The 121,896-nt window shown below is 37.8% G+C and overlaps 6 protein-coding genes across 8 annotated transcripts in view; 1 reads left to right on the top strand and 5 right to left on the bottom strand.

The window, feature by feature from the left end:
- Positions 1–7,677, bottom strand: part of LOC124155839 (neurogenic protein mastermind-like) — a 10,154-nt gene extending 2,477 nt beyond the window's left edge. The window contains exons 1-4 of the mRNA XM_046529986.1: positions 7,396–7,677; positions 6,629–6,808; positions 4,444–4,896; positions 1–260 (exon numbers count right to left, since the gene is read on the bottom strand). The exon at positions 1–260 is cut by the window's left edge and continues 2,477 nt beyond it. Of these exons, the coding sequence (XP_046385942.1) occupies positions 1–260; positions 4,444–4,896; positions 6,629–6,808; positions 7,396–7,455 (953 nt within the window). The 5' untranslated portion in view covers positions 7,456–7,677. The remainder of the gene's footprint in view (positions 261–4,443; positions 4,897–6,628; positions 6,809–7,395) is intronic.
- Positions 7,678–7,740: 63 nt separating this feature from the next.
- LOC124155840 (transmembrane protein 127-like) lies at positions 7,741–12,130 on the top strand. Its single transcript, XM_046529987.1, has 4 exons — positions 7,741–8,282; positions 8,355–8,522; positions 8,602–8,736; positions 10,993–12,130. Exons 1-4 carry the CDS (start codon positions 7,991–7,993, stop codon positions 11,190–11,192), a joined length of 795 nt encoding a protein of 264 aa, XP_046385943.1. The 5' UTR covers positions 7,741–7,990; the 3' UTR covers positions 11,193–12,130.
- Positions 12,131–13,182: 1,052 nt separating this feature from the next.
- LOC124155841 (nuclear receptor-binding factor 2-like) lies at positions 13,183–17,159 on the bottom strand. Of its 2 annotated transcripts, none has more exons than XM_046529988.1 (5): positions 16,970–17,159; positions 16,654–16,838; positions 16,113–16,244; positions 15,711–15,954; positions 13,183–13,757 (listed from the first exon to the last, which is right to left on the bottom strand). In XM_046529988.1, the coding sequence occupies exons 1-5, from the start codon at positions 16,991–16,993 to the stop codon at positions 13,380–13,382; spliced, it is 963 nt and encodes a 320-aa protein (XP_046385944.1). In that variant the 5' UTR covers positions 16,994–17,159; the 3' UTR covers positions 13,183–13,379. The 2 variants fall into 2 exon arrangements, with proteins under 2 accessions (XP_046385944.1, XP_046385945.1); XM_046529989.1 differs by having other exon boundaries at positions 16,930–17,159.
- A 2,923-nt stretch (positions 17,160–20,082) lies between these two features.
- Positions 20,083–49,532, bottom strand: LOC124155842 (nose resistant to fluoxetine protein 6-like). The gene is made up of 14 exons (XM_046529990.1): positions 49,357–49,532; positions 44,582–44,746; positions 41,137–41,399; positions 39,676–39,884; positions 38,743–38,849; positions 36,398–36,591; positions 35,753–35,916; positions 32,924–33,092; positions 31,669–31,862; positions 31,367–31,496; positions 27,322–27,511; positions 23,550–23,692; positions 21,391–21,493; positions 20,083–21,122 (listed from the first exon to the last, which is right to left on the bottom strand). Exons 1-14 carry the CDS (start codon positions 49,397–49,399, stop codon positions 21,091–21,093), a joined length of 2,106 nt encoding a protein of 701 aa, XP_046385946.1. The 5' UTR covers positions 49,400–49,532; the 3' UTR covers positions 20,083–21,090.
- A 6,477-nt stretch (positions 49,533–56,009) lies between these two features.
- Positions 56,010–85,596, bottom strand: LOC124155843 (nose resistant to fluoxetine protein 6-like). The gene is made up of 14 exons (XM_046529991.1): positions 85,421–85,596; positions 77,016–77,177; positions 76,413–76,669; positions 72,762–72,958; positions 71,934–72,025; positions 70,020–70,213; positions 66,044–66,204; positions 64,611–64,779; positions 64,329–64,522; positions 62,373–62,502; positions 59,180–59,369; positions 58,434–58,576; positions 57,869–57,968; positions 56,010–56,201 (listed from the first exon to the last, which is right to left on the bottom strand). Exons 1-14 carry the CDS (start codon positions 85,461–85,463, stop codon positions 56,164–56,166), a joined length of 2,070 nt encoding a protein of 689 aa, XP_046385947.1. The 5' UTR covers positions 85,464–85,596; the 3' UTR covers positions 56,010–56,163.
- A 3,771-nt stretch (positions 85,597–89,367) lies between these two features.
- LOC124155844 (nose resistant to fluoxetine protein 6-like) lies at positions 89,368–121,454 on the bottom strand. Of its 2 annotated transcripts, XM_046529994.1 has the most exons (15): positions 121,087–121,454; positions 111,220–111,381; positions 110,648–110,865; positions 110,054–110,092; positions 104,666–104,862; positions 103,837–103,928; positions 101,934–102,127; positions 98,163–98,323; positions 96,747–96,915; positions 96,464–96,657; positions 94,366–94,495; positions 91,311–91,500; positions 90,468–90,610; positions 89,926–90,025; positions 89,368–89,564 (listed from the first exon to the last, which is right to left on the bottom strand). In XM_046529994.1, exons 1-15 carry the CDS (start codon positions 121,127–121,129, stop codon positions 89,527–89,529), a joined length of 2,070 nt encoding a protein of 689 aa, XP_046385950.1. In that variant the 5' UTR covers positions 121,130–121,454; the 3' UTR covers positions 89,368–89,526. The 2 variants fall into 2 exon arrangements, with proteins under 2 accessions (XP_046385950.1, XP_046385949.1); XM_046529993.1 differs by lacking the exon at positions 110,054–110,092 and having other exon boundaries at positions 110,609–110,865; positions 121,087–121,450.
- Positions 121,455–121,896: the final 442 nt, after the last annotated feature.

Raw genomic sequence — 121,896 nt, forward strand, 5'->3', positions numbered from 1 at the left:
CCTATGTTTGACGTGGTCTTCTCGAGATAAGCCAAGGGTCCCTGAAGCCCACCAGCCGCCCCACCCTGCCCCTGACCAGCGCCAAGGACGTGATGGAATCCACCTGCGACCCCCACCATGCCCCCTCCTCCGCCTGCTGCTGACCGCTGCTGTGCCTGAAGCTGACCGCCTGCCATGAACATGGCCTGGGGATTCATACCGCCTCCCCCCACGCCACACGGCATACCCATCGGTCCTCCTGGTTGCTGCATAGGTGGACCCTTCACGGGTAAAAAAAAGAAACAGAGTCAAATGGTTAAAAACTTTCACAGTCCACATCTATGTTCTTTTGGGTAAACCCAAGGAGGTTGCAATATCTGGAGGGGGCACCACTGGTTTCAAGCATGGAAAGAAGCGTAGCCGGAATGGGGGTGCTTGGGTAGGACAAACCACGCCCACTTTGACCAAAACATGACAATCCCATAAGGGTCAAAGCTTACTATTTGTTGAAATTATTGGTCATAACTTGTTTATACATTAAAATAAACTACGGAACGCACAATGTAAACCTGTTTTTCTTACTTCATTGGTAGGCTTTGCGAAGTTATGTCTCAAACATCTTTCCCCAGGGAATATTACTATCAATCTAACCATGGTTACGTTCTACAACCAGCTCAGCTGAAAATACAGTTTAACGAGAGTAAACTAGACATTTATCCACATATATACTGGTATTTAATTTAATTATAGCCAATGGAAAGCTAACGATTACAGTAATAAATTATGTTTTCAAGGATATCCCCACCAGTAAAGTGGCTAACAGACACAGAGTTTATACATTAATAGAAATATCGTGAAAGATGGAAAAAATCTGATGACAATCACCAGCGAAATACTAATGATTACATAAAAAAAAAGTTCTTGGAGTGTAGGTCAACGTATGCTATGCAAAAAAGTTTTAGCCAACATTTCTGTTTATTTTAAACTATCATCAGGGCTTAACTATGCACATATTTAAACGATTTTACATATTTACAATTATTAATTATATTTTTTTAGAATAAATAAGTAAAATCATTTAAATATGTACAAAGTTAAGCCCTGATGATAGATTAAAATAAAGCAGAAACGTTGGCTAAAACTTTTTTGCATAAATATGTTGACCTACACTCCAAGAACTTTTTTAACATGAATTAAACGAGGTCAAGATTAAGAAAAAATAATAATTATCTAATGATTATGGTAGCATTTTACACTTAATGTACTTCATTTTCAGAACAAAACTTAGCCACCTCAAAATATCAGTCTAAGTCAGTCAAGTAAGTGGAAAAATCTCAAACCAAGATGGTGGAACTTTGACCACGCCAAAAACTCAGAAACAGCGCCTCCGGATATTTACCACCCCCTTGGGGTAAACACAATACACATGGGTCAAATATCTTTTCATTGAAATTTGAAAACTTATATGTATACTGTTAAATTTCTGTAAAAATATAAAAAATCATCATCAATAATCAAACATGAATCAAACTTGAATGAAAAATTATATCACAAATATCGATTATCAAATACAGAATAATTTATAACCTTTCAAAAGGCTAGTTTAAAATATTTTCCCCATTTTTCTACTGATACATTACTTCATTCCTTACATCCATCATTTTTAGAGACAAATGAAATGGTTGGAGCATGAAAACTTCATAGCATAATCAATTGAAATAATTCTATTTTGGACATTCAATTTATAAATAGTAAACTTTAATATGAGTTATATTTATGAAGATTTTGAATAATTGAAAATTGAGTAATCATTTGAGTAAATATTTGTAAAAATATAAAAAATCATCACCAATAATCAAATATAAATTTTGCCAAAGCAAGTAACACTTATTATAATCAAATTATAACCAAATAATATAATTATGTAAAAGCAAAATTTGAAAGCTACATATATACATGAGGAAACACTTATTTCTTGATTATTAACCCATAATAACCCCTTCATATGCTTCTAAGCAACATCAAAAATATACATATTTTCAGCTCTCTTCAGGAAAGATTTAAACTAAGCGTTCTTTTTTGCTGTAAAGCTTAATGACAAAACATATATCTGCCACAATAATTGTAACTCAGAAGAAAATTTTCACGTTTTTAAAGTAAGAAGTCATGAAATTTAATATCTCCCAGAAGCAGATCTGTGTGAGAAAAGGTTAAGCATCATAAATGCCTTATAATTCCAGGATTTGAGTAACTCATTCCTATAACCTGCATCATAGTTTCAAAAACATACAAATACAGTTTTATCTTGACCACTATAGACTTCCTACTAGGGTAAATACGACTTATATAGTTTGTCAAAATCATGGTCAGAAACAACAAAGTGTGGTATAAAGAGTGAGATTTTTGGGCAGTACAACTTTGAAAATGTAAAATATTTCAGCTACCTCCTCAAATATTAAGCTCCTGAAGTCAACTCTTCTATCTAAGGAGATGAAATTCAAGATCTATATGACACTTATCAGACCGGTCATGACATATGGAGCAGTAACGTGGAGCACCTCTGCTGGAAACGAGCAAGCTCTGCGGATATTTGAACAGAAGGTTTTGCGAAAGATATATGGTCCCGTGACAGATGGTGTAACTTGGAGGATAAGAACAAACAAGGAAATAGAAAATATTACCCGAGGCGAAGACATAGTGAGATTTGTGAAGACCCAACGGCAAGCTTGGCTAGGTCATGTAAAAAGAATGAGTGAAAAAAGGATGCCTAAGAAGATTCTACATGGAAATATGGATGGAGAGAGAAAAAGAGGAAGACCGAGGAAAAGATGGATGCAGGATGTGGAAGAAGACATAAAGGCTATGAGGATTGTCAGATGGTGGGAGAAAGTGCAGAACAGGAGAGAATGGACAGGCGTCTTGAGTGAGGCCAAAGCCTATACCGAGCTGTAGTGCCGAGGAAGTAGTAAGTAGTAATAAAGAGTGAGATTTCTTTAACTATTAAATGATTCCACAAATTAAAGCCTGCAAACCTCAAATAAATACTGGTTGGTTCCAGACCACCCTATAGAAATCAGGTTACCTCCTTGCCAGAGCTTCACTTTTATAAAGTCCTGTGTCACAATTGGGATTCTATATTGCATTCATGTACTCCTGAGGTTCAGGGACATTTTTTCAATGAAAGACAAGCCATGATTTTTCAGGACGACCATGATATGCCTTTCATGTTGAGACCTCGGATTCGTGAAATGAAGGAGAAAGACTTAAAAACATGTTAGCACGTTGCGTACCGGGGTATTTAAATTCCTAGGAACGCCGATTCTGGAAATATGTGCCTATTAGGGCGTAATGCCTTTGGTTTAAACATGGTTAAAAAGCTAATGTTTAGAATATAACTTTACCCAATCAAACGTTATGATGCATCAATTCATTATGAATAACGAACAACAACTGAAAACGTACTAACGAATACGTATTGTATGCTTTAAAATTGTTTAGGTTGACACGCCTAAATGACGAGAATCTTCGTCATCCGTCCGGAACGTTCGGGGAAAAAAATGACGAGAATTCTCGCCATCCGTACGCAACGTGTTAAGGTTGCTCAGCAATTCCAAGAAACCCTTTTGAGGGGCACAATTTAAATCGTAACTATGGTAGAATCAACTTATAGGGATGTCTTAAATGGTTATTTATTAAAACCAACTGCACTCCAGGAAATTTTTTGCTTGAACCAACCATATAGCAAAATAGTAATTTGCTTTAGGAAGAATCCGCATCCCTACTATAACAGACTGAATAGGATAAGGGAAAAAAGAAAGTAATTTTAGGTCGTTTATATCTGCATGGGTGAGCATGGTGACCTAATGGGCACAGTTTTCAGCTGCTGACTGGAGGGACATGGGTTCAAATCCCGGATGAAGCCTTCGGACACCCCAAACACAAATCTCCGAAAAGCAAGGTGACCCAGGGAAACTGGCTCTACAAACCCTGAACGTGAGAAAATTTACAAGGATGTGGCTGGGAAGATGTCTGCCCTCACTTGTCCAAAGCAAACTTCAGGTTGAATCACTGACTGAGTGAACTTTATCTCTTCAAAATTAGGTCCTGTACTATTAGAAATAAAAATTCTCAAATTATGAGATGGCCCAGGGGAAGGAACTAGCCCACCCCTGGACCCTGAAAGTGTGGTATCACATGCATGAGGCTAATTATGCAGTGAGCTGTACCCTCACCTACACCAAAAAACCGTAAGGTTGAATCACTGAGAGAGAGTATATCAACATGGACACTCTTTAGCCCAACACTATGGGTAAGAAGAAAGAACTATTGTCATATGTCGCATTCAAACTAACTAGATTTCCTCCTGGAATTATTTTGGCTTTATACTGGTGAATTTTACATAAGGAAATAAAAAATTATGTACCCCTCTCATGGTGTACATGTACAAAGAAATGTTCCCTTTACCTGCTGTTGCTGCATTTGCTGTTGCTGCTGCATTTGTTGCTGCATGTGCTGCTGTTGGAGTTGCTGCTGTAGCTGTTGTTGCTGGAGCTTCACCATGGCATTCTGAGTCATCTGGGGCACCTGGTGCTGGGCTTGAGGGGGTGGTACCTGTTGTTGCTGCTGTTGTACTTGCTGCTGCTGCACTTGCTGCTGCTGAACTTGTTGCTGTTGGACAGCTTGTTGTTGTTGCTGCTGGACTTGTTGCTGTTGTTGCTGCTGGACTTGTTGCTGTTGTTGCTGCTGTTGGACTTGTTGTTGTTGTTGGTTAGGTACATTGTTGGCAGAAAGAGACGGCCCTTGGGCCCGTGGGCCTTGCAAGTCAGCCAGCAAGTTCTGCCATACAACTATCTTCTCATAGTGCCTTTTGATGAGCTCATCTTTCCGGTGTAATTCGTTCCGCAAATCAATAACATCCTACAGAATTAAATGATCATTCTTTTTTAACCCTTTTACTGCTGTGAACGTACCTGGTACGTTTGCATGGCAGACTGCTGTGAACATACTTTTTCTTCCTCCCTGCCATGCACTTTTGCAAAAGCACTTCGAAGGGTCCCAAATCCGGGACCCTTTCCTCGACGAGCTCACCCACGCAGGACCGTCTCATCGACCCAACCAGCGTTGAAAAATAACGATTTTGTTAACTTTGCTAAAATGGCCATTTTCCGGATGGTCCGCAGCCACGTTTTTAGCAAAGTTAACAAAAAAGTTATTTTTCATCGCAGAAACACTGTTCAAAGACTTACTTGATTGCTTGATTGGCAGGAGTGCGATGAAAACAATCATTTTTTGACAATCGGTTTGATTGATTGATTTTCAAATTGCAGTCAGAGCGGTCACTTTTCTGGAGGGAGGCCCCCGCAGGTAGGGTTGATGAGATGGTCTTGCGAGGGTGAGCTTGTCGAGGGTAGGGTTCCGGATTAGCGACCCTTTGGAGGGTGTACCACGCCCATTATTGAAGTGCCTGCTCCATGGGCCTACGAAACGCATTTTAACCTTTTCACCGCATGTGAGGAGAAGGTTTTCGGAGATTGAACAGCAGCGAAAGGGTTAAACAAGCAATTGAATAATACATATACATAACTAGTACCTGATATGATAGGTAAACACATACATATTCTCACCTTGACCAAGGGAAAATTTCAAAAGAGGTGCATTTGGAGTTCATTTCAAGACAGTTAAGCACCAACTACTCCAAAAAGTTAACCTTCAAGATAATTAGACTAACCATCATGCATAGACTACTATGAGGTCTGTAATGTTGACAAATTCATGGAATTTCAGGAACACAATATGATGAGAAATTTCAATTACATATAATAATTGACATATATTTCCATGAAAAAAAAAAACTTCAACTAGATCAGGATTCAAACCGCATTAAAAAGTATACCTCAGCAAATTGGTGGACCCCAAAAAGGAATATAGAATCTTTTCTTGGAAACTAACATTCTGCAATTGTGTTTGAAGTACAAAAACAATATTTGTGATAAAATACAATTGGATAAAAAGGAAACACGAGTGTAACTCATTCAAAAATTTAGAATTTTATCAAATAATTATTTAAAATAATAAATAAACATTTAATTAAATAATAACCCGATATCTATCAATTGTTTTGATTCACTTGATCTACTTGAGGGTGGAATATTTAAATAAAATGTGGCCCTTGACACTCCCTAAGATGAAAATTTAAACGATAGTTTGTGTATTGATATTGGTGATCCCATTTACCTCTTACGGTAGAAAACTTATTTCACATACATTTATCTAGTGTGTTTTTTACGTAATGGGGGGATCATAGCCCCCCTCCATACGTCTGCCACTGTCTTTCCATTATGAAGATGTGCAAAACCTAGGAGCCTTAGGTAAAAGCCAATTAGGTGTATCAAAACTTTAATTAGTTTAAAATGTCATTCTTTAACGATTTGTCATGACTGAAAATTGCATATTTTATCAATACAATGACATACCACTGAGCCTTTATGATATATTAAAAAAAAAAAAGAGCAAAGTTCAACATTAGTATTCTTCGATTGCAGAAAACTATTCAGACACTTGAAAAAATTGTTAAGGGAATGAAAAATAGCTTTATAAAACTTCAAAAAGATGATAATAACATATGAAAACTTATGTGCTACAACTATACCTCTTTAACGATGAGTTCTGGTTTCAGTGCTGATAACAGGAATCTTTTCTGGAGAAAGAATGCTTCCATTTGCCGGGCTAAGTCAATGAATCTTAAGAGACACTGATCAACTTCCACTCGGATTTCATCTTTCTCCATCGTGTGAAGGGTGTCATCTTTGGTAAGAACATTCATGCACGCCTGGAAATAATTTGTTAGCACATGACATAAACAAGTTTATCTAAACCAAGACGGCAAAATGTTTAAAAAAATGTTATTCAAAGTGGGACTAAATTTTGAAAAACTACGTGAATTTCCCCAGACGAATGAAACATTTTTGTCCAGATACATGTGAATCTAATTTCAGTCTTTTCACGATTTCCATTACAATGTAACAAACTCAAATCCCTTGGAAAAAATCACCCACATCCGTAAATATTATACATTAACTCTATGCCCACATCCATCGTTAACCCTGAAATACCATACATGTTTACCTATTGACTGAAACAAAGGCTGGGCTCATTAGCCTGACGTCTGTATGCGTACGAACAAGTACAATCCATCTAATTAAAGGATCAAGAGAAACTCATAACATGGAGCACCTACGCTTAATAAATAAACAAATTTCACGCATAAATAGCAACAAAAGGGGAATAACCGAGGGTAAAAAATTTCAAACCCAAAAACCATCATCGGGTGGGCATTCTGATTCAATCTGTTTCCGGAACGCAGTTACTCCAGTAAAAACGACATGTTGACCAAATGATGAGGTACTTGACTCTTACCTGAAAAGATTCTTCAAATTCATCCACTAAATTGCCATTTCCATTTGCAGTAGTCGCCATTGCTTTTGATGGTACAAATTCGTACAAATGCTCTGCTTCTATTTACGTCCGCTACATGCGCTGAATCTTCCCTCTTTCTTAAATCAATAGCAAGAATATTTACAGCAAACGTTTCAAAACCTTCAGTTTTATAATTTAAAAATAATATCCATCATTAATTCGGGGTTATGGTTTTAAAATTATAGAAAATCCGTAGAGGAAGTTTGTAAACAGTAGTATCGTAGTATGCTGGCAAACTCGGGAAACCTGCTAAATGAGTAGCGATATGCGCGTTGTGTTATTGTTCATGCTTAAATGGCGTCAATGCATATTTAGGTTAGGATATTTGGCAAAAATTGCAAATTAAGGAAATTTTTGGCCCACGAGAATTTCGAATAGCATTGATATGATGTTATTTATTGTTCTGTGTTTACTATAGGGTAAAATCAATTCATTTTGCTTTAATTGGCTTGCCTAATTCGTCGTTAGCGTAGCTCGATGATTATGACATCTTGTTGCTGTTAAGTGTTGTTTTGTGTTACTGTTTGTGATAAAAATGTACAATCCGAGCTATTATCCTCGCCAGCGATGGCAAATCTTAAAAGATCAGGATAGAAACTTTGCTGCTGCGTTCTTTCATATGGCAACTATTGCCCTGACCTGCACATCTTTAGCACAATTGGGATGGTTTAGATTAACGGGTGGCAAGTGCGTTCCTCATTTAGCAGTGTATCAGTTCTTTAGCTTTGGTTACTTCGACACGAGGACGACACCATCAGATTCCAGTTCACGAAGTAGTGAGGTGGTATCATCTCCAGTGACTGTTCAATATCATTCTCCTAGTGGCAGTAAGTATTAACCTTCTTTCTCTATAATACATCCATTGGAGACTTTTGATTAATTAAGCTTGTTTCTCGTAGCTCTGCCATGTGTAACCCCAGAAATAGCCAATTTGATGAGGATTTTGATCGTTATGTGCTTTTTGGCCATGGCATCTTCCCTATTCGGCTTCTTCCTCGACATCATCGGACCTACTAAGAAATCTCTTCAATTTATTCAACGGAACTCTTTACCAAGCATCGTGACAGGTTGGCATGGGCGGTGGTATGTTTGTGAGCATTTGGTGGATATTTTTGTTGTTATTAATAAACGTCTATTTATTTTCAGTATTATGGGTGGTTGGAATAATTGGAGTGTGCTACTACATTACAATTCTTATTGAGTCATCCCTTCAGAGCATGTATCCTAATTCAAATGTATTCGTCACGTATGAATATGGTTGCTACACCATAACGGCTGCAGGTAAGGCCCTCACTGTGTTGGCATCTGATGCTATTTTGGCTATGTTGGCCATTCTCTTTTTAATTAAAGGTAAAAAAAGAATGGCTGAAGAAATTTAATTGGCCTCAATAACAAGTTTACCGGAATTTTTGAAAAATTGGGATTGGAATATTCTCTTTAAACTAACAATCAGTATAATTCCTGGTACAGTTGCTATTCTTATATTTTTTTCCGGTAAATAATAATTAAAATCTTCAATAGGTTTCATATTTTTGCTGTTAAAGAAAAATGTGAAATCCATTGAAAATCCAAATGTAAAAATGTTGTTATCAAAAATACTGTTTTAATATTAACTCAACCTACTAAAAAATTATGTATTAACGTAAACTTTCTATGAGATGATCAATGATGCATGTGATATTAGAGCTCCAATCTTCCTTTATTCCTAGCTTCATGCCGGAGAGATATGACTGTGTATGTAGTTCATTGTGTATTATTTTTGGTAATAGTATAGTTTTATCAAATGGTAACGGTATAGAATCTTCTCCAGTCATTCTCTCTGAGCCTAGCATCCAGCTTCCGAGTCCCTAGCAGTTCCCAGCCTAACTCGTTTAGCATTTGTGTAACACCTTCTTTATGCCCGTAGCAGTTTTTGATGAATTGCACAGCTTTCCTTTGTATCTTATTAAGTTCACGGATTAAGTATTTCTCTACCAGATACCGTATGCCCTCTGCATATTCAAGGTGTGGCCGGACGAGTGCAAAATAGCACCTCTCTTTCACTTTTCAACCGAAAATCTTCCCACAATCAGCTTGGTGAATCCTAACTTCTTCTAGGCTCTGCCACAAATATATCTTACCTATTCCCCATGATAGATTCAAAGTTATTGTAACTCCCGAATACTTCACTTCATCTGTCACCTTTATGTTAGCCACTCTTGACTCTACACTTAATCATTGTCTAACCCTTTTACTGCCAGTCCATTTCGGGTGGAATGTGCGAAGACTGCCAAGGCTATTTTCCGGAATTTGCAACATTTCAGATTTTAAAGTTTTTCAGCTACTTAATTTTATATTTATTACATCTTGAAATTTTTCCCAATTCTTAAGATATATTTATATCTTATAACCATAGATAGATTGTGGGGGTTTACTTAAATTACAGCCGTTGAAAAGGCCACAATCATGAAAAAAAGTGAAATAAGTCAGGCCGATAAATCGGCCCCAGGCAGTTTTCGCTCAACCAGCGAGGGCCGATGTATTGGCCCTGTGACAGTAAAAGGGTTAAAAATGAAGATAGAATTTCCAAGTAAAAGAGGTCACTAATTTAACTGTAATTGACGGTGTTGTCAGCAAATAAGCATATTTTACTGCTAATTTGAGAGCATACTTAGGTGATTTATGTATAAAAAAGAAAGACGTGTGAAGATATAGAAAAAATTTTGTCAGACATGTGATTCGAACCCTCTCTCTCTCTTACGAGTACCAGAATTCACAAGAACTGACTGGCAGGCGAGTACATCTTGAGTTAGGCACCTTAGACTGCTTGGCCATCCTGGCAGTTAAAATGTGGATGGGATGTTCCCTTTATGCCATTTGTTGAGAGCCGGCTTATGCTGATGCCAGGTTTCTCTCCACCCTTCTCTCATAGTGCAAATGATCTCAGCTATCACTCGCCAAATACCATACTAATTTAAGTATTCCGGGACTAGCCACGGTGATAACTTTACAGAAGTCACCTGCAATGCACAAATGGAGAAAAAATAATTTGCCTTGACTGGGATTCGAACCCGGATCCCTTGATTTCCGGCCAAGTGCTTTAGCCAGTTAAGCTACCGAAGCGTCATTCTCCCTTGTGGAAATTTGTGGATTATACTGGACAAGGTGGTATGAGGACTGTTGAGCATATTAATGCGATTAGCAGTCCAAATCATGCGCACAGCGCCACAGCTGGAGAGCAAAGCCCTAACTTGGAACACAAAAAGGTGTTCGCTCTAGACGAATTTAAGTATACCGGGACTAGCCATGGTGATAACTTCATGGGATTCACCTGCAATGCACAAATTGTGCGAAAAATCCACAGAGTAAAAAAATCATGCGCCTTGACCGGGATTCGAACCCGGATCTTTTTAGGTTGACATGTTTCATTTGGCTTTGTCTCTCTCTGTTTTTGTATGTGTTATTAATGCTAACCTAAGAATAAGATTAGGATGTACCTTTTACTTCTTTTTAACGGTGGACTAATTTGTTTAATATGCACTATTTTCATGAGTCCAGGTGCTGCATCAAATATTGCCACAGCTTGCAATCTACTCCGTCCTCAACCTGCCCAGTCAGATGAAGTTATTCTCCAGCACAGGAGGTTGGTTGATGATTGGGATGAAGCGGAAACGTTCTCTGTGGCTGGGCCTCAGCGCTTGTTCGATGGGGATACGCCTCTCGAGAGCATCCCTCCTCCCCCTCCCTACACACCGTGATAGAGTGTGAATCAATTACGAATCAAGAACAAAAAATACCATGTCAATTTCACCTAATATAATATATTGATATTTTGGGTGATCTTGTCATTAAGTTGCTTCAGTCTATGAAGTCTACTGATGTTTATCAAGCATAATGTATATTTTTGTGAATTTTACTTTTTCCCTTCAAAAAGTAACTTTCTTAGGAAATGGTCCAAATTGGACTGAGAAGTGTAACATATTTAAGTAAATTGAGGTTTAAAGTGTGTGCTCCATAGCAGTAACAGTATTCTTGCTTTGCATATTTATATTTCTTCATTTAATTATAGAATTTGATATTGAACAAATGCCTCTTGGTATTACATGATCTGATGGATGAAGTAATCTCTCAACTCTAATATGCTGATGGTTGTATTGAGAAAGAACGAGTGAGGTGCAAATTTAATTCATCATTCACTCGTGAGGTAATCAAGTGCGGTTTAGCCATGAGAAATTTAGTGATCCTCCTAAAATCATGGACTTCAATTCCAAGCCTTCTGAATGCAGGAAGTGTGTGCGTATAGAGTATGCAGATGCATTTTTTATTCACTTAGTTATTGATGGTAATAATCAAAAGTTTTATGATTTCCTCTGTTAATCTCAATTTTGAAATATTTGGTAAAGGCAGCTTCTAATTGAAGCGTTGAATTAAATCTGTTGGATACAAGTCTTCCTACTTGCATTCAGCTCCTTTATGTTGATGGTACCAATTGCACTGAAGAGTAACTCATTTAAGAATATTGATTCAGAGTTGCCAACAATTAATGATTTGGCATTTGTTTTCTCGGAAATATTTTGTGTATGTGTTTGCTTTTAAGCATTGCTTGTTATCCATATGCTCTCCTGTATTATCATTGTATCATAAATCTGTTTGCTGATTTCATTGACTATTCTTTTATAAAAAAATTACAAATGTTTGGAAGTTGTCCTTATTTAAGTTCATCTCTGTACAGTATCACGGAAAGGAATATGTAATGTTTAATTGCTTAGATTTTTTAAAAATTCTTTAGGCTATTTTCAGATAGTTTCTGTATGCATGATGATGCATATGCTGTGATTCAATGAAAATTGGATCGGCGTTATCGGATAGGTTTTCACTTCCAATTCTGGAATGCATGACCGCAAAAGATGCCTCATTCTATTTTTTCATGCATACTAGTGATGGGAATAGTTATTGTTACTTGGCTAGTAGTTCGATGAGTGGGAATTTTCTCTTCAGCCCTGCCAGATTAAACCTTATTCATTAATGAAATGCCAAAGCTCTGAAAAACAAATTCTCATATTAGCTGTATGTGAATTAAGATAATCACTATTCTCATTAAATGAATGTTATGCACTTCAATTCTATTCATTGAGAGATTTGAAAACTCTGGTATACTGTTGAATTTAACAATTAGTCTGAAATAATTAAATGATACACATCAAAATGATGAGACACCTATCAAAAGTAATACCATAGAAAGCAAGTGTGTATTAGTCTTGTTTCTTTGATCATCATTAGTTCATACTGTATGGTTTAAGTTGCATGACAATTATTTAATAATAGTTTTGAATCTATTTAAATTTTTTATTACTATAAGGAATAAAATTTTCTGAGAAGTTATTTGTACTCAAATTGGTTTTGAGTAATTGTTAAACTTGCTGTTTATGTAAAAATTCTCTAGCTCGTCAAAATTAAAGAGGGGGCTATTTCACTGCCCCATGCGAACTTAAAAATCTTAAACTTCATGCCTTGGATGTAAACAGGCACGATTATGCAGTGGGTGGTATGTCTACTTTGGCATCTTTTCATTTTTTATCTCGACTCAGTTTTTTTTACCTTTTATTGGGTACTACTGAATCATCTTTATGAGAGTGAAAGATGAAGTTACATGGTTAAATTAATTGATATTCTGCCCAGTTGATTAATATGCAGACCTCACTTTGTCTCATCAGGAGGAATAATTGTGAAAAGGAATTGTCAAGAAAATACAAGGATATTAACTTGGGTTTATTTTAACAAGCAATAAATATTGATACAAAACAATAACAGTCTTGTGACAAATAAAATATCTCAAAATTGGTAAATTGATGATATTGTGTAACTTACACTGTGTCATTCTTCAAGGGCAGTGTTTTACAAAATATGTACCAGCAACTATTCATTATCCATTAGTGGCAAAGGTCTTACAATTCTTCACTAGTTTGTTTTGGGAGTAGGCCAGGAAAGTCGAAAGTGGGCATCTCCAGGGGTGCCAAAGCAGGCAGCTGCCGACCACCATCTGGACTAAGCTCACTACATGGAGACAGGACAAAAGGTGAGCACCCTGGCGATGACTCTGTTGTAACACGTAAACAGGATGCTGGCCCAACAGGATTTGCTTCGCCACCCTTTCTTTGCAACATGCAATCACTGAACACATCACACATGGGCAAATGTGAGTTAGTGCTCCCTCGCCCGGCAACTGGATATTTTCCAAGCTGACCTTCTAAACGTACTATTTTTCTCCGTAATTGGTCATTTTCTTTGTGGCAATATTCCAAGTCCTCCAACAGGTGAACGATCTGTCAAATACATAATCACAATCGCTGAATGAGTAAGTAGTCCTTGAAAAAAGTTTTGGTGAAGCATTTGGTTATTCAGGTTTATAAGAGTATGGAAATAACAGCAACATAAAAAAATTTACATTGATTTAACCCATTAATCCCCAGCGTTGTGTAAACGCAACATTATTGAATTTTAATTCTCAAAACAAACCTTTACTTAAGAATATTTTTTTCCTCGTTTTACTGACTTTTTGAAATATCTCTAGTTCTTACCAAGCCATTTTCATTAATATAATTATATAGTTTTTAGTTAAAAATTTGCCTTTTTCAAGGCATTGAAGCATCATAAATTGTAAATGATTTTTTTACTAAGATTTCTTGAGGAATCTTATTACTGGTAATGTTTTATTTTGGTTCTAAGTTTTGTTATTCATCATATTTATTTTTGCCATTCACTTTCATCGTTGCTGGAAAAATCTAAGCTTTAAAAATCTATTTTTTAATTTTATTTGCCAGAGTTTTCCCAGCGTTGCATAAACGCTACATTAGGAAAATCATATATAATGTTGAAAATAATTTTTTAAATGAATCTTCTATATTATTTCTACTGCATAGATACCTTTTTCTCAACTTATACGCAACCAAACTCTACAAATGAGGTACCAAAATGCACAGAATTTATCAGAGAACATGCGACGGCATATCTTACTTCCTAAGTATTGCTATTGTTTCCTAAAATTGGTTTTTGAATAATAAAAAAAAATGGTAAATATTCCTGACGTTAACGGCGCACAAACTGATACAGTTGTCCATTTGCAACAATATCTCGCATTCTTTAAATAACTTTTATCAAAATGTGGCTGATTCCACATTCAAGTCTCCTGTTGATACGTAAGTATGAGTCATCATGTGCGTTTAACAGAGGATAGTGTAATTACTTCCAATGTTGTGTTTAAAGAGGTCCTCTGACCTCAATTTGTACATGAACATTCCAATTAAATTTGTACATAAGACCCTGACTTTTTTTTCTAAATTTTAAAATTAGAAACGCGCCTATCCCTTTGTGGACCTGCATTGAAAAGAGCGGGGGAAGCCCGCTGGGAGCGGGCGCAGCATGCTCGTATATATCTTAATTAGGCTAAAATAAACTGGAAAATACGAAAAAAACAAAGTTAAAACCTCTGCATACAGTCTGGGGAATAATGGGTTAAGGAAAAGCAGTGGATGCCTAATTTAAAAAAAGAAGCCATATAAAAATTACTAACAAGAAACATGAAATTTAAGTGATATGCTTGGAACAACTAAGCCTAAAAATATCCATTGTATTTTAAATATCATTGATAATCTTTCCCAGTAGGAGGCAGACATTTTTTTAAAGGGAAAAAGCTTTTCAGAATAAAGTCCTCAGTTTAAGATACTGCATGGTCTTTCGGGCATGTCTGTATAGTCATGGTTGCTAATAATTCACGTGGGAGTGCTTCTAAGCCTACCTGAAGGGTCCAGTTCATATCCAACTGACAATCAGAAAATCAAACCAATGGATTTTAGTTTGAGCAATCACAGGTTCTTTGACTCGGAGCACCAGCTTTCTCCCAGAATTAGGTATCTAACTTAGGTAACACTTAAAAGAGTCCTGCAGACTAATATTCAGAGCTACACGAGCAAGCACCAGCTCTGGAGTCCTATTTTTCTCCTTGGATACAGAATACCACAAGGAGATGAGAGGTTTGTGTAGCTATTTTTTAAGTTAAAGAATTCCCCCCCACTGGTCAACCAGAGAGCCCATAACACAGTATTTGAATAATGATCATGATTAACAATAAGAATATAGAAATAAATATCCACATAAACATGAAAAATAACATAAAACCAAACAAAAATCACGAATAATAATGAATAAATAATAACTGTACTTAAGATTGGATAATTTTACAAGACCAAATGAGCTTACTGAAGGACAAAACAACTAACCTGAGATCTCAACTGCTCGTTGACAACTCTGAGCTCTTCAATTACAGCATGATCATCTTTGGGTAACCTACTCCCTGACATGCAAGGTTTCCAGCCAATAGGTTCCAGTTTACCCACTGGCTCTTGTTCAGGCACAGTAACAGTATTTTCAGGGAGATTATTTTCTTTGTTTCCCAAAACTTCGGCATCGACTGACCCTTTTTTCAACAGCACTTGAAGAAGTGAGTCCGCTTCTTCCATTGTCCTACAAAACATAAGAATAAACCTTCCATAATCTGGCTATTAAGGAGGGGGGGTATTTAATGCACAAGGATCCAGGCTTAGAAGGAAAAAACAGCTATTAAATTTCGCTAATGCTTCAACATAAATTCTTATTTCTAAGGATAACAGAGGAAATTTTACCTGTATATTTCTACTTGGAGACAATGCGTATGGCACTCTCTTTGAGGCTGGTCCAGTGACTCCTTACTATTAACTTTCTTTTGATCACAAGCAGCATTCTTTAAATGCTTTTCATAGCTATTGGCCTTCATTCTAGCATAAAATAACAAATGCACTTTAATGCGAATTTTTGTATGCGAATAATAGGATTTTCGCACACTTAAAATCATTTCCTGAACTATTTATATAACTAGAGGGCACAATTAAAATAATTTTAATATGCACACAACTGTCGCATTCAACGCACGACTTTGATAACCGACTTATGCTTCACAGATGCCATGATCCTATCCATTTCATTGCAATATAGAAAGCTATAAACCTTTGAAAGATAAACACTCTGAAAACTTCGGACAAGATACAAGGGCACAAAATAAATATAACACAGCAAAATTGTCAAGCTAAAAACTGTACATAAATAAGATCCACCGTATAAGACGTCCAAAGCATGTGAGAACTGTTCCTCGAAAATAGGAGCATCTTGCCTAACGACCACGCTTACTTTATAATGGTTTCTTGTTGAGCATGATATTCTCGCTGCAAATTCAACGATTCCAGGGATTTTGCCACATTCGTAAGTTTCATAGCTTCTCCAAGGAGCCTTGACGCTTCCCTATGGCACTTAATCGCTTCATCGAACCTCCTGTAGCGTAAATGTGCTTCTGCACGACGATGTTGCTGATGAGCCTGGTTCAAATAAACATTACAGATACTGTCATGCCATCATAAAGGTAGGAAGATCATGATATTCAATGAGTCGCAATAGCATATGCTCAACTTTTCTGACATTCACTGAGATCCAAGGCGCACTTCCTCACCAAATTTAAAGCAGACGAATCCATTCGCTGGGATTCTACGGCAGCATTTACATGTATTAGTGTTCAAGGCAAATTGTAATCACTACACGATCACGATACTTAAAACTTATTCAATGCCATACAATAAAAATATATACGAAAAAAACAGATTGCTAGGCACCCACTGCCAAATACAAACAATTACACAGAGTATTGCGAAAAAAGACAGTTGAATGTAACGAAGCGTGTATTCGTCCACGATGGCGGCCTTTGATGGCGGCTTTCGAATGTGTTGTGGACTTTCTGTTGGTTCTCTCTTCCGGTTTTCATTACGTGGTTGTGAGTTCAGTTTTGGAAGGGAAATATGGAGTGCTAGTCTAGTGAAAAATGGTGAATACTTAATCAAATTGCTTTGGATTCATAAAAAATTACTCTCAATCAATTTTAATTCTTGGCTTTATCATGGATGGCGTAGTGGCCTAATAAAGCCAATTGGCTAGAGCGCTTTAGCTTCTGGCTGAAGGGACAAGGGTTCTAATCCCGGATTTAGTGCTTTCCGGGCGAATAGACTGATTGTGAGTTCTCGGGATCGCCGCCGGGTCAGGAACTGCATTATTGACGACATTTCGATGGCCGACTCGGCCATCGTTCTCAGGGCAGTGAGCTGAAGGAATCTGAAGCCATTGGAAGAGAAAGAAATCAGAAGAAGGTTGGAATCTTCCATTGATGATAAGCTGGAAATAGCAAAGGAGGAAAGCCAAAGTGAGGAGGAGAGTTGGAATAGCCTCAAAAACACCATCACAGAGGTAGGTAGTAGAGAAACAACTTGCAAGTAGGCCGGTCAAAAACAAGAATCCTTGCATTACTGGTCACATCATAGCTCTCATAGTGTGAAGGAGGTATGGCATGGTATATGGAGGAGGCGGCCGGCAGCTGAGGTCGTTTGCGCCTTGAAGGAAGGGCAGAGAGAAACCCTGTGTCGGCATTGTACCCTGCTCTTAACGAAAGGCACCAATGGGACCATTGCTTATTGTCCCATCCAATGTACAGAGTGTTGCACTTGAAATATCCTCCAAACAACATTCAAGCCGGGGTCAGGCAGTCTCCGAAAACTCTTTGCAACCACCGGGATTTGAACCCGAGCTCATGAGGTTGGAAGCCAACACAATAGCCACCACACCAACCCGATCCCCTAGATTTAAGGAGGATGTACAAGAATGCAAGAAATGAAAATGAAGGAAAACTCTACAAGAGTTTAACGAATCAAGTCATCAGAGAGTCAGAAAATGCCAAAGAGAAATATATTGAAAGCTGGGGTGGGAATATTAATGAAAACATGATGTAGGAGAACTCAGAAACAGCATTTAGCATAATCAAGAGACACTTTAGAGAGAGGAAATCAAGATGCAAAAACATAAGAGATTCTAATGGGAAATGCTGGTAGATGATAGAGACATTGGCCATCGATGAAAAGGTTTGTAGAATAATCATTAGATGCACTATATTGAATGATTGGAGACTGCTATGAATCCCAGAGAGCTGCCAGAGGACTTGGAACACAGAAGAAGTGGCGCACAGTGGTGACCATACAGTATAAGGCTTGGGCTGACGAATGTGAGGAGCATTGAACCCTAAGCTAAGAAATCACATGCCTCCAAACTCCTCACTCGGATATTTAGGAAGACAAATCGATGCCAAAATTAAGAAAAACTTGTCAGAAAACCAATTTGGCCTATGGAAGAATAGAGGGCAAGGGAGGCAATATATGTCTCTGACTACTGGTAGGGAATATAATCCAAGTAAGCTAGTCATTGTATGTAGTCTTTGTGATCTTAGAAAAGAAATTTGATAATGTCAAATGGAATAATGTGTTCAACACAATGGAGAAATTTGGGCAAGACTAACATGACATAGAATCATCCATCAGCTCTACAGGGACCACATTGGCAATGTACGCACACCAGGAGAAAGAAATATGGAGGTAAAAATTAACTAAGGGGTCTGGCCAGGATATTACTCATTCATTATGTGCATCTAGAGGAAGCAATTAAAGACATAGTAGAACAAGGAATCAAGGTTAATGGAGAAGAAATGAACATGCTATGATTCCCAAATGACATTTCAAGCATGGAGGAGGACCTACCGGACTCAATGACTGAAATAGAAGAAGTATTTGTGGAAAACATAATTAAAATAAATGGGAAGAAAACTAAGTTACTTGTATGCAAAAGAGAATAAGCTAAGGTAGCTTAACCCTCAAAGTGCGAGCAGGTGGAATTATAGACCCAAGTGGTATGCAAGATGAATACCAAGAACCAATGTATCTGCCGAGATTCTCGGCTAATACATTGGCCCGAGAGTTTTTAAAATAAATATAAAATTCAATATTATTCCCTAGTTATACAGAAAAGATAGCATCGTAGGTGAACTTCTTTGTTTGATGATGTATCAGAAGTGAAGATACGAGGGTAAAATTAAAAGTAAGGTCTCCAATTTTTTTTAATCATTGGATATGATATTTATTTGCATTGTTGGATACATCTTTGGCAAGGTCATGGCTTCAGCTATTTTTCGATGTAGTCACCTTGGTGCTCGATTACTTTCGCCATCCACACGATGAACTTTTGAATCCGGTTATCATATCAGCTTCTGTCCGCGTTGCTGTGATGGGCACTGATCTCCTTTTAAGGCCGTTTTACAAGGGGAACGTACTTGCACAATCTGACGTGTGTACGAAGGCGCAGTCAAAATTGCCTCATGTAAAGCTGTGAATTGCTAGAACACATGTGAGAATGCATGGACGTGAGATGGCGAAATAGCCCCTGTTCTAATTTCGTTCATGCATTCGCGCAATTCCTCGCCATTTTAGAAATTAATGTAGCTCTAACCTGCACAATTCCGTGCCCCGTGTAAAACGACCTTTACACCTTGTTGTCCGTCGCAAACTTCATCCCTCCTAGGTGTTTCTTCAGGGCGAGCAACGTGTAGAAATTACTATGTGATAGTGCCCAAAAAAATCATCCCCTTCCCCTTCAAAATGGCAAAAACTTCTTCAGCACATTCCACGCACTGCCTCTGGTGGTCTCTGTTGAGCTGTTTGGATATTCACGTGGCAGTGGACTTTTGCGTGGCCGAAAAGGAACTTGAAGCCCCTCTTACAAACGTTTTTGACGTATGTACATTTTTCACAGTTAACCTCAACCAATTGGCGATTAATGTTGAAAGGTGCCGCCTTTTTCCTGGTTAAAAATGGTATGACTGACCAGATTTCAAACAAACGGAGATGTGAGGGAAAGCTCCATGGAGATGGCTGCTGTGCCAACAAAGGGCAGTGAACAACACTTTACGGCAGTTGAGAGAGGTAGTGGAGGAACGAAGAACCACGTAGGTGTTGGTGGATTGTGCCTACCGTTTCATGTGGCGACGGAATGGCTTAAGAGACCTTAATTTTAAGTTTACACTCGTAAAATAAGCACATATACACAATTTGGCGATTTTTCTTCCATGGAGTTATTTTCCCAAGTTCTTGTCATAATCGATCCCGTCCATTACCGTTGACTTTTTTCTGTTGAATTTACAGTACTTTCTAAGAAGATGAAGTTTGTCTTTGTTCACCACCCCGTTAGGTTTGGTCCATTAAAAATTCTTGAGTTTCAGGCCACTACCACAGGAACAAACCTATATGTTGCCTGTATGTTATTGTTTCAGTTGACTTCATTAATACACAGTTGGAATCAAATGAATCTGAAGCCTCTTGCATAGTGTGACTGTTTTTTAAAGGTTCATCAGTAATTTGATGACATGATATGCTAGACCTATTAAAATATCTGGAATTTTGACGTGATGCTATGGCCATGTATAGAAAATGCTTTTGGGGGAAATGGAATTTGACGTGATTTTATGGTCATGTCCAGAAAATGCTTTGGGGGAAATTTAAAGGAGTGTGGGAGTTTATTTTTAAGGGGTATACATAAAAGGGGAAGGGTCTTCTGGGGAAGCTTATCTAATGACTGAACCCCCCAAAAATTTTGGAGGGGGAAGAGGAGTTACAACTCGACTTCCTTCTCACTGGCTACAGCCATGTATTATTAACTTTTTCATTCTTAGCATTCTCAACATTAAATTTTTTCCCTTCCAATTTGTTATTCTTGTTTCTTCTCTGCTTTAATTTTAGCTGAAATTAAAGAAAAAATATTTTAATATATTACTGCTTCAATGTGATCAGATATAATTATGTATATCGTAAATTCACTTAATTTACTTGAAAATTTCATTAGCTTGGTTAAGAGTACCTAATTGGTATTTGAATACAAGTGGGTTTTTGAAAAGCCTTTTGAGCTATAGGTCTTTATAAGATCTTCTGTACAAACCAGAAATCGGTAAAAAAACCTAAGTATTTATATCAAGAGCTATTTTTAGTGATACCACAGAGTGATACTTACATTTTCCGGTAGCCAAGTTCCACAGTTCCGTGAAGGGCATCAGGAAAATAAGAGTGAGCCAGATAGTTGCCAGAACAACTTTTGTGATTGTATTCAGGTCAATCTGAAAATAATTTCATAGCTTAGAAATATCATACATCAGTGGCATGTTAGGGGGGCAGCGTTAAAATTGCCCCAGTACCAAAATGAGTTTTCATTCATGTGTAATTATGAATTGGATGGATGAGGCAGATACTTTGTGGAGATCCATTATGAGATATGAAGTGAAACACTTTGCGCTTTCCACAAAAATTTATTAAACTAGAGTCAACATGTTTCGCTGCACTTCAGCATTATCAAGACTAAACCAAGAAATTAACCATACCAATATATATACACAAATTGCACACTCGCAAACATTTGAGAAATTGGGGGTGGAAAGGAGGGTTTGAAGGGAAAAAAAATGTTTTTCCCTTCCATTCTCCGATCCTTGACCTCCCTCAGCTAATGGGGAAAAAAACCCTCCGAGCACCTGAAAATAGTCACCATCCCCCCCTCCCCTACCTCACCCCAGACCAATGGTCAGTTCAAAATTCCCAACCCTCCTTTCCACCCCACCTTCCACCCCCAATTTCTCAAATGTTGCGAGTGTGCAATTTGTGTATATATATTGGTATGGTTAATTTCTTGGTTTAGTCTTGATAATGCTGCAGTGCAGCGAAACATGTCGACTCTAGTGTAATAAATTTTTTTGTGGAAAGTGCAAAGTGTTTCACTTCATATCTCATGTGTAATTAATTTGAGGTTTGATTTTGGAACATTGAGGTTCCTGTAAAAATTAGCATAAAAATACCATTTTACTCTTTACATACATATGCATATATTATTGTTTGCTTTTATCACTGATATATGCGTTAATGCTTCTGTGCATGTGCTTTCATTGATGCATATAGTGATCATGATATATTACATTTTCTCTTTATATCCCTCCTCAAATGGCTCTCTGAGAGTATAACTGTCTTGCATTCATGCGTATGGTTGAGTGCTACACATACATATGTAGGTGATATTCACAAGGTTTCATCAAATTTAAAGCCTTCAGTTCCTTATCAGTGAAAATATGTTGGTATGATTTGTCTTTCCTGATAGCCCCAATGCCAACTTCTAATGGTATTACAGTAAAACCTCTTTACATCGTAATGGAGGGGACCAAAATTTGGGCAATTTGATGCATGGAGGTTCTCGATGGAGAGGTTTTAGTGATATACTCCATTTTTTTCATATCCTTTGAAAATGAAAGGCAGTAAGTACTGCCTTTTAAACCATTATATTTATGCGTTTAAATAAACATGCATGCATTAGTGAACATATATTTGTTATTTAATGAAAATATATTGCAAGTGCTACTGCAAGATTTTTACCATGATTCAAGAGAAAGCGATGTGATCTCTCTTAATTCAACAGTTACTTAAAATGATTAGGATAGTTGGATACCTTTTTTCTTATTTACTGTTAGTTATGCTCTCATATGGAACAAAATGGTCATAACTAATGGTTAACGTGAAAATTACAGCATATTAAAGGTGTAAAAGAAAAAAAAAATTAGTGTGAAACATTTATAGCTGAAAACGTCATTCCATGTACATAATCGCGACTGCATTAACGGTGTCTAGTTGTCTCGCTACAATTTGCATTGGTAGTTAGGAAGTCTCGGGGTTGTCTCCTTGGTATGATAAGTGGAGGTTTTATGAGATAAAGAGGTTCACTACAAAGAGGTTTTACTGTACTATCAATCTTTAAATTCACTATTTACCAATAAAACTGCATACTGCATTGATTGATATGTTTCAAAAATTAAACGAAGGAATAAGTTTTTGATATTGATTGCATTTTAGCACCTGAAATCATAACCCTGTTATGCATGTATTGAGTTGTATTGCATCAGCTGTTTACAAACATCTTATGTGACTATTTCTCTTGCACTTCATGTTTGTGCTGCGATGGGTTTAAATTTTTTAGTGCCAAATTATAATTAGGTTGAAATTAGGATCAATAATATTGCTGGATTTTTTTCCAGTATATTCAATCATACAGTGTATATTGAGGAAAAATACTGCATACATGTTTGAATGAAATGGGATCTAATAATGCTTGCCATAGTAGTGCTAGTTTCCACTTACCAGTGAGAATGGAGAGAACTTAACAGGAAGTGAAATTTTCCCCGCTTCAACTAACATTATGGACATTTGGCTAATGTAAAATGTATATGATAGGCGGGAGGTTATTTGAAATCCTTTCCAACTTAGAATCTTGTTCAGCCATTCTGAAGTACATGAAATAAAATAAAAGAGTTAACCATAAAAAATAAGACCAAGACAAATCTATGTATATTACAGATAATATGTTGAGAAATTCAGGATAATCATCTGTGTTGGTCAGTTGGTCAGACTCCATGGGCTTGAGGGGGCCCGAGCCCCCCCAAAAATTCGTTACAGATGTGAGGAAAAATGTGTAAGGCTTGTCGATTTACCCCGGAGTGACCAGGTATCGAGATTGGAGTGATCAGGGTTCTAATATTGATCAAATGACTCTTCTAAAATGCTTAAAAACTTAAAATTCACTACTTATAAAATTTAGTGGGGCAAGGTCCCCAGTTTGGCCCCCCCCCCAATATTTTTTGTAAGTCGGCACCCTTGGTGTTGGTGGGAGTGAAATAGGGGATAATGCTATGGTGTAGTGGCTAGTGCACTTGACCGTCAACCCAAAGGTCACAGGTTTTAACCCTGGAGACTCCAGAATATTATATTAGAATTTTATGGAAAAAAAGAAGACATTTTCTGGGAATTTTGACAGATAACAAGCTGCCCCTGTCAAAGCGACTCCACTGGTGGGAGGCAGCAGTGATACTAGACGGCGAAGATCCAGAGGATTGGTCCGGTATCGATTGCCATTGCTTTGGGTGAGAGTCAACTTCGTGGAAGCACTGGGATGTGGAAGGCAGTGGGAGACCACCACATTACCTTCCCAAGAAGATGCAGCCGTGCATTCGACATAACCTGATGACATTGACTTCCCCTCTCTCCCCAGCAATTGCAAACATATTTATGGAACACGTAGAAGAAACAGCAATTCAGAACGCTGCCCACAAGCCTAAGATTTGGGTCAGATATATTGACGACACTTTTATAATTTGGACGCACGGCAGGGAAAAGCTTATACATATTTGAATGGGATTAACGACAACATGAAGTTTACAATGGAGGTGGAGGAAGATGGAAAACTTCCATTCTTGGACGTTCTCGTGGAAAAGAAGATGGATGGAACATTGGGGCATACAGTGTATCGAAAACAAACAACAAATCGGTACGTACCTGTATGCTTTATCTCACCATCACCCAGCCCAAATACATGGAGTGGTCAACATCTTGATTCACCACTCCTACATGATAAGTGACCCGAACAACTTTGCCGAAGAGAGGTGGAAGCTAGAGGCCATTCTACGGGGAAATAGATTCTATGACAGAATTACCTCTCGCACATTTAATAAAGTCATCAAAAAGAACGAGATCACCACAGAAGCCACGAACTCATCCACAAATGACTTCAGCTACCAGAAGAAAGCCTTCCTGCCATATATTAAGGGGATGACTGACATAATGGGAAATATCCTATGAAAATTCCAGATAAGAACAATCTTCTTGCCTCACATACAGGTAATACATCTCTTAAAAACCGTCAACGATAGAACTCCACTACAAGAGGAAGGGGTCTACCAAATTCCTCGCCAGACCTGTGGGAAGAACTTCATCGGCAAAACAGGCAGATCAGTCAAAACACACCTAGAGAAGCACTAGGGAGTGATTCGACTGGGGCAGTCAACAAAGTCCACGGTAGCCGAACATGCACTGCTTGGCCACACAATCGACCTCAAGGAAGCCAAAATTGTTGCTAAAGTAAAAGGTTTCAAACAGAGACTCATCAGAGAAGCCATTGAAATATCTAAAGAAGAAAAGAACAATTTCAACAGGGACACTGGCATTGAAATTAGCTGTACTTGGCAACCCGTAGTGAGAAAAAAAATCAACAACCCACTCCTCCAACCTCCCGCTCCCCTTCCCCCACCACCTGACCTAGATACTTATATATAAGAATTTAAATTCCCAACTATTCAGAATCCCTTGAGAAAGCGACCAGCATCGGTCGGGAAACGTTGGGGCAACCCAAGAATTGACGTGGTGACATAGCCCAAAAAGTTTTTATTCAACATGACGAGCATCCGCGAAAGTTTTAGCAAAGAATTACTGATGACATCCTTCGCGGTAAAATATTCCGGAGGTAAAATAGATCCCCAGTTGGAACTCCCTCTGGGGCAGTGGCATATCCAGGGTAGGGACTAGGTGGTGGGCTAAGTGGAGGTAACCTCCCAGCAGTAGTGGGGGTCTGAACAAAATGACCATTCCATCTAGTGCAAATTGGATACCCAAGGGAGGGGGGGGATAGCCCCCTGAAGCCTCTCTCTGGATCTTCCGCGGGATTGTAACATACCAAAAGCGTGTAAAATAAACCCTAAGTTTAGAGCTAATTTATATTTCAATTTCTTAAAGTTGGTAAATATATTGGAAAATATAACTAAATACTGTAGTGCAAAGTGGTAAACTCTAAAAATTTCTATTTTATCTTGTGTGTATTTCAATCCAATGGGGGGGGCCTCCCCATTTGGTCCTCCCTATGGTCCCCTTAGCTCCACCATAGATCCGCTCCTGCACCGGGGTATACTGGAAAGGATACACCAGTTAAAACAGTCAGATTTAGGGTTGGGGCATTGATCGTTAGATCATAGGAGACGTGGGGAAAATTGGAGAAATTATAGATGGAGATGTAGTAGAGTTGGACTGTGTAGGAGTAAGAGAGATCAAGTACTTGATCAAGTACTTCACGTGAACAGGAGAGGACGACTTCTGTAGTTATGGGTACAGAATTATACTCTCAGGTAATAACCAGAAGATTGCAGGAATTGGAGTAATCCTAGAGACAGAGCCGGATACCACGTTGGCTACATGCCGGTGAGACTAAGCTATATAAAACCAGGTGACACAATGCAAGAATTAATCAGGAGCAGGTAAACAATGACCACAACACAGTGGTTTTTGAAAGTCAGCTGAGATGCAAGAAGGTAATTTAGGACAAAATGAAAATAAATAGGAAGAAAGTCAAGATAATTGTATGCGATAATAAAATATTTATTTCTCTGGAAAATTTTGAGCCTTATTATATGAAGGTTAGTTATGAGGTATGCACTCCTAAAAATGAATGGGAAATGAATTTGTGAGGATAAATACAAACTTATGGTCTTTAAGATGAAAATATTTGCAGCTACTAATATTTTGAAGAAAAATCACCTCAATCAAAGATATTTTTATGGATTAAAGGAGTGATTATTACGGCCAACAGACCTGGGGTCTGCAGCATTTTGAGGATGAAGAGCCATGAGTTATGCAACCAGCTGCACAAACTCATTTCGACAGTGCTTGAATTTGTCTACCGGCAATGTATTTGTTATTGAGAAACTTTATCCTCTATCCTTCCTACATTCATGATGTTTTTCCTTCTGCAATATTTTTTTACTTTTGAAAATAAAATAATTATATTTTTGCGCATGAAACTGGAAAACTGCAACTTGAAATCAAAAGAGCCTCGACTTGACATCAAAAGAGTTGTGCGGGGCTTGCTGGCCATAGGTTGTACCCCTGCAATAAACCATTGTCTGGATCCTCACTTACAATCAATCAGATAAATCTTCAAGTTTATCATTTATGTAAGTACTTACCTATTTAAGTAAGTACCTACCTATTAATGAAAGATATGCATGGTCCTGTGAATGTTTAGTCTTTTAATTTGTGGAGTATTAATGGTGGAATAGTTTTTATGTATCTCGTCTTATAATGGTATTACCTGCTTGTCCTGTGATGCACACATAAAATAGCCAGGAAACAGCGAAGCTCCACAACAAAGGCTGAACAGTGCCAAATTTTGCTGACTCTGTGATATTAACAGTGGCTCCAGGTCTAGAAGAATTAATCATTCTAAAGAAGGAATAGTGTGCACTCCACAATGCAATGACACTGCCAGCAAACAGGAGCACCTGCATAAACAGTTGGAAGAAAGTTAAATATGCTAAAAGTTTAATTGGGATCAACAAAAATGAGTATTTCAGTGTTTTACTTCCTGGCTAATTGTTAGAGCTTATATGTATGTATGTACTTGGATTTTCCTAATGTCAGATTTATAGTCTGTGTTTTTTAAATTCTTTTTATCTCTGACACGTACGTGTTGATATGAGAACAATTTATTCTTAGGCATGAATTAGTTTTCTCACTCAGGTTTTGTACATTGTAAGTTGTAAATATTTTTCACCCAGTTTTACATCATTAAATTAAAAATTATTTACAATAAGTGGCCATTAGAATGTAATATGACTTAGCAGGGTCCTGGTAAATGTTGCAATCTAAGGAATATACACATATATGACTTTAATTTTAATCCACTTCAAATGTACTGACTGCTATGATTTTTAAGTGTTATTTGAAAAATTCTCAAAGATATTTGTGATTATTTGAAGTTAAGTCAATTATTTTGAGTTGTGAATTGCAAATTTTATCATTTTTGAAAACCATGTAATATTACTGGTTACAATCAGAAATATTTTGATGGCATTAACTTTGGTCATCAAATTGGACAAAAACATACGTATTACAAGTACAATATAGTCAGTGAGAGTAATTTAGAGAATTATATGACATTTGTTTTAATGAAACTCATATCCTTAGAGTTGATTACCCACTATTTTTAGGTACTTCAGCATTATGCATTTTATCTGCACAATACTGGTAAAATATGCAACTACGTTGCTAAGTGTGCTACTTTAGGAAAAATATCAGTTCATACAAGTAACCTTGGCTGAATTGTTTTCACTTCTGATCTCCATAAATGCAACTCTTAATAGCTTGGTTATGGCTTTCTTAGGAACGTAATGAATACTTCACGATGTGTTGCCTGGTTGCAAGAACAGTAATTAACCCTTTCATGCTGAATATCGGGTGGAGAAGACAGCCACTTTTAATGCAAATGACTGGATGCCGGCTATGGCTCTCGTGGGGTAAGGAAAGTGACCATTGAGGTAGCAATGTCAGCGATATTCCGGCCCTACCTTTTGACCAAGCTTTGCTAGGCCCTAGTGCCACTCCTCGGCAATTAAACCCGACCCTACCACTCATTTACAATCCCCCTCACAGCAGGAATCTGCAGTTGAATGGGAAACGATTTTTGCGAAGAGAAATTTGTCGCATCATCTAGAAATCATTATTTATCATGCTGCACTTGATACATCTTAGAAACAAATTCTTTTTAAATAAGTTTTTAGCATTACTAATTATGGACTTCTGGATTTAGTGGTAGTACATTTTGCTTACCAACTTTATTATTTTTAATGCTATTAATGCATTTAAAAGTCCAAAGTGCTAAAAAATATGTTAGGTAGGTGCTCTTATAGGGGTACAAATTATTGAAAATCAAAAGCAATACAGTAGAATCCTGATTTAAGGTTTTTCAGGGGGGACAAAATTTAAAACACTAAATGCGGAAAAACACTAAATGAGGACCTGCCATTTTTTTCAGGTTTCAGGGTCTGTAATGATTGGAATGGCTTTTTATGAATAAAAAATATTATTTTAAGTAACTAAAAGGTGCTGCATGCATTAACAAATTCATTGATTAAATGTTCTCTGCCCAATGACGGTTGGATTATACTTTTCAGGAATCAGCTAAAAAAATGGGTAGTAAAAATAAGTAATGAGAGGATGACAATTGTTTTAATGAAATATATTAAGAAAATTATAAGATACGCAACTTAATAGCACTCCCACAAGGAATATTATTATGGACATTAGTGATTGTATTTTTACGCATATTTTAGTGGTCTCGATGAAATTTTAAATTTTTTTCTGTAAAAGTGACATGTAGGTGACCAGAGCATTTCTAATTTAATAAGAAAAGGTGTAAGTAGGTACTCGAAAAATCGTCATTGCATCAATAAAGATGAGTGAAATAAAGGGACAGCAGACGAGCGCTAATCTCGAATTCTAAACTACCGAATTTCTAGTAAAAGGGAGGTTTTCTGGAATTTTGCCAACTTAACGTTTTCTGTTGCCTCGGCGATATGAGGGATTTATGAGCCTTTAAAAAGCCTCCTGTGCGCACATTTTGGATTTCGAGGTCATCCAAAAAAGGAGAATCTTATTTCTAGTATGCCTACAAGTCGATGGTGATTCAACTGGATGATAACACCAGATTCGTTGTCATATATCTGCGGCCTTATGCAGGTCGAATGGATCCGGGAGGAGTCGCTTACGCGGCGCGCTGATCACCTTGACACCTTGTTTCTCGGCAGCTTTTAATAAAATTTGGTTGGACCTTGAATAGCGATTAGCTAAACTCTGTTAAGTGAAAAGTTTTAATCTTCAATAGAACTGGATTTCATTGACAAATTGTCATTGCCTCTGGAGTTTGGCAACTTCGTCCGAGTTATGATGTCGAAGTCAAACACCAAGGGATTCCTGCTGGATTTTCGTATTTTTCCGCGCTCTATCCGCGATCTTTTTTTACGGTGATTATGCGGTGATTTTTCCCGGCATGAGCGATTTATTTAGAGTCATGGACCGTGATAGTTCGTCAAAACTCCGATTGTCATTCTCTTTTGACTTAAAATAGCCCCAGATAAATATCTTAGAATCGACAGCGATATCAACCAACCGCATGTCGGTAAATGGGCTCCGGGATATCTAAATCACGATGTAAAATGATGTTGTTCCGTAGGGAAAGAATGCTCACGATCATGACAATGGAAACACTTCCTCGGTTCTTTCGCTCTTCCTCCGTGGAGACTGACCTTGGAGTGGATTATAGAAAGAATCTTCTTGTGAACTGCGCAAATGATATTGGGCCTCCTCTTTTGAAAAGAGAAAGTAGCCGAAAAATATTGGGCTGACAATGGACTGCCTGTATGGAGTAGAGTTGAAAGGGGCATAAGCCATCAATTGAAAACATTAGGAGAAAACCGTCATTGTAGCGGCCCTCGGAGAATAACTTGTGTCATCAGTCGTCACGTATCATCGAAGTCAAGTTCAAGAAATGAAGGATATAGTAGTTAGAGGTTATTAAGGGATGACTTAGCTCCATTAGATCGCATCTGATTCAAAAAGTGCCTGGTGTCTGGATCAGAAGGGGAACGAAACATTACGAGAAGACAAATCACCCAGCTTGCGAGTTGAAGGTCCCAGCGCTGCATTCGCGGAAGAAAGCAGTTGAATAAGCGTCCCCCGGTAGATTCTATCGACTCTTGGTAAACGTTTACGGGACTCTTCTTGTTGATGAGCAGAAATTCGAAGATTTGGATAATCATTTGCATGAACCGTCATGAAAAAACGTTAAATCGGGCAAAAAAATCTTGTGCGGGAAAATTTTTTACGACCTTAAATGCGGAAAAACGCAAAATGCGGAAACACTAAATACGGATTATTTTTACATTGTTATAATAGGGAATGAATCGGGACCCCAAAAAATAAACGCTAAATGCGGAAAAACGTTAAATGCGAAGACGTTAAATCCGGATCCGACTGTACTTGGTTTAAAAAAAACACTAATGACGCAATAAGTAGACTGTGCATTTGTGCTACGATAGTGTTGGAGGATCTAGTCAAGTGCCAGGGGTAATGGCTGGGTGCCCTGTTGAGTTGGGTCCCAAATCGGAGAAATAAGAAGTACAGGGCAACTCCTCCTCAAAGAAGAACTCTGTAGAAAAAGGTTTAACATAATCTTATGCTACTCGTAGCATATAAAACGTTTTCCTCATTGACAGGAAAGGATTTAAGTAGATTTTAATCAATTATTACTGAACCTTGTATTACCTGTTTTTTCTGAAGGGTGTGTGATTGCTGCTCACCTTTGGTAGTTTCCTCTTTTTATTCAAGTCCCTCAAATAATATGCCAGTAGGATCCCAGATAAGTATGGAATTAATCGATAAATGAAGTTCAGATATATAAAGTCAGCTGCCTTTGAAAAATTGGACACACTGAAATGATTTCATTAGTTGTTTGTAGTAATTTCCTTGAATTTGGACGTATAATTCATTTATCATTTTAGGAAAAGCTATACGTATGTAAAGTTTATATGAAGGCCTTAATTATATGCATGTGCAGCAAGGAACTTAATAGCTTATTGTTTGGCTAGGGGTAATAACTTACTATGATCCATAATATACTACTGAACTTAATTCTTCAGTCATAATGACTTTATATTTGGAGTAGGATAGAAATGCCATTGCCCCCAAAATTGTTGGAATTGCAGTTTTTGGCATTTTCCACAAAAAGAGGATGATGAATGGTGAGAGCAAGTACATATGCATATCAGTCTCCAGTTGATGGGAATTTGGATAGCACTGAAAAAAAGTTAAAATAAACATTAAATAAAAATTTTGGCATTTGTTCTTATTGCGTCCGGATCTGCAAATCACCGTTTCATTTGTCTTATGAATATTGTTAGTGTATTTCGTGATTGATTAATTAATAATTGTTAGTGTAATTTAGAATGAAATAGGATATGGGCCCTATTATCATCCATTTCCCAAAGATATAGTTTTAAAAAGATAATCATTCATTAGAGATAATATTTGGTGTTTCCGTATGTCACTTGTCTGCCTTTACCCTTTGTTGTACGGGAGATAAGAATTCTAGTTCACATACCTGCCCATGGACTGACTTTATATTTGTGGAAAAATTATATTCATTGTATGTGGGAATATTTTTGTCTTTTGCAAAGAGTAGACCCTTATTTTTTAGGACACGTTAATGAAAGTGATTTATTAAACAGCATAATAAAATCGATGGGTGACCTGTTGGGAAATGGAGATCATATGACATTTTTATGGTTAAAAGATATCTTCCAAGCATCATTATAATTTGGTTCATGTTGTAAGGAATCCTGTAGTTCAAGGCATATAGAGGATTTTTTAATAGAAAGGTTTCAAACTAGTTCACTAGACTTTAAAGTCATATTGCTCCCATTGATCCATTAGAATTGGTATTTATGACATAAGGAGTTCAACAGCACTAAGGGAAATTATAGAAGTGAATAAGTGCTTGAATAAATTCATTGGTCAGAAAAAATGTACAAAATTATTTTCTGATTAAAAAAGCTGTATATCGTCACATATTTGGCTAATGCCACTGATGTAAGGTCTGTTCAAACAACATTCTGTCTCAATTAGTCGGAGAAAACTCAAGGTAATTCTTCAGTTACATTCTGTGCTTGGAAATTCGACCAAAATCTGACCCTAATATCCAAATTCTAATCATCCAGAATCTGCTGTATTATTGGTGCAGCAATTGTTTTTGAAAATTATTCCTCTGCATTAAAAAGTGCCTTTGGTAAATGCAATAATTGACATGCTTAGTACATACTAAGGTTGTAATTTATCAATATTACCAGAGAATAGCTTACCATTTCACCAATGCCTTTGAATGTGTTGGTATATGTCAAAATATTCAGCCATTTTCTTTTACAATTGTCTACAAAAGATTTGCCAAAATGTAGGTATTGAGGCACTGAGAGTTCTTGTTCAAAAATTATTTCTGTCCATAAAACTGTGATGAAAAGAACTGGAGTAAACCTGTAAAAATAATGACTTGCATTTTACAGAGTGCCACACTTAAGGCTTTATAATAACTATCGATACCTCCACTGCATAAACGCTCAACAATCGCCCATTGAATCAAATCCACTCATCTAGCACTACCAGGGCTACTAGATGATAGGATTTGATTCGGTGGGCGATTGTTGAGCATTTGTGTAGTGGAGGTATTGCTATGTTCGCTCGTTTTTTTTTTCTTTCAAAATTATGTCGTTGGTTCAGAATACATAATGTGTGGTCTGGTGGAATGGAATAGAAATATTCTCTTTCCAGCTTAAATGCAAAAATTTGGAAAGGTCATGGGTGTATTCTGAAATCATCATAGGTGAATCCATTTTTTAGGAATGTTTAATTTTTTTAGCTCGGTAATAACATATATTTCACTAATGGTTACACACTTTTGACACTCTTACTATTTTCAGTCATTCAATTATATCTAATACGTATTTTAATTTTAATGTGATGGATTTGCTATTTCCTCATTAATTTTGAGATTTAATGTGTAGTGAATGCATTTTATTCTATTTAATAGTTTTGAATTATGTTAGCCAATCATGGACAAGATTTAGATGAAGAATTGCACCCTAGCAGGCTCACTTCATTGTAGTATCAAACTAAAGATGGAAACAGTTTTTAATGTGCCACCAAAAGAAAGCAAATTGTGAAATCATATATTTTTTCTATTTTTTCATGTAGCCCCTGAGTTTGATAATAGTGGTGCTCAGACTCAACTCTTATGATCATATTTTGATCGGTGGCATCCATGTTGCTAAGTAGGGGCTTGTGAATAACTACAATCCAGTACATTGCAGTGTGGCTGCCGAGGGTTGTCCGATGACAGGTAGAAGGGTCTCGTTCGGGGTAGTGGGCAAAGTTGCGTGGTAAGAAAGGGAAACGCTCATGTCACACACAAAAAAAAGCCTTCCGTGAAGAAGGGAGCCGGAAGAAAAGACGAGCGTGAAGTATCCGAAGGAAGAATCCCTTGTTTTGGTGCTTCATATGGATGTGACAATGTTGTATGACTATGCGAGGGTGTGAGGTGTGTTTGGGGGACAGCAATTGGCTGCAAACTGTACTGGTGCAGGGTTCTATGCCCCTCCTTTTGTGCTGTCATGGGACAACTCTCACTAGCAGGACTGTAGAAAGGGTGCTTGAGAGTTGAATTCTTGGAATAGGGTGGTTTCCTATTATTTTTTTATTGCCTAAATCGAAAGATTATTACTCCTGGAGTACGTATTTCATGCTTTTAGATTTTTTTGTGACGATATCTATTTATCATGATTAAACAAAAAGTGAAAAATATCAAGCGTGCAAAAACACGACGGCTAAGTATGAATGATGGGAAAAAATCTGTGTGACGCATTTCTGGTTCCCCCTCCCGCCTTGTGAGGTGACCTTGGGGTGAGGCTTGAGCGCTGATACGATGCAGGCTGCTAGCAGGTAGCTGAGTACCCTGCTAGCTGGTAGCACTTGGCTTAAATAAGGATTATTAATACCTTATCAAAAGAAGAAAACTTTGCCAGTTTTAATAGGTGATTATTAAGTCATGTTTCCCTAAGCTCTGTGCCTCATGCATGCATTGGTAATCTCAGACGATGTAAAACGTCACGATGTGATGTCACGTGGAGTGGCATCGCATGGGCTCCAATCTGGCCTTTTTCAAATGAGGATAAAAATTGACCATTGCCATTCATCTAAACTGGGATTTCTAAAACCAAATAATTTGTATATTATGAATACACTAATGGTGGGTAACGAATCGCAATCAATACATTTCGTTTTCTTTGATGAAGGAAACTAACCCTATTGGGGCTCTTCAGGTATCCTGACACAGAGTAGAGATTACAAATCAGACAGAGGACTGATATCTCACAGTGTGGGACCTCTTGTTTAAGTGAGTGCATAGACAGACATAATTACTTTAGCTTGTAATTATGTATAGATATTTGACGTTGAATATTAATGTTAGTGAGAGGGAGAGTAGCATCTGCACTGGAGAAATGTTGTACCTCGTGGGAAAGAAAAAGTAATGATGGAATCAGCATTGCAGGCAATAGAGTAGGTATGCATGATGCTTGAAAATGAAATGTAAAAATAAATTTACATGCCTGAGTTGTGTATGTATTTGTGTGAATTTTCAGTGATATACCATTTTTCTGAACTGATGGCGGCTGACCTTGAGCGTGCTCGAAACCCACCCACTCTTCTAGCCAATCACAGGAGAGCGATAGTAGAAAGTGTGTAGGAGCCCGCAGTCTCTCTCCGAACTTCATGCAGTGCAGATCGCTCTCCAGCTAGCAGTGTTGCCAACTCGAATCTGTGGAGACCGCACAGCCTACGTCTGAGAATCTTCCGCCGCCCCCGAAAGTACCGTTATTCTCAAGGCTGGCAATGCCGGTCGGCCGGATGGAGGGGAGCGGAGTGGAAAAGGGAAGGGGATGGAGGGGAAGGGAGAGGTGGAAGGGGCAGCGCTTCTGATTGGCTACTTGCTCTTTTCCACCCAGCCGCCATCAGTTCGGAAAAAGGGTATAATTATTTTAAAGCTAATTCCTCATTAAATAGGTGGTTCGTGGTGGTAAAAGTTCTGATGTGGGTTTCTGCAAAAAAACACATGGCTTAGTAATTGAAATTGTACTTACTTGAGATATCGATGGATGTACGATGTCATAATTTTCAAGGGCCGACCTCGTGCTAGTCCTGTGAAAGCTGAATATGCATTGAGAAATCCACTCATGAAAACGAAAGTATCCACAAAGCCCCAAAACGATCGCATCAGCATGCTGACATATCCTTGCATATATTCCTGCGTCACAGAAGTGGAGAGAGAAATATGTAAGTTTGTAGTTGTTCCTCCCCAGTGAGAAATGGGTGGTGGAATCCACGTGGAACCCACGTGGAATCCACGTTGAGTGGTGGATATTTGGTGGTGGTGGATATTGAGTGGTTGGACCCACGTGGAATCCACGTTGATTTCAAGTGGATTTGTGGTGATTAGCATTAAATGTTAAACAGAATTTCTAATTTGTGGAACTTAACTCTCTGGTGACATTGCGTCATTTAAATGCGCCCAAAATCTACATTCATTAAGAGAAATCAGAAGCTGGAAGGACTGGAAGGGACAAAAAATGCTTAAAATTGTCTCCCCCACCACCTCCTGAAGTATTGCTGATTTCTCCTGAAACACTATGTATATACTCAGTTAGGCCCTCATGGCTTACTCGCTAGCACTTGTGGAACATTTCACTTGGCTTGCAATTGACTTTAATGATACACAAGTTACTTACCTCATCGAAGTAATCCCGGTTGGCTAGTGGCAGTAACATGACTGAAATGAATTTATGAATGATGAACAGTGCCAAAGAGAAAATGGCTCTCGTCCCATGGATGCAGCCCAAATCACCTGGAGGAGTCTTGGTGTCAAACAAATCACGCATTGTCCTCCGTAGTGAGAATGCCAAAAGCACCCGCATCAGAAGTCCTGTGAGCAAATCAAAAAATGAATTGTTGTCGATGTATGAATGTAGGAGCTGTTGAGGATGAAGACATGAATAGTTTTGCAAATCGGGCTGTGTCTATTACGGAATGAGCTGCAACTTATGATTTTTGGAGGGACTTAGCCCTCCCCCTCACGATCGTGACTAGGGGTGGGGAAGTGCCACCCCTATGTTCCCCTCCTTTCAGTCCGCGCCCCTGCCATCGATATGAACACATCCTGAAACTTATGCAGCACACAACTTAAATGTGAGAGTCAAGAATCCTATATTTAAGGGGTTCCACCCAGTCGAGGGAACGCGTCACTCTCGCTGGTCTTTCCTTCGTGATGAATTAACTCGGGTGATTCATACGCTATCATCCTGAAAATTTCTCTACTCAGCATAGATTGACAGATCCGCGCTTGTCTTAAAGGAATTATTACATAATTTTAGACCATGTAGGCAACGTGGGATTTCAACGTTGCGAAATGAATAATTTGGCGGTTTCCGGCGATAATCTGTGGAGTTTGCAGAAAATTTTGGATGGATAACTTAAAATTTGTTTTTCCACAGAATTTTTTATGAAACACGACCATGGTTTCGACTGTTAACGTCATCCTCTGGTGAGAAACATTGGTACACCATCTTATATACTGGAGGTTTGACACTTGAAATAGACACAAAAGAGGAATAGGGTGGGTTCCTATTTTTTTAATTGCCTAAATCGAAAGATTACACGCTTTTAGATTTTTAAGTGACGATTTTTTTTCGCGATTAAATGAAAAGTGAAAATTTTCAAGAGAGCGAAAACGCGACGGCTAAGTATGAATGCTGGGAGAAGCCCGTGTGACGTCATTTTGGTTCCAGCTGCCGCCGTGTGAGGCCACCTTGGTGCGAGGCTATGAGCGCCGATACGATGCAGGCTGCTGTCAGGTAGCAGAGTACCCAGCTAGCCGGTAGCGCTTGGCTTAAATAAGGATTATTAATACCCTATCAAACGAAGGAAACTTTTCGATCAAAGGCAATTTTAATATGTGATTATTAACAGATGCTTCCCTGAGCCCTGTGCCTCATGCATGCATTGGTAATCTCAGACGATGTAAAACTCCTATCTACTCGTATAGAAACTAGGTCCCTGTGACGTCACGTGGAGCGGCATCGCATGGGCGCCAATCTGGCCTTTTTAAATGAGGTTAAAATTGACCATTGACATTCGTCTAAACTGGGATTTCTAAAACCAAATAATTTTTATACTATGGATACACTAATGGTGGGTAACGAATCGCAATCAATGCCTTTCGTTTTCTTTGATGAAGGAAACTACCCTTTTCCATGAAAATGTCAACTTTTTCTCTCAAATTAAAATTTAGCCTGGAAATATTTTATCTCGATAAATCAACAGCTAAATGATTGAATTTTATGAAATCAGCATTTGAAACATTATTCAGAGCCTTATTAAAAGTTTTCAAAGTATACTTCGATTCACAGAGTTTTGAAGATGTTTGAAATCATTACACTTAGGAGGTTTACCTGGAAGTAATTCCGTCACATGTTAATTATGGGCACATTTAGAAGGTATTTTGATAATTAATTTTTTTCTGTGTATGAACATCACCTTTTTTTATCACCTTTTTAATGTTTTTTTGATCATGCTCAGAAGTTTGACATTTTTTTGTATGTTACAATTTTATCGAAAGATTCTATTGCACAGTTTTATTTAGAGTAAATTCCGTCAAAAATGGAATTGCCCAGTAGCTAGAGCGAGTGGAGGGGAAACTATAATGGTGATGAGGGGGGGAATGATGGAAGTTGGTAGGGCGCAGAGGCTGGGCTTGGGTTTTCCCCAGGTTGTAAAAGCAAAGGAGGTTCTTACACCCTTAGTTCCGAATTCTCGCCGACCCTTCACTGCAGTTAGTCAGTTTGGGGGAATCGGCCCCACCTACCTCCTCATCTCGCATATTCCTTGCACCAATGTATGTACTTTTCGCCAGAAGATGACGTTAAACGTCGAAACCGTGTTTTCACGAAATATTTTGAGGAAAAAAAATTAAGTTATTCATCCAAAAACAAATAACTGATTTTCATAAAATTAATTACTCATTTATCCTGGATTTGTTTTAGTCGTATTGTTGGAACCATGTTATATCCGCTCCTACCTTTTTCGTCCATATTATGTCCACTGCCTTCCTTCCTTTGCTTTTCCGTCTTGATATCATAGATGCCTCCAGCGATCGCAATTGCTGTCAGCAGCGCACAGAAAAATCTGGAATTGCGAGATCATGCTTTATATTTTTTATGTTAATGGTACCATAACCTCTGCATAATAATGCCTCTGATTTTGAAATAGTGTGTTGAGTTTCAAAACCTTTACTTTTCATGGATATTTATCTATTTGTATGAATATTATCAGCATGAATCATTAAAATACCAAAAATTCCTGTTTTGAATTTTTTTGTAGCTTTCCATATTTCAGAATTACCAATTTCATGTATGTACATTACTTTTCCCCTGCACTCATCGGTTATGCCGTCGCAGCTGATTGTACTCTGGGATATGAAATTATTAAGAATTTGAAATGGTAGCAATGAAGAATATTAGAATTAACAGTTAATTTAAAGATATTTCTTTTTCACACGTTTTGAGGGATAAGAAAAACGTTTACGACATTGATAAGTGATATTGAAGACGCTTTAAGAAGACTTAATGTTATTGCATAGAAGCCAGCCATTCCTGATGAATACTATAAATGTTTGGCAATGGGATCTCGTTGTGAAACCTTGTCGGACATACTCTAATGAATTAGGTGCTTAACACATTAATTTATGAATTAAATACGTGGAGGTGAGTAATATTCTATTTTGATCAGACTCATAGTGCCATCAGTGCTTGAAAGCTGTGATAATTTTTTTAGTTGAAAAATGCCATTTTTTACATCTAAATTGTTGTACACGGTGCTTTCATGTTCTAAGGTCTCCTTATATTAGCCTGGAATTTTATAAAATTTCCCTGGAAAACCTGGAATCATGCATGAATTTTTGTACTTTGATTGGCTGGACACATTAATTTTATTGTTTATAGATAATTCTTACATGCAAATTTTCCCTTTCGTCGACATCTTGACATCCTCCTTCATACAACCGTCGTCGAGCACCACGACGTTGACGTCCATACGCTGTTGCGACGTGTTACCGGGAAAGAGCCATGCCGCGACCGCAGCTTTCACGTCCGTTGGGGTGCAAGTTTGCGGTACGCACAGGCCAACGTACATGGCGCTGAAGGTGGGGAAGAATCCGATTGGCTAGGAGAAAATAGAATGAGTACGAGTTTCATTCTAATTTGACAATTTTGCAGCGATCCATTAGCACGAAAGAAAGCTTGAACCCTTTCTACCCGAGAGATGACTGCTTCTAGGAGAAATTAAATTTCAAGATTTCTCATTTTAAAAATGTGAACATTTACTACAATATCATAATTATTGTGGCGGCTACATATTTCGCCATTAAACTTTATGGCACAAGAGAACAAATAGTTTGTATCTTACCTGAATAGAGCCGAAAATGTATAAATTTTTAATGTTGATTAGAACCAACATTAGGTTATAATAAGTTAAAATATCTCCTGTGTAAAGTAGAATGGCGGTCATGATACCATTAGATTCTTTATTTACAGATTAAAGCACCGTCATTCTGGCGATGTATAGATTTAGAAATGCAATTAATGCACAGTTTTTAGCACGAACTCGTCTTTGTACTTTTGTCTATTCCATATTGTGAAGTAGTTAGTCTTTTGGAAGCTTAGGCCGTTATTTTGGATGGGGGCTTGCGCCGCTTTGCCTATATAGTCTGCAAAACCTCTTAACGATATGCGTTAGAGGTCTGATTTGCGAAGAAAATTAGGTAAAAGGCTTTAGGATATTCATTAATTATTTTAAACATTGCCTTAAAGCTGCTGAAATCAAAGCTTTTCGCGTACTTTTGCCTATTCTTTTTTGTGAAGTAGGTAGTCTTTTTGGAGCCTTCTTCGCACACGTTACCTTACCGTAAGTAGCGTATATTTATATATTATATATCGTAAAAAATGACGATGAAGTTATTTTGAAGCATAACCTACTGCCAGTATGGATGTTAAAAATAATATAAGTTGTAGACGAGAATTAGTTGTAAAAGAATCCTTCTCTCATCATCTATCGAATTTGTCCAGAAATTACGGGTGAGGTTTCTAACACGACCTTGTTTCGAAAGGAAAGCCATATAACGGCACAGATGTTACGTGAAACAACTGGTTGCGTAGTTTGAACATCATTCTTTCGTGTGTGCAATTCATATTATGTGCACTGAATAAATGACGGAGAAAAAAAACATATGGAGCATTATTTTCTGGGAAACCCTGATACCTTACAAACAATATTTTTGATTTAATGAAATTATTGCTGTATTGAAAGGATAGCGCTGTAGGATTTAACATTTTTACTGATTTAAGTGCTGTATCGATTCGCCTTCCTCCTAAGCCTGGTAATAATTTAAGGGGCAAAGACTGTGTCGAATACATACGTGATCGTAATTGGAACGGATGTCGTGGTGAGTGTAGATCAAATCGAAGATCTCATGCAGCGATCCTTGCGATGAATTCACTTCCTCTGTTTTTGGTTTTGCGAAGATACGCGCGAGGCAGTATTGCCCGCGCACTACATCATTTCTGCCGGCTTCTTTTCCGATTGGGTCCGAAGAGACGCTGAAGCACTCTTTTTCGTCTCCAAGCCACATCACATTTCCTCGTAACACACCGGACGATACTTTTCCGGAGGCGTCGTACACTGTGGGTGAAAAGAATATAAACAATAGCAAATAATGCACAAAATGATAGTTTTTTTTTGTTTCTCAGGTGAAATGCTATTATTCAACGGAAATTCAGAGCAATAAAAATGTATATAACGCATTTTAAAAATCATTATTTGTCTCGAATTTATTGGAGATTGGTTAATACCTACCAATTTTTTAATACGATTTTTCCCTCATATTTTTTAATGAACCAATTATTTTTTTAACGTTTAGTAAACGTATTTTTGCATCATAATGGCTTGAAAAGTTTCATAAAGAGAAATCAAACTACTAAAGAATGTCAGGGATTGCCCACACATACTGATACTTGTCATTTGTGAGAGGTGGATGAATACTTACAATTAGGGTTTAATCCATTGAAATAATAACGCGTTATGGCAGATGGATTAAATCGTGACGTCATCGGGTCTTTAGATCAGTACCCAACTTAACTAATTACGGACTTATCTCACCATAAGAATCTTGAAGATAGGTGGCGGTATGATAAATTAACAAAAATTGTGATTTTTACGTTGCAAAACTTTTTTTAAATGGAAAATCCATTAAAACTGTTGTACTTACGTATAAAATATATGCACTGATTTAGTCAAAAGTTAAACCTTCCGTTAGCCTCAGCGTTATGCCTTTTTCACCGCCAGGTCAGTTGCACCTTTTCCAGTAGGTCCCACCCACGATCCACCCACCCACCCCCACGATCAATTCATTTTTGCTGAACTTTGCAAATGCTTTTACCGTATTTGAACGTTTCTTGAAAAAATTTGGACGAGCACATGAATCGGAGCACATGAGAGGTATCTTGTCGAAGGTTTAAGAAGTGGAGTGAACAAATTCTTTTATTCAAGCGCGTGGTGTAAAAGATAATTCTCATTATGCTGAGAAGGAAGTGTGAGAGAAAGAAGGAAAAAACAAATGTTATAGGAGAGGGAAAATTGTGATCAGTAGGGGACTGAACAGTAGTAAAAACATAAATTAGGAATGGCTTTTTAGCTGCTCCTAAGAGTTTCAAATTGTGCATGAATATTTTCCGCGTCAGAGCATTGTATTTGCGTGCAAATCTCGATTTCACTTACTAAATAAGCAATTTATTGCGATTTGTATGTGAAATTGAAATATTTTTTCCTCATAAACACCTATCCATTGTTATTTTTAAAAAAACCAAGACACTCGAGTTCGAGTCAATAACTTCCTCAATTCCTCTTTTTAGAGGAATAGGGTGGTTTCCTTCGCCAAAGAAAACGAAAGGCATTGATTGCGATTCGTTACCCACCATTAGTGTATTCATAATATACAAATTATTTTGTTTTAGAAATACCGGGTTAGACGAATGGCAATGGTCCATTTTCATCCTCATTTGAAAAGGGCCAGATTGGCGCCCATGCGATGCCACTCCACGTGACGTCACAGGGACCTAGTTTCTATACGAGTACATAGGAGTTATACGTCGTCTGAGGTTACCATTGCATGCATGAGGCGCAGAGCTCAGGGAAACATGTCTTAACAATCACTTATTAAAACTGGCTAAGGTCGGAAAGTTTTCCTCGCTTGATTAGTTATTAATAATCCTTATTTAAGCCAAGCGCTACCAGACAGCAGGGTACTAGGCTAGCCGCTAGCAGCCTGCGTCGTATCAGCGTTAAGCCTCGCCTCAAGGTCACCTCGCAGGGCGGGAGGGGGAACCAGAAATACGTCACGCGGAGAGACTTCCCGACATTCATACTTAAGCGTCGCGTTTTCGCGCGCTTGAAAATTTTCACTTTTCATTTAATCGGGAAAAATAGATATCGTCATTTAAAAATCTAAAAGCGTGAAATACGTACTCCAGGAGTAATAATCTTTCGATTTAGGGAATAAAAAAATAATAGGAAACCACCCTATTACCCCAGTAAAGATTATATGAAGACTTGTGATATTTTGCCCCATTCGTTTGGATGAAAATTAATTATTGTTATATTTAAAATTGAGTGAAAAACGGGAAAACATTTTGCTAATAAAAAAAAGTATATTCTCAGTGGCATCGAGTAATTGTAGCTTGAGCTTCAACGCATAAAAAGCAAGAAAGTTGATTCTTTCTTGAGCTGAGCCTTTTTATTTATTTAGGTAACTAATAAAAACAGCCAATGTATCCTTTACTATGAATATAAATATTATAATATGCAGCTTTAAATAATATAAAAAAATAAAAAAAGAATAAAACAAAGATTCAGGAGAAGATGGCTTTTCGAAGCTGTCCCTTGAATGATCCGAAGGGGATTAAGAAATCCAGGGTAGGGTAGGTGGACGAAATGGTACTAAACAAGTTAGGAGGCCTGTTAGAAAGTGATATCTGGGAGAGAGAAAGATGGAATGTAGGTTGGTGTAGAAGATGGTTATTACGAAAGGCGCGTGTGTGAATGTGAGGCGAAAAGAAAGGGAGTATGTCAGAGGATCGGTTTTATTACCATTTAAAGGCATCAAAAATGAAAGAAAGGTCATAAAAATTCCTACGGTTAGATGGTGAACCTAATGATAGGGCAGACATTATTTCAGAGCTATAATATGCGTCTGGTCAAAAATTAATCATCGCATTCATTAAGTGATCAATACTTGATTTGGCATTCGCTTCATTGGGTTTGGGCTGACATCCGAGTCAAGATTATTGATTTGATCGCTAGCTGACTATGGCGGAAGCGATGCATGAGGGTGGGCACGGGGCCACATGCCCCTCGCACACCAGTGCTTAAAAAATAGACTAGATTTTTAAAACGGTCCCGTTATCATTACGTTCGTTTTGTTTTGTGCTATCAGTAATACAGGTAGAGTTAAATGTAGAGGGTACTTGAAAAGCTTTTCTTTTGTTCATAAAAAATGGTATTCAAATTTTATTTCTAGTATAACAATCTGTCTACAGGAAACATAAAAACAAACTGTCGTTATTATGTACGAAAATTATTAATATTTTCATATTAACGACTTTGATATGAAAATAAAAAATATTTTTCGGACAGTAATTGTAGTATGTTGTTCTTACTCCCAAATATGAGAAGACCGCCTGCTTCTCAAACCCTTGTGCCGCCCCTGGAAAAATCCTGGCTGCGCCTTTGTAAGGGTGCGTCAAAGGTGTGAACATTGCAGTATTCCTTTATCATTTCCAGAAGGCGAAATGCATATATGTACTTACTTTTCAGTGCCCACATCCTCCGTTCCCTGAGGTCCTTTATGAATTTTAGTGCGTGGTTTTTGCATTCCTGAGTTTTCACTGAGTCGTAGGTCGGTGCAAAAGGCTGGACTGGAGTCAGCGGGAACGGGAGCGGAGAAATATCTTCCACGGGTTGAGACGTGTGCGCTGGATATTGGAATGAGATATTCGTTGTATTAAAAAATTCTTTAGCTTGCAATGTAATATCAATAAGAAAGGTTTGAACTAGGTATCATGGATAATTAAGGCCATTTCTGGCAGTGGATTAATGTACAAACAAACATTTTTATTGTTATAAATAGGTGAAATGATTTTTCAACGAAAATTCAGGCGAATTAAATATATAATTAATATTTCATTCAATATCTGCCTTAAATTTATTGAAAATTGGTCAATACCTATATATATATATGGGACATACACCTTTCCGACAACAACAAATTCAAGACATCGGTTCACATCAAAGCCACAAACAAACAGCAATACCTCCACTACAGCAGCTGCCATTCACCACACACCAAGCGTTCCATCCCTTATTCCCTCTCTGTCCGGGGACATAGAATTTGCAATAATCCTGAAGACCTTCAAAAATTCCTCTCCAAACTTCACACCTCTCTTCTTCACCGCGGCTACCCCGAAAAACTTTTGATGAATAAAACAAGAAAAAAACCGGGTATTTCCAATAAACCCCGAACGGAACAACATTGCTCTCCTTCTCTGCTCACCACCTACTTCCCTGGTGCTCACGTTCTACAGAACATTTTGAAGGACTTGTATCCCATCCTGTCTAAACACAAGTCCACCTCTCAGATTTTCCCCTCCACTCCTCGGATCACATTTAAGAGACCACCGAATCTAAACACCATATTTAAAGCCACCCGCCCTCTTCAAAAGTCGCAGTCAGTCACCATCTCCACACCCTCATCTTGCAATCGACCCAGGTGTAAAACCTGCAAGATTTTCTCTCCACCTCCTGCCTCTTTTCTCCCCAAACTTAAATGCCTTCCGATTTTCCCCTCCACTACTTGTACGTCTACTAACATCATTTACCTCCTTCACTGTAATTTCTGCCCCGCTTTCTATGTCGGCCAATACACTACCCCCCTCAATCTTAGAATTAACAATCACCGCGCCTCCTGCTGTCCATCATCCCCCCACGCATCTTTACCAGTTCCTACACATTGTTTATCGCACGACTCCGTCTTTAATCAATGTCTCAAAGTTTCAGTCATTGCCTCCCTTGACCACGATTGTTTTCCCTGTGCTCTGTTTTAATCCACTGTCAGACGTATTGGGCTCATCGCAAAACACCGCAACCGTACGTCAATTCGTCTTCCTCGACATGGGCGTCTATTTCTTCAGGCCCTTATTTCGAGGACGCCAAGGTCGGGACATTGTCTTCAAATGGATAAGTGCTCTCATCATTTCGGCGGTCATTTCCCTCTTGCTTCTCCGAGGGGGACCCCGCATATGATTTTTCATCTGTCAGTTGAGAACCCGAGCGGATAGAGCCTTCACCCCTTAGCATTCTAAGGGCCGCATGCATTGGCTCTGCTTGTGGCCTGTGCAGTCAGTCTGCAGTATCTCCCTAACGTGTTAATATACCTTTATTCTTGTTTCGGCATTCACGAGACCCCTTTTCCCTCCCATCCAAACGGTAAGCGACTCAATCTATTATTTAAATAACGCATCACTTGAAGAAATCTTTTCTCAACATGATGTACCCAGGCTGCTTTCCGTTGCACAGTTCGTTCACCCGTGTTTGAAGACCGCTCCTTCATATTTTTAAAATTGAAATTGAATCTCTTTCATTGATGCATGGGTTGATAGTACGTAAACTGTTGTGATGATAAAAGTAATTTGTTTGTGCGCTCAGAACGAAATTCCTGCGCATTTTTCTGTTTGCGACACGTGCGTATCGCTTTTACAGCTCTTTAGCAACAAAACGGATTAAAATATAAATTTTTCATACATACCGTAGTTAAAATTTTGCGCAATAGTCGTGTAAAGTTTCATTTTATTATACTCATCAGTATTTCAGTTATTGATGTAAATTGATGGCCTCGTTGTTGCCCAATGTGAGCGACCTTCCCGATAAAATCGCCCCTCGGACGGAAATTCCTATAGGGCATCGAATTAGCGTAATTACACACCTCTCCTCGAACGTATGGAGTGGTTTGTGCGAGGCCATTTAGATTAAAAGCAATTGGAGTAACGCTGAGTATTGCGAGACGTGATTTGTTTTTTGCTGTAAACAGTAATTATCCGTTTTAATCCGTGAAAAAAGCATTCTTTTAATTTTGTTCTGGTGCATAGGATTTTTTTGAACGAACGTGAGCCCCTTGTTAGGTGCCGGGCATGATTGTCGAAATGCGGCTATAACATTCCATGTAAGAGGCACACCGCGGTCTGAGTAAAATGCAACTACAGTGAATGCTCACCCAAGCCTTCCGATAGCATGAGTTATTGAAGTTACACATTTTCAAAGTTTTAAACCCTCGATAGAGCGTCCTCAATAATTTGTCAAGGAACAAATTTCGCACGGGAATCGTAATAGGTCTCAATAAGAAATTCATCTCATCCTTAAATATATGAAACTGATCACTTCAATTTTCCTGAGTGGCTTAGAAAATTTCACTTGGAGATGACACTGACTTTTCCTTGTCCGCTGGCGAAATGGCACACAGATTGTTCGTTTGACCAATCACTAACATTACACCAAAACTTTTTGTCTTCACAAAAATTGGACTAAACTATACTTTTATTACAAAAATTAAATTGGTTTCTTGACTCACGCCAGCAGGAAAACCTTCCATGCGACGCGACGTATCGAGAGAATCACGGGTATCCGGTTTTTGTTGCTTGGGTGCTGACTTCCGATTCCATTGGCCGGGGTTCATATCCTGTCGGCGGTGAAGATTTTCCGTGGATTGTCGGATTTATGAATGAGTGCTGTGAGTAGAGAGCTTAAGTAATTACATTCTGTTCGCGGGATGAGATGTTAATCCGTGGTCCATTTGGTAAGGGGACAATTCCTTTCCTCCCAACCAGTCGTACTTTGTCTTTTGTTCGTGGGTTATTGCTCGCTTACAACCTACGCTAGCTTCTCGAAAATTTCAGGCTGTAAATGTAGACCTTCTTCAATGTTTGTTAGTATTTCAAGTGTGAAATTTTTTCTTCTGAGAAAACACTGAGGTAATTCCAATTTCACACAGGCAAATTTGGTTAATTGTCTGTTATATTAACCCTAACATTTTACGACGATAGCAAGCTTTTCACGCAAGTAAAACGTGACCGAAAACCCCCACTCGAGCGGGATGATGATGATGAGCGTGATGCGTCCTATTAAGAGAAATACTAATGAGATAGTAATCATTAAAAAATATTAATTTATTATTTCTACCAGCATTGAAGTACGAATAATACTGCACGGTACGATTCGGTTTCATCTCAATATCTACTAAATATCACCCATTAAACATCGATAGGAGCCCAACCAGCGCGTAGCAAATGAATGAATTCAATAAGTACATGTACCGAACCAGCAGCACGAGATTGCTCGTATATGCTCATTCCATGGTCAAAATATTTATTGATGTCGGGAAAGCATTTAGACTCTTGTACTGAAGACAGGGAATAATGCTGTTTCGGGCGAAGCTCTCGAAATAAGTCCTCTTAACCCTTTCTAATCCAGAGCTGCTTCTGGGAGAAATTAAATTTCTAGACTTAAATGTGAAAATTTTATAATTATTGTGGCAGCTACATATTTCGCCATTAAACTTTACACCACAAAACAAAACTTAGATCAAATCTATCCTGAACGGAGCAGAAAATGTACACATTTTTGATGTTATTTAGAAGTATCATTGGTTTATACTGGGTGCGTTGATAATGGCATCGCCCGGTTTTTCTACATCCTTCCTTCCCCACCATTCCCTTACGCCGCAAATGACCTTTATGCTGCCCTTCGTCTCCTCCTAGTAGCAATAGAATTGAGAGAATCCCGTCCTAATTAATCCCATTGGTCTCGTGCTTACATTCAATCTGGGGCCGTTGCACTGGACAGTCGACTCCATGGATTCAAAGATCCCTTATTTTGATTCATTAAAAATGTCCTACTAATGAAACTGCCTTACTCGATTTGTTTTCAGGGAGCCATACCTCCTTAGATTACATTAGCTGTAACTAGAGTGTCCTCCACCGATCAGCTATGAAATTTACATCTACATGCTATCCCGCAAACCGCCTCATTAGGCGTGTGGCAGGGTGTGTCAGGACACTAACTGTTTAAAAAGGAAACGAAATCACGCATATCATTTAATAAAGTTCTTTATTGTTCGGGGAAAAAGAATTTCCATACCTATCCGTTCGGCAGATCTCTTAATTTATGGTTCCTGTTAGACTTGGAAAACGGTGGGGTTCCAATATTATGTTCCCCTTGTCGCTCTTAAAGATATCTGTTCTAAATTGCTCAAGCGATCTAAGCCTAGCGCGCAGCCTCCGAGTCTCTTGCGGTTCCCTGCCTTATTTGCTTAATATCTATGTAACGCTTTCTATACGTCCCTAGCAGTTTTTGACTAATCTCGCAGCTTTCTTTTGTATCGAAAAAAAGTTTTACTTACACCACTACTCTAAGTATAAGTAAAAGTCAACTATCCAAGAGAAATAATAATGGAATACCACACAGTTAAGACTGAGTCGGTGAATTTTGATCATGCTTAAGTTTTGGACAGTACTATATTACATGCGAGGCTTACCTGCATGGATGAACCAGAGCAGGAGAGTGATGAGGCGATTCATTCCTGGAGTTTACCCGTCGCACTCTGTGTCGTCCCGTGCTCGACGGACCTGCGACTGATGTTGACTGAGGGGTTTCGCAGGCAGACGCGAGAAAAAGCGCCCATAGGTATACTTTGATTTGAGTAACTCCGGTGGTTGATGGGTTCAGAAGGTCAGGGAGTGTCCGTAATCTTACCTTCGTTAACATTCTGTCGGCATAAATTGCCGGCTTCGATCCCGCACCGATGGAGTGGGTTCCTCCTCTTGTGCTGACTTCCCGACGTAATCCCCCCTTTTTTGTCCACCAAGTTTTTTTCTACTCCCTGAATGACAGTGGCAATAGTCCACGTCACCTTTCATCGATATTTATAGTCGTTCCGAACGCTCGTTTTTCGTCATTGGCATCATTATCCTCTCACTATGACGTGCGTCGAGGAAAATGCTAATGGTAAACATTTTTTTCAGCGCTAATCGTGCAAAGTTGTATAAGTTTCTAGAAATCTTCTCGGGTTCTCAACCAGGTAAATTCAGACGTATTGACCGACGTTTCGGAAAACGACTCGTCTTCTATTCTCAAGGGGTGTTACTGTCTGAATGTTCTAATTCTCTAAGTAACGCGCCTGGAGGATGGAAGACAAGTCGCTTTCCGAAACGTCGGCCAATACGACTTAATTAACATGGTGTAGAGCCAGAGAAGCATTCCCGAATGTTATTCAGTAGGTAAAATTAAAATTGAATTAGTTATTAGTTTATTTTTAATTATAGTTATTATTAGTTGGATTCCAAAGTGTTGAATTAAAAAGAGAAACTACCTAGTTGTTTTATTTTTTTGGATAAAAATCTATAATATGATATTATGCTCACTTCCTCATTCACTCCAAGTGATACTAAGTGTACATTAATTCAGGATGTTTTAGTTGTATCTTTTAGTTATGTTTTATTTATTTGTTGATTGTGTTAGTGTATTTTTTTGGTTGCTCATTAATAAATGTGTAACGGACCAATGAGTCCACGAAAATAAATGTTTATTATTTATTTAAGTTTACGATTTCACTCTCACTATTATTTTGGTTGATGTTTGTTAATAGTTTTTTATTATTGCCGATTACGATTGAGATTGAAAAATAAAGAGATACTTTTTTTCTGTTTTTCGATAGGTCATGTATGTACTACATCTCGAGGTATTCGAACAGAAATATTGACAGACGTATCCCCTTTCGTTGATAAGTTATTGACGTCACTGACTCTCACCGAGAAGCTCACCACTTCTCCGCTCCTTCTCGGCCTCGTGTAACTGTCTCACGTGATCCCTTATCATTTAATGTACAATGAGTGATTTTTTTCCGTAAAAGATCGGGTCTCTCTGAACGATTTAATAAAATAGATCATTAACAACGTCACCAACTTCTGAAAAAAAGGGCGAACATCTTTTAATTTTTTTCATTTTAAAGTTGAGGATTTTGCTGAATGAGTAAGATTATTTTCGACATAACTTATCTTTGACATCCATCTACTGAATTATCTCAACAAAATGCCATTACCCGAGCGGTCATTCACTCAGATCCAATAGGGTAGCTTCCTTCATCAAAGAAAACGAAAGGCATTGATTGCGATTCGTTACCCACCATTAGTGTATTCATAATATAAAAATTATTTGATTTTAGAAATCCCAGTTTAGACGAATGTTTATGGTCAATTTTAACCGTATTTGAAAAAGGCCAGATTGGCGCCCATGCGATGCCACTCCACGTGACGTCACAGGGACCTAGTTTCTATACGAGTAGATTGGAGTTTTACATCGTCTGAGATTACTAATGCATGCATGAGGCACATAGCTCAGGGAAACGTCCCTTAATAATCACCTATTAAAACTGCCTATGGTCGGAAAGTTTCCTTCGTTTGATAAGGTATTAATAATCCTTATTTAAGCCAAGCGCTTCCCGCTACCAGGGTACTCTGCTACCTGCTAGCATCCTGCATCGTATCAGCGCTCAAATCCTCGCCCCAAGGTCACATCACTTGGCAGAGCCGGGAACCAGAATGACGTCACACGGGGTTTTCCCAACATTCATACTTAGCCGTCGCGTTTTCGCGTGCCTGAAAAATTTCACTTTTCAATTAATCGCGAAAAATAGATATCGTCATTTAAAAATATAAAAGCGTAGAATACGTACTTCAGGAGTAATCATCTTTCGATTTTGGCAAAAAAAATATTAGGAAACCCCCCTATTGAGTCCACGCCTTGATAGTTGTTGTTTGATACTTGCAATTGAATAGGTATCAAATTTCATGGATCGATGGCTGAGAGGTCGCATTTCCTTGGTAAATAAGTCGCGAAAATTACAAAAGGGGATCCTCTAGCCAGCCTTAATGTTTTGTAAACCACAGCGTATTTAAATGTGCTTACAAAAGTCGCCACTCGCGTCGCTGACGGCGAAATTGATCCGAGTATCACGGGGAGATATGGAATAATTAGAGATATTAACCGAAATGTGTACACATGATGATGTGATCCATCAAATTCATTACTTTTCAATGCTATTCCTCGCAATAAAAAAAATTACTCTGCAAAGTATTGGAAAAATGTGGGTCGTATTTGTAAACAAGCTGCCATGTTGTTTATTTAAATGAATTAAAATTAACAATAGTAGTGAGGAAGCAATAATGGGAGGCAATAATGGTAGTGAGGGACGCAAAAGAAAAATGGAGTCGTGTATGGAGAGAAGGAAGAGATAGACGTGTTGTAAAAGATTGGGAGATAAATTAAAGTACTGGTGTATTGAGAGACCGGAGGAAGAAATACGGAAGAATTCAGGATCGGCAGAAAGAAGAAGAGGACGCAGACCAAAAGCAGGCGCCTACGAGAGAGAAAGAGACCGGAGGAAAAGGGATACGGCAGAACTCAAGATCCCCACTGGTGCAGTCCATGGTAGCGGTTCAGTGAGTGGCAGTACGGGTAGTACAAATGGGATTATAATAGTCATGGCGGCTTGTTGATGTTGTTTATGCTCACGAGTTTTAAATTGTAAAGTTTCTTTATAAAGTGTTATAAAAATCATTTGTTAAGTAAGAGAAGTGGAAATTAAAGAAAACGTTACATATTGCACTCATCACCATGCCGCGGACATATATGAAAACCGATTAAAATGTGGCCGAAGTGGTAGCAGAAATCAACCTTTTATGGACCGATGTAATTGGACCTCGTACATGCAGTCCGCTTGAAATGGCTGCTGGTAATTACCACTGAATCAAATCACGCATTTGCAAAAAAGGGTAATGGAAAAAAAATATTGCCCCTCTCTGTGTCTTGGCTCGGGTTCTATGCTTAAAAATTTGAATAGACGTAAAAGTGAAGTCTGGAATTTGCATTCAATGGCAACGTAGTGGCACGCCTTTATAGAGGTTGCCTAATAGAATATGGCTGGTAAATTATTTTTAATACTTTTTAAAATTAAATTTACTCAGGGAATTGCTTTCCCAAGATTTTCCTGCGGCCAGAAATAGCTGTGCGGCAAACCTGCTTATCTGTTTTGTATGATTTGTGAACGTTTTTCTAAAGCTGAAGTATATCAATTTAATATTGCTGATCGTTAGGTGGAATAGTTATTCTCAAAATATTTTTAAAATGCAATTAATTTTACTACTGATCGAATGTTTTTCAGGAATTACTTTGAAATCGTAGGATTAATGAGTTATGGAATGAAAAACCAATAGAATTTTCCAAACTATTTCAGATTTATTAAGCGAAATCAAATCTATTGCATGCTGGTTAAATTGAAATCGGTAGTACCGAGTGTCTTAAAAATCAATTAATTAAACCCACCTTTGATTCTACCATTCGAATGAACGTTTCTATACCCATCGGCGAGGGGCTATCCGTAATCTATTTAGACTACAAACAGGGTTGGGGGAGTGCGGACATTGTTTATGAAGGTCTACAACTACCCTGCAAACCGCCTCACTAGGAGTGTGGCGGAAGGTGTTGGAACAACAACCATTAACCTGTTCGAGAATAGAAAAAACGTTCAAGTTGTGAGATATTTGACTGCCTTAGATCTAGCATTGATTAGAGTCCTTTATTGTTCTGAACAAAACGGAGTGTTATGTTGACCCGATCGTAAAAATATCTCATTTTTTCTCGTGTCTATCGGACCCGAATATTTCTCCGTTCTAAAGGTCGCTATAAAGGGTGAATGGTCATGCGAATGAAATATTTCGCCGTGATAACGGAAAAACCGTCATAACGATTGGCGACTAGGCAGCGACCGATAGCGTAGCAGTGTCGACCTGGATGTGGAGCAGGCAGGTTAACACTGCTGGTCTCTTTATACTTATTTAGCCCACGAATTAAATCTTTTTGCGGCGGATCACACATGCTTGCCGTGTATTTGAGGTGCGGCCTGGCGAGCGTGAAATAGCACCTCTGCTGAAAAAGTGAAAAAATGGCCATTACGCGGTGAGGTAAGAGGCTCGAAGGATGTCTACGAAGACAATGGTCTTAAATTACGGATTGGTCAAATTAAAAACCTGTTGTTTAACAGTTTTATCCTTAATAAAAAAGAGTGTATGTGGAAAACCGGTAGGTTCTGGTGAAGTAACAGTTCATTATGGGTCTGGGGGGATTAAGATTATTGTTTTTAGGGGATGATTAGTTAGGGTCAGCTGTTTATTTATTTCCACCGCACCATGGTGGAATGCAATGCCTTCATTGGAGAACCATTTTAAAGATCACTATCTTTTCAGTTCTTTAGCGAAATTGGGGGAGTCGGCCATCCCCCCTCACTATCCTCCAATTAGGTATCTTAAGCATCTCGTTAAAAGTAACAAGAATCTGATGAAACATTGGTCACACATTCTTCGGAAGACGCACATTCAATTACCCAAACAAAAAAGGAGTATAAACTTCGCCAATGTCAGCACACGTAGTTAATGGACACCTCCCTAGAAAAAGGACTCACAGACCAGCCGGCAAAGCCTCATTCACATTACGATAGTTCCAGCCGTCGTCGGAACTATCGTGCATTCACACAACGATGGTTAAAACCTGTGCTGCCCTCTAGTGCTGACATCTAAAGTGAACGGGAAATTGACGGTTAGCAAAGCTGTTGAGGTATGCATGGACAAGATATTACTGTGTTGAACGTGTATTTACCGAATAATTTTTCTTCCGCCTATATTCTTCCTTCCTAGGACAAATCCATGAAAAAAATAGAGCTTCACGAGCTTTTCGTCTTTCTCTTGTCGCTTCCGTTTCCGGTCTCCCAGCGCCTAACCATCGTAAAGTGACAACGTTCGGAACTACGTCAACTATAGTCAGGACTTGCATTCACACGGCTAGTTCGGTCAACTATCGTTAGGACGATGGCTCGGACGATCGTAATGTGAATGAAGCACAAGAGTTGTCCGACGACAGTTCAAAAGGAGGGGAGGAGAACCCTGCACCAACATGGTTTGCAACCAATCGCTGTCCCCCAAATGCACCTCACACCCTTGCCTAGTCATACAACGTTGTCACGTGAATCTGAAGCACTGAAACAGGCCTGAGCCGCCAAAACAAGCCCTTTCTTCGAATCACCTACAGTCCAGCCAGCGAGAGTTGTCCGATGGCACTTTAAAAGGAGAGGCGGAGAACCCTGCGCCAACATGGTTTGCAACCAATCGCTGTCCCCCAAATGCACCTCACACACTTGCCTAGTCATACAACGTTGTCACGTGAATATGAAGCACTGAAACAGGCCTGAGCCACCAAAACAAGCCCTTTCTGCGATTCTCCAAAACAAAGGATTCTTCCGATGGATCCTTCACGCTCGTCATCCCTTCTGGCTGCTTTCTTCACGGAACCCTTTTGTTTACATGTGATGTGGGCGTTTCCCTTTCTTACCTGGCAACCTTGCTCCTTACCCCTTCTAGCTGTCAACGGCAACTCTCAGCGGCCGGATTGTAAACAAAGGATTTTTCCTCTGGGTCCCTCATGCTCGTCGTCCCTAATGGCTCCTTTCTTCACGGAACCCTTTTGTTTACATGTGAGGTGGGCGTTTCCCTTTCTTAACTGGCAACCTTGCTCTCTACCCCGAACTAGACCCTTTTAAAAGTCAACGGAAAACTCTCGGTGGCCGGACTGTAGTGGGTTTCCGCCCCATTCCCTCCTGTAGGCGGCCCTGCGGGATGTAGCTGGTACTTAAGAATTAAAAATAATTCTTATGGGACGCAAATTCAGAGTTAATTCAAACAAGGGTGAGATGAAGATTGAAAATGAAATAATCCCAGTTCATGTGTTCCACCTCTCCTCTTGCCTTTAGTGTCTTTTAATATGCTTGATTTGCTGATCCTGACGATGGCGTTTGTTTTTATTTTTTATTTCAGTTAAAATTTTATTTTCGTCAAATTTTATAACCTCGAAGAAGGGGAGGAGTTTAGTGACACCTATTTATGCGTATTTATAATTCACGCTTTCCATTTTCTACTAGGATATTGATGATGGTATACTGAAGGCATTAGAGTCACAATGTTTTCCTCTGCTTTTGGCTGCTTCACTGCAATCAGAGGCGCTCAGTTTTTACCTAAACTGTTCACGGTACCTATGTCTACTGATTTTATATCTTAGTGGTAAACCTCTTAGAATTGAAAGAGCTTTTCTATTTCACATAAATTTATTGGTCATTGAAATATCGTAAAAAAATGACAAGATAAATAATTCTAATGACTAAGAAAATTCTGCACATGATTCATGAGAACATTTGGATCAAATGAGTGTTAAAAGGTTGTTGCCTTCTTATGCATGTGTCTCACTCCTTTTTGAGATCCTCAATGGGTTGTTTTTTCGCTGAAAAGAAAGAAATAAGTAATAGGAGCCATTATTTAAAAAATAACCTTATTTGATATGTGCATGTTTTAAGAGAAAAAAAAAGGTTTAAAACAAAATTTTAGCCCATTTTCAGATGTATTGAGTAATTGATAATCTAAATAAATACATAATGACTCAATGCCAGCAGGTATGCTGTGGGAAAATTCTTTCTCTCGATTATTAGTTCGGCTACATTGTTTTCAAAGATAAATACTCGTTTTGGAATTTATATTTCTACGTTCTCGATTTTTCATTCGTATGGATATAAGTCTCGCATTACTTAAAATAGACAAGAGAACAAAAAAATTGTAATTTGCAGTATATGATTCTGGAACTGTACGTTAGCGATACTGAATAAGGGCGTACTATATGGAAACCTATCTCATGCGAAGGTTGAAGTGTAATATCTGACGCCATGCTTCAGGTAGTCCATACTATCGGCGCAAAAAAGTAGAATTGCCCTGTGGAAATGCACTCTACCAAAATGGCGATTTTTGTCTTTGTGGTTTATTTTAAGTAAGAGTATCATCATTTCCTTATAAGAAATGTTTGGAATATGTTTTCCACATAGCATACGTAAATTTGATGTTTATGCACTTTCCTAAATCTCGGAATTTGAAATCTACCTTTCGGCTAAAGAATGGGTAAATTTTAGTCTTAAAACGTTATTTGTAATGCGAAGATGTAGTTCTCTCCGCAAAAAAAACAATGAAGTGCACCAATCAAATATTTTTCCCGTGACAAGATGAAAAAGACGACCGTTTCGCCGTTCTCATAGTTTTTCGCGCGTTATTCTTCTCTCGTTCGATCTTAAAAGCGAAACGCTTACGTTTAAACTCTTTATAATGATTTTACGCTGTATTTGAATAAACAAGGTGTAAAACTATATGTTACAGCATCATGTGGACTTCGACACAATTTCGTACAAAAATGCTTAAATTTCAGCGTTTTACCTTTTTTTCGCCGATAGTAGTTCGGCGTGACGTTGCTACACCCATTAAAAACCTATGAATGTTTTATCGGCACATATCCATCACTCACATAAGCCAAGAGCATCCATCACAAATCCGCCCTTGTCATTCGGCTTCTCCGGTACCCAGCAGAAACCAATATCCCAACAACATCCAGACAACATGGTCGGCTAGTCTAACAACATAGTCATAGTCAGACAACACATGACATATGTGCAATACACACGTAAATCCAATTAACGCTGTTTGGAACTATCGAATATCCTAAGATCCCCCCAGACAACGTTGCTGCGATGCCCAATAGTGGACATGGACGTCCACATTATAACATCTCTTTGATATCTTTACAACATCAAATGAGTAGATAATGAGTGTGCTAATTATGGTTTTTGGTAATCCCCAGACGTACAAACAAAGCATTTTTGCTCTTCAATTAAATAATGGGTAAAATTTCATTTTAAAAAGCTATTTGTAATGCAAAAATGTCGTTCTCATTATAAAAATAAATGAAATGAGGTTAAATCATAAAAGAAAATGAAATCTCTTAGATATCTTCCCAACATCTAATGAGCAGATAATGAATGCGCTAATTATGGTTTTTGGTAATCCCCAGGCATACAAACAAATCATTTTTGCTCTTCAATTCCATGGATTCATTTCTAAAACAAAACTTACGTTCTGCAAAAATATTCCATATGTTTCCAATTGGTATCAAGTAGACCAACGTTAACCAGATGGATGCTAGCGTGGTAATGACGAAAACGTTGAGATCGAACTGAAATATGAAGTTCATTGATGTGATTTCATTTATAATTATGTATATAAATGTAGGAATATATATCAAGATTTAGCATTATGCCTTGAATTTATATGTAATAAGTTGTTTTTTGTCGTATAAAGGTTTTAGCAAATTAAACAGTTATTGCAAGGCTTAATATTATGATCGCCCAAATGATTTTTGTCGGGCGGAATTGGAAAGACAGATGAATGAAAAAACGCTTTAAGTATGTTTTCACGTGTGGCATTTTACCTGAAGCCAGCTTAATTCTTTACATAATATGCATGATATGAGTAGAATAAATTATTACAACATTCAAGCATATCCACTTTTCGTCATAGACTATCAAATCTTCATTTCAAGTGTCGCAGAAGGCTCTCATTCCAAAAAAACTTTATGCCTAAAAAAATTAGTGATATGTGTATAATTTTGCGTTTGGTTATGGGCAAGAGCCCTGCTTACCAGTGAGACTATTGATACGTAGACTGGATCAGTGCTTAGAGTTCCGTTGATCAACATTATCGGCATTTGTATCATGTAAAATGCGAAGGAAAGACGGCTGGAGATGATGAAGCCTTTCCATGACAGCATCCTATCGAAGAATTCTACCAAAAATGAAAATGTAAAGATTAAAGAATCATCAAAAAGGGTTTAAATAAATTGATTACAAATAAATATATGGACAAATTAATATGGTCTTTATTTCCGTTTTTTGCAGTATAATGCCATAAGTACTGATTATTGTTTTGACTTTAGTGCTTTCTCCATTTTAAGCAATGGTGGTTTTTTTACATCGAGTATCGGTTTAGTCTGAAAAAAAGTATTTCTGTGACCCTTTTATATCAATTCAATATTATTCGTTAGTCATGCGTGAGGTAAAAAAGTGGTGAGTGCAAAACAGAGAAATGGTATTCTTTGGTTGTCTATTTTCATCATTTATACATTAACCTTTCTTAACCAAGAGGCGCTTCCGGGAGAAATTAAGTTTCAAGACTTCTCACTTTAAAAAGGGAAAATGTTTCCACTCAATCATTATTATTGTGGGAGCTATATATTTCGCTATTAAACTTTAAGCACAAGAGAACACGTAAGTTAAAATCTATCCCAAATAGAGCTAAAAATATGCACATTTTTTATGTTACTTCGAAGCAACATTTGGTTATAATTGGTTAATCAGTATTTTTTTTTATACTTATAGCTCGACAAACCTGCTTGGCCGCTTGCGCAGGTAAATATGAACCAGCTTATAGAGAAACACCAAAGTAGTGGTTGAAATACTCCGAAGAGGGCGTGCTCCATTGGGTCGAATACGTATCCCGGATACGAAACGTTTGACATATATAAGAAGGAGTAATAAGCCCCGCACACGGCGAATATTCCGCCCAGGAAAAATCGACCCTGAAATAAAAAAAAAAACGTGTTAGGTATTCTGCTAAATGTTTATCTTAATGTGAGTTGTACCATAGAGATGGAATCGAGATAATCGAAAATTGGTAACTCCTTTCGTATTCAAGATAATGTTACAATTTTTCACAAAATATTCAGTTATAATTTTCTCCAAATTTCATATGCAGCAGGGGCAGATCCAGGATTTCTCACTGGGGGGCACAAGCAAGACCTTATTCAGGATTTTGTTCTGGAGGGGGCACAAAGATACCTCGTAATACAAAACGAACGCAATAATAATGGGACCGTATTAAAAATCTTGCATATTTTTAAGGGTCTGGGGTGGGGCACGTGCCCCCGTGCCCCCCCTAGATCCACCTGTGTTATGCAGCATACATGGAACTATGTAATAACATACGAAAGTTAGGAGACGATCGCTTAGTACCTTGAAAAATTCCATATTTTCCATCCAAGAGATATATAAACAAGTATAACAACGTTGAAAATGAGTTGAGAACAAATTTAAGATTGCCAGTATGGAATAAATGTACAACAAATGCTTCCTGCAAGTTTCAAATTAATACTAAGAATAGTCTTCCGGCAACTGGATTAGGAATATAAACTCGGAAGATTGAGGTTACTGGCCGAGAGTCAAGAAAATATTTTTAAAACTATTATTATGAACAAAATCGACTAACTATTATCACCACTACACCTTTCTGCTTTATGATGTATTTTTAGGCTTTTGGAACAAGCAAATTAAAAAATAATGTCAAAATTTCTTCCTTGCCATCTACTCAATTCTTCCAGGACTATATCAAAAATCTATACGATTTTTGCGCGTGCGGTGAGCCATCTATTTATGCTTACTCTATGGTATTACCCTGAAATTCACCTCAATAGGCGAGTGTATAGAGGTGTTAGTACACCATCCGTTCACATGTAAGAGAATAGAAAAAGTGAGAAAAAAATAAATGCGCTTTAGGAGTTATTTGACTGCACGAGATCAGTTGGACCTAGAAGTCGTGCATTGTTCGGCGTAAGAAAGAATTCCCATATTTATCCTTCCGGTAAAATGACTTTCTGATTTTATTTTTTCTTTTAGACTTGGAAATTTAGTGAGATTCTTAATTGATATATCGCTCAGAAAGATCATCCAATTTTTCTTGTTTATCTGGTCTTGTTTGACTAGTCTTGTTTATCCACGAATTAAATCATTTTTCGAATAATAAAGAAAAAACATATGCATCCAGAAACACATTAGCAAGTAATACAACATACAATTTAACCCAAAAATATTAAATATACGAAATGAGAAAGACCCTTTCAATTAAATGTTATTTAACCTTTTCATGAAGCTCTTTAGGTTTCGAGTGAAAGGTTCAAAAACTACCTTTAGCACCCCCTTCCTATCCCCGATCCTTCGATGCAGAAAAGAATATTTCGCAGAATTAGAGAGTCTATCCGTTTAGTCTATTTTTGCCTCAAATAACTCATTAAAACGCTATTATCTTGAAATTCTCTTGGATATCGAGTAAAATATTTTGAAAAGTTTCCTGCACCTGAATTAAAAAATCTTGCATCGAAGAAAAGATTAGAGGTGAACCGAGTTTCAGGTAAATATTAACAAGGGTCTATTCTGTGTGCTCTGAAACGTTTAACATTATACCGCTTGTTTTAAGTCAATAATTCGTCGATAAACAAGACAAGTCGAGCAGTAGTGATCCATCATTTTTTCACCTGAAATACCTTCAATGCAACAATTCTTCATTTTCACACTCTTGCTTATTCTCTTGAGTGACGTTTCATTAGCACTGGATCTGCATCACCACCTGGCGAGCTCCGTGAGTTTATGTCATTAGCACTAGATTGTGTACCCCATCTTCTTCGGGGAAGATTTGCGAGTTTTCAGCACTATTCCGTGGCCTCTTCCTAGCCATAACATTTCATAACTCCCCAGCCTTTTTCATATCCACGTGCCTCATACAATGTTGTCATATTCCAGGGCTTCTTGTTATTGATTAATTTCTCCTACAAAAAGAGGAAAATTATGCCTCCTCTTCACTGTTATTCATTGCTCCTACATTGCTGTAGTCTATGATTTCCCTCCAATAAGTCGCTGTCGTATTCCAGTTCAACATCGCGTATGATTTTTCCTACCGGGAGGTTAACCTTCATTTTAAACTATTTTAGCAGCCTATTGACTTTATAACCATCAGAACATTACTTCAAGTCAGTGGTTTAACAAGGAGTATGCTTTAGGAGGGCCTGGGGTACCACCCCTATGTCCGGGAAAATAAAAAAAATTACATATAAATACATTTTACATCATTTTGGCACTTAAAATGAGGGCTTCTCTCGTAATTACGCAAATAATATTTAACTTAAAGCAGTAGTAGTTATTATGTGTCAAAACTAGACAATAATTTCAAATATTTTTTTCTCTGAGGCTCTGGGGGTTAGGGGGGAAATCTATCCCCCCACCTTCCTCCGTGTTACGCAATTGATTTGATTCTTTTCTTTTTTATCGTGGAGATTATTAACTACCTGACCTCAGCTTTTCATTCAGCCCCGAAGTAACGCTGCTTTGAATTTTGACTCTGCCGCGATTGATTGCCAGACAATAGTCACCCCACTTCATTCTAATCTTGTAAGCTTGCACAGATTAAACATACTTAAGGTTATATGCATTGATATCCTTAATGTAGCACAACTGTGATATTCAGTTTAACTTGGATGAGGATTTTTTGTGATTCTATGGTCGCAACGTGTCACTTGGAACAACCATTGAAAAGTTCAGACGTTCAATTCCTTCTGTGGACGGAATTACACGTACTAAGAATATTGGATGGCTATAGTATCACTATTATACCGATGGCGATACAAGGCGGGAATGTGCCGATATTTAGTGAGTACCGAAAAACGCATCATGAGAAACAAGTTCAAAAATTGAAAATAAGCGTTCAATGATATAGCGAATCTTGAAATAACAAAAAATAATCCATCTGTTCTTACCGGTCGGAGTTTGGAGTTTTTCTCTCGCACCCTTAATATGTATCCAAGGCTAACTCCGAAAATATATGGAATTAAGCGGTGAATAAAATTAAGGTAAAGTTCATCCGCCGAGGCTATCATTTTTGTTAACCTGTAAATACAGAATAGAAATATTGGGAAATGAACACCCCATTGATAATATTAGGATTAAATAATGCTTGCTTTAAGTGGGACAGTGGTATTTATATGTATGATGAAGACTTGTAGATACAATATTCTGGTGTAATTTTCTTTTACTTGAAGGTGTTGTATTAGAATTAAAATATGCTTGCTTTACCTGAGACAGTGGCATTTATATGAATGATGAAGAGTTTAGATATTTACGGATGTAATCTTGATTTAATGGTAGGGAATTGTGCTTTGGAATATGTGTAAATAATGATGATTACTCATTATTGATAAACAGTCAACCGGTTAACTGTTTATCAATGATGAGTAATCATCATGGCCATTACTTTAAACCGTTTGACTTTTTAATATGAAACAATTGTTTAACGTTTGAATAGTGTAAATTCAACTCGTTTGTTTCATGTCAGTCTTGGAACTTATTTCTGTGCGTTTTCGTGAAATGCTTATGTATTGAAACAAATTTAAATGGCATTCAATCACAAGTTCCATTGGGGATTCAAGTATAGGCTGCATCTGATATAAATATGTTTTCATCTCAAGAAAAATCTTTGAATTAATGCGAAAAACCAATAAAAGTATATATAGTATATTACGTCTGAGTGAAAATAAAGAATTTTAACTGATTATCTCTAATGGGATGCAATTGAACTCATCGTGATTGAGTTCAAACTCTGTTGCTAAACTAGCATAAATGTGTGATTAAAAGATTTGTGGCCAGTATCTTAGAGCATTCTTATGTTCTAACTAGACATTCGAGTCATACTAGGCAAAATTGAAGACATCACGGATTTTGATAGGAAACAAAGGAATGAGAATATTAATTGACTACATGATTATTTCAGGGTCATAACCTCTATGCTTTTATTTGCTAATCATTTCCTTCCATATTTTTTTCTGGCAAAAATTGGTCTTATAATATCCAGAAAATTTGAAGCCAGTGTCAAATTAGTATATTATGACATGAGAAATGCTTCTAAAAGGTTATGGATATTTGGTCTTAGGTAATATTTGAAAAAAATCAATTTATCGTCAACGGTTCCTTTTTAAATGCGAACATCTTGAGGGCTATATTTAAAGGTAACGTAAAACAGTGGAATACAGAAAATGAATATAAAATCATAATACCAAGAATTATTTCAGCACATTCAATTTCAAAAGGTCGTGCCCTGGTAAATAAAGACCAGCAATATGGAAATACATTGTTACAATTTATGTAAAAGAAAAGAGTAATAAAAATAAATGTTAAAAAGTGCTGCCAAAATTAGAATACGATAAATGTAATAATAATGCAATAAAGTAAAATACGATAATATGATCATTTATCCATTTTCTATATTCTACAACATTGTTTTTCATTACCTTTAAATATAACCCTGATGATGTTCACCTTGACGAACGGAACGATGGAGATAAGTTGCATGTTTTTTAATATTACATATGACCAGTGGCGTAACTAAGAGTATGCATTTGGGTGGGGAATTAGGGAGCCTGGAGGAAGGGGGCAAAACCTCCTCACCACAGGTAACTTTGTTGGGGGCAACGGGAAAGATAAAAAAGGAAATACATTTTTTCATGTTGGCACTTAAAATTTGGGTTTCAATCGTAATTCCGCGGGAAATCATCGCATCAAAGAATACATTTCTCTGATCTTTGTGGGGGTATCTATCCCCTTACCCCCCAATAGTTACGCAACTGCTAACATTCAAAACTTGGAAAAAGTAAAAATCGTCAATAACAACAAGATGGTTTATCATTTTAATATCTTGTGAAAACTTCACTTCTACTCACGAAATTCCAAAGTATAGGACAGTGGCCAATCCAAGGGTATATAGTTTATACACCTTTAAAGCGGACAATGCTGCAATAACAAGGCTGAGAGGCAGGATACTATATTTTCCCATTTTCCATAAAAGTAGAACTATAAACGGTGATAAAATGTACATATGCATGTCAGTTTCCAATTGATGTGATAGTTGGTAGCACTGAAATGTAAATAAATTAAGAGGCATTAAATTAATCCACACAGGAATTTTGTACATTGCAGAATACTCTTGAAACATATAAACCCACCATTTTTTGTAGACCCCTGGGGGTGTTTGTGTAAGTTAGAACGTTCAACCAAGCTTCCTCGCAGCAAGAAATGTAATGATACAACAGCCTTGAGTAATGGCCTTCCGAAGGAAAAAGCTGCATAGCGCTGAGACCGGTCAAGGCACTCATGACAAAAAGCGGTGTCATTCTGTAGAGAGACAAAGATTTTTACCATTAAGTTTGAGTATCGAATGATAGGTTCATAACTAAAATGCGCACGGAGAATTTTCTTTCATCAATTGTTTCATATTCACTGAATAAATTTCAAAAGCCATTCATGATTTTAATTTCGTTATTACAAAAACTACCGAAAATATCGTGTAAAGCTATCTGAAAAGTGACTGGATCCGTAAAATCCTATTTAAATTACCTTATTTACTTATATTCATCACCCTGAAAACAAAAATAGTTGGCCTATATATCGAGGTTCGGGGGGAGGGGCTACAACAAATAACAATGCACGATCAGAAACATCCAAGCTCTCCACAGGTGTGATTTACCGATACGGGACTCGAACACGCAAACTTCAGCTTCTAAGGCTCTTGCCTCAGAATTTCTATGTAGTTTAGTTATAGCCTTATCAATGTTTTTTCTTTTAAGTTTTGGCAACTTCTTCTATCAATCATTGATATTACTTTCAGGAGGTGCTGACTACAATTAAATTCTGTACAACTTGGGGTTCCCTTTGTAGCCAAACGGTCGCCAACCCTACCCAGAAATCTAATCGTCCCATCAATGGCAAATGGACACTAACATGTCCTTCATAAGAAATGGATAAAGCTGAAACTACTCATTTACTCACTAAGCTCACAGTTGAGGGAGCGAAACGCTGAGCAAAAATGAATCGCTCGCAGTATTTACCGAAAGGAACAGCAACCTATTTAATATTCGCTTAACATAAAATTTTTCTCCTAATACCATCGTAATATTCGACTTTGACGATAAATGAAATGAAATTCCTCTTAAAATATAATAATTTAATCAAATGCATGAATTACTGAATGAAACAAAATTCATGAGACTGTTGACAACCCTACCCAGAATTGAAACAGTCCCATCAATGGGGAAAATGACACTAAAATTTCTTTCATAATAGATGGATAAAGCTGAAACTACTCATTTACTCACTAAGCTCACAGTTGAGGGAGCGAAACGCTGAGCAAAAATGAATCGCTCGCAGCATTTACCGAAAGGAACAGCAACCTATTTAATATTCGCTTAGCATAAAAATTTTCTCCAAAAACACCATTGTAATATTCGGCTTTGAAGATAGATGAAATGACATTCCTCTTAAAATATAATAATTTATTCAAATTTATGACTTAATTCATTGGCGAACTTTAACTATTTGTTATTCATAGTTTTTACGGAAAAATGTCCTTATCATAAGGTAGTAAAAGGTCCTTACTTACTTGATATAGCGTCGAATATACATTTTCAGAATGTTAAGTTTTTTACCCTCCTGCAAACGCTTCACGGTATAATACGACGTGAGAAGGCCACTCATAACCACAAACGTGTCGACGTAAATCCAGAAAGATCGCAGTATCATGCTTTTAGGCCCCTGCATCCACTGAAAAGAAAATCATAGTGAATTATGAAAACGTAAAGAAAGTAAAAAGGTAAGGCCGTTTATAGTTTCTTTTAGTAATTTATGTGCAGTTACAAGTTATGATTGGGATCTTTAAGAAGTTCCCGTTTCAATATTACCATTGAGGGAAGGTCTGAGCCTAAAAGAAATGTATTTTTAGGAGCTCTATAATTGGAAACATCATGGCAATATGATACAGATAGCCGATTACATTATTTACTAAGTCTCTCATTGAATGTACTGGTCACGAATATTACCAAAAAGTATCCTTAATTCGGTCTCTAAATGTGTTCTCAACCACCGCGCATTTAAATGGGTTTACAAAAGTGGCCACTCGCGTCGCTGACAGAAAAATTGATAATATATTCACGGGTAAATAAGGTATAAGTAGGTGTGTTAACCGAAATTTATATGCCTGGTAATGTGATCTATCGAATACATAAAGCCTAAAATGCTATTCCTCGCAATCACAAAAATTTTACTGTAAAATATATCGGAAAAGAGCGAATCGCATTGCACTCATCACCGCGCCGCGGATATTTTTGAAATCCGATGAAAATGCGACCGTAATCTGCCTTGGAATTGGGCCTCCTATAAGGAATCCCCTTTTTAGTGGTTGTAAATATAAGTATGTGTCAAATTCTGTGCCACTTTAAAGTTAATCTGCAACTTATATTTCATGCATGTAGTTCCTCACTATTATGTGATAGCATTAACAGGTTGGATATGGGTTTTCTGTTAGGCTAGGTGACAGGAAGCTGTGGTCATGGCGAAGTCATCATGTACCAAGTGTTAGGAGAGTAATGAAGGAAAATATCTTCATCATCATCATCATTAGTCAGCAATCCTAAGATTGGTTTGACGCAGCTCTCCATTTCTCTCTCCTATCCGCTAATCTCTTCATAGCTACATATTTATTCTCTTTTACATCCTTTGTAACCTGTCCTATATAACTCATTCGGGGCCGTCCCTTGCCCTTTTTCCTTTCCACTTGCCCTTCAACGATTGTTTTCATCAGACCATCGTGCCTCAAAATGTGGCCAACTAAGTTGTCCCTTCTTCTGCTTAATGTTTTTAGGAGGCTTCTCTTTTCTCCGACTCTCCTTAGCACTTCCTGGTTACTCACACGGTCAATCCATGAGCTTTAAGCCACCGAGTGCGTTCACCGGGTTGCGGATGGTTGGTCAACCTCTAGATATAGAGGTTAGCTGCGATATAAGCAAGTTTACTTGTCGAATAAGCAGTCGTGGACAAAAAGCGAGGGTTATCCGAGGTGGTATGGGTCTATCCCTGGGTGAGATAGGCCATCTAAATGATACACTAAACCTGTGAAGATACCGTGACTTGGCGATGAGAGGCCGCCAACAATTATGCCTCACATCACCCGGAGGAGAGGGCAGCAGCTCTTCTTCATATGAGTGAAGGTGGAGATCACGATGGTCAGTACAGCGACACTCATTGTACTTCAGGCGTGGTAACATTTACTTTAACGGCTGTAGTACTGCGATGTGGAAGGCAAGGGGAAACCACCACATTATTATCCCGAGGAGGCGCAGATACTCCAACTTTAAATTGTCTGACATGATGGAATTCTCTCAGGTAAAAAATTCCGGAGGTAAACTAGTCCCCCATTCGGATCTCCGGGCGGGGACTACCCGAGAGGGTACATCGGTCAATTGTGAAAATACCTTAGTGATTGAAAAGTGGAACGGAAAACTCTTCATAAATCGAAAATGACGCGTTAAAATCATAACAATGTCAATTTTAGCCCTCTTATTTTTCTCTTCTCAAGCATTTGTTGTCAATGAATTGGAGCAGTACGCATGGTTCAAGGTATGTTATAAATATCGTTTGTATAAGCTTTGAACGGGATCAAAGTTGGTCGAGTTTCGAAAAAAGTCTTTCCAATTTTTTTTTTCAAAATTTCAACAAATTATAGCGAATCGCTAACCATTTCTACTTCCAAAGTTGGATACAAAATATGGGCCATTGTGGTTTAAGATTTATTAAAATGATTTACCTACTTATTTTTGTATTAACGATGTTTTTATGTTCCTCATCCGTGCATGATACCATCCCTGACTTAGATTACTACTCTTTTATGTGTTGTTTTGTTTGAATATTTGAAAATTTTACATCGATAAAAACTAAGAATTTATGTGAACGATTTGAGAAATTTGTAGCGTATCTATCCCCAAAAATCATTTTGTATTTTAAAATTTACGATACCGAAAATAATTTTTCCAACTGTCACGATGGCTCACACGGAACTTACGACCAGGGATTGCAAAGGAAACTAGACGAAAGCCAAAACCACTAAAAATTCAATAGTTTCGTTCCTAGGAAGGAAATGAAAAAATAGAACGAAATGGATTTAAGCCCAGGGAGCTCAACTTAGGCTCGAAACGACATCGGTGGCACAACTCATTCGGGTCGAAACTAAACTAAAACTCTGGTACGCAAGGAAACGCAGATAATATTCCGCACCGGAGGGACCACGTGCTTCACCTTCGAATAGTTTAGTTTCCACCCACGCGCCGAGTAAGAAGTATGGTCGAATGAAGTATATGTTTGGCCTACCGCCATTAAATGCATGGGGCACTCATATTTTTACCATTGACAGGATAACGGTGAACGCAAACCGGCCATTTGATTTTTGAGTTCAATATTTAACCTCTCTAACGTATGTCACCCTTCCCTTGGACTATAACCTTGTCGTAGTGGAAAGGCTTGCTCGTTCCTATGACTCCTAGAGCTCTGCTGGCGGAATTATTCCCGGTAGGGCCACCCAGATAGGTCGAAGGGTAGGAGCCAGACGAAAGTTGGTTCACGTGATGGTATCACGTAAAAAAACACTGTTGGAATGGAAGTGGGAAACCCTACCAACTATCTCTTCCCTGAAAATATGGAGTTTGATCGAACTAGCCTCGGATGGAATCGCGGTCCCAGTCCTTAAGGGCGGGTGTCGTAGGTGGCAGCGAGGTCGGCAAGGTCCTTGGGGTCCGTACCATGCGAAATCCTTTCAGATACATGTGATCATTTTTTTCAGCATCAGCGACAGCATCCAAGGAAGAGGATAAGATAGCCAAGAGGATGGAGAAGAAGAAGGATTCGATGAATGTATGGACAACTAATGTGAGGACAATGATGAGGGCGGGTAAACTAGAAAATATAAAAAAGGAAATGGATAAAGGGAGGATAGATATCTTAGGATTATGCGTGGAGATGTGGAGGGATGGGGGGGACTATTGGAGTGATGGTTATAGATTTATATCTACTGGTGGGGAGGAAAGCCAGCGATGGGTAGCTTTAGTATTAAACGGGAAGATGGGTAAGCGTGTGGTAACTATAGACCAGGTGAGCGATAGGATTGTGGTGGTAGAAATTGAGGCGCGGCACACCAACCTCGTGGCGGGTAAAGTTTACATGCCCACTAGCAATCGTAGAGAGGAAGAAGTAGATGAGGTGTATGAACAGCTCGAGGAAATAATTAGAGACACCCCGGGTAAGAAAAATCACTTGCCTTCCCTGCTGACGACTAGTAAGTACTGTGACTGTCTGTCACGGTATATGTAATATACATGTAAATAGTTATCACGGTATATACATGTAAAAAGTTAATCAAATTTGCATTACTTGCATACGATAAGAGTAACCAGAGAATAAATTTGGCTTACATCGACTCAAGGGCTTGGTGTAATTTTTCAAGTTATACAAATTTAAAAATCAATATTATCGAAATGGTTCTTAGAGTATTAATTTCTTGTTAGGTGTATAAAAGAGGAATATTAGCTTACCGTGGCCACTTCATTCCTGTTGGCTACGCTACCAGCTAGTATGAGCAACCCTCTGTGTAAAAAGAACAATATGAGGGATAATATTGTCCGTAATCCATTCAAGCAACTTAACTCATCCTTTGGCGTAGAGGTGTCCAGCAAAGTTCTCATATTAGTCCTGAAAGAGAATGCGAGGAAGGTTCGAACTAATACACCTGTGGGAAGAAAAAAAAAGAATCAATTTGTGTGATAGGGGTTGTACCGAAATTCAATTTTTATGTGGACAAATTTCGAAAAACATTCTTTTTTCTACCATCCCCGGGTTGAAATCATTTTTGCAAAAAAAAAACAGGATGCACGGGTTCTCCACCGCGAAATCTTCTCCTTGGCTGCCGACGTTTCAGGATACGAGTCGTACTCCATTCTTAAGGCTCGTTCTGCCCTGAGGATGGACTACGACTCGTGCCTCGAAAAGTCGGCAGCCATGTAGGAGATTACTCGGTGGAGCTTCACTGCCAGCATACTTTGGTAAAGAACCAGGTCTTCTTTCAAAACAGGTTATTTATGGCTGAGCTTCCGTATCTCTCCGTCATAACGTACCTCTTCTCTCATTCCTCTTGTTTCCATTTCTCTCGTGTATTTCGGTGTTATGTGCATAGTGTTATACAGCATATTGAAGAAAGGCATCGATTGACTTGAAATATTTGTGGAGGCGAATTCAGAAAATGTTTAGAGTATCCGATGAAATTATTTCCTTTTGTTTAGAGACATATGGGTAAATGGAAATTGGACGTTTACGGCGGGTAGGAGACGTAAAATTTCATTCCATATCTTTATCTATTCTTTCAGGGCGTGACGAAATCATGTGTTAGTGTTGTAGGTTATTGTGTTTTAAAGGTTTTGCCAACATAAACTTAAATATGTGAATTTTCTTCGCTTCATAGAAATGAGTAAATTTTTAAATTAATTAAGGAAGGTGATTGGTCAGCCGTATTGGAGGACATTATGGTAACTCAAATGGCAAAGTACGTATATCACTGAGCACGTAAAGTTTCTGCCTGATTGTGAGTGTAATGATGATGATTTGAAGGGGCCGGAAAAACATTTCTTCAAAGGAGTTTTATTTCAGATTATATTAATTTTTATTATAAATCCTGCTCATGGCATGGTATTAAATAGGTTATTATGAAATATGGTTATAATTTTAATTCTAATTTGAGAGCGTTTATGAAGTAAGGTAGTATCATATCGTTGCTCAACCAAAATGGAATTAAATGAGGAATGCTATTGGAATTGCCATTCAGCCTAAAAACATTATCTAAGTAAGATGGAGGTCGTTTTGTTGCAATTGTGGAGTTTAACAACTGTTATCAGCTTGTTCCTTACCAATATAAAGGTTGAATAGAAGAAACCCGTAGTCCAAGTCCATCATAGCGAATAACGATTTCTGATGAACCCGAATATTATTTTCACGGAAAATTGTATTTTTAGTATCATTATTATCTACGTCTTATTCCCAAGCTCTAACGGAAGGAAATTATATATTCAATGGATTTCCAACTAATTTGGTTAACTTTTCTTGGTTACAGCATCGTAAGACCAACTTGTAATCTTGTAAAAGTAGATCAGTACACAATGTTTTTCGCTATTCGAAGTAATTGAATAATTTTATATTAATTTAAGGATAATTATATCAGGTAGGAACATATGAAGCTAATAAATGCTTTAGTTAAACATTCAGGGATAATAGTTGGGCCTATAATGTTTATCGTTTGAAATTATTTTCTTTTCTCGGCTTATTTTGGACTATTTTTTCACTTTTGGAACATACCTTATTATTACTGAGGCCATCTAGAATATTGGTTAGGTTTTGTTAATACATTTGACATCGGTTTGCGTAAAACATGTTCCAAATACTTTTTACATAATTCTTACCTCCTCTTTTTGGATCTTCACCTTTTTTCTCCTTCCTTTTTTCATAAACCGCTCCCATTATGCCGACGAGTGTCATAGCCAGGGAGAATAACCTGTTAGTGCAAAAACGATTTTCATTAGTCATCCCAAAAAATGTCATTTATATCTCAATGTTATTAACGTTTTTGTGACCTCTAGGAAGTGTGAATGGTGATACAAATAATATTAGGAAAACAGGAAATATTCATTTATGAATGTCACCGGGAAAACATTTAATTAGGATTTAACGTTTACTTTTCGCAACGGGGTTGCGAATGTTAGGTGTGGTTACGCGGTACTTCTACTCGTTAGAGTTGATGAATTAACGTAAAAATGCACCGTGTAACTAACCAAATGGTGTGAATGCATGCACAGAAAATTGAACCTGTTTCAATTTAGTTTAAGTAATATTTCATACCGGCACACCAAAATCGTTCATCAATTTAGGAATAAACTCGTACGTGCTTATGTGCTATCTAAACAAGGCCTTAAAGCAGTCGTTTTTCTCGAAGAAAGTTTTGGATTCATCAAAAACTTTCTTCGAAATATATGGATCCCTGGATTTCGAGATATCCTGTTCTAATTTGGTTCATACCTTCGTACATGTTCCGTTCGGGTTCACAAAAATCATGCACGAAATTAACTGGCACGGATCAGGGTATCGTGCAACCAGACCTTGAGAAGTTCAGTGCGAAGGAGCTTTGGGACTCGAGTGAGTTCCTGAGATATTAACGTCACAACCGAGTCGGGTTTGATTCAGGATCGGGCCTTGAGTAATATCTGGAATACATCCCGTAGTTTTCCACTCACATCACGCCGTATGGTCGGGTGAGGTCGCGATCTCCTAGCGAGCAGGAGGTTTCCGTGGTGAGCAGTCGCAGTTTGACGGTGGAGTTGAGCGGGGCCAGCCACTCCGCGAGCGCCCCCTCGACGTCCTTCAACGTGCACGAGTGCGGGACACACACGCCCATCGACAGGGGCGTGACACTGGGGAAGAAAATGATGCCCTGGGGGTTTGAATGAATGGATGAGTTAATATTTATTTTGCTCTAGGATAAACCTAAAATATTAAAGAAAAAAATACACATACATATAATGTTCTACTCTAAAAAAACATTATTTTGACAAAATATACCATATAAGCGATACAAAAAATAAATCTTCGTCTTTGAAAAAATCGTAGAAAGGCTTCACAAGTATAAAAAAAAGTTTGGAAAACCGCGCAATGAAATATTCAATACCAGGTTAACAAAAATATAAGTTAAATGGGTTCGTTCTCATATATATAGAAAACTTTGATAACAACAAAATATAAAAATGATAAAGAAACTTAAATACTTGCCAGCAAAAAACTATATACTTGTATAGTCTTCATTTAACGATTGATTCGTTAAGCTGAAAAGATGTGAAGTAGATAATTCTGCGGGTTCGGGAAATTTGAAATTATAAGAAGAAAAAGCATTAGAAAAGGAAAGTTTCAAGGAGAGAGAAAGAAAAAGGAAATAATGGGCGTCTCCATTCAAAATCCGGACGAAAGTTGCGGTATCACCGGCAGGCCGTGGCGGATTGAGATCGTTGTTTTGTTGGTCGATTCATTACTTTCTTCGGTGCCTTCGCGGCATGCAAAACACCTTGACTTTTTGTTTGAAGTCAGATATAAATATATATAACATATATAGTTAAGGCAATAAAAGCATAAATTGGAGATTCACCGTAAACATTACCACTTCCTTATTTTTTTCAGAAATATACCGAATCCGTCGATGTGTCGTCGAGTCGAATCAGTGACATTAAAAGAATATAAGTCTATGATCAATCTTAGAAATTTTCCTTTTTTTATATTGCCTTATTAAATATTTCATCACTTTATATCTTAGTTTATTATATATATAATCTATTTTGCTCTAGGATAAACCTATAATATTAAAGAAAGAAAATACATATACATATCATGTTCTACTCTGAATAAATCATTTTGACAGAATTTACCATATCAGCGAATCAAAAAAACAATTATTGGGCTTTGAAGAAATGGTAGCAAGGCTTAACAACTAAAAAAATGTTTGAAAAACCGCGCAATGAAATGCGACAGTGAATAACTCTCATAATTATCTCGTATTCAACTGGAGGCTAATTGTAAGTATTTTGCGAACTTAGGCTGATAAAAAAAGTTCAGAATTTTTTAGGGGTTAAATCACTTTTCTATAATTATTTTTGGCGCTAATAGTTATGGTAACTTAATTGCGAGCATGACAACTGTACTTCAGGTCTCGGAGGTTATAGATTTCTTCAATTATTTTGGCCAGAGCCGAATGAATTCAAGGCATTTGTATGGCTGTTGACTTGATGAAATAATTGGAAGCGGAGAGATGCATTTTTTAAGTTGCCAATGATAAGAATTCATGAAGATACGTCTCTTTCGGGTAATACACCGCGTGGGTCCATTGTTCTCGGACGACAGTTTCGCCGGCGTTACAGTCGGCTTCCTCAGGTCAGTGAAGTAATGATGCAGTGAATTGGCCGCCTTATATATCTGTCCGTAGAGGCTAGGTCATCTGTGATTGGCTGTCGCTGCTGTGTCTTTTTCCACGCAAAACTCGTTTCCAGGCATGCGGAAGGGGATAGCCGTCTTCCCTATTGAAATTATCTTGAGTCTTGCTTATTTCGATGGCTTCCCGTATCAGGCGTGGAAAATATCTCCTTAAAGGAGAGAGACGTCTTCATACTCATCGACCCGCGGAAGCCTGCATAAGGATAAGAATTCATATTTTGATCCGTTTTTGCATAATGATTTCGGACGCAGAAAATCGTGGAATTTTGGGGTGTTCCATTGGAAAATGTTTGAATTCTCCGTAAAAATTATGTCAAATTGATTTTAGCTGAATGTTTCACTTGCAGTGACTTAAGTTACTCTTGAATATTCCTTATATTCAGTTCACGCTTTTTCAGCTCTGATATGGAATGTTGATGAATAATATTAAATGATTCTCATGTTTGTATCTTTTATATAAATCAATAATTGGTACTGTCTACGACCATTTTTTATATCTGGCAATGTGGTAACCCTGGATTGTTTGCAGTTGTCCTCAAACTAAACGAATATGTTAAGAACAACTGCATATGCTCGGAGAAATGGGATACTTTCATGGAGAAAAAAATAAATGTCTAATAATTGCAATCGGGCAAATTCCTTTTTTTAAATGCTGGTATTGATTCCTACGATGTTTTATTCCCAGTGAAATTCGCAAATTGTTATTTTTAGTTCTCCTAGTAGTATTTGAATTACAGTTCTTATTTCTAAATTTTACTTAAAATTCAATGAGTATTCCCATTAATTAATTTATATAAAGTTATATGTGGTAAAAAATTTAGAGGAAGGAATGAAAGATTATGAAAGAAAATAAATGTTGATAAAACGAAAGTCATGAGATTAAATGATGGCGAAAATGTGAATGTTATGATCCATGGATAAAAGAATGAGGAAGTTGGAAAGTATAGAAATCAAGTAAGCATGCCGACTGAAGACTGGTGGAGTGAGACAGAGATCACGACAGGAATAGCCATGGGAAAGGAAGCGCTTAATAAGAAGAGAGTGGTGTTATGAAGCAGCATGAACTTAGAGCTTAGGGAGAGACTGGTGAAATGCTATGCGTGGAGTGTTGTGTAAATTCGAAACGTGGAACTTGGGAACAAGATAAAGGGACAGGATCAACGCTTTTGAGATTTGGGTGCGGAGGATACTGGCGAGAGTGAAGTGGATGAGTAAAGTGAGGAATGAGGAAGTGCTGGATAGAATTGAGGAGTAAAGAAGTTTATTGAGAACTATACAAAAAAGAAAGGGGAATCGGTTGGGAATATTTTAAGAGGGAAGGAGATTTTAAATACAGCAGTTGAGGGAATAGTGGAAGGAGAAAAGAGGAAGAAGAAGGCTGAAGATGACAGAGGAAGGTTAAAAAGACGGTATGAGGCAACCAAGGAGGAAGCCTCTGATTGGAGGAGGTGGAGAAAACTTAGGTGTTTGGGACCTGCCAGTAGATGATGATAGAAGCTGAACTACTCATCGCCAGCTGAAAACAATTCATTTTTCGTCCGCAACAGAAGAAATATCGACGGCGGTTTTTACCCATGATAAAAACTACAAATGATAATTTCCACCCTTAAATGTAAAACTCCCCTAACCACCATGATTTCGACATTCTATGACATTTTCAAGGTCATAGAGTGTCAAAACCACGGTCGGTAGTATAGTTTTAAATAAAGTGTGAAAATTATCTACTATTTTTAGTTTTTATCATTTAAGTCTCTGCAAGGATAATATTAATTTATACATCGCATTTCCACCAAGCCAAGCCTGTAACATTTTATACGGTGGTTTCTACGACGCTAAGTTACCAACGGATGGATGTCAGTTTCTCATGCCTCTTAGCTTGTCAGAAGGATCAAAGCAAAAATAATACTCACATCGTCGATGTCATTCTTCGTCATGTCATTGGCGTGGATGTGGTCGTAGATTTCCTTCAGATCTCCGCTGCTACTCGAATCCTTATCCCTTGGGTCAGCGAAAATCCGAAAGCTACAGTACTGCCCCCGGATGTTTTCCGGATCGTCTTTGGCGGCCTCGGGCCTGGATGTCACACCGAGACACTGCCGATCATTCCCCAGCCAGTTCACGTTCCCTGCCATCACACCCGAAGCTATCTTCCCTGAGGCGTCGTACACTGTGAGGGCGGAAAATACTTTTAGTGTCAGTCACGAATAGACCTGGTTTTACTCGATAATTCCTAAAATTAATCATAATCTTATTTATAACATAACAGCAGGCCATTAATGCTTAGAATGAAGGGGATTATAAATTAATTTAATTATGTATTTGGTAATTAGGTATTAAATTACAGTAGCTCGGCATATTTTATAGGATGAATCACTATGTATGACAGTATAATATTATTCGGTTTTGTGTTTCTTGGATAATTTTTTTCCCCCCATCGGGTATTTCAGGGAATAAGTGAAAAAAATACCGTCCCATTAACTCTTAGGTGTAATAAGCACATTAAGGTGACGTACTTTGTACGGCCCAGAGCTTCAACTCGTGAAGTTCTTTGAGGTAGGTGAGCGCGTGATTCTTGCATTCCAAATTCTTTACGGAATCATAGGACGGGGCAAATGGTGGAAGAGTCACGAATGGAAACGGCAGCGATGTTCCTCTGTTCTCCGCACTCACGAATACTGGAAATAAAATAACATTAGTTATATAATATGTTTCACAGAAACTTTAAAGTGTATTCGTATACATTTTTATGATTTATACAGTTCGGATATAAAACAATACACTATATTAATGGATGAAAGATGATGATAATCCTTGTACGTTGTTCAGATGCTGAAATCCATTTGAAAGAAAATAAATTCCCCAAGGCCGTACTCTTTGGTGGGAAAACTGGGGGATGGGAAGTTACAAGGCTGCCAGGGGGGGGGGCATTCAGGGTAATATACGGAAATCAATTTAAATCACTATGAAACAAAACAATCGCGCACTCACTCACTCACCTTGAAGATTTGCTCTAAGGAACGCGAGGGTCTCAATCACGCACAAATTCAGGTCTGCGAAGCTTCCGCTTACGCCAGTGACCCAAAACAGGCAAAATTATGCGCTGCAATCCATGATGAAGTGTTACACTGAATTGAAGTGTACTTAGTGCTATACGTTAACTCTAAGACTTTATGACTGATAATGTCAGTGTGTTTTTATAACGATGCGATTTTACACATGCACTCTACGTAGGGCATTTAGGCGAGGCAATCGACAAGCGAGGTCATTTGCGCCAGTAATGGAAGGATTGGGGGTGAAAGGTGTGAGAAAAACCGGCAAGGTATGCCTGAATTTTACTATCTCGTGAATAATACCGAATGAAATTCTCACATCAACAGTATTTTTAAAATGGGGTCGAACGTTGTCAGACCCGAAATCGTTATTCATTGAAAAAATTCGATGCACGGAAGGAAATTTAAGGAACGACGAAAAACAAACTTCCACATTCACCTATTCTCTGTAATTTAGAAAATATGTGAAAGTTTACGCCCACTTATCATAAGTTGGTGACGTTATTGGAGGTTATTTTCATTAACTCTTTCAAGAAGATCCGATTGAATGAATTAAATGGTCTCTACAGTGTAAGCAGCAATAAAAATCAATTGCGCCCAAGCTCGCCAAGAGTGCGTGACGTCATCAACTAATCCGCGGAAGGGTTAAAGCCGTCGATTTTCCGCCGCAAATAGCTCGAGATGCAGTAAGTGACGCGTCTAGGAGCGGAAAATACAGTTTTATTTCATTAAAATTCTATATGATAATAGATAATAAAAAAATTGAGAACGAGCTCATTTTCGACGAATTTAGAGACTGATTATTCATTGTCATGATAAATTTTTCCCACTCTCTTCGAGTATTTACTCAAATTAGGAATATTTTCATTTATGATATCTCTGACGTGTTGAGCTGACATTCCTCCTCGCGTTGTTTGCGCACTGTGCAGCTGTCTCATGACACTTTCGGAGATGGCAACCCATACGGCCTTGTCCTCTCAAGCCACTTAATCCATGGGAGACAATGGGACTTGGGTTGCATAATAGGTTGGAGCTCGGCGATAAATCGACCATCATGTATTAATTGACGAATTATCGTCTGTGAAATGCTCTAATCGCGCTCGAAAGGTCACTCATGGGTTCGCAGATTCTTATGAAACCAGACTTATTTCCCAAAGTAACCTTTAGTCCAATCGCTGCTGAAGGAAATAATAAAATTCGCGAGTGTTTTCTCCATATGAAGTCTAATTTAGTCACTCATACATGCGCTTCATTTTCAACGAGTGAGTTGCATTATACAGGATGTTTCTGAAGGAATCTGGAATACTTCAGGAGGTCGTGGGAATTTTCAAGTTGTGCAATTATAATTGAAGGGGTGAGAAGGCGAGGGATACCAGTGATTTCTTTTTTCTTAAGAGATTTTGGTACAGATATTAGGTAAAGAAAGCAAACGAGATCTTTAACTTTATTTATTTTCAGGCTCAGTCAAGATCAGGCCGAGCCAAGATCAAAATTGCTATATAGTTTTTCGGTACACGTATGTATTAATCGCTATGTTCCCATGTCATGGTCCGAAATCCTCGGCGTTAGGAAGTAGCAATCGTTCCTCCTGCGGTGCATAATACCCACTGTGATTTTTGAATGGAAGACTATCAGATAACGTTTGGTACATTATCGTTAAAGGTGGAGGGATAACGTTTCATGAAGTCGCTAATGAGAAATGGATTATTGTTACTGCTTGAAGAACGGTTTTATTGTCAATGTAATGTAGAAGCAAAATAATTTAGAAGTACAAGTAATTGGTAGAGTACATTGTTTTCTTTGATCCGCGGTGGGAGCAGCCTCAACGGACTTGCACCCCCAGCTCGCTGCAACGAACAGCCTTGCTTCCCGCGAACTGGTAATGACCCGGCGCGGCCCCGTTTGGCAACATGGCATTGATAGTATTTCTTTACAATTACAGATATCAACATTTTTATACATTACCGATCATAGAAAAATGAAAAATAAATTAAAAAGTGATTCTATCAGTTTTATTTCTTATTTCGGGGTAAACTGTAGGACTAGATAATGTTAAAAATTTTCGTTAATTAACGACAAAAAATGCGTTAAAAAAATGCGCAAAAGCCATTTTCTTCATCTACACAAATGTATGCAACTTATTGTGGAAAATGAATGCTGTAGACGCGTTTTTTTCCCTAGGTTGAGTCACAAAGTTCATGAAGTTGACAAAACGGCTAATTTTACGGTGCGCGGAGTCACTTATTGCACTGGTGTGTCTACATTTTTGATTTTTCATTAAAAAATACAGCGAAATGTACATTAAAATTTTCTTTAAAATTACGTATTATTCATTATTTTTTTCACGCGCAGAAGCCCATACATAATTTTTCAAAGTACAGCGGCACATCATTTTGACGCCGATAGTAGGTCATTCACTCCACTGACGGAAACTTTGGGGATGAAAGGTGAGAGAAAAAAACCGGGGTGAGCGCTAGCCTGCTCTTTGACTGGAAGTAATGACAGCAAGGACAACACGGCTTAGCGTTTTGTTTGACGCATAGAGTTGTGTATCTGAAATAAAAGTCGTCGTACGTATACATCGTAATAGGGTCAATTGTTGTGTTGCGGGTTGCACAAATTTAGATGTTTTTCTCGTACATTCCGTCGCTAATATCTCGGAAAGTATTGAGCGTTTGCCGCTGACACAAACACTAAACCTCGTAGGTATCCATTCCCTATCACCTGGAAAAATTGATTCTCTCGAAATTGAGTTGATAATTTCTTAAAAATGATATACAGGGTGAGCCTAAAGTATTGCCCTGATTATTAAAAAAATATTACAGAATAACCGTTTGACATGATAACTTTTTTTTCTGGGACAACATCAAGGACAGTGTTAACCATACCAGTTGCTGACATCGACGAACTAAAGGCTAGGATACAGGCTGCTGTGGGTACTGTGACAGAACATGTGTTACAAAACACCTGGCGGAAATGGGAATACCACTTCGATATTCTCCCAACTACCAAGGGGGCACACGTTAAAGCATGAGAGTCACTTTCTTACTTGTTTGTTTTTGTTACTCTCCGTCGCTTATTGCGGGCGTTCGAGATGTAGGTGCGGAGAAGAATGATGAAGGTAAAGGGGAAAGAGAGGAGAGGGAACGACGAAGTGCCGGACATGGTAACACTGGTAAAACTAGTAACACTGACCTATGTGATATTATCAAATTTAAATTATTATCCCAAACGGTTATTCGGTAATAAGTTTTATAATCAGGGTAAAACTTTATGCTTATCTTGTATATATCTCGTCTCTGGGACGAAACTCTAAAAAAAGATATTAGATCGACTAAGCATACCTGAGAGCGAGGCTAAGAAGACGAGGAGACGAAACATTTTCGGCTCCTCCAGCTGTCTCGTTCAAATGTGGTCTGAGAATGAGTGGACGATTCATAGATAGCTGTTCTTATACTCAGTCACGTGATCCTGTCACCAAAAATTATCACCGTCGATCACCGAAAACGATTTTTTTCTCCCACGTTCTACCGCACCACAGACCAGACTGAACGGGGAATATGGGCGATGTGCTTATCTAGTCTTGGGGTCAGAATTTGGCCGACATATTTTCTTTTCGGTCCTATCTTCGATGAGGTTACATTGACTTTAGATGAAGAATTTTGACAAATCCCTCCCGCTGAACAAACTTTATGCTATGCGGGCTTCTGTTTTCAAGTGAAACGATGCTATAACTGGATGTAGAAATCATTATGAAGCTGATTGTTTCTATTTGGAATCTATTTAACCATATTCTTTGCACTGGATGAAAAACAAGTGACTTATACGCAGTCAGGCGCACGAGTGTATATTAGTATACGCCAAGGATGAAGTTCACCATGAAAAATATATTTGGCTTAGAATAAACAAAATGATATTCATCGCAAAAAATGTCCTGAAGAAGGTATAATAGTGAAACGTTGACGAAAATTTTGCATTTAAGTGTTAACACATTTATGCCGAAAATTCTTTTACGCAAAACTGTATTAATTTTTGATTTTTCTAATTTGCAAATCACCTCCTATTAGATTGCATTTCCGATGAATAGTTTTCCGCACTTACCGAGCCCATTTATTATCGTGTCGACGCCGCGTTGTATCTTAATGGGTGTTGTGGTTAAAAAATGATGTTGTAACTTTTATATTTTTATTGTTCTTGATTATTTATGTTGTTTTATTTTATCGTTATTTTTATTATCTGTCTAGGACATAATTTTTTGGAGTAAAATTGTGGTCAAGTGCGATGGATCGACTACGAGATCTTACGAGAAAGAACACAAGAAAATTAATATTGTATCGGTTTTTGAACTTTTCTAGTCAAATATTGTCTGCATCATAAAAAACGCGTCATACTTTTGTTCCTAATTTAAAAAGGGTGCAGACTGGAGTATATTTCGTAATACATTCAATAATTTATATTCGCATTAACAGTATTATATGTGTATTATTAGGCTTTTTCTCGGCATTTTGTGATCTAGAAGATTGCACCCGAGTGAAGAGGTCAATGCTGGGGTTAATTGGGATAGGGTAGGTACTCTTAAAAATATTATCTCTTAAAAATTTTTGAAGTGTCCTCTCTTGTTTGAATACGATTTTTATGTTTTATTTGCTTCTGTTATTGAACTCATAAGGTAGAGAAACCACCTACCCCATCACCCAGACGGAGAATACATCTCCATAAATTATGTGTGGCAACAATTACTTCCTTCCTACAACCTCCGTGCTTAGGAACAAATGCGTCTCTCATGTATCCTTCATTATGAGATCTCGCAATCTTTATTTCCATTAACGTTTCGCGTTCAAGAAATTATTTCGACAGAGATGGGGTGCGATTAAATCTTATAGGGGTAGATTTTGGAAATAGCTCAATTTGGAGAGGGCAATATTTCAGCTCTCTTCTAAAAATTTCATGAAGATCCATTCTTGTTTCAAAATGGTGTTTACGTTTGCTTCGATTATGACATCATTAACTTAGGGTTTCCTATCAGAATGATCTTCAAAGCATTCCTATAATGAGACGTAATTGAATAATCGCAAATTAGTCTTCAAATATTTTAGGTACAACACTATAATTTATCTACGCTACGATATTGAAAACGAATATTCTGGGGATTTCCTTATCTTTAGATTTTTTTCTATACGTGTCCACCCAGATACGGAATGATGAGTTAGTATCATCATCATTGGTCAACAATCCTAGGATCGGTTTGACGCAGCTCTCCACTCAGTTCTCCTATCAGCTAATCTTTTCACACCTACGTATTTCTTCTCTTTCACATCCTTCTTCTCTTATTCCATTGATCCATATTTTGTTTGAGGATTTCCTTTTCCATTCTTGCCTTCCACTTGTCCTTCGACGATTGTCTTCATCAGGCCATCATGTCTCAAGATGTGGCCTATAAGGTTGTTCCGTCTTCTTGTTAGGGTTTTCATGAGGCTTCTCTTCTCTCCTACCCTTCTTAGGACTTCCTCGTTACTAACTCGGGCGATCCATTTGATTTTCAGTAGTTAATGAGTAGGTATATTAATCTATTTACTACGCATAAGTATCTCGAAATCCATGTAAAAAGATAATGGTGTTACAAAATCAAGTGGGGCGTATTGTGAGCTTGTGTTTTTGTTAAATGAACGCAATCACAATCAAAATCGAATTTTACCCAGTGCCCATGGCCTTGGAATATTAGACCTCTTCCTTATGGATCACGAAGAAGAATGCAGCTTTCTATAGGAGTTCTCATTTAATTTTTGAAGCTGTCGATGTGTTAGACTATACTTCATGTGTAAATAATCCGATTGCCGATCGATCCATAACCATCGGAAATGGTGATGCTACTTACCTTAGTAATTTATTGACCGCAAGCGGGTAGTGAGTTAGTTTTTCATGGAATGTGTTGTATCTACGTGGGAAAAATTTAATCGGTTTCTTCGCGGGAATCGATGGAGCAATCATTGATTTTCGGGTCATTCATACTTATTTCTTCCATTCAAACCTTACCTTAATAATTTTCACCCCCCCAAATACGCGCTGTTTCCTTAGTTTTCACCTAATCAAAGCTTCTCGTGCTCAGAATAAATGCCTGAATTAAGTCTTTCGTCTACTAGGTATATTATCCGGATCTCATTCCTCATTATCCAATGGAGCGCTCAGAAGATTACGCTGGCCACAAGGCCGCGTATCAAGTCAGTTACTGTACTCCATTGGCCACCGATGATTCATGAAGTTTTTGTTCCCAGATTTAAAGGAGCCGTCATGCATGTTAATAGGTTTGCACTAACCTTCACTAGCCGGAAAATACCAAGGGCATGAATTGAACCTCTACCCCTCAATAGCGACGTTGTGGCCAACGTAATCTTCTAAGGGCTGCGTTGGATTATGGGGAATGAGGTCTAGAGGTCTTCTGAGAGAGATAGAGTTAAGATTGCCGATGCAATGCTTTGAATTCTTGAACCTAATTCTATCGTGTTCCGAGTCACGAGCATCAATATATTTTTAAATATCTTGTTAGTAAGCTGTATGCTTACAATTTTCATCTTTAGACGCATATTCATTCGAAATCACATGTATTGCTCCACTTTGATTCCGCATAATTTTATGTAATCTTTTTTTATCCTGTACTTTGATCCAAAAAAATTTCATACCGCAGGGAGAGAAGGTAACGGATAATTTTCACCTCATCGATACATTGCAGGCTATATATGTGATTTAGAATAAATATGGGTCTAAAGATGAAAATGGTAAACATTCAGCTTACAAAAAAATTATTTAATTCTGCCATCCAATCGTTACGAATAAAATCAGAAGAACTAAGAGCGATGGATTGGAATGAACTATTTTGTGCCTTGATGATGATTTATTTATAGTAAAATTGAAACCTTTGTCGGGATTAAAAGTTTAAATCGTGGAAAATTGCATGTTATTCTTTCGATATGGAAAAATTCCACTCAATCACGCTTCGTTCTTCTGATGATATTCAAGGTGTTGCCGGACGAATTTGTGTTGGCATGCAGGTAAATCATAATGATGTCGGTAGTAATGCACTAGTGTCCAAAAATTAAACGTATGTTACGATTAAGCAGGGAGACATGAAATAAACGCCAAATCGATTGACATGTGCATCTATCAGCCTTACTTGATCTCTCTGTGTAGGAAAAAGAGTATTCCCTGCTTTTACTGGTGACGAAACCAAAAGGTAAAAACGGCCAGTAGCTGAACGCAATATTCCATTAGTATTGCATGTCAGACATTGCAGACAAGTTCTATTTGTTATTGTCAAAGGTGTATGTATACCTTCGCTATCAGAACCTTTCTGGCACAGTTTTTTTTTATAATTTATGTGACACATGGTGTGTTTCAGCTTCCGTTTGTTAGGTAATCCGTTTGACATACTATCTGGCGGCATGGCATCGTTTATAATAATAATAATATCATTTATTGTTCTTGTACATTGTCCATTAAGAACACATTATGGTTATAGCGTACAAATCAGCGCATAATACACAAATTACCAAATGCATAACTAGAAACTATAGGCATAGGCGGATTCATTACAGTGAAATATGGCATAAAAATATAAGAAGCATAATAGAAAGTTATACACTTTTAAAGGGTTTGTATAAATAAAAAAATCTGTCCTTGAGGGCAGACGAAGAGATAGAATCTTTCACATCCTTTGTTATGCTGTTCCATTATAGAGCTCCGTCAATAGAGAAAGATTTTTCATAGGTGGTATTTCTGTGTAGGGGAGTGATAAGAAAATCAGAAGCCGTTCTAGTCAAAATTAGTGATCATGGTTAACTTTTGCACAGTACTATATTACATGCGAGGCTTACCTGCATGGATGAACCAGAGCAGGAGAGTGACGAGGCGATTCATTCCTGGAGTTTATCCGTGGCACTCGGTGTCGTCCCGTGCTCGACGGACCCGCGACTGATGTTGACTGATGGGTTTCGCGGGCAGACGCGAGAAAAAGCGCCCATAGGTGCACCTTTATTTGAGAACTCCGGTAATAATTTATGGGTTCAGAAGGTTAGGTAATCTTACCTTCGATAACATTCTGCAGGCATAAACTTCGGTCCCCTGCCGATAGAGTGGGTTTCTCTTCTATTGCTGACTTCCTGACGTAATCCCCCTTTTTTGTCTACCAAGGTTTTTTTTACTCCCTGGATGACAGTGGCAATAGTCGACGCCACCTTTCATCGATGTTAATAGTCGTTCCGAACGCTCGTTTTTTCGTCATTGGCATCACTATCCTCTCACTATGACGTGCGTCGAGGAAAATGCTAATGGTAAACATTTTTTTCAGCGCCAATCGTGCAAAGTTGTACAAGTTTCAAGAAATATTTTCGGATTCTCAACCAGGTAAATTCAGTCGTATTGGCCGACGTTTAGGAAAACGACTCGTCTTTCGAAAAAAAAGAAAACAAGCATGATCACTAATTTTTACTACAATGGCTCCTGATTTTCTTATCACTCCCCTACGCAGAACTACCACCTATGAAAAACCTATCTCTATTGTCGGAGCACGATTATGGAACAGTATAACAAAGGACGTGAAAGATTCTCTCTCTTCGTCTGCTTTCAAGGACAGATTTTTCGATTTATACAATAGAAAGCAAAGATTTTTCGTTTTCTTTTCTTTGCGGTGTGAAATTTCACTTTTTCGTCGTATCTTATATTTTTCATACATCTACTGAATTAAAATCTGATGCTTTCTCGGCGAATGTAATCGAAAAAGGCTATTCGGGATTCCAGGCAGAACGGAGGGAGACCACCAGGCTGGAAGCCAGAATAGCCTTTTTCGAATCTGCTGAATTATGTCATTAAAATGCGATTACAGATCTGAGTGCACGACCGCTCGTTCACTCAGACCCAATTGAGTTCATACCCGTGGTCGTTGCTGTTTGCTACTTGCAACTGAATAGGTATCAAATTTCATGGTTTGATGGTTTAGAAGCCACATTTCCTTCATAAATGGCTCGCGAATGTTACAATAGGGGATCCTCAAGTCGGCCTATAAATGTGATGTCACCGCATTATTATTCTCAGTCCGTGGATGTCACCCACCGCCACTCGCGTCGCCGACGGCCAAATTGAACCGAGTAGCACGGGGAAATAAGGTATGATCGTGGATATTAACCGAAATGTATACAAATGATGATGTGAAAATATCAAATTCATAACTTACCAATGCTATTCCTCGCAATTACAAACATTATTCTGAAAAATATAGGAAAAAATGGGTCGCATTGCACTCATCACCATTCCTCGGATATTTATGAAAACCGATTAAAATGCGACCGATGTGGTAACAGAAATCAGCCTTGTATGTGATGTAATTGGAACTCGCACATATAGTTCACTTGAGGTGGCTGTTGGTAATTATTCACTGAATCAAATCACGCATTTGTGAAAAAAAGGGCAATGGTAAAAATATTGCCCCTCTCTCTGTCTTGGCTCGGGTTCTATGCTTAAAAATTTAGCAAGATGTAAAATGGCAAGGAGGAAATGACGTGGAGCTGCCTCACTTGGTGGTTCTTTATTTTCTATACACAACTATACTAAAATTGTAACGCGCGGAAGAATTTTACGGAGTGAGATCTCGCGGTGACTCGTGACTGGCTAAATTCACTTTCTTTCAGCGACTCTAATCGAAGGCTTCATCCTAAATTCCAGCGCCTGCTCCTTCTGATAAGATTGGAAATTATTCATTTGAATGGTTTTAAAACTTAAAATATCTGATGTAGGAAAACTCTCCAAGCCACCAATATTCATTGTAACATTATTAGGTATCCTTGCAAAGCAAATAGTGAGCCAATAGGATCCTCGTGCATTGTGGTCGTTACCAACAGCAAAAGTAAACTTGAAACCAAATAGTATCAGCAACCCACACGTTCACAGCTCCAGCATGATTGGCCTTCAACACAGTACAATCCTTTATAATTTTCTCCACAGGTCTCCGTGGAGCCCCCCTTCTTATAGAACGATACTTAGGCATGTTGTGCCACCACTGACGTCACAAGTGACACTCAGCTCTCTCAGCAAGAGAGGCCACTTTTATCTACTCCGGGTGTAGCGAGCGAGCGCCGAGGCAACCAGTGGGATGGGGACCGGAATATGGGGGCCTATATCCAGAGTTTTTTTGCCCCGTTTACGCCATAATATAGTGCGGTGTGAATGCTGGAATTTGCATTCAATGGCAACGTAGTGGCACGCCTTTATAGATGTTGCTTAATAGTAGATGGTTGACAACTTATGGTTAATACTATTTTTAATTGAATTTAATCAGTGATTTGCTTGCCCCAAGATTTACTTGCCGTCAGAAATGGCTTTGCGGCAGATCTGCTTAGCAGTTTTGTTTAATTTGTGAACGTTTATCTAAAGGTAATGTATATAAATTTAATATTGATGATCGTTAGAGAGAAGAGCTTATCTATTAATACTCTAAAAAGCACTATATGTTACTGCTAAACGAATTTTTTTCAGGCATAAATTTGAAATCGTAGGATAAATGGGTAACGAAATGAAAAACCGATGGAATTTTCCAAACTATTTCAAATTAATTACGTAAAAATCAAAGCTGTAGCATGCTGATCAAACTGAAATCGGTTGCACCGAGTGTCTTAAAAATAACAAAAGGCCACCTTCAATTCTACCATGCGAAATGACGTTTCTATATGCATTGGTGAGGAGCTATCCTTAATCTATTTAGCTACAAACAGGGTTGGGGGAGTGCGGACACATTCTATGCAGGTCTACATCTACCCCGCAAGCCGCCTCAATAGGAGTGTGGTGGAAGATGTTAGCGTTATCCTGTTCGAGAAGAGAAAAAAAAGGTGCAAGTTTTGAGATGTTTGACTGCATGAGATCTAGCTTTGATTGAAATCCTGTATTGATCGGAACAAAATGGAACTATGTTAATCCGATCGTAAAAATATCTCTTTTTTTTCGTGTCGACCAGACTTGAAAATATTGCTTGGTTCCAAAGACCGCAATAAATGGCAATTGATCATGCTGAATGATCATTCGAATGAAATATTTCGCCGTGTATAACGGAAAAAATTAGCGAATGAACCGTCATGCGCATGATCATTCAGGGAAAATTAGAACACGTTCAATTTTGCTCGCATGATTTCAAGGCTCGAATAATCACGTGATCAATCAGAATGATCAATCACCGTGTATAGCGGCCTTAATATGATGTTCTCCATGTCAGAATGAATGATATCATCTTTTTTATTTCAAGTAGTCTAAGCCTAGCACGTAACCTTCGAGTTTCTTACGGCTCCCTGCCTGGCTCGTGTAATCACTAAGTATATTTCTTATGAGACACAATCGCAGAATTAACTCAAACAAGGGTGAGATGAGAGAGGGGTGAGAGAGAAGATTCAAAATGAGTAATCCCAGATCATGCGCTCTACCTCTCCGCTCTCAATTAGTGTCTGTTAGTATGTTTGATTTGCTAATCCTGACGATGACATGTGAATTTCTTTTTTATTTCAGTTGGAAATTTTATTTTTTCCAAATTTTACACCCCCCAAAGAAGGGGAGTTATTAGGAGTTTAGTGTCACCTATTTCTGTGTGTTTATAATTCACTCTGTCCATTTTCTGTAAGTATATTGAAGATGGTATATTGAAGTTATTGAAGTAAGAAGTTTTTCGCGTGCTTTTGGTGGCTTCACCGTGATCATGTGCGCACTGATTTTACCTACACCGTTTACCGTACGTGTGTCTGCTGATTTAAAATCTGAGTGGAAAACCCGACAGAATTGAGAGACCTTTCCATTTCACATAAATTTATTGGTCATTGATGAAATATCGTAAAAAATGACAAGATAAATAATACTGATGGACTAAGAAAATTCTGCACATGATTCATGAGAACATTCGGATCAAAGGAGAGTACAAAGGTTATTATTGTCTTCTTATACATGTGTCTCACTCCTTTTTGGGACCCTCAATGGGTTGTTTTTTTGCTGAAAAGAAAGAAATAAGTAAAATGAGACATAATTAAAAGAAAAACATGTATTAGCCCATTTTTTTGGTGCATATTTCTGTACTTTCTTAAACCTCGGAGGTTGAAATCTACCTTTCGGCAAAATATGGGTAAAATTTAATTTTAAAAAGCTATTTGTAGTGCAAAGGTGTCGTTCTCATTGCAAAAATAAATGAAATGAAGTCAAATCATAAAAGAAAATAACATCTCTTAGATATCTTCACAACATATAACGAGCAGATAATGAATGTTGTCATTATGGTTCTTAGTAATCCCCAGAACTACAAACAAAGCTCTTTTGCTCTTCATTTCTATGCATTCATTTCTATAACAAAACTTACGTTCAGCGAATATATTCCATATGTTTCCAATTGGTATCAAGTAGATCAACGTTAACCAGATGGATGCTAGCGTGGTAATGACGAAAACGTTGAGATCGAGCTGAAATATGAAGTTCATTGATGTAATTTCATTTATAATTATGAATAAAAATGAAGGAATATTTATCAAGATTTAGCATTATGCGTTGAATTTATATATTATTGGTTGTCTTTTTGGCGCATAAATGTTTTAACGAAACAGTAATTTCCACACTACATATTATGATCGCCCAAATTAAATTTTGCCGGGTGGAAATGGAAATTAAGATGAATTTAAAAACGCTTTAAGTATCCCTACATATTTGATATTTTACCTTAATCCAGCATAATTCTTTAGATAATGTGCATGATTTGAGTAGAATGAATTATTACAACATTCAAGCATGTACATTTTTCGTCATAGACTGTCATATCTCCATTTTCAATGTCGCAGAAGGCTCTCATTCAAAAGAACTAATATTTGTATAATTTTTCGTTTGGTTATGGGCAAGAGCCTTGCTTACCAGTGAAACTATCGTTACGTAGGCTGGATCAGTGCTTAAAGTTCCGTTGATCAACATTACCGGCATTTGTATCATGTAAAATGCGAAGGAAAGACGGCTGGTGATGATGAAGCCTTTCCACGACAGCATCCTATCGAAGAATTCTACCAAAAAAGAAAATGTAAAGATTAAAGAATCACCAAAAAGGATTAAAAAAAATTGATTACAAATAAATGTATGGACAAATTAATATGGTCTTTACTTCCTTTTTTTGCAGTATAATGCCATAAGTACTGTTTATTGTTTTGACTTTAGTGATTTCTCCATTATAAGCAATAGTGGATTTTTTACATCGAGTATCGGTTTAGTCTGAAGGAAAAGCAATACTAGTCTTTGATCCTTTTATATCAATTCAATACTATTCGTTGGTAATGCTTGAGGTAAATAAAAATAGTCAGAACAAAACGGAGAAATTCTAATCTTTGATTGTCATTTTCATGATTTATTATATTTATTTCATTATATGATTCATTATATTATTATGATTATTCATGATTTATTATATTATATAGATATATATTTCATGATTTTCATTCATATATTAACCTTTCCTAACCAAGACATGCTTCCGGGGGAAATTAAATTTCATGACTTGTGATTTTAAAAATGGAAAATTTTTCCACTCAATCATTATTATTATGGGAGCTATATATTTCGCAATTAATCTTTAAGCACAAGAGAACACGTAAGTTTAAATCTATTCCGAATAGAGCTGAAAATATGCACATTTTTGATGTGACTTCGAAGCAACATTTGCTTATAATTCGTTAATCAGTAATTTTTTATACTTATAGCTCGACAAACCTGCTTGACCGTTTGCGCAGGCGAATATGAACCAGCTTATAGAGAAACCCCAAAGTATTGGTTGAAATACTCCGAAGAGGGCGTGCTCCAGTGGGTCGAATACGTATCCCGGATACGAAGTGTGTGACATATGTAAGAGGGAGTAATAAGCCCCGTACACGGCCAAGATTCCGCCCAGGAAAAATCGACCCTGAAATAAAAAAATGTGTTAGATATTCTCCTAAATATACAAGAATTGCCATGAGAAAAAATTCCCCTGGACTGGGAATCGAACCACGGACCAATGCGCAGACCACTACGCTATCCAGGTTCTTTAATTCCCAAGGTAATTGTACCGAGGCTCATGGTCCTACATGTCCAGGGGAATTTTTTCTCATGGCAATTCTTGTATATTTCACCGCCGTTCATGCGGCAGGGTTAGAAATATTACACATTCTGCTAAATTTTTATCTAAATATGAGTAGTACCATAGAGTAAGAATCGGGAAAATCAAAAATTGGTAACTCCTTTCGTATTCAAGATAAAGTTACAATTTTTCACAAAAATTCATTTATCATTTTCTCCAAATTTCATATGCAGCATACATGGAACTATGTAGTAACATGCGAAAGTTAGGAGACTATCGCTCAGTACCTTTAAAAATTTCATGTTTTCGTCCAAAAGATATATAAACAAGTATGACAACGTTAAAACTGAGTTGAGAACAAATTTAAGATTAATAGTATGGAATAAATGTACAATAAACGTTTCCTGCAAATTTTAAATTAATGCTAAGAAAAGTCTTCCGGCAACTGGATTAGGAATATAAACTCGGAAGAGTAAGGTTACAGGCCGAGGGTCAAGAAAATATTTTTAAAACTATTATTATGAACTAAATCGACTAACTATTATCACCACTAGACCTTTCTGCTTTAGGATATATGTTTAGGCTTTTGGAACGAGCTAATTAGAAATAATGTCAAAATTTCTTCCTTGTCATCTACTTAATTCTTCCAGGACTGTATCAAAAATGTATACGATTTTTGCACGTGCGGTGAGCCATCTGTATATGCTTACTCTATGGTATAACCCTGGAATTCACCTCAATAGGCGAGTGGGTAGAGGTGTTAGATCACGATCCGTTCACATATAAGAGAATAGAAAAAAATGAGAAAAAAAATTCGCTTTACGAGTTATTTGATTGCACGAGCTCAGTTGGACCTAGAAGTCGTGCATTGTTCGGGGTAAGAAAGAATTCCCACATTTATCCATCCGCAAATATGTCTTTCTGATTTCATTTTTTCTTTTAGACTTGGAAGTTTAATGAGGTTCTGTAGTGATGTATCGCTCAGAGAGATCATCCGATTTTTCTTGTTTAATTGGTCTTGTTTATCCACGATTTAAATCATTTTTCGAATGATAAAGAAAAAACATTTGCATCCAGGAACACATTAGCAAGTAATACAACATACAATTTAACCCAAACGTATTAAATATACGAAATGAGAAAGACCCTTTCAGTTCAATGTTATTTAACCTTTTCATGAAGCTCTTTAGGTTTCGAGGGAAAGGTTCAAAAACTACCTTTAGCACCCTCTTCCAATCCCCGATCCTTCGATGCAGAAAAGAATATTTCGCAGAATTAGAAAGTCTATCCGTTTAGTCTATTTTTGTCTCAAATAACTCGTTTAAAACGGTATTATCTTGAAATTCTCTTGGATATCGAGTAAAATATTTTGAAAAGTTTCCTGCACCTGAATCATTAAATAATCTTGCATCAAAGAAAAGATTAGAGGTGAACCGAGTTTCAGCTAAATATTAACAAGGGTCTATTCTGTGTGCTCTGAAACGTTTAGCATTATACCGCATGTTTTAAGTCAATAATTCGTCGATAAACAAGACTAGACATCACCACCTGGCGTGCTACGTGAGTTTACGTCATTAGCACTAGCACCATCTTCTTCGGGGAAGTTTTGCGAGTTTTCAGCACTATTCCGTGGCCTCTTCCTAGCCATAACATTTCATAACTCCCCAGCCTTTTTCATATCCACGCGCCTCATACAATGTTGTCATATTCCAGGGCTTTTTGTTATTGATTAATTTCTCCTACAAAAAGAGCAAAATTATGCCTCCTCTTCGCTGTTATTCATTGCTCCTAGTCTATGGTTTCCCTCCTATAAATCGCTGTCCTAAATTTTTCCTACCGGGAGGTTAACGTTCATTTTAAACTATTTTTTTATATTTTAGCAGCCTATTGACTTTATAGCTATTAGAACTTTACTTAAAGTCAGTGGTTTAACAAGGAATATGCTTTGGGTAAGCCTGGGGCACCACCCCGTCCGGGAAATTAAAAAAAAATGACATATTAATTTCATTTTACATCATTTTGGCACTTAAAATCACTTTTGGCTTCTCTCGTGATTACTCAAATAATATTTAACTTAAAGCAGTAGTAGTTATTATGAGTCAAAAGTAGACAATAATTTCAAATATTTTTTTCTCTGAGGCTTTGGTGGCGGGATCTGTCCCTTTGTCCCACATTGTTACGCAACTGCTTTAAGTGATTCTTTTCTTTTCTATCGTGGGAATTATTAACTACCTGACCTCAGCTTTTCATTAAGCCCCGAAGTCACGTTGCTTTGAATTTTCACTCTGCCGCGGTAGATTCCCAGAGAATAGTCACCCCCACTTCATTCTAATCTTATAAGCTTGCACATATTAAACATACTTAAGGTTATATGCATTGATATCCTTAATGTAGCACAACTGTGATATTCAAATTAACTTGGATGAGGATTTTTTGTGATTCTATGGTCGCAACGTGTCATTTGGAACAACCATTGAAAAGTTCAGACGTGTACAATCGATAATTCCTACTGTGGACGGAATTACAAGATTTAAGAATATTGAATGGCTATACTATCACTGTATACCGCTGGCGATACAAGGTGGGAATGTGCCGATATTTAGTGAGTACCATAAGATGCATCATGAGAAACAAGTTAAAAAATTGAAAATAAGCGTTCAATAATATAGCGAACTTTTAAATAACAAAAAATAATCCATCTGTTCTTACCGATCGGAGTTTGGAGTTTTTCTCTCGCATCCTTAATATGTATCCAAGGCTAACTCCGAAAATATATGGAATTAAGCGGTGAATAAAATTAAGGTAAAGTTCATCCGCCGAGGCTATAATTTGTGTTAACCTGTAAATACAGAATAGAAATAATGGGAAATGAACACCCCATTGATAATATTAGGATTAAATAATGCTCGCTTTAAGTGGGACAGTGGTATTTATATGTATGATGAAGACTTGTAGATATTTTCTGATGTAATTTTCTTTTACTTGAAGGTGTGTTATTAGAATTAAAATATGCTTGCTTTACCTGGGACAGTGGCATTTACATGAACAACGAAGAGTTTAGATATTTTCGGATGTAATCTTGTTTTAATGGTAAGGAATTGTGCTTTGGAATATGTGTAAATATTGATGATTACTCATTATTGATAAACAGTTAACCATTACTTTAAATCGTTTGACTTTTTAATCTGAAACAATTGTTGAACGTTTGAATAGTGTAAATTCAACTCGTATGTTTCATGCCAGTCTTGGAACTTATTTCTGTGCGTTTTCGTGAAATGCTTATGCATTGAAACAAATTTAAATGGCATTCAATCACAAGTTCCATTGGGGATTCAAGTATAGGCTGCATCTGATGTAAATATGTTTTCATCTCAAGAAAAATAGTTTGAATTAATGCGAAAAACCAATAAAAGTATATATAGTATATTACGTCTGAGTGAAAATTAAGAATTTTAACTGATTATCTCTAATGGGATGCAATTGAGCTCATCGTGATTGAGTTCAAACTCTGTTGCTAAACTAGCATAAATGTGTGATTAAAAGATTTTTGGCCAGTATCTTAGAGCATTCTTATGTTCTGACTAGACAATCGAGTCATTCTAGGCAAAATTGAAGACATCACGGATTTTGATCGGAAACAAAGCAATGAGAATATTAATTGACTAAATGATTATTTCAGGGTGATAACCTCTATGCTTTTATTTGCTAATCATTTCCTTCCATATTTTTTCTGGCAAAAATTGGTCTTATAATATCCAGAAAATTTGAAGCCAGTATCAAATTAGCATATTATGACATGAGTAATGCTTCTAAAAGATTATGGATATTTGGTCTTATGTAATATTTGAAAAAATTCAATTTATCGTCAGCGGTTCCTTTTTAAATGCGAACATCATGATGGCTATATTTAAAGGTAACGTAAAACAGTGGAATATAGAAAATGAATATATAATCATAATACCAAGAATTATTTTAGTACATTCAGTTTCAAACAGTCGTGCCCTGGTAAATAAAGACCAGTAATATGGAAATACATTGCTACAACTTATGAAAAAGATAAGAGTAATAAAAATAAATGTTAAAACGTGCTGCCAAAATTAGAATACGATGAATGTAATAATGATGTAATAAAGTAAAATACGATAATATGATCATTTATCCATTTTCTATATTCTACAACATTGTTTTTCATTACTTTAAAATATGACACTGATGATGTTCACCTTGACGAACGGAATGATGGAGATAAGTTGCATGTTTTTTAATATTACATATGACCAGTGGCGTAACTAAGAGTATGCATTTGGGTGGGGAATTAGGGAGCCTGGAGGAAGGGGGCAAAACCTCCTCACCACCGGTAACTTTGTTGGGGGTAACGGGAAAGTTAAAAAAGGAAATACATTTTTTCATGTTGGCACTTAAAATTTGAGTTTCACTCGTAATTCCGCGGGAAATCATGGCCACGGAGAATATTCTTTGGGGGGAATTAGGGAGCCTGGGGGAGGGGAGAAAAATCTCCCCCACAGGCAACATTGTTGTGGGGTCCGAGAAAGTTAAAAAAAAATGACATGCCTGGAAATACATTTTATCATTTTGTCGCTTTAAAATTTGGGTTTCAATCGTAATTCCGCGGGAAATCATCTCGCAAAAGAATACATTTCTCTGATCTTTGGGGGGGTATCTATCCCCTTACCCCCCAATAGTTACGCAACTGCCAACATTCAAAACGAGGAAAAAGTAAAAATCGTCAATAACAACAAGATGGTTTATCATTTTAATATCTTGTGAAAACTTCACTTCTACTCACGAAATTCCAAAGTATAGGACAGTGCCCAATCCAAGGGTATATAGTTTATACACCTTTAAAGCGGACAATGCTGCAATAACAAGGCTGAGAGGCAGGATACAATATTTTCCCATTTTCCATAAAAGTAGAACTATAAACGGTGATAAAATGTACATATGCATGTCAGTTTCCAATTGATGTGATAGTAGGTAGCACTGAAATGTAAATGAATTAAGAGGCATGAAATTAATCCACACAGGAATTTTGTACATTGCAGAATACTTCTTGAGACATATAAACCCACCATTCTTTGTAGACCCCTGGGGGTGTTTGTGTAAGTTAGAACGTTCAACCAAGCTTCTTCGCAGCAAGAAATGAAATGATGCACCAGCCGTGAGTAATGACCTTCCGAAGAAAAAAGCTGCAAAGCGCTGAGACCGGTCAAGGCACTCATTACAAAAAGTGGCGTCATTCTGTAGAGAGACAAAGATTTTTACCATTAAGTTTGAGTATCGAATGATAGGTTCATAACTAAAATGCGCACGGAGAATTTTCTTTCATCAATTGTTTCATATATTTAATGAAATTTCAAATAAGTGATTAAATTTCAAAAGCCATTCATGATATTAATTTCGTTATTACAAAAACTTCCGAAAATATCGTGTAAAGTTAGCTCACAAGTGACTGGATCCGTAAAATCCTATTTAAATTACCTTATTTACTTATATTCATCGTCGGGGGAATGGGCTACAATAAATATCAATGCACGATCAGAAACATCCAAGCTCTGCACAGGTGTGATTTACCGATACGGGACTCGAACCCGCAAACTTCACCTTCTAAGGCTCTTGTCTCAGAATTTCTACATAGTTTAGTTATAGCCTTATCAATGTTTTTTCTTTTAAGTTTTGGCAACTTCTTCTATCAATCATTGATATTACTTTCAGGAGATGCTGACTACAATTAAATTCTGCACGACTTGAGGTTCCCTTTATAGCCAAACGGTCGCCAACCCTACCCAGAAATCTCATCGTCCTATAAATGGCAAATGGACACTGACATCTCCTTCATAATCATTGGATCTTCATCATTGGATCTGTTCAGTGAAATCATTAAGTTATGATAAGTTGGAAAAATTAATAGATGAAAGTCGAACTAGGATATTTTCTGAGGCTCTTACCTCAAATTTTCGGTACGGTTCAGTTTTATAAAGTTATATATTTGATCGCAGGGTTTGCTGACTTATTTTATCAATCATTGGTATTACTTTCAGCTGATGATTGGTGCGATTGAATTTTGCTCAAAGTGGGGTTCCCGGGAACTTTAAAGCCAAACTGTCGGCAGTTCTACCCAAAATTCAAACCGTCCCATCAATGTTGGAAATGACGCTAACATCTCCACAAGAGATGGATAAGGCTGAAACTACTTATTTACTCACTAAGTCCACACTTGAGGGAGTTAAACTCTGTGCAAAAATGAATCGCTCGCATCATTTACCGAAGGGAATGGCAACCTATTTAATATGCGACAAACATCACAACTTTCTCCAAATACCATTGTAATATTCGACTTTGAAGATAAATGAAATGAAATTAATCTTAAACTATAATAATTTAATCAAATTCATGAATTAATTCATTGGCAAACTTTAACCAATTGTTATTCATAGTTTTTACGGAAACTTTTCCTCATCATAGGGTAGTAAAAGGTCCTTACTTACTTGATATAGCGTCGAATATACATTTTCAGAATGTTAAGTTTTCTACCCTCCTGCAAACGCTTCACAGTATAAAACGACGTGAGAAGGCCACTCATAACCACAAACGTGTCGACGTAAATCCAGAAAGATCGCAGTATCATACTTTTAGGCCCCTGCATCCACTGAAAATAAAATCATAATGAATTATGAAAACGTAAAGAAAGTAAAAAGGTAGCGCTGTTTATCATGCATTTAGTAATTTATTTGCAGTTACAGGATATGGTTAGGATCTTTAATAAATGCCCATTTCAATATTGCAATTGAGGGAAGGTCTGAGCCTAAAAGAAATGTATTTTTAGGAACTCTATAATTGGAAACATCATGGCAATATGATACAGATAGCCGATTACATTATTTACTAAGTCTCTCATTGAATGTACTGGTCACGAACATTACCAAATAGTATCCTTAATTCGGTCTTTTATTGTGTTCTCAACCACCGCGCATTTAAATGGGTATACAAAAGTGGCATCTCGCGTCGCTGACAGAAACATTGATAATATATTCACGGGTAAATAAGGTATAAGTAGGTGTGTTAACCGAAATTTATATGCCTGGTAATGTGATCTATCGAATACATAAAGCCTAAAATGTTATTCCTCGCAATCACCAAAATTTTACTGTAAAATACATCGGAAAAGAGCGGATCGCATTGCACTCATCACCGCGCCGCGGGCATATTTGAAAAACGATGAAAATGCGACCGTAATCTTCCTTGGAATTGGGCCTCCAATAAGGAATTCTTTGTAGTGGTTGCAAATATAAGTATGTGCCAAATTCTGTGCCACTTTAAAGTTAATCTGCAACTTATATTTCATGTATGTAGTTCCTCACTATTATGTGATAGCATTAACAGGTTGGATATGGGTTTTCTGTTAGGCTAGGTGGCAGGAAGCTGTGGTCATAGCGAAGCCATCATGTACCAAGTGGTAGGAGAGTAATGAAGGAAAATACGTAGGTGATTGAAAAGTAGAACGGAAAACTCTTCATAAATCGAAAATGACGCGTTAAAATCATGACAATGTCAATTTTAGCCCTCTTATTTTTCTCTTCTCAAGCATTTGTTGTCAATGAATTGGAGCAGTACGCATGGTTCAAGGTATGTTATAAATATCGTTTGTATAAGCTTTGAACGGGATCAAAGTTGGTCGACTTTCGAAAAAGTCTTTCCAATTGTTTTTTCAAAATTTCAACAAATTATAGCGAATCGCTAACCATTTCTACTTTCAAAGTTGGATACAAAATACGGGCCATTGTGGTTTAAGATTTAAAAAAATGATTTACCAACTTATTTTTGTACTGACGATGTTTTTATGTACCTCATCCGTGCATGATACCATCCCTGACTTAGATTACTACTCTTTTATATGTTGTTTTGTTTGAATATTTGAAAATTTTACATCGATAAAAATTAAGAATTTATTTGAACGATCTGAGAAAATTTGTAGTGTATCCCCAAAAATCATTTTGTATTTTAAAATTTATATGTACCGAAAATAATTTTTCCAACTGTCACGATGGCTCCCACGGAACTTACGACCAGGGCAAAGGAAACTAGACGAAAGCCAAAACCAGTAAAAATTCAATAGTTTCGATCCTAGGAAGGAAATAAAAAATAGAACGAAGTGGATTTAAGCCCAGGCAGCTTAACTTAGGCTCGAAACGACATCGGAGTCAAAACTACTTCGGGTCGAAACTAAACTAAAACTCTGGTACGAAACGAAACGCAGATAATGTTTCGCACCGGAGGGACCACGTGCTTCACCTTCGAATAGTTTAGTTTCCACCCACGCGCCGAGTACGAAGTATGGTTGAATGAAGTAGATGTTCGGCCTACCGCCATTAAATGCATGGGGCACTCATATTTTTACCATTGACAGGATAACGGTGAACGCAAACCGGCCATTTGATTTTTTAGTTCAATATTTTATCCTCTCTAACGTATGTCACCATTCCGTTGGACTATAACCTTGTCGTAGCGGAAAGGCTTGCTCGTTCCTATGACTCCTAGAGCTCTGCTGGCGGAATTATTCCCGGTAGGACCACCCAGATAGGTCGAAGCGTAGGAGCCAGACGAAAGTTGGTTCACGTGATGGTATCACGTAAAAAAAACACTGTTGGAATGGAAGTGGAAAACCCTACCATCTCTTCCCTGAAAATATGGAGTTTGATCGAACTAGCCTCGGATGGAATCAGACAGCATGAAATGTCCGCGCCGAAGGCGCGTCTGCAGGGGCTGTACCGGTGAGTCAATCTCACCCCAACCAGCCAGTTGACAATAGTGGGTTAAAAATGGCGCATGTGTATCGTTGTCAGTGTAAATGTTGTTTATGAGAAACAGAAAAACAGATAATGACAATTCAGAGCTTGAGCACTAATGAGTGATTATTGAATCTTCTTTTTTTTTTGTCATAATTTTTTTCAGCATCAGCGGCAGCATCCATGGAAGAGGATAAGATAGCCAAGAGGATGGAGAAGAAGAAGGATTCGATGAATGTATGGATAACTTATGTGAGGACAATGGTGAGGGCGGGTAAACTAGAAAATATAAAAAGGGAAATGGATAAAGGGAGGATAGATATCTTAGGATTATGCGAGGTGATGTGGAGGGATGGGGGGGGGCTATTGGAGTGATGGTTATAGAGTTATATGTACCGGTGGGGAGGAAAGCCAGCGAGGGATAGCTTTAGTATGTAACGGGAAGATGGGTAAGCGTGTGGTAGTTATAGACCAGGTGAGCGATAGCATTGTGGTGGTAGAAATTGAGGCGCGGCACACCAACCTCGTGGCGGTTAAAGTTTACATGCCCACTAGCAATCATAGAGAGGAAGAAGTATATGAGGTGTATAAACAGCTCGAGGAAATAATTAGAGACACACCGGATAAGAAAAATCTTCGTTTCACTTGCCTTCCTTGCTGACGACTAGTAAGTACTGTGACTGTCTGTCACTGTATAATATAAATGTAAAAAGTTAATCAAATTTGCATTACTTGCGTACGATAAGAGTTACCAGAGAATAACTTCGGCTTACATCGATTCAACGGCTAAGTGTAATTGTCAGTGCTGATTTTCGGGTTCCTCAGCCGCGTTGGTTGTTTTTGGATGACAACAGTTTCGGGAGCCATCCTGCTCCCGTCTTCAGGTCGAAGGTGAGAAGTTCTCGTTGGAGAGACATGCCGAGGAATGGCGACCAGGATAAAAGAACATGCAAGAGCCACAAAACAGAAGCAGCTCCACCTGTCGGCCATCGCAGAACACGCGTGGAGTGAGGCAGGTCACAGTATAGACTTCGAAGGAACGAAGATGGTGGCCAAGGAGAATCGCTACTATCCAAGGCTCATCATGGAAGCCTTGAAAATACACAAAAACAATAATTTCAACCGAGACCAAGGCTACCCAATCAGCAACGTTTGGAAGAGGGTATTGACCAATCAGCGTCCGGCAGGCAGCGGGACAGAGCCATATAAGGCGGCCAAAAACGAGAACTTCTCACCTTCGACCTGAAGACGGGAGCAGGATGGCTCCCGAAACTGTTGTCATCAAAAAACAACCAACGCGGCTGAGGAACCCGAAAATCAGCACTGACCATGAGCAACGCCGCGGAAACCTACGCCAGAATTTGGCTTGGTGTAATTTTTCAAATTATACAAATTTCAAAAATCAATATTATCGAAATGGTTGTTAGAGTATTAATTTCTTGTTAGGTGTATAAAAGAGGAATATGAGCTTACCGCGGCCATTTCGTTCCTGTTGGCTACGCTAACAGCTACTATGATCAACCCTCTGTGTAAGAAGTACAATATGAAGGATAATATTGTCCGTAATCCATTCAAGCAACTTAACTCATCCTTTGGCGTAGAGGTGTCCAGCAAAGTTCTCATATTAGACCTGAAAGAGAATGCGAGGAAGATTCGAACTAATACACCTGTGGAAAGAAAAAAAATGAATCAATTAGCGTGATAGGGATTGTACCGAAATTTAAGTTTTATGTGGACATATTTCGAAAAAATTCTTTTTTCTGCCATGCCTGGGTCGAAATCATTTTTGCAAAAAGTAACAGGATGCACGGGTTCTCCACCCGGAAATCTTCTCCATGGCTGCCGACGTTTCGGGTACGAGTCGTACTCCATTCTCAAGGCTCGTTCTGCCCTGAGGATGGACTACGACTCGTGCCTCGAAAAGTCGGCAGCCATGTAGGGGATTACTCGGTGGAGCTTCACTGCCAGCATACTTTGGGAATCAGATCTGTCAAAACAGGTTATTTATGGCTGAGCTTCCGTATCTCTCCGTCATAACGTACCTCTTCTCTCATTCCTCTTGTTTCCATTTCTCTCATGTATTTCGGTGTTATGTGTATAGTGTTATACAGCATATTGAAGAAAGGCATCGATTGACTTGAAAAATTTGCGGAGGCGAATTCAGAAAATGTTTAGAGTATCCGATGAAGTTATTTCCTTTTGTTTAGAGACATATGGGTAAATGGAAATTGGACGTTTACGGCGGGTAGTAGACGTAAAATTTCATTCCATATCTTTATCTATTCTTTCAGGGCGTGACGAAATCATGTGTTAGTGTTTTAGGTTGTTGTATTTTAAAGGTTTTGCCAACAAAAACTTAAATATTTGAATTTTCTTCGCTTAATAGAAATGAGTAAATTTTTTAATTAATTAAGGAAGGTGATTGGTCAGCCGTATTGGAGGACATTATGGTAACTCAAATGGCAAAGTTCGTATATCACTGAGCACGTAAAGTTTCTGCCTGATTGTGAGTGTAATGATGATGATTTGAAGGGTCCGGAAAAACATTTCTTCAAAGGAGTTTTATTTCAGATTATATTAATTTTTATTATAATTCGTGCTCATGGCATGGTATTAAATAGGTTATAATGAAATATGGTTATAATTTTAATTCTAATTTGAGAGCATTTATGAAGTAAGGTAGTATCATATCGTTGCTCAACCAAAATGGAATTAAATGAGGAATGCTATTGGAATTGTCATTCACCCCAAAAACATTATCTAAGTAAGATGGAGGTCGTTTTGTTGCAATTGTGGAGTTTAACAACTGATCTCAGTTTGTTCCTTACCAATATAAAGGTCGAATAGAAGAAACCCTTAGTCCAAGTCCATCATAGCGAATAACAATTTCTGCTGAACCCGAATATTATTTTCACGGAAAATTGTATTCTTAGTATCATTATTATCTACGTCTTATTCCCAAGCTCTAACGGAAGGAAATTATATATTCAATGGATTTCCAGCTAATTTGGTTAACTTTTCTTGGTTACAGCATAGTAAGACCAACTTGTAATCTTGTAAAAGTAGATCAATACACAATGTTTTCGCTATTCGAAATAATTGAATAATTTCATATTAATTTAAGGATAATTATATCAGGTAGGAACATATGAAGCTAATAAATGCTTTAGTAAAACATTCAGGGATAATATTTGGGCCTAAAATGTTTATCGTTTGAAATTATTATCTTTTCTCGGCTTATTTTAGACTTTTTTTTTCACTTTTGGAACATACCTTATTATTACTGAGGCCATCTAGAATATTGTTAGGTTTTGTTAATACATTTGACATCGGTTTGCGTAAAACATGTTCCTAATACTTTTAACATAATTCTTACCTCCTCTTTTAGGATCTTCGCCTTTTTTCTCCTTCCTTTTTTCATAAACCGCTCCCATTATGCCGACGAGTGTCATAGCCAGGGAGAATAACCTGTAGGTGCAAAAACGATTTTCATTAATCATCCCAAAAAATGTCATTTATGTCTCAATGTTATTAACGTTTTTGTTACCTTTAGGAAGTGTGAATGGTGACACAAATACTATTAGGAAAACTGGAAATACTAATTTGTGAAAGTCGCTGTGAAAAAATTTATTTAGGATTTAACGTTGACTTTTCGCAACGGGGTTGCGAGTGTTAGGCGTGGTTATGCGGTACTTCTACTCGTTAGAGTTAATGAATTAACGTTATAATGCACCGTGTAACTAACCAACTTGTGTGAATGCATGCACAGAAAATTGAACCTGTTCCAAATTTGTTTGAGCAATTTATCATTCCGGCCCTCCAAAATCGTTCATCAATTTAGGAATAAACTCGTACGGGTTTATGTGCCATGTAAACAAGGCCTTAAAGCAGTCGTTTTTCTCGAAGAAATTTTTGGATTCATCAAAATATTTTCTTCGAAATATATGGATCCCTGGATTTCGAGATATCCTGTTCTAATTTGGTTCGTACTTTCGTACATGTTCCGTTCGGGTTCACAAAAATCATGCACGAAATTAGCTCGCACGGATCAGGGCATCGTGCTACCAGACCTTGAGAAGTTCAGTGCGAAGGAACTTTGGGACTCGAGTGAGTTCCTGAGATATTAACGTCACAACCGAGTCGAGTTTGATTCATGATCGAGCCTTGAGTGATATCTGGAATACATCCCCTAGTTTTCCACTCACATCACTCCCTGTGGTCGGGTGAGGTCGCGATCTCCTAGCGTGCAGGAGGTTTGCGTGGTGCCCAGTCGCAGTTTGACGGTGGAGTTGAGCGGGGCCAGCCACTCCGCGAGCGCCCCCTCGACGTCTTCCAGCGTGCACGAGTGCGGGACACACACGCCCATCGACAGGGGCGTGACACTGGGGAAGAAAATGATGCCCTGGGGGTTTGAATGGATGAGTGAATTAATATTTATTTTGCTCTAGGATAAACCTACAATATTAAAGAAAGAAAATACACATACATATAATGTTGTACTCTAAAAAAATATTATTTTGACAAAATATGCCATGTGAGCGATACAAAAAATAAATATTCGTCTTTGAAAAAATCGTGGAAAGGCTTTAAAATATAAAAAAAAGGTATGGACAACCGCGCAATGAAATATTCAATACCAGGTTAACAAAAATATAAGTAAAATTGGCTCGTTCGGATATATACGAATATGATACGATGCGATGGATATATACGAATATATACGAATACGATGTATGACCAATCTGGTGCTCGCTCATGGACTGACAGCGCCAGCGGCCGGAATACGAACAAAAAAAAAGAAGCAGAAACAGCGACAGGGAGGACGGACGGCACAGACCGGGAAAAAACCCTACATGTAGGGTTCTTGGACCGGGGGAAGGTGCAAGCGGGAGCAGTGCAAGGACGAAGGAGAGGCTTCTTTGCGGGAGTCGGGCACCTGGATAACTACCGGGATTCTATTTTTCCTGTTGTTCAAGCTTACAAGAGTCTTGTTGATCATATCCAGTATAGGCTTTAATATAACTAGATTTGAAAAGTAAAGTCTGTTTCATTTCGTTATTTTTCTCACCAACGACCGCAGGCAATCCACGAACCCAACCCAAGAGAGAAAGAGAAGTCTGGTTACAATAGAAAGTTTTGATAACAACAAAAAATAAAAATGATAGACAAAATTAGATACTTGCCAACAAAAAACTGTATACTTGTATAGTCTTCATTTGACGATTGATTCGTTAAGCTGAAAAGATGTGAAGTAGATATTGCTGCGGGTTCGGGGAATCGGAAATTTTAAGAAGAAAAAGCATTAGAATAGCAAAGTTTCAAGGAGAGAGAAAGAAAAATGAAATAATGGGCGTCTCCATTCAAAATCCGCAGGAAAATTGTTGTATCACCGGCAGGCCATGGCGGATTGAGATCGTTGTTTTGTTGGCCGATTCATTACTTTCTTCGACGCCTTCGCGGAATGCAAAAACACCTTTACTTTTCATTTGAAGTCAGATATAAATAAACGTAACATATATCGCATCTTTTAGGCCATCAGTTATTTAAAATATATATTTTTTAAGTTAAGGCAATAAAAGCATAAAGTGGAGAAGCACCTTAAACATTACCTCTTCTTTATTTTTTCAGAAATATACTGAATCCGTCGATGCTAGCAGTGACATTAAGGGCCCCCGCGCACTGGCAACTTTAATCACCGGCAACTAAACAATTTAATCACCCAAGAGTTGCTCGCTACCGCGCACTGGCGATTAAATAGTTGCCCCTCAGCTCAGTTTACGATGGATCTCGTGAAAGCAAGTTGTGTTGTTGCGCTCATTTTGAGACAGCGAAAAAATAAGCAAAGGAACAAAAGGTTTTGGGTACAGTATTTGTCCTTGAGGACTATCCTCTTTTTAGAGGAATTTACATAAACTATACTGTACGTAAAATTGGTAGGAGAACTTTCGTTTAATCTAAAATGTTGTTGCCTTTAATTCCAATTCATTTATCAAGTTTTTTAAAAATGATCACAAATTCAATCACCTAAATATAATAGATATCTCAATCAAATTAAATAAATCTGGTTTATATAGGTACCAGGAATGATCTTCAATAGCTTTAATCGTAAATTGGGCACTAGAGAAGCTGTGAAAATGGTGGAGTGGCTATTTAATATGGGACCAGATATCAGGGAAGATATACATCCATCTAGTTATACATGGAAAGGAGACTAAACTATTGAAAAGAAACTATGTTGGATCGAGAAACACATGCGGAGGAAACTCAAGAAAATTAAATATGACGCGAGCTAGGACGGATTGGGATGCAGTCAGTAGCGTAAATATGGGGGGTGAGGGGATAATTCCCCCCCAAACCATCGGAGAAAAAAAAAGATATTTACAAAATAACCTAGTATTGAAATAAAATAACTTTATCTGCTTAAATATAAATTTTTAGCGCCAAAATGATGTGAAATGTATATCGCGGCATGTCATTTTTCAAAAATTTTCCCACCCCATGCCATCTCATCCCTCCCGCCCCCAAAGCATATTCCTAGTTATGTGTCTGGCTGCAGTACAGCATTCTTTGGATTGCCATCACGATTTCAATACTGTGGAATCTTTGGGTATACATATTGTTTTCTTGTTTTTGGTAATCCTCTGTTCAGAATCACTTACTTATCTTTGACATGTAAGTACGATTCCTCTATTATATCCATGATAAATTTGAATGAATTTTACATTATTTCTGCCTTATATTAATTGTAATTTGCTTCGTTCAAACAACTTTCATTTTATAATGCTCACTAGTTTTAAAAAATGTGAAATTTATAAGAACCTGAAAAGAACCTGAACCAGAAAATAAAGAAGAACGTTAGGATTATATTTCAGCATTAAATTTTAAACGAAAAAAGTGGTTCTATGGAGTAACCCACACCTGTGCAGATTAGCTCCAAATTCGCTGCAGGAACGATTGGCGCCGCCTCAGTCGAACTTAAGACTCGATTTTTTGCATGGATTGCCGAATCTTTCCGTAAGGGTATATGACCGTTGGTTGTGAATTTGTGGCTTCCAAATACAATCCAGAGCTTGTTCAATAAATTTAAGTACCGCAAATAATCCCAAAAAGGTAATAGGGCCAGAGCAACATTTGCAGTAAAATTGAGAATTAGGAAGAAAGAACGGGAGGAAAAAAGTAAAAGAAATGGTGGCGTCGAGTGAAGGTGTAATGCACATACCGAAGCGGGAGGATACATCAACCTACCCAATGTGGTTTTTTTTAATAGGAATCCTATTTCAAACAGCAGAAATGATTGAAATAATTGAAGGTGACGACTTGAACGAAGAAAAAGAAATGAATCAAGATCAGAAACGTAGATGGAATGCAAGAAATTCCAAGGCCCAACAATATATAGTCTCTAAAATAGAGATCCGTGGTCCACCATGTAATATGCTGTGAAGCAGTGGTAGCTGGATAACCAGAAAGAAGAAGTATAGGAAGAAAAGAATTTCGAAGAATCTCAAGAGTATGAAGAAAATGTAATGAAAGGAATCAAATGAAGGGAAGGTGTAACTATGTAAGTAAAACATTCTGAGGTAGTTGTTTATTTACATAATGCAAGTAAGTGAATTTGTAAATATATGGCTTCCAAATACAATCCAGAGCATGTTCAGTAATTAATATTACCGTAAGTAACCCCAAAACTTAAAAACTATGAGATCTTTGCAAAACGCGTCCAGCAAAACACTTTCCAAGATGCGCTCCGAACAAGGGCCGTCAAGCAACTGAAAAGTTGCCAGTGCGCGGGGTTGGGTAAGCATCCACGCGATCTATTCCTGCCGGCAACAATTTAATCACCCTCAGAATAGGTCCGGACGCAATTATTTAGTTGCGGCAACTAAAAAATCGCCCGTGCGCGGGGCCGCAGTCAATTTCGTGTGTTTCATTTGAACTTCCACAAGGCAACTAAATAGTTGCTTTGAAAAAGTTGCCAGTGCGCGGGGGCCCTAAAACAATATAAGTCCTTGATCTATTTTAGAAATTTTTCTTTTTTTATATTGCCTTATTTAATATTTCATTACGTTACATCTTACTTTACTATATTCATAGTTTATTTTGCTCTAGGATAAACCTATAATATTAAAGAAAGAAAATACATATACATATCATGTGCTACTCTGAATAAATCATTTTAAGAATATACCGTATGAGCGATGCAAAAAAACAATTATTGGGATTTGAAGAAATGGTAGCAAGGCTTAACAAATAAAAAAATGTTTGAAAAACCGCGCAATGAAATGTTACAGTGAATAACTCTCATAATTGTTCGTACGCAGGTTTCCGCGGTGATTACTTGAGTTCAGCATTCTTTCGGGCTGCATCCGCGTCCGTTGTCGAAGAACCATAACAGTTTCGCCAGCTCTCCTGCCAGCGTCCTCAGGTGAAGGATGAAGTGAAGCTTTTAGTCCTCTCTTATATAGTCAATTTTTGGCGCCAATTCGGTGGATTTCTTTCGACCAATCAGGGAACGTCCTCGTATTTGCGTTGAATATGCCTTTTCCACGCGCTGTGCAAAGGATAGCCATCCTCCCTGTTAAAGTTCGCTGGTCTTTTGACTATCTCAATGGCCTCTCTTATTATTCTCGGGAAGTACTTGTCTTCTCTCGCAATTATTTTGGCGTCGTCAAATAAAATTGAATGTCCGGGTTCACTCCAGGCGTGCTCCGCGATGGCAGAGGCTTTGAACTGTTTATTTCTGGTCGCTCTTCGGTGTTCGCTCATACGGGTGTTCAGCGCTCTGCATGTTTCACCAATGTACCATTTACCGCAAGAGCATGGCACTTGGTACACGCCTTCGGAGAGTAGTGGTGAAATTCTGTCCTTGGGCAGAATTTCACCACTCAAGTGGATGAGTAAAGTGAGGAATGAGGAAGTGCAGGATAGATTTGAGGAGGAAAGAAGTTTATTGGGAACTATACAAAAAAGAAAGGGGAATCGGTTGGGAATATTTTAAGAGGGAAGGAGATTTTAAATACAGCAGTTGAGGGAATAGTGGAAGGAGAAAAGAGGAAGAAGAAGGCTGAAGATAACAGAGGAAGGTTAAAAAGACGGCATGAGGCAACCAAGGAGGAAGCCTTGGACTGGAGGAGGTGGAGAAAACTTAGGTGTTTGGGACCTGCCAGTAGATGATGATAGAAGCTGAACTACTCATCGCCAGCTGAAAACAATTCATTTTTCGTCCACAACAGAAGAAATATCGACGGCGGTTTTTACCCATGATAAAAACTACAAATGATAATTTCCACCCTTAAATGTAAAACTCTCCTAAAGACCATGATTTCGACATTCTATGATATTTTCAAGGTCATAGAGTGTCAAAACCATGGTCGGTAGTATAGTTTTAAATAAAGTGTGAAAATTATCTACTATTTTTAGTTTTTATCATTTAAGTCTCTGTAAGGATAATATTCATTTATAAATCGCATTTCCACCAAGCCAAGCCTGTAACATTTTATACGGTGGTTTCTACGACGCTAAGTTACCAACGGGTGGATGTCAGTTTCTCATGCCTCTTAACTTGTCAGAAGGATCAAAGCAAAAATAATACTCACATCGTCGATGTCATTCTTCGTCATGTCATTGGCGTGGATGTGGACGTAGATTTCCTTCAGATCTCCGGAATGTCGGTCGACATAGTCGGTCGCGAAACGTCGGGGCTATCTCCTTTACGACACGCGGCATACACCCATATGTGAGCTATTTTTAATCAATTCATTTTTCGTCCACAATAGAATAAATATCGACGGCGGTTTTTACCCCTGATAAAAACTACAAATGATAATTTCCACACTGAAATGTAAAACTCCCTTACCCACCATGATATCGACATTCTATGTCATTTTCGAGGTATAGAACAAGGTCATAGAGTGTCAAAACCATGGTCGGTAGTATAGTTTTAAGTAAAGTGTTAAAAGTATCTACTATTTTTAGTTTTTATCATTTAAGTCTCTGCAAGGGGAATATTCATTTATAAATCGCATTTCCACCAAGTCAAGCCTGTAACATTTTTTACGGCGGTTAATACGATGCTAAGTTACAAACGGGTGGATGTCAGTTTCTCATGCCTCTTAACTTGTCAGAAGGATCAAAGCAAAAACAATACTCACATCATCAATGTTATCCTTCATCATGTCGTTGGCGTGGATGTGGTCGTAGATTTCCTTCAGATCTCCGCTGCTACTCGAATCCTTATCCCTTGGGTCAGCGAAAATCCGAAAGCTACAGTACTGCCCTCGGATGTTTTCCGGATCGTCTTTGGCGGCCTCGGGCCTGGATGTCACTTGGAGACACTGCCGATCATTCCCAAGCCAGTTTACGTTCCCTTGCATCACACCCGAAGCTATCTTCCCTGAGGCGTCGTACACTGCGAGGGCGGAAAATACTTTCAGAGTTAGTCGCGGTGCATGATTCGACCCGTCTCACTAGATACGAGTTAAAATTAAGCATACCTATTCTTCTTTATTACGTTATAGCAGGCCATTAATGCTTAGAATGAACGGGATTATAAATTAATTTCATTATGTATTAGGTAATTAAGTATTAAATTAGAGTAGTTAGGCATATTTTACAGGATGAATCACTAATGTATGATAGTATAATATTATTCGGTTTTATGTTTCAGAGATACCTTTTTTTCTCATCAGGTATTTCAGGGAATAACTGAAAAAACACCGTCCCATAATCTCATAGGTGAAATAACCACATTTATATGACGTACTTTGTACGGCCCAGAGCTTCAACTCGTGAAGTTCTTTGAGGTAGGTGAGCGCGTGATTCTTGCATTCCAAATTCTTTACGGAATCATAGGTCGGGGCAAATGGTGGAAGAGTCACGAATGGAAACGGGAGCGATGTTCCTCTGTTCTCCGCACTCACGATCACTGGAAATAAAATAACATTAGTTATATAATATGTTTCACAGAAACTTTAAAGTGTATTCGTATACATTTTTATGATTTATTCAGTTCGGATATAAAACAATACACTATACTAATGGAAAAAACTATCCTTGTGTGTTGTTCAGTTGCTGAAATCCATTTGAAAGAAAATAAATTCCCCAAGGCCGTACTCTTTGGTGGGGAAAGTGGGGGATGGGAAGTTACAAGGCTGAAATGGGGAGGGGCATTCAGGGTAATACACGGAAATCAAGCTAAATCACTAAGAAACAAAACTATCGCGCAGCTCACTTACTCACCTTGAAGATTTGCTCTAAGGATCGCGAGGGTCTCAATCACTCACGCATTCAGGTCTGCGAAACTTCCGCTTACGCCAGTGACCCACTCACACACAAGAAACAGGCAAAATTATGCGCTACAATCCAGGATGAAGTGTTACACTGAATTGAAGTGAAAGTAGTGCTCTACGTTAACTCTAAGACTTCATAACTACTAATGTCAGTGTGTTTTTCTAACGATGCGATTTTACACATGCATTCCACGTAGGATATTTAGGTGAGGCAATCGACAAGCGAGGTCATTCGCGCCAGTCATGGAAGGATTGGGGGTGAAAGGTGAGAGAAAAACCGGCAAGGTATGCGTGAATTTTACGATCTCGTGAATAATACCGAATGAAATTCTCACATCAACAGTATTTTTTAAATGGGGTCTAACGTTGTTAGACTCGAAACCCTTATTCATTGAAAAAATTCGATGCATGGAAGGAAATTTAAGGAACGACGAAAAACAAACTTCCACATTCACCTATTCTCTGTAATTTAGAAAATATGCGAAAGTTTCCGCCCACTTATCATAAGTTGGTGACGTTATTGGAGTTTATTTCCATTAACTCTTTCAAGAAGATCCGATTGAATGAATTAAATGGTCTCTACAGTGTAAACAGCAACAAAAATTGCGCCCAAGCTCTCCAAGAGTGCGTTGAAGGGTTGAAGCCGTCGATTTTCCGCCGCGAGATGCAGTAAGTGACGCGTCTAGGAGCGGAAAATACAGTTTTATTTCATTAAAATTCTATATGATAATTGATAATAAAAAAATTGAGAACGAGTTCAGTTTAGACGAATTTAGAGACTGATTATTCATTGTCATGATAAAGTTTTCCCACTCTCTTCGAGTATTTACTCAAATTAGGAATATTTTCATTTATAATATCTCTGCCAGGTTGAGCTGACATTCCTCCTCGCGTTGTTTGCGCACTGTGCAGCTGTCTCATGATACTTTCGGAGATGGCAACCCATACGGCCTTGTCCTCTCAAGTCACTTAATCCATGGGAGACAATGGGACTTCGGTTGCATAATAGGTTGGAGCTCAGCGCTAAATTCACCATCATGTATTCATTGACTAATTATCGTTTGTGAAATGTTCTAAGCGCGCTTGAAAGGTCACTCGTGGATTCGCAGATTCTTATGAAACTACACTTATTTCCAAAAGTAACCTTTAGTCCAATCGCTGCCGAGGGAAATTATAAAATTCGTGAGTATTTTCTCCATATTAAGTCTAATTTAGTCACTCATACATGAGCTCCATTTTCAACGAGTGAGTTGCATTATACAGGATGTTTCTGAAGGAATCTGCAATACTTCAGGAGGTCGTGGGAATTTTTAAGATGTGCAATAGGGTAGCTTCCTTCATCGAAGAAAACGAAAGGCATTGATTGCGATTCGTTACCCACCGTTAGTGTATTCATAATGTACAATTTATTTGGTTTTAGAAATCCCAGTTTGGACGAATGGCAATGGTCAATTCTTAAATTTTTATATTCTCTCTCTATTTTCTCTTGAAAATTTTCACTTTTCTTTTAATCGCGAAAAATAGATATCGTCATTCGAAAATCTAAGAGCGTGAAATGCGTACTCCAGGAGTAATAATCTTTCGATTTAGGCAATAAAAAAATGACAGGAAACCACCCTTTCATAATTGAATGGGTGAGAAGCCGAGGGATACGATTGATTTCTTTTTTCTAAACTGAGTTTAGGTACAGAAATTAGGTGAAGAAAATAAACGAGATCTTTAACCTTATTTATTTTCAGGCTCAGTCAATATCAGGTTGAGTCAAGATCAAAATGCTATTTAGTTTTATGTATACGTATATATTGATTGCTATGTTCCCATGTCATGGTCCGAAATCCGCGGTATTAGGAAGTAGCAATCATTTATCCTGCGGTGCATAATACCCACTGTGTTTTTTGAATGGAAGACTATCAGATAACGTTTGTTACATTATCGTTAAAGGTGGAGGGATAACGTTTCATAAAGTCGCTAATAAGAGATGGATTATTGTTACTGCTTGAAGAACGGTTTTATTGCTAATATAATGTAGAAGAAAAATACTTTACAAGTACAAGTAATTGGTAGAGTACTTTGTTTTCTTTGTTTCGCGGTGGGAGCAGGATCAACGGAATAGCACGCCCACCTCGCTGAAACGAACAGCCTTGCTTTCCGCGAACTGGCAATGGCCCGGAGCGGCCCTGTTCGGCAACATGGCATTAATAGAATTTCTTCACAATTACAAATATCAACATTTTTATAGAGAACGGATCATAGAAAAATGAATACTTAATAAAAAAGTGATTCTATCAGTTTTATTTCTTATTTCGGGTTAAACTGTAGAACTAGATAATGTTTAAAAATATTCGTTAATTAACGACAAAACATGCGTTCAAAAATACGCATAAGCATTTTCCTCTTCTATACATACGTGTGCAACTTATTGTGGAAAATGAATGCTGTAGACGCAGTAGTTTTCCCTAGGTTGAGTTACAAATTTCATGAAGTTAACAAAACGGCTAATTTCACGGTGCGCGGAGTCACTTATTGCACTGGTGTGTCTACATTTTTGATTTTTCATAAAAAAATACAGCGAAATGTAGAATAAAATTTTCTTTCAAATTTCGTATTAGTCATTATTTTAGCACGCGCAGAAGCCCATACATAAATTTTCAAAGTACAGCGGCACATCATTTTGACGCCGATAGTAGGTCATTCATTCCACTGACGGAAACTTTGGGGATGAAAGGTGAGAGAAAAAAAACCGGGGTGAGCGCTAGCCTGCTCTTTAACTGGAAGTTATGACAGCAAGGGCAACACGGCTTAGCGTTTTATTTGACGTATAGAGTTGTGTATTTGAAAAAAATTTAGTCGTCGTTCGTATACATCGTAATAGCGTCTATTGTTGTGTTGCGGGTTGCACAAATTTAGATATTTTCCTTGTACACTCCGTCGCTAATATCTCGGAAAGTATTGAGCGTTTGCGGCTGACACAAACACTAAACCTCGTGGGTATCCATTCCCTATCACCTGGAAAAATTGATTTTCTGAATTGTGTGAAAATGATTTACAGGATGAGCCTAAAGTCTCGCCATGATTATAAAAAATATCAGAATAACCGTTTGACATAATACATTTTTTTCTGGGACAACATCAAGGACAATCATAACCACACCAGTTGCTGACATCGACGAACTAAAGGCTAGGATACAGGCTGCTGTGGGTACTGTGACAGAACATGTGTTACAAAACACCTAGCGGAAACGGGAATACCACTTCGATATTATCCCAACTACCAAGGGGGCACACGTTAAAGCATGAGAGTCACTTTCTTACTTGTTTGTTCTTGTTACTCTCCGTCGCTTATTGGGGGCGTTCGAGATGTGGGTGCGGAGAAGAATGATGAAGGTAAAGTGGAGAGAGAGGAGAGGGAACGACGAAGTGCTGGGCATGGTGGGTGAGGAGAGGCATCTTTTAGATGACATACGTTGGAGTCAGAGGGTGCGGATGGAGGAAGTACTGAATGGGGAATGGACGTTGAAAACAGTGTTAGGGGGTAGAATGTTCTGTAAACGAGGAAGAGGAAGAAAAGGAATAGGATTTTTAGATAGAATGAAAGGGAGTATGCCTTACTGTGAATTGAAGTCGGAAGTACATTAAGGAAGGGGAGGCTGCCAGAAAGGACAAACGTAATTGTTCCTAAAAAAACTAGTAACACTGACCTATGTGACATTATCAAATTTAAATTATTATCCCAAACGGTTATTCGGCAATAAGTTTTATAATCAGGGTAAAACTTTATGCTCACCTTGTATATATCTCGTCTCTCGGACGAAACTCTAAAAAAAGACATTAGATCGATTAAGCATACCTGAGAGCGAGGCTAAGAAGACGAGGAGACGAAACATTTTCGGCTCCTCCAGCTGTCTCGTTCAAATGTGGTCTGAGAATGAGTGGACGATTCATAGATAGCTGTTCTTATACTCAGTCACGTGATCCTGTCACCAAAAATTATCACCGTCGATCACCGAAAACGATTTTTTTCTCCCACGTTCTACCGCACCACAGACCAGACTGAACGGGGAATATGGGCGATGAGCTTATCTAGTCTTGGGGTCAGAATTTGGCCGACATATTTCCTTTTCGGTCCTATCTTCGATGAGGTTACATTGACTTTAGATGAAGAATTTTGACAAATCCCTCCCGCTGAACAAACATTATGCTATGCGGGCTTCTGTTTTCAAGTGAAACGATGCTAGAAATGGATGTAGAAATCATGATGAAGCTGATTGTTTCTATTTGGAATGTATTTAACCATGTTCTTTGCACTGCATGAAAAACAAGTGACTTATACGCAGTCAGGCGCACGGGTATATATTAGTATACGAGGGTGGTTTGAAAAGTTCTCGGAATGGAATAGAAAAAATGTTCTTACATCACTGAAACTTATTTTATTTTTCAATATAGTCTCCTTGTAGATTACTACATTTGGTCCAACGATATACTAGAGCCTTGATCCCATCTAGAAAATGAGATTTCTCTAGGCCTGCAAAATAGTTGTCAACTCCGGCTATCAGTTCTTCATTTGAAGTTAATCATTTTATACAACATGTCCACCACGAAAAAATTCCAATTTTGGGAAGAGATGGAAGTCGGACGGAGGCGCATCAGGTGAATAAAGCGGAAGTGGCAACAATTAAATCATAGTTCGTGTTATTTTTCCATGGCGACAGCATATGTGTGCAGGCGCGCATTGTATTGATGAAAGATGACTTTCTTCCTTGTTAAACCTGGCCTTATTTCGCGTATATTTTGTTGCAATTAGTCCAAAATGTTAGCATAGTATCCTCTATTAATTGTTTGCCTAGTGGGGAGAGAATCCTTAAACAGAATCCCCTTCACATCCCAGAACACTGATGCCATGACCTTTCCAGTCGAAAGAATTGTCTTTACTTTCTTTGGTGGTGGATAATCATCATGTTTCCACAGCTTTGGCTTATTTCTTGTCTCTAGGGAATAGTAATGGACCTAATTTTCATCTTTGTTTACAAACCGGTGCAAAAAAACTTGTTCATTTTCCCTAAAACAGGTCAAACATTGTTCCGATATGTCCATTCTCATACGTTTTTGATCCAGTGTCAAGAGTCGCGGCACTCATCTTGCAGTTAATTTTTTCATTTCTAATTTTTCCGTGAAAATATAATGTACCCTTTTATATGACATCTGGCAAGCAAGAGCAATTTCACCCACATTCAATCGGCGATCCTCCATTACCATTTTGTGCTTTTTTGCTATGATTTCAGTAGTAGTGACACTTCTTGGCCGACCTTTGCGCGGACTATCATATAAGCTCTCCCGATCAAATTTAAATTCATTTGTCCTCTTGGCAACAGTTGACTATGAAGAAGCAGCGTCCCCTAGTGTATTCTGGAAATCAGCATGAATGTCCTTCGCTATCATACCTATTTTTACGAAGTACTTAATCACTGCACGAATCTCTATTTTTCCCATCTTCGGAAACCACCATGCGGGAACAACAAAAAAGCCACGTCACTGCCACAGTTATTTTCCACGAGCATTGACATGGCATGTGTTTACAGCGAACAGTCCTATGGATATCACTAAAAAAGTTCGTTGCACTAGCGATGACAACTCGTGGTGATTCCGAGAACTTTTCAAACCACCCTCGTACACCAAGGATGAAGTTCACCATGAAAAAATATTTGGCTTAGAATAAACAAAATCATATTCATCGCAAAAAAATGTCCTGAAGAAGGTATAATAAATAATGAAACGTTGACAAAAATTTTGCATTTAAGTGTTAACGCATTTATCCCGACAATTGTTTTACGCAAAATTGTATTAATTTTTGCTTTTTCTAATTTGCAAATCACCTCCTATTAGATTGTATTTCCGATGAATAGTTTTTCCGCACTTAACGAGCCTATTTATTATCGTGTCGACGCCGCGGTGTATCTCAATGGGTGTTGTGGTTAAAAAAAATGTTGTAATTTTTATATTTTTATTGTTCTTGTTTATTTATGTTGTTTTATTTTATCGTTATTTTTATTATCTGTCTAGGAAATAATTTTTTTGGAGTTGAATTCTGATCAAGTGCGATGGATCGACTTGGAATTGAAATTCTTATATCACTGACGAGAAAGAAGACAAGAAAATTAATAGTTTCCTTTTTTTGAACTTCTCTAGTCAAATATTGTCTGCATCATAAAAAACGTGTCATACTTTTGTTCCTAATTTAAAAAGTGCGCTGACTGGAGTATTTTTCGCAATACATTCAATAATTTATATTCGCATAAACAGTATTATATGTGTATTATTAGGCTTTTTCTCGGCATTTTGTGATCTAGAAGATTGCACCCGAGTGAAGAGGTCAATGCTGGGGTTAATTGGGATTGGGTAGGTACTCTTAAAAATCTTATCTCTTAAAAATTTTGGAAGTGTCCTCTCTTGTTTAAATACGATTTTTATGTTTTATTTGCTTCTGTTATTGAACTCATAAGGTAGAGAAACCACCTACCCCATCACCCAGACGGAGAATGCATCTCCACAAATTATGTGTGACAACAATTACTTCCTTCCTACAACCTCCGTGCTTAGGAACAAATGCATCTCTCATAAATCCTTCGTTATGAGATCTCGCAATCTTTATTTCCATTAAGTTTTCGCGTTCAAGAAATTATTTCGACAGAGATGGGGTGTGATTAAATCTTATAGGGGTAGATTTTGGAAATGGCTCAATTTGGAAAGGGCAATTTTTCAGCTCTCTTATAATATTTCAGGAAGATCCATTCTTGTTTCAAAGTGGTGTTTACGTTTGCTTCGATAATGAGATCAATAACTTAGGGTTTCCTATCATAATGATCTTCAAAGCATTCCTATAATGAGACGTAATTGAATACTCGCTAAATAATCTTCACATATGGTAGGTATAACACTAAACCTAGCTACGCTACGATTGAAAACGAATATTCTGGCGATTTCCTTATCTTTAGACTTTTTTCTGTACGAGTCCACCCAGATACGGAATGATGAGTAAGTGTATTAATCTATTTACTACGCATAAGTATCTCGAAATCCGTGTAAAAAGATAATGGTGTTACAAAATCAAGTGGGGCGTATTGTGAGCTTGTGTTTTTGTTAAATGAACGCAATCACAATCAAAATCTAATCTTACCCAGCGACCATGGCCTTAGAATATTAGGCAACTTCCTTATGGATAACGAAGAAGAATGCTTTCTATACGAGTTCTTATTTAATTTTTGAAGCTGTCGATGTGTTAAACTATACGTAATACGTAAATAAGCCGATTGCCGATCGATGCATTACTATCGGAAATGGTGATGCTACTTACCTTAGTAATTTATTGACCGCAAGTGGGTAGTGAGTTAGTTTTTCATGGAATGTGTTGTATCTACGTGGGAAAAAATTTAATCGGTTTCTTCGCGGGAATCGATGGAGCAATCATTGATTTTCGGGTCATTCATACTTATTTATTTCATTCAAGCCCTACCTTAAGCAGTTTTACCCCCCAAATGCGCGCTGTTTTCCTTAGTTTTCACCTAATCAAAGCTTCTCGTGCTCAGAATAAAATGCCTGAGTTAAGTCTTTCGTCTTTTAGGTATATTATCCGGATCTCATTCCTCGTTATCCAATGCAGCGCTCAGAAGATTACGCTGGCCACAAGGCCACGTATCAAGTCAGTTACTGTACTCCATTGACCACCGATGATTCATGAAGTTTTTGTTCCCAGATTTAAAGGAGCCGTCATGCATGTTAATAGGTTTGCACTAACCTTCACTAGCCGGAAAAATACCAAGGGCATGAATTGAACCTCAACCCCTCAATAGCGACGTTGTGGCCAACGTAACCTTCTAAGGGCTGCGTTGGATTATGGGGAATGAGGTCTAGAGGTCTTCTGTGAGAGATAGAGTTAAGATTGCCGATGCAATGCTTTGAATTCTTAAACCTAATTCGATCGTGTTCCGAGTCGCGAGCATCAATATATTTTAAAATATTTTCTTAGTAAGCTGTATGCTTAAAATTTTCATCTTTAGACGCATATTCATTCGAAATCACATGTATTGCTCCACTTTGATTCCGCATAATTTTATGTAATCTTTTTTTATCATGTACTTTGATCCAAAAATTTTTCATACCGCAGGGAGAGAAGGTAACGGATAATTTTTACCTCATCGATACATTGCAGGCTATATATGTGATTTAGAATAAATATCGGTCTAAAGATGAAAATGGTAAACATTCAGCTTACAAAAAAATTATTTAATTCTGCCATCCAATCGTTACGAATAAAATCAGAAGAACTAAGAGCGATGGATTGGAATGAACTATTTTGTGCCTTGAAGATGATTTATTTATTGTAAAATTGAGACCTTTGTCGGGATTAAAAGTTTAAATCGTGGAAAAAAGCATGTTATTCTTTCGATATGGAAAAATTCCACTCAATCACGCTTCTTTCTTCTGATGATATTCAAGGTGTTGCCGGACGAATTTGTGTGTGCATGTAAGTAAATCATAGTGATGTCGGTAGTAATGCACTAGTGTCCAAAAATTAAGCGTATGTTACGATTAAGATGGGAGACATGAAATAAACGCCAAATCGATTGACATGTGCATCTATCAGCCTTACTTGATCTCTCTGTGTAGGAAAAAGAGTATTCCCTGCTTTTACTGGTGACGAAACCAAAAGGTAAAAACGGCCAGTGGCTGAACGCAATATTCCATTAGTATTGCATGTCAGACATTGCAGACTAGTTCTGTTTGTTGTTGTCAAAGGTGGATGTATACCTTCGCTATCAGAACCTTTCTGACACAGTTTTATTTTATAATTTATGTGACACATGGTGTGTTTCAGCTTCCGTTTGTTAGGTAATCCGTTTGACATACTATCTGGCGGCATGGTATCGTTTATAATAATAATATCATTTATTGTTCTTGTACATTGTCCATTAAGAACACATTATGGTTATAGCATACAAATCAGCGCATAATACACAAATTACCAAATGCATAACTAGAAACTATAGGCATAGGCGGATTCATTACAGTGAAATATGGCATAAAAATATAAGAAGCATAATAGAAAGTTATACACTTTTAAAGGATTTGTATAAATAAAAAAATCTGTCCTTGAGGGCAGACGAAGAGAAAGAATCTTCCACATCCTTTGTTATGCTGTTCCATAATAGTGCTCCGACAATAGAGAAAGATTTTTCATAAGTGGTATTTCTGTGTAGGGGAGTGATAAGAAAATCAGAAGCCGTTCAAGTCAAAATTAGTGATCATGGTTAACTTTTGCACAGTACTATATTACATGCGAGGCTTACCTGCATGGATGAACCAGAGCAGGAGAGTGACGAGGCGATTCATTCCTGGAGTTTATCCGTGGCACTCGGTGTCGTCCCGTGCTCGACGGACCTGCGACTGATGTTGACTGATGGGTTTCGCGGGCAGACGCGAGAAAAAGCGCCCATAGGTGCACCTTGATTTGAGAACTCTGGTAATAATTTATGGGTTCAGAAGGTTAGGTAACCTTACCTTCGATAACATTCTGCAGGCATAAACTTCGGTCCCCTGCCGATAGAGTGGCTTCTTCCTCTAGTGCTGACTTCCTGACGTAATCCCCCTTTTTTGTCTACCAAGGTTTTTTTTACTCCCTGGATGACAGTGGCAATAGTCGACGCCACCTTTCATCGATGTTAATAGTCGTTCCGAACGCTTGTTTTTTCGTCATTGGCATCACTAACCTCTCACTATGACGTGCGTCGAGGAAAATGCTAATGGTAAACATTTTTTCAGCGCCAATCGTGCAAAGTTGTACAAGTCTCAAGAGTTATTTTCGGATTCTCAACCAGGTTAATTCAGTCGTTTTGGCCGACGGTTAGGAAAACGACTCGTCTTTCGAAAAAAAAGAAAACATAGCATGATCACTAATTTTTACTACAATGGCTCCTGATTTTCTTATCACTCCCCTACACAGAACTACCACCTATGAAAAACCTATCTCTGTTGTCGGAGCACGATTATGGAACAGTATAACAAAGGACGTGAAAGATTCTCTCTCTTCGTCTGCTTTCAAGGACAGATTTTTCGATTTATACAATAGAAAGCAAAGATTTTTCGTTTTCTTTTCTTTG

The sequence above is a fragment of the Ischnura elegans genome, chromosome 3, assembly GCF_921293095.1.
Source record: "Ischnura elegans chromosome 3, ioIscEleg1.1, whole genome shotgun sequence".
Lineage (NCBI taxonomy): Eukaryota > Metazoa > Arthropoda > Insecta > Odonata > Coenagrionidae > Ischnura > Ischnura elegans.

Excerpts from the sequence above, each read along its gene's own strand:
- LOC124155841 (XM_046529988.1), bottom strand. The coding sequence starts at position 16,993 with ATGGATTCGTCTGCTTTAAATTTG. Across the intron at positions 16,839-16,969 it reads ATTCGTCTGCTTTAAATTTG|GCTCATCAGCAACATCGTCG; the intron begins GTGAGGAAGTGC and ends TATTTGAACCAG. Across the intron at positions 13,758-15,710 it reads ACGAGCAGTTGAGATCTCAG|ATCGTTCACCTGTTGGAGGA; the intron begins GTTAGTTGTTTT and ends TGTATTTGACAG.
- LOC124155842 (XM_046529990.1), bottom strand. The coding sequence starts at position 49,399 with ATGAATCGCCTCATCACTCTCCTGCTCTGGTTCATCCATGCAG. Across the intron at positions 31,497-31,668 it reads GTAGTATATTATGGATCATA|TGTGTCCAATTTTTCAAAGG; the intron begins GTAAGTTATTAC and ends AAATCATTTCAG. Across the intron at positions 21,494-23,549 it reads AGTTCTCTCCATTCTCACTG|ATTGACCTGAATACAATCAC; the intron begins GTAAGTGGAAAC and ends AATTATTTTCAG.
- LOC124155840 (XM_046529987.1), top strand. The coding sequence starts at position 7,991 with ATGTACAATCCGAGCTATTATCCTCGCCAGCGATGGCAAATCTTAAAA. Across the intron at positions 8,283-8,354 it reads ATATCATTCTCCTAGTGGCA|CTCTGCCATGTGTAACCCCA; the intron begins GTAAGTATTAAC and ends TGTTTCTCGTAG. Across the intron at positions 8,523-8,601 it reads TTTACCAAGCATCGTGACAG|TATTATGGGTGGTTGGAATA; the intron begins GTTGGCATGGGC and ends ATTTATTTTCAG.
- LOC124155844 (XM_046529994.1), bottom strand. The coding sequence starts at position 121,129 with ATGAATCGCCTCGTCACTCTCCTGCTCTGGTTCATCCATGCAG. Across the intron at positions 104,863-110,053 it reads CGAAGAATGACATCGACGAT|GGCATCATTTTCTTCCCCAG; the intron begins GTGAGTATTATT and ends TCAAACCCCCAG. Across the intron at positions 103,929-104,665 it reads ACCCGACCACAGGGAGTGAT|GTTATTCTCCCTGGCTATGA; the intron begins GTGAGTGGAAAA and ends TTGCACCTACAG.
- LOC124155843 (XM_046529991.1), bottom strand. The coding sequence starts at position 85,463 with ATGAATCGCCTCGTCACTCTCCTGCTCTGGTTCATCCATGCAG. Across the intron at positions 72,959-76,412 it reads CGAAGAATGACATCGACGAT|GGCATCATTTTCTTCCCCAG; the intron begins GTGAGTATTATT and ends TCAAACCCCCAG. Across the intron at positions 58,577-59,179 it reads CTGCGCAAGCGGCCAAGCAG|AATTCTTCGATAGGATGCTG; the intron begins GTTTGTCGAGCT and ends CATTTTTGGTAG.